The 144,179-nt window shown below is 39.6% G+C and overlaps 1 protein-coding gene and 1 long non-coding RNA gene across 4 annotated transcripts; one reads left to right on the plus strand and one right to left on the minus strand.

Moving 5' to 3' along the window:
• Positions 1-28,110: 28,110 nt before the first annotated feature.
• LOC128135517 (uncharacterized) lies at positions 28,111-32,230 on the minus strand. The gene is made up of 2 exons (XR_008233103.1): positions 30,750-32,230; positions 28,111-30,419 (listed from the first exon to the last, which is right to left on the minus strand). It is a non-coding gene; the product is annotated as an uncharacterized LOC128135517 (long non-coding RNA).
• Positions 32,231-41,036: 8,806 nt separating this feature from the next.
• On the plus strand, positions 41,037-98,423 carry KITLG (KIT ligand). Of its 3 annotated transcripts, none has more exons than XM_052774642.1 (10): positions 41,037-41,194; positions 67,328-67,441; positions 75,929-75,991; positions 80,650-80,829; positions 82,740-82,902; positions 83,787-83,882; positions 90,627-90,736; positions 91,240-91,316; positions 92,800-92,883; positions 94,109-98,423. In XM_052774642.1, exons 1-9 carry the CDS (start codon positions 41,180-41,182, stop codon positions 92,837-92,839), a joined length of 858 nt encoding a protein of 285 aa, XP_052630602.1. In that variant the 5' UTR covers positions 41,037-41,179; the 3' UTR covers positions 92,840-92,883; positions 94,109-98,423. The 3 variants fall into 3 exon arrangements, with proteins under 3 accessions (XP_052630602.1, XP_052630603.1, XP_052630604.1); XM_052774643.1 differs by having other exon boundaries at positions 94,113-98,423; XM_052774644.1 differs by lacking the exon at positions 83,787-83,882.
• Positions 98,424-144,179: the final 45,756 nt, after the last annotated feature.

Raw genomic sequence — 144,179 nt, forward strand, 5'->3', positions numbered from 1 at the left:
TCTGTTTCACGAAAATCACACTATACACAGCAAGTTGAGACATATTGTAGACTTCATGTAGCTAAGTCTACAGTGAAGTCTCTAGGTTTAATTTAACATATTTCCACCATAGCAGAATTTTCAGTATAATGCTTACTTGCTATAAAACAAATCAACTACCTTTTTATATGTGTTTGTCATTAGCACAGGTAGATTTTTTTTTAAAAGATCACGTTGACAATCTTCTAAAAGTCATTGCTTAACATTGTTCTACATTTACTTATGTAGTGATTTCTGTAACCTATTTACTTTTTCAGCCTATATTTAATTGTGTTCCCTTCATGAATTTAGGTCAGTCTAGAGCCTCTGTAGCTATGAGATGATCTCAGTTAGAAACTTGACAATGTACTTAGATTTCCATTGTAACTATACAGAAATATCATTTTCTACAGGGATGAGAGTCTGGCAGTCACTAATGTATTTCAAAATTGACTAGGTCATTTGTTCTATCCATCTAAAAGCATTGGAATACAGGGCTAAGCATTTAGTGAGAGGAAACCATTAAAATGAATGGGAAATCTTATTTTACAAAAACAATAAGGAGATGCTTTCCAGATTCCTACTGCAATTCCTTTCATTTCATTCTAAGACAAAACCTTTAATAAATTATTTAACTATTAATCTTAGCATTTTCTTTTCTGGTTTTGTTTTTTTTTTGTCTTTAAATACATGCATGCAACTGTTCTAGCATAAAAGGAGAGACAAAAAATCAATGAAAACATACATCAGATATTTTTAGATTTTCTTCTGTGGGGTAAGAGTTCTAATCTGTGGCATTTGAATAAAAAGATGGGGGGGGGGCTGAACCAGTGTTTTTCTTTTAAACAAAAGAATATATTTCCTGTTTCCTTTTTAAAATCAAATTACCAAAAGACAGAAAATGTAATTCACTGAACATCTGCTGTTCTTCTCTTAGATCAAATTGTTTAAATAGAGAAAGTGATTCTGTATGAGGCAAAGCAGGGGGAGCAGGTGCTGATCAGCAGGAATGACTTTTCAAGAAAAATGTATTTCAAGATAGGCAACACTTCTTGCCTCATTGTCCTCTGTTTGTCACCTTCGATAGGAGAGCAGATTATTTGCTGGACTCAACCTTGTACCAAATTTGAGCTGAATTGAGCTTTAAAGCATAAGCCAGGACTTTGCACTTCAGAAATTCCTTGCTTAAGGACAATGCCGGTGCTCTTTACTCAGTAGTCATTGTAACTACAAACTCATTTAACACATTTTAAACCAAATGTATGGGAATTATACTTCATGTATACTCATTCACAAATATGAAAACAACTAATTTTATAGGTCTGTTTATGTTTTCTTTTTACAGCAGTTTATAATGGAAATATTTACATTGATGACCTTTAAATACCTAACCCTGATACCTAATTTCATAGGCTAATCTCCCTGGGGTATCTGTCCAGCAAATCAAAAGAATTTGTGTGGAAACCTTAGCTTAAAGCTCCCTAACTTAAGCCAGCCACAAAAGGGTCAGGTATTGCAGTCCCTGCTTTGGGGATATTATTGTAGTCCAGACATACTGTGGACGATGAAGGGAATGCCACCCCAGGCCAACAGCATTGCTCTACAGTATCCAGCGTGACATGAGAAAGAGCCACATGTATCGGAGTTTCAAGGTCGCTCTGTCTCTGTGTCTCTCTCAGTGTTTGTATTTGGAGTGTTCTGACTTAGTCTGTTCCTAGCAGAAGGAGAACCATCTACTTTCCATCATGATAATATTCCTTGGCAGAGTAGTAGACAACACATTAGTACATTAATATTTATATTTGAGGGTCTCATTTAAAGTAAATCTCTGTGAATGCTGTTCAGACTTGCATCCAGAAAATATTTTTAATTTAAATCTAGTTCTTTCTTAGAATATAAAACACTTCTCTTTCTGCAATGTTCATAAGCTACATAAATACAAGACCTTTTTCACCTCTGACATTTCTTGTTTTAATGCCTTTCTCATCATTATGAAGAAAATTAAATATGGCTTACTATATGCTAGCTGCTAGCTATAGACTGAGAAATGCCCTCATGTCCCACACAGACATACTTAAAAAAGATGGGAGAATCTTGCAGGCTGTAGACCTGAGGCTCACAGTGTTCATGGGTGACCCTCCCAGCTGAAAGTTAGCCCTGTCTTTACTGAACACCACGAATGCGGTCCTGATGTTGCTTTATATCACCTTTGTCCAATTCGCAAAACTATATTCCTGATTTTCATGATGGGCTTTTTCTCCTCAAATAAGCAAGAACTAGTTAAAAATGAAAGCAGGGTTGCTGCAGGTCAGGATAGAGACTGTTGTATTAAACAAGAGAGATGAAGCTTTAGCTGTGCCTATTCATATCATACGTTCATGAAACTTATGATGTCACAAGTCTTCTACTTCTTCAGTTATTAAAGCCAAAGAAGTTGAAAAAATGTTTTTTCAAATAAAAATGACTTTTAGTTTATGTGCTCCTTACTCCAGATACTACATACAGAGGCTAATAAATGCTGTTGTGTTTTAATAGTTTCTTCTTGGGTAAGTGTTAGATATATGATAACAGTAATAGTCTAGCATCAAAAGTATATGCTTAATAAACATGGAGCTAATTTTCAAACACATAAAAATCCTTGCAGTGTTTTGTCCCTCATTACTTATTTCATCTTCTTCAGTTTAGCTAATTATAGATGTCCAGAGGCTAATACAGGCTTATTGACTTCTTTATCAAAGGTTCTGCAAGAACTTGTTTAAACAGGGTGTTGGTATTATACACTTTAAAGCTTTTTCTCATTTAATAATCCTGAACACAACAGCCAGCTTTGGTTATGCAAACAAAACTCAGAGCTTTGTTTCATAATATTTTACTCTGGTTATTATTGATAGCTAATAGTAACTGCTTCTCAAATAATTTTTCTACCCTTTATTTTGCTATGTGTTTCACTGCTAAATGATTCTATTACCTTTTGCCTCTTTTCATGTTGCAGTCACACAAGGACTTGGTCTTTCTGGAAGGAATTAGTGTTCTTAGCTGCTCCCTGCTAGTACCTTTTAATCCTGTGTAAATAAAATAATGCTAAAATAAAGACCCAAACTATGTTTTTTCTTGCATACATTGTATTTAGAATAGGATGACAGATATAAAAGAAACAAGAGCAAGGAACCCTGAAGCATCATCTAATTCACTCCCCTATCCCAAGGCTGAACCAACCATCCTTAAAAACATTCTTGACATATATTCTTCTAAGCTGTTTGGGGGAATTGCAGATGACATAAATTTTACCTTTGCTAGTAAACAGTCCCATTGTTTAGGTATTTCTAACAATTAACAAATCTCCCTGCTTCCCGACTTGTTGGTCTTTAATCCTTGTACACTGCCAGCTGGTCTCTGGGATTGAGTAAGGACTGTAATTTGTTTGTAGTGGAAGTGCAGATGAAGTAGAGAACATCGCTACTCTTTTAGAAAATCAGACATAAACCCTGAACACTTGCACCGGGGCAGCCCGCACCACCACACCTGTCCCTTTACTGACAACTTGCTAAAATCCTGTTTGTCCTCTTCCCACCCGGTCCGCAGTAAGACCAGTGGCTGTGACGTGAGAAAGGATTGAGGACACCAGGGATGGGCCTTCCTCACCGCCTGCACGCTGGGATGCCCGGAGGCCCAGACCGAGCCCCTCCGTTACTCCGTTCTCAAGAACGCGTTGAGGTTAAGCAGGACAGTGCAGATACATGGGACTCTGGCAAAACAAGTTTCGGTGAGTGCCTTGCAGTAAGTACTCTTGTACTGGGGCAAAAAGATATTAGAAGCTGTAAAAGCTGATGGCGTGAAAAGCTTTGCTCCAGGGACACCCACTGAATGAGTCATTGAACAGGTCTGGCAGCCAGGAGATGAAAACCAGCAACATTCTGGCAGAGGGAGAAAGCTTCAGGTAGACCTCGCTCCCCTCCGCCTCTCCACACCACTCCCTTCTTCCCACCAGCTCCAAAGGGGAAATCCAGGCCCGGCCCGAGACGGACCGCCTGGCTCTTCCTCCCGGTAACTAAACACACCGCAACCCCAACCGCCGCGCGTCAGCCGCGGGCCACGCCGTCCACGCGCCAGGGACGCTGGCAAAGTGCGCTCGGGCAGCTGTCGGCCGCTCGCCCTGCCAATGGCCGCCCACGTCCAGCGGCGGTTCCCGTTGGCGCTGGGTATAACCACACTGTGTGTTCTCCAGAATGGCAAATTCTCCAAATTGCTGTTTATTACGATGATGCTACACCCTGGTGATTGTAAACCCAGTCCTTCCCCAGCACGGTCCTCATGCGTGTCTGTCTCTCCCTCTTCTCAGAAAAGCAAGTGGCTGACTGAAGCGCGCGATCTCCTCCTTTACCTCCCTTCCCTCACCAGGAAATATTTGCCCATAGTCCTGGCCACACTCTGGGGGGGTTTCCCACTCCACAGCAGTCTGTTACAGGATTCAGGACAGGGCTGACTTGTATCACCAAATGGCTGCCACTCCAACGGGCAGCAAGAGCACTTCCAGCCACGCTCTGGACCAAAACCATGCCAAGGACCTTCCTAATTTCACAGAGGAGGTGACTGGGACCCTGTGTCCCGGAGCACCCCGGCACTGTTTAGTTTACTAATAATGGCATATGCTGATTTTCTAGGAAGTACCCCTTCCACAGCAAATGTCTTGATGTTATATATGAACACCAAGTCTTAGGTTTGCTACACAGAGACACACAAATAAAGACCTTCTGAATTTGGGGATGTGTAGTAGAAGTTCTGAGCATGAGTATGCTTGTTTTCCTCTCCATTGACCAATATCCAGAGATTTTCAATGATCTATTTCTCAATATATACAAGCTCTAGAAGTGGGCCCATGTGCACGTCATGAGGTTCAATAAGGCCAAGTGCAAGGTCCTGCGCCTGGGTCAGGGCAACCCCCAATATCAGTACAGGCTGGGGAATGAAGGGATTGAAAGCAGCCCTGTGGACAAAGACTTGGGAATACTGGTGGATGAAAAGCTGGACATGAGCCAGCAACGTGTGTGCTCGCAGCCCAGAAAGCCAACCGTATCCTGGGCTGCATCAGAAGAAGCGTGACCAGCAGGTCGAGGGAGGGGATTCTGCCCCTCTGCTCCGCTCTGGTGAGACCCCCCTGCAGTACTGCGTCCAGCTCTGGGGTCCTCAGCACGGGAAAGACACGGACCTGTTGGAGCAGGTCCAGGGGAGGGCCATAAAAATGATCAGAGGGTTGGAACACCTCTCCTATGAGGACAGGCTGAGAGAGTTGGGGTTGTTCAGTCTGGAGAAGAGAAGGTTCTGGGGAGACCTTATTGTGGCCTTCAAGTACTTAAAGGGGGTTTACAAGAAAGATGGGAACAGACTTTTTAGTAGGGCCTAAGATAAGACAAAGGTTAATAGTTTTAAATTAAAAGAGGGCAGATTTAGACTAGATATAAGGAAGAAATTTTTTACAATGAGGGTGGTGAAGCACTGGCACAGCTTGCCCAGAGAGGTGGTAGATGCCCCATCCCTGGAAACATTCAAGGTCACATTGGACAGGGCTCCAAGCAACCTGATCTGGTTGCAGGGGGGTTGGACTAGATGGCCTTTAAAGGTCCCTTCCAATGCAAACTGTCCTATGATTCTGTGATTCTATATTCTACACCTCAGAGAAAATGGTTTAGAAGTGACATATCTCCCCTCTGTTTCCTTGTAAAGAGTCCTTAAAGAAGCTGTACTCATATTTATATTATTGTAGTCATGTAAGACATTCCAACTCTCTATTTTCTTGGTCAATTAAATAATAAAAAGCCTAATGTATCAAGATCTCCAAACCCTCTTGTTTAGTGCCTGTGCTGCTTGAATACTGAGGATATTTCAGATTCTCATGCCATTTCCCTCTTTGTGTCTTCTATGACCTTATTATGAGTATCCACAGCTCCCCTACTTCTTAGTCCTGTTTACACATTTGCTAGTTAATATTGACTGATGTGGTGTTATTGGAAACCACTAATCTTAGTTTAAAGCCATCCTCACAACTTTACCTGATCTGCGTTCAAAGGTGTTCTTCCTCTTCTTCATGGCATGACCTCTGTCTCTGCTCCTTTTCTTAGAATTTCACTCTTGACTGAGGAAACCAAAACGTCTCCCAGTACCATAATCTAAGAAGTCATACATTCACAGTTTAGGTTGTGCTTGTCTGCTGCTGGGCCTTTTTCACCTGTCACCAGGGATGGTGACTAGTAAATGGTGACTAGTAACTAGTCCCTCCCTGTCAAGAAGCTGGTTCACCTTCTGAGGTTGTGCAGCAATGGTCCTTCTCACCATTTATCCTTGTTACTGCTTTGCCATCATTTATACTTTGTTGATTATGTCACATACTCTTGAATGCTTTCCAGTCTAACTTATGCTATTGGTATTTTTACCCCTGCTTCCTGAGATATTTGAGTAGGAGGCATGCTAGACAGCTTTCTGTTCCCAGCTTTCACTGATAGAAACCTTTGGTTACAGTGTCCAAAAGCAGACGGAAGACCAGGATTGGGAATGGATGGGGAGAAAGAGGGAGGAAGCACTCAGGATCTTTGTGTGGATGCAATATTCATGCTAAGAAAATCTTTGTCACCACTGGCTGTGATGCTAAACATGTGGTTTGGCTTTTTTTCATCTCTGCAGACTTTTTTTACACTCTTTCTAAAAGCTCCCTTGTTGCTCATATTTTACCTCCCACTGTCCACTAATCTGTTAATTTTTAAGCTCGTTTTTGCTTATATCAAGCCCTGTCCTTTTGTTAGGTATCACCAGTAACCAAAACCAGTGACGACAGCACAGCCAGTTACACCTTTTCATTCTCAGTCTCCCTGTGACACCCACTCCAGCAGCAGGCCTGACACTGCCAAACACCCCCCACTCTTCAATATCTTTTTTTCCTCAACTAATTTTGCAGCACAAATTACAATTTCTTACACTATTCCAAGAAATTTTAGAAATGGTAATACTACTTTAGTTTTTCATTCCCTCAGTAAAGGACTGTTTTCTGCCTCGCTAAAATTCCAGAAATCCTTACCTCTAGCTAACAAGCAGCAGATGAAGAAAAAAGGCATGCTGTTCTACAAATGAATCTTATGTCATAACGTGCAGTCATAAGGGGAGAGAAGGGTGAATTAAATTTCACAGGAATGCTTGCATCTATAATTTCATAACTTTTAAGCACTGACTTTGTCACCTTAGCTCTTCTTAAAATAAAATTTTTAACAAATTTTATTAGTCCAACTGAAACCACTGCTCTCTTAAAAAAGTCTTGTTCTCTTACTGCACAGTGGCTTCAATTACCTTAGAGAAGACAGTTTTTATTTCTTCTTGAATGCACAGAGATTTGTTCAAATCTTCATCTCTGAACTTGTTTACTCAAACAAGCATCCTTTCCTTTTGAATTTTCTGACACCGACCCTGCTCAATCTACTCTAATCACAGACACATATTTTTTTCTACCATTCTGACCTTCCTATGCCTGCTCTGAATTCTCCATTGAATAAAATTCAAGCTACTGCTTCTCAGCATCAAGGGGTTTACTCCTCTCTACTAATCTAGTGTCCTGAAAGTTATTCAGCCATACCTTAAGACACCTCCTGCTCTTCCAGAAATGCAACACTTGATTATAGACATCTTTCTGTTTTCTACGGTTCCAGTTTAAAAAAAAAAAAGAATTCTTTTAAATTCATTTAACTCATTACAACACCCAAATATTCTTTAAAGTATCCATCAACAGTTTCCTTGAGACTCCTCATGATATATTTAAGAAAATGGACAACTTAGAAGTGGTTAAAGGGCATATCATTATTTTGTCATGTACACGTAAAGACAACATATAAAAATATATAATCATACATCTATTAATTTATCTGTATTCTCTAGCTTTTGTGTATTACATCCTTCTCAGTCTTTTGAGCTCTCTGCAACTACAATTTACTGAAATATCAGAAATATATAAAAGCTAAAATACAAAAGTCACAGGTTTTACTCACTTAGGAATTCCAACACATTTGAGAATAACAGATTACTATAAAGCCCCGAGTAAGGGTAAAACCATGGATAGAGTATATCAAGAAACAGACTTAGACTTTCTTACATTGAATATCATCTTACATTACTGCCAAACTTGCTGAAATAAAATGCCAATTGTTCCAGCTTTATTAGAACTATCAGAATCTGATCCAAATGAAAATAACTACAATAAATTTTGGAGAAGAAAATATAGAGACAAGATACTTGTCGAGATGTGCTGTATGTCTGAAAGTCACCATGTTCAACAATTTAAATGTGAGAGATTTGGCAGCAAAAATGGTAGCACAATTTAGGTTTTACATAGAGAAGAATCAAATCACATTACAGGGAAGTAAAAGTTACTTCCTCCATTACTGTGGTGACGCTACATGTGGAATAAAATGTATGTCAGAAAAATAAAAACATGGACAAACTGGAAAGTGTTCAGAGAACCACAAATTTTTCAAGTGCTTAAAGGAGAAAGGCTTGCAAGAAGAAATTAATGGAGCTTTTTTTTTTTCTTCTTTATTAAGATATGGTTAGAGAAAAAGACCATTATTCACAGTTACTATTTATGTCCAAATGCTTGGAGACAAAACCTCACCTAGTATAAATCTGTGCAGTTTATTTGAGAACAGAATAGCTATGCTGATTTACATTAGTGGAGGATAAGGCACTAAGAACAGAAGAAAAAATTAAGTTGATAGGAAGAGGTAATAAGAGAATTTTAGTAGAGTATAATGAAAAAAACCCTGTAAAGAACCATTACATTTTAGAGCAGACTCCTCAAAGGACTGGAACAACAGAGACCACTATGACTAAGAAAGTGAAAAGTGTTATAAATTGTAATTCTTAATGGCACAGATGAAGACCACCATCAATATGACTGTGGCTTTTTCTTTTCCTGTTTCAGACTTGTGGGATCAAACAAAAAGACTGAATTAGAAGATTTTAAGGCTGTGATGTGTTTTTCTTACTTTTATACACATTTTTAGATGGCAATAAACACCACAGATTTGTGGTCTCTGGAATTATTATTCTGACATTTATACAAACAATAGCAGATGATCATGCTTTAGAAAACCACAGTGAAAACATTGTAAAACCTCACTAGACTGCATTGTCTGATACCTGAAAGAAGTGTTCAGCAGCGGCACTGTCATTTGCAACCATCTGAATTCTGACACGTACTAAAAGGAGGGCATTCTCCCCTTGTGACAGTCATGTCATTTAGTCATTTATATTGTGTTGCATATGTATTATGTTCTTTTTGATATGCTGCCATTCCAGCTGGCAGACTCGCAAGTTTGGAACACATTCTCTCTTTCACTTTCTTCCCTCTCTGCCCTTGCAAAATAAAACTGTTCCCTACAAAATGGAACAAGACACAAGAGGAGAGACTGAGAGGGTACCTGTGTGCTGTCATGTTAGCACAGGCTTCCAGCTCGCATTTGAGTTCAAATTCTCCCCTCGTGCTCACTGTTCATGCATTGAATCAGACCGTGAGCTCGAGGCTAGCGTTAGCCAACTGGCTCAGCAGTAAGGAGAGCCTGACTCCAGAGTGCTCTCCGGATTCCGGGCCATAGGAAGAGGTGGGAATCACCTTCGGGTGTCCCAGATCCTGGAAGAGAATTTGGACTACTCTGCCCTTGAGCAAGAAGACGGGGAGGTGCCATTGTGTGCAGGGCTAAATTCAAGCAGTGCAGCCTGGGAAGCCACAATGAGCTGGACCCTGCAGAGAAGTGCAGAGGGACACTTTGGCAGATGATCTCAGGTAAGCCCAGTAACCAGCTAGTCAGTCCCGTCAACACTGGGGCAATTCTAAAGGACTGGTACCCAGGAACCTCATTCAGGAGACAAGGGGAGGTATAATCACACACAGAGAGTTTATAAATACCCAAATTTTTAACCAGCGGGTGATGCTTGTTATGTGACTACTGGGAGAGTATTTGGGCAAGCACTCACATTTTTGCGAGCCTCTAGGTGAGTAAAAAAGGGAAAACTGGAAGCAGGACCTATGGACTGTTGGAAGTCTGGCACTGGGACAGGTTGGGATCTACAGCTGCAGTCGGGGGAGTGTGGCACAGAGAGATGGGAAGGTTTGAGAGCCTGGAAATAAGAGAAAGACAACTCTCTCAAAGCAGTGGGGACAAGGCAAGATGTGGTGGTGACTAGGAAGGTCATCTGAGGAGTTGAAGAAGGGTTGATGAGGAGGAATGTGGAGTCCAGAAAGAGTATAAGCAGAAGACAATTGTAAGGAAGAGATATGTAGATGAGAAGAAAGCCAGAAAGAAGGAAATAGAGCTGTCTGTGTCAGAAAAATGGGACTGGGAAGAGAAATCAAGGGTGGGAAAGAGATAGGAACAGTCCTGGGTTCAAGTTAGAGAACATACAAAAAAGAAAAGAGACCATGCTTTGAATGAATGGGCAGAAACATATGTATTCACAAGAGACATCTTTTCTGAAAGCCTGCAGTGGAGCTGGCACGGCCTGAGTCTCACTCAACTTAATCCTGGTAATGTTTAGAATTAGAATGTTTAGGTTTAATCTTGCAAGTTTCCCATAATCAGAATTCCTAAAAGTCACTAACAAAACAGATGTATAAATTCTCTGTTTGTTATTAATAAATGACTGTATCGTGAAGTTCTTATTAAAAATCTATTTAATATGTTTACACAGAAACCATAAAAACAGAATGTTGCACAATCTGCTTTGCTATACTCTTGGCCAGAGTTAAATAAAATCCCATAATGAAGTGGTTCATTTCTAGCAACACAGCTCTGGTAGCTATACAATAAATGCTAGTATACATCTTGAAGGTTTCCTTTAGTTTTGCTACAAAATGCATGGCTCTATGTGAGGAGCATGGTAACAGCAGCAGAACTAAACATTGTTTTAATCTCTCAGATTGCCAGAAGAGTGATCCACACAGTCATAAGTACTTTTACAGTTTTCTGTCCCTGAAGTCATTTCCAGGGAGGAAAAGCCAAGGATGATTTTGTTATTCTTCACACTAGTAATAGGTGTAACTTCCTCCTCCTCTGATATCTGGAGGTTATATATAATATTTTTGTCATTCCTGTCTTAGGAGGAAGGAACTGAAGTAATTCCCTACACTGACAACATCAGGAATCTTAGTCTACCCTCCCCAAAAGAAAGTTAAGGGCAGAAGCTGTTAAAATGCACCCCAGACATCTGCACATATCTGAAAGGACAGACCTATTTTTATTCCTACCTATTTATAAAGGTGGATCTTTGCATCTTAAAAGTATGATTCTGTTCTTAAAAAATAAATTGTGGAACTGGCATTATGCTTCTAATTTTTCGTGTTGTATCTGTTCAGTTTACAAATAATAAATGTTCTTGTAATTGTGCCAGCCTTGCATACTGATTCTGAAATGTCACACTGTGGGCTTTCTCATGTGTATGTCAAAGAACTGGCGCAAACATGATTTGAAGTTAGTAGAAATATATACACCGAAATATATTCAACAGGCTTAAGACTATCAGATCGATTCCAATAATAAAATTTACATCTAAATCCCAGCATTTTCAGTGGAATATATAGGTTTAAATAATCCCAGAATTTCACAGTGGAACATGAATTAATTTTTTTTGTCATGATGCACAAGATAGATAAATATTAAATGTGTGTGTGTGTGTGTGTGTATCCCCTTAGGACCCAATTAGACCTCAACAAGCTGTCCAAGTGTCCAGAATAAACACAGAAAAATAGCCTGACATACAACACAGATGGCAGTGTATTGGTGTGATCCGTGAGCTAGCTGTAAACAAGAATCAGAACATACATAGCCACAGTCACAAGATCGAGGGCAAACCACTGTACTTCGTATGTCAGAGATTTAACCACCCTGAGTGCCACGCCAGATTGCTGCTGGTGTCCGTTAGAGCTGTCTTGGCTCTCCTCACACAGCACTGCAGCGTGGGGCGCAATCCAATCCATAGCCCCTGTGTAGAAGTGCTTACAATCATAGGAAAACACTATGTGAAGGGTAGAGGAAATGACAAAATGTTAATATAATGTATGATTTTATCTTCAAAAATTTCCATGACTGAATTTACAAACCAGAAACTTAATTTGCACAGCAACAGTTATAAAAACACGTAAAAAATTGGCTTTGACATTAAAATAAACATTAGCTCCTAATATGCAGAAGTCAGATGCATGGAGTTAGTGTGCTGTTTTTACAGTCTAATTTTAATTACAAATCGCTCCAACACCAGTCTCCAGGACTCGGTATTTCCTTGAGTTACACAAAATAGTAAAATATACAATTATGAATATCATCAATATTGTTATGTAGAACAACATAACTAATGTCAGTGTAATTCTACAGTAACATTAGGAAATCCAGAACCAAAATTTAAGAACAAGCTTTTAAGCTTAATCAGAAAAAAACCCCATGATGGTCAGTTTGGAATGCCGCACCTCATTAGTTATGTTCACAGGGCCATTCATTTTTAATTAAATTTTCAGTGCTCTCTATCCCTCTCTGACTATGATGACAGACATCACAGATAGAGATGGATCGCTAGCTATGACATCATCAAAACAAAAACCAAGCCCAGCTCACTGGCAAGATTGGTCTTACAATTAGGTGGCTGTAAAAATGCTTCTCACAAGAACCGAGCTCTCCTCTTTTCGTCCCTTTTTCACTCCCCGCAGTGTCGGGAGTCACACTTATCTACCAGGCTCCTACCTCTCAGGTCTGCCCCAAGCTCTATGCATTAACGCTGCAGCCCCCTTCTTCTCAAGCTCTTCCCTCAAAATCCCCATGCCGCTTCCCCGATCCCTCCTGCCCGCCACAGAAATCCCACTCGCCGTGCCCTTGCCTGGGAAGGTCTCCACTTGTCCTCACCTCCGGCAGAGATCTGTCCCATGAAACCTCTGAAACCAAGCGTGCAGCTCCCATCGGCGGAGGAGAAGGGCTTCTTAGGAGACCACCAAGGACCACGACAGCCACCTCCACCACCTGCAGACAGGTGGGGTTCTGCGGGACAGCCTGCTCCCTCCTGCAGGATGCTTGGCCAGGCCAGGGAATTGCAGGGTGCGAAAAGATTCGTTCTTCTCAGAGGAAATAGGCAAAGAAATTCCTTGTGAGGTCGCCGGTATTAATGCAACAACATGAGAGAAATGTGATCGCTGCCTAGTATCTCATGTAAAAAAACAAACAAACAAAAAATTAGTCCTTTTTTTAACTGATTGAAATGTAAGAAAACTTAGTGTTCGTTAGAATTCAGAATTCCTTTGTGTGTTTTGTAAAATATTGTTCCTCTTTCCGTCAGTTTTGCCCCACTTCCAAAATGAAACTAAATCTAATCATGCTAAGAGATTGAAAGTTTTTTAATGCATCTCCTCATTAGCTTCTTTCATTTAACATCTTCAGACTCCATGCATTGCAGTCATTAAAGAAGTACCAGGAAGGTAGCTTAGCTGAAAACTAAAAAGCTTTCATTTCTGGCACCATGCCGCAAACTAAAGTTGTAGAACACTACAATATATTTGGGGGAAGCAATCAAGCTAATCAAACTAAAATGTTTCAAATGTTTCTCACAGACATCTTGACATCAAACTGATCTCTTATGTGAATTTCAAATGCTAAAAACAAGAGGCTAAAGCAAGCTGGTTTATTATACAGAAGAAGAGAAGGAAGGAAGATACCAGTGGAGCCAAAGATCTGTATTCTCTTTTCACTGCACACAAAGATCCAATCCAAAATGTTCGGGAGTGGGAGCAGCCAAAATCAAAGAGTAGTTATCCAGACACACACGCTACAAACCAGCAGTTAATGAGCTTGTACATAGCCTTATTATTTAATGGCTCCATAATTCAACGAGGGACACTGTACAGCGAACAGCGCTTTGAATGCAACCCGCTTATGTCCTTTTTTCAGTCGCTACAGTGTTCTTCAGCTGAAGCCCCATTCATCAAGAAAGTCAAAGGAATCGTCCACTAAGAGCAGGGCAACATGTGCTACTACTCCTTAAGTGTTGACCCTCATGAGGGAATAGTAGGAAGAAGGAGGTTTGGGTAAACTCTTCTCTCAAACACTGCTCTGTTGTTGGTAAGTAGCTGCAGCTGCAGTAGGCTCTGATCCAATGTGGTCCAGCCACTGAAACTGGGAACATAAAAAAATTAACCAGGTTTGGGTTTTTTGGGTTTTTTTTCTGAAAGGAGAAGGGAGAGATTCAATAGGCAATAAGTTGAAGTAAAACTCAGAGAATTGTCATACGCAATTACGAAGATAGTACATGACGGGAAATAAGAGAGATTTGATATTTACTTGCTGAGCTTCCCATCTTAGCTAGCAGCATTTGTAGACCATACAATCTTGCTTTGGCTCCATTTTCTGAAGTAAGTTGCGGGATAGTCTCTGTGGTAAACAGGGAGTTAGCCTACTGTGACACAAAAAGACATGACTTCCAGACTTGGCAGCTAGATACATCACATCCTGGGCAAAAATGTGAAGATTTCATAATCATCTGAATTGCACAACTTCTGGTGGTTTTCTCATAGCTTGCCCTTTCATTGAAAGAAAATGTTTTTATTTTTTCTTTCCTAAAAATATAATACTCAGTGTAAACACTGTAGTGCCAATCCCTTCACCCAGATTTATTTTAAAATGTCTTCTGCCAACTGCAGATACAGGGAAAATAACTGTGGTGTCCCAGTGAATATATCAGTTCTAGCAAGGTTGTGAGAGAATGTGGAAATTGGGGAAAATTGCAGTTTTATTAAGCAGGTAGGGAAAACCGTAACTGAAGGCAAGGTACTTTTGAAAACTCTTGCTTAGTCTCTCCCTTTTTTGCAAAAAAAGCTCTTTCTCCACCGTTCAAAATACAATTTTCTACCACAGTCACTACAGCAAATATTTCTCCTCTTCACCCCAGCTATTTTTTATTGTTTCAGGTTCTCTTCCTTTGCAGCAACTGCCATTAAAGATGGGTAGATGGTGCCTTGGAAGATGGCAGTAAGCAATCTGAAATGTTTTACTAATTCCCATTGTCACAAGGATCTAGTGAATGGTGAAGTCAAAGTCTATATATGTCAGATATAGCTTCAGAAGCTTCTGCTTTTGCTGTTTCCTCCTCTGCCCTTACCACCAGTTTCCACTCTTTTCTAACTCCACGGTGATCTGAAAGCCAGCCCGGAAGAAAATTAACTCATTTAAAAAAAAGAAAAAAAAAAAAAAAAGTGAAATATCCTTTCATTAGTGTAGCTTTTTGAACTGACTCTTTTTTTCCAGAGTCAGATGACTGCAAGTGCTGATGTGAGGGATGTGGACTATGGAGCTGGAGAGGATGAATAGTAAGATTCTGGCAATGCCAGTACAAATTAGCTTAAAAGTTACGTTGCAGCCTTATGCTCCTGCTTGAAGTCCTCTGAATGAAATATCTGAAACAGTTTAACTTAGACTAAACACTCTATCTTTTGTCCCTTTCTGGGGCTATACAGTGTTATCTAAGCAAGGGCTCCAGCTGGGCTGAAGACGACTTGTTAAAAATGTGCAGTCATATTTTGATAAGCTGAAGAAGCAGCTTTTTAGAGCAATAGGACTAGGGGAATATTAACATACCTATGTGGATTTATTTTACTGTGTTATGCACTTGGAACATATTTGGGAAAAAGATGAAGCTGTGCAGCTTACTTTTTAAAGAAAAATAACAGAGGTTATTAGTTCTATAAGAAACATCAAGCAAAATAAGTTGATGTAGTCTGTACCTTATGTTCAGTCACCATGAATCACATCCCATATTAATAAAAATAGTCAGAGGTGGCCAGCACCACTAACACAACTGTTCTCTGGTTAATTAGAGACAACGGTGAAAATTGCTATTTTGGCGGATATCACAGTGCTTCCCAGACTAAATTCAGCAGGTTATTTCACCAAGTCTATTATGAGAGATAAGAGAAAATTTATAGAGAGGGTGAAGGTAGATATAATGAATCCATTTGAAAAATCTACACTCTATTTTATATATTTTGAATATACTTTACTAATTATATTAAAATAAAATTAGTCAGATTGAATGCAGTGAAACAAAAGGGCTATAATTGTGTTTTAAAGAGTCTCATGAAGATTCCTCCAGGTTAGGTGAATCCCTAGGGTCCAAGCAGCCTGTTTTATTCTGCTCTTCCGACATTTATTAGCATGTGACTGTGCCAAGACATAGGCGGGATGCTTCTGCAACAGAGTCTAACCAGATATACTAAAGCATATTTAAAATAATTGCCTGTATGCTTCACTCCCACTCTTAAACAGATAGACACTGATGCAGTAGATTGCACCGCACAGAATTATTTAGCCTGTCTCCAGCCTGGAGCTTAGAGGGAAGCTCGATTCCAAAATGAAGAATTCTAGGAAAGCATTTAGGGGAAATAATGGTACTTAAGAAACTGGACAAAATTTGTGTGGTTTTGCCCTCTGGAAATATGTTCTATTTTAATTCAACTCTGTTGTCTTCATCATGATTTACTGACAAAGAACAACTCTGTGAAAGTGACCACAATATGCTTTAAAACATTGGCAGCAGCAACAACAACAACAAAAAACCATTAAAAAGTAATTATGATTGCGGTCAACTCCTTAAAGAACTACCTAAGAATAATGAAGCTTGTTAAAAATATGCTAAAAAAGGATAGCTAAAAGATGATTAAATGCTAACTAAAAGAGTTAAATCTCCGCCAGCAGCATGAGCACAATTTAGAGACTATACAGAAGGTAAAAAGGATATGCATACTTCCTGTCATGAAAGATTTGAGAAAAGCAAAAGGAAGCCAGCATGGCTAAACAACAGTGCAAGAAAGATTAGTAAATGCAAGAAGGCAAGTCTGAAAACGTTGAAGTGGTGTCCAAATATGGACACTAGAGAGGATGAAACTTTGGCAGGTTAAATATAAAAACACAGTAAGGCGAACGAGAAGACCACTTGAAGAAAGTTTGCAAAAAACAACAATAAATATTTTTTCAAAGGTATCAGGCACAGGAAGTCTGTCAGGGAGTCCAAAGAGCCAGCAGATATTCAGAGGATAAAAGAAGCACTCAGGGAAGACAGAGCCATAACAAAGAAACAAAATTAATCCTCTATTTTTGCGTTCTATTTTTGCGATACATGTGAAAAGGGTCTTGGGCCAGAAAACTTCTTTACTGGGAACTCATTACAGGAGCTGTAATTTAAGCATTGGTAGAAGAGGCTACGGAAGAAATAGATAAAATTAATGATAACAGCCAGGACCAGATGTCATCCACCAAAAATCTCAGGGATAAAACAGCTTAGCTAGTAAGTGTGATGTGCAACATTTGAATTAGAAGTGCCTAAGCACCTGTGGACTGGGAGGGGGCAGATGTGATGGCTGTTTTTAAAATGGGTTCCAGGACAGACCCAACGAGCTAGAGACTAGTAAGGTTACTGTCTGCACTGGACAAATTGCTGGTAATTACAGCAAAGACCAGACTCAGCAGACACACAAACAAATACAATATACTGCAGAAGAGCTCAAGGCGTTATTGGGAAGGGAGGCTTTGCCTTACCAGCCTCCTGGCATTCTTCAAAGGAGGCAACAAGCTTGTTCATAGGGGACGTACAGCTTGTGCCGGTTTTGACTGGGGTGGAGTTAATTTTCTTCACAGTAGCTGGTATGGGGCTGTGTTTTGGATTTGTGCTGGAAGCAGTGCTGATAACCCAGGGATGTTTTCGTTCCTGCTGAGCAGTGCTCACGCAGAGCTGAGGCCTTTTCTGCTTCTCCCCCCAGCAGCGAGGGGGGCACGAGGAGTCGGGAGGGGACAGAGCCGGGACAGCTGCCCCCAGCTGCCCCAAGGGATATTCCAGCCCACAGGACGTCATGCTCAGTATATAAACCTAGGGGAAGGTTGGCCAGGGGGCCATTGCTTGGGGACTGACTGGGCATCGGTCAGTTGGGCGGGAGCAATTGTTTTAATTTGCATCACTTCTCTGTCTTCGGTTTTATTTGTCTCTCTTTGTTATTTTTCTTTTCATTACAATTTTTTGTAATTTTTTTTTTTTTAAATTTCAATTATTAAACTGTTCTTATCTCAACCCAGGAGTTTTCTCACTTTTACCCCTCCAATTCTCTTCTCCTGCTATCTTGCTGGAGGTGGGGAGTGAGCACGCGGCTGTGTGGGGCGTAGTTGCCGGCTGGGGTTAAACCACAACACAGCTGCTGCAGTCTACCTGGATTTCCAAAAAGCATCCAACGAGGTGCTTCATCAAAAGCTCTTGTGGGGACTTAGAATAAGACCGAACATTTGCTCATGAAATAAAGACAGGATAAAGATAGGAAACACCAGGTAGGATTAATTTCATCCCTAGAAGAAGGTCTACATGTTTGCATGCTGGGACTGTGCTGCTCAAAATTTCAGAAAATAGCGAGGTGACAGTGCTTCCTGTGACTTACATTATTCAAGGATAGTAAAGATAAGCATCAGCTATGAAGCATAGAAGGAAAGCATGAGATGTAGTGACTGGATGTTAAAATGGCAGATACGATTCAGTGAAGATAAATGTAAAGTGCTGCACAAGAGAAAACAAAAATGCTAATGGACCTGTACCCCACAGGAATGAGTTCGAGGATTATAGCAGATGTTTCTGTGCTCAGTATTCAGTAACTATCAGAAAAACAATGTTGAAAGTATTAAGAAAACAGAGAGCATCATTATGCCACTGAATAGACTGTACCCTCTTTCTCCGAATAGAAGAAATAGGATTCATCAAATAAAACTAGTGATTGGCTGCTCAAAACAACAAGGTAACATAGCTGAGCTATGAAGCTTTTTGCCACAAAATTTTCAAAGAGTAAATGAAAGACAAGATGATCAAAGGCTATTAAAATGATTATCATCCCTGACACAGAAATTTAGGCACTAAGCCACAAATTCTTGGAAGTCAGGAGAGTATTCTGGGGAAGTAATACTGTAGGTTGTCTCTACTTCTGTATTTGTTGTCCTGGAGAAGAGAAGACATAGGACGGACCTAATAGTTGTCTTCCAAAACCTAAGAAGAGGCTACTGAGAAGATGGAGGTTGGACTAAAGATCTTCTGATGTTCCCTCCAACCTGAATGATTTTGTAATTCTATGATTCATTAAGTTTCGGCACTAGTGGAGACAGGCTGCCAGGCCAGCTGGGCTTTGGTTCAATCCAGTATACCAATTCTCACCTTATACACATGTATGCATTAGAACGTTGTTAGAAACTCAAGGTCAAGCTCAAGCTCAGTAGCAATTCACCATCTCTGCAAGCTGAATGACGCCAAGTGTCACTTATATTTGCAGCTTCAAGAAATAAAACTGGCTTTCTGAATTTTACCTTCATGCTTTCAAAAAGAAAAAATATTGAAGTACTCACAAATAATATCGATTCAAATATAGTATTTGAGTCCTCTAAGAGAAAGTCAGTATCAGAGAGCAACTCATGGATAAACTGAATGTTTATCCATTTTTGGTAAATAATGAAGATAGCAGTTTAATTGGCAATTTAAAATCCAGTCACAGGACTGACATATTGCTGCCAAAAATGTGATGTTCAGGAAGAACAAGCAAGGAAAAATGGGAGAAGGCACTCTACTGTAAATTAAGACTGCTATATGTTGTAATAGATGTACAAAATACTAGATGTATAAAATATATTACCTGATATACAGGAAGAGCTGAGAAGCTCAATGGAAGACTGTCCACAAATGAAAGTAAAAGTGAAAAAAGAATATGTATATTGTCAGGACATGAGACTACTATGGCTACGTCCATTTGAAAGAAGTTTTTTTCCCCAGACTCTCCAGTAAGATATTGCAATACACTCAGGCTCACTGTTTTATCTTAGAGGTAGAGGGAATTATTTGGGGGCTACTGATTTAGAAGACTCTAACAGATAGAAGAAGTGGTTGAGAAGAGGAAAATGGACAATCATTTGTATGCAACTGATCAGAAATACTGCAGTACCACTCTAAAAAGAGTAAGGAAGGGAAGGAGTGAAAGCACGAGAATAATGACAATAAAACAGATGTTATAAAATCCAATTCTGGAATGTGTGGTTTTGATCTTCTGGGAAGGTACAGGAAGGGAAAAGAAAAGTAGGAAAGCAAGAACTTACTGAAAGAAATCTTATCAAACACACAATTAGTCTGAGACACAAAGAAGAGAGGAGGAATGGCTTTTGCTTCATTAGGCGCCACTGAAGCAGAAACGAATCATGCAAGAGGTGGAACACGACAAAAGGCACATCAGAAAGAATCGGTATAAAGGAACAGCAGAAGTGCACAGGGTAAGTCAAGTGCTATTGTTACGACATTTAGAAGTAGCAGGTGAAGAGAGCTGGATGAGAACAGAAAGGAGTTAGCAGGAGTGCTAAAACACAAAGCAGCGTGGCGTCAAAGGAAGGCCAACAGAGGACTGGCCGGGTTTGAATCCCATAACTCCCAATCCTACAGAAATTTGGCTGTGCAGGGATGGACAAATACTCAGGAGCTGTGTAGAAACTGCAGGCCTGGGCTATATTAAGGATATGACATTCTTCTGCCATTTCAGGATTTCTGCCATTTTGCGCAGAAAGAGAATCCAGGCAGACTTGACGGCTGTAAGGCACAGTAAATTAAATAATCTGGCTTGGGTTCTCTTGAATAGTGTGCTGGTTTCATCTGGGGTAGAGCTAATTTTCTTCATAGTGGCTAGTATGGGGTTCTGCTTTGGCTTTGTGCTGGAAGCAGTGCTGATAACCCAGGGATGTTTTCGTTATTGCTGAGCAGTGCTCACACAGCGTCAAGGCCTTTTCTCTTCTCCCCCCACCCCAGCAGCGAGCAGGCTGGGGGGGCACAAGGAGTCGGGAGGGGACAGAGCCGGGACAGCTGCCCCCAGCTGCCCCAAGGGATATTCCAGCCCACAGGACGTCATGGGGGAAGACGAAGGAAGGGGGGACGCTGGGAGTGATGGCGTTTGTCTTCCCAAGTGACCGCTTTGCGTGATGGAGCCCTGCTGTCCTGGAGATGGCTGAACACCCGCCTGCCTGTGGGAAGGGGTGGATGGATTCCTGGTTTTGCTTTGCTTGAACACATGGCTTTTGCTTTCCCTGTTGAACTGTCTTTATCTCAACCCACAAGTTTTCTCACTTTTACCCTTCTGATTCTCTCCCCCATCCCACCGGGGGGGAGTGAGCGAGCGGCTGCGTGGGGCTGAGTTGCCGGCTGGGGTTAAACCATAACAAATAGTCACCTGCTCAAAGCAGCCTAGGCTGGTGAGTGCCTAGAAGGATATGTTTGTCACAGAAATTATTGCACTGACTGATGAGCCTTTTGGACCTCTCCTGGCTGAAGGCTGGAGCACCAGCAATGACAACAGCATAGCTTGGGTACTCTGTGGTAGGGGCGATAATGTGATTTGCACTGACCTCTTGAAGAACATATGTACTGTCACATCACAGCAGAAAGTAGATATTTCTGTACACATATATGGCTTCTATGGGAAGGCAACACAACAGAGTTACTCAGCAGTATTGCATCCAGAGTTACCAATACAGGAATGACTCAATAAAAATCCAATTTTGTTTGTACCTGCAGTGCTATTAATTAGGGGACTTTTTTTGTAGACTGATAGTCATATCCATGAATATGATTCAGTGATATGTGGCTCACTTCATGGGCACATAGAAGTCTTTCGTTCACATTTGTTTTATGGAAGTTGAGTGTTTTCTGAAATCTTGAATACCTCCTTCATATGTATGAAACTAGCTATTAAAATGTTTCAGAGTGCAAAATCTTAACATATTCTGTAAAGTCTGCCTTATAGGTCTCACTTAAATATAAAATATGCAGTACTGTAAACAGCAGTACCATATACACTTGTTTAGGAAAAGAAAGGCTTCTGGTCTTGTCAGCAAACACAGCACTCTTACTCCTCGCCCTTTCTAAGCCCTTTAATGACATTTAAAAATGCAGGAATCAGTGCCTTGTCAAAAACTTAGGTCAACACTTATGTCCCAAGTTTGTGGCTATTTGTCCTTTTTCTCTATGCTCATTATGAGTAATTATCCTGCTTCAATGCTTTTTTAAAAACATGAAGCTTTTACAAAATCTGTCAAATCTAAGTTCATGTAAAAAACAATTCTACATAAAAGAAAATCAAAGTACTAAGCTATTCTATTTAGTTTTTTAAAGTAAAGCTCTATAGTACCTTTTCTATAATATAATTTCTCTGCAGTCTTTCTAATAGTCTAGTGATAGTTTAAAAATTTAAAATTTTTTAGCTCTCAGCTAGAACTCTATTGAGAATGAAAATGTGCAACAAGTAAGACTCCAGCAGGTTCACCCGCCTTCTTAATGTGGCCCTCATGACTGCGTATCCAGTTCTGGGAGATACTGGTACCACTCTTACTAATGTATGCATGTCACCAACATCAAAGAGTGCTTCCCTTCAAATAGGGAAGGGAAAGTATTCACCATGACCTAAAACCAAAGCCTTATCCATAAGGAGTTTATACCGAGGCTCATGCTTGCACTGAGTGGTCAAGTGATGGGGAATGTTACTAGTAAATTGATCAGCTTCTTCACAAATTCAAAAATTACATTACTTGGGATAAATCCGCACAATTAAGGTTCAAACAGGCAAAGCAATAATGCATTGGAATACATCTGTCTTGCTTCCAGTGAGTGAGTTAGGTGCTCGTAGATAGCATTCATGTTCTCTTGTTTGTTTTACAAAAAACGCAGGATGCTAAGTCAAACACTATGAAGAACATGCAAGAGCAATATCTCTTTTCCCCAAATGATTGACTGTTCTGGGGACACAGTGTGATTTTTCTACTGAAATAGATTACAAAAGGCTTGTGATTCTCTGATTTTCAAATCACTATGAAGTTGTTATTGAAAAGATCCATTTAGACGAAACAGAATTTGCTGGGCTATAGTCATGTCACCGGTTGAAATTTTATACCATATGTGTTACATGACATTACAGTATGAGATTCCCTTCTCATCTGTGTGCAGACTGTAATGATGAAAATTATATAAAATATTATCTATATAAAGTAAATATAAAATATATAATGTATAACATATACAACCTATAACATATAATATGCAATATTTAATATGTACTATGATATGTATTTATATAATCATATGATATATATCATATAATCAAAAAACAGATCCAAAAGGAGAAAAACTTTCAAACACAGCAAACGTTGCCTAATTAAATACATAGCATAGTATGAGAAATAAGTGGGAAGACTATGAAAACATCTGGAATTCATTCACTGGATACAACAGAAAATCAAAACAAACACAAAAAAAAAAGTTAAAAAGTAAGAATAAGTTTATTCTTTCCCTATCCGGGTTTTTGGGTTTGGGGTTGGGATTTTTTTTGGTCTTATATGGGCTATGATATCAGAATTTTTAAAAATAATTACGTTATAACAGAAATAATGTAAGCAAAAGATTCTGTTTGTTCTGCATATGTTTAATACATTTGTATAACATTAAATATAATTACTTTCTAGATAAGAATAGATAAATGGCATTATTCGTATAACTATTCAGGAATGCAGAACCAGAGCTGTTCAGGAACCGAGCAGCAGAGCTTAATTATCCAGTCAATAAAGATACTGTCTTAGAACTTAATGTCTTTTATATTCTGCGACATGGATTTCTTCACTTTCACCACTTTGAGCTCAACCAATAAACAAGATCCAAAAGGTACATAAGCTCTATACCTCTGAGCTTTTTATGCCCACTGGCAAGTTCAAGAACTGATCAAAGTTAGAGCTCCAATTGCGCAATGAAGGAAGAGTGTCTAAAAATGCATCTGTTTTGTGGAGTGCTTTTTGCTTCCCAGGAAACGATGGCATGAAGCATGCATTCCCACCAAACAACTCTATAAAATATAAGCCTCTAGGTGTTCCCAGAGACATCATCTACCACAGACTATTTACCCTTTCCTCCTTCTAGCTGTGGGCTAGTTCCATGGAAAGTCTTAAGAGCCTATAAATCTCTCTTTGGGCAGCTAAGGCTACATCTACTTTATCACGTAATTCAGCAAACAAAAGCAGATTGGCAGACTGAAGCTGCTGATGCCCCTACATCCACCTTATGTATGTTCCACGGCTTGTCCTTCAGATTAGATCTGCTCTGATGCCTTGAACTGAACATCCCCATCATGGACATGATTCATAGCTGCTCCAAGGACGGGTCAGTGGTTTGGACCTCCCCTAAGGGTTAGAGCACATCTTTAAGTTCCTGGAGAAAAGCTTCTGGTTTAATTTCACACAGATGGAAACTAGTACGCATGCACAAAACTTGCTCTAGAAACCAAGCCAAGGTGCCTTAAGTGGGGATGACCGAGAGTTAGTTTCAAAACTACGCTACTGCACTGAATCAACACATTCACGCACACGAAGCCTATATCCAATACAGGAGTGTCAATGGTCTTTTCACCTGACTGCATATAGTAAAATTTCTCTTGGTAAAAACCTAGTTCAAAACTTTAGCTGTGCAAGCAAAACCGAATTCTACCTTCAGCCTCAGAGCAGCAAAATTTGCCTTCCTATGAGAAATGGACATACTCCATTGACACCACCCTCCTGGAGGGTGAAGGTAAAGCCCTGCCGAGAGGGCTGGTGTGGCTGCAGCACAGCCATCTGCAGGGGAGGAGAAGAGGAGAGGGCTTATGGCCAGGAATCCCCTGCCTTGCCATGCCTCCCGTTCCTCCTCCCATTGCCGGAGCTCCCCACTATTTGCATGGCCTCCCCTCCAGCACAGAGGGGACAGGGTAGAAGTGAGTGATCAGACAAGTGCAGAATCATCCCTGCAACAGCAGGGCTATGGCTGCCTGTTACTGGAACAAGAAAAGTCAATCGGTTCTGTCTAAGGAGGATAACGTCTGGAGAATCACTCCACTGTAGCAAGCCATGATAGTTTTGCTCCTGTTAGCTCCAGGCACCTAGCCCTAAAACAACTCGAAGGGTGTTACCTGTTCTCCTTAACTTACTGTGTGACATAATTCCGTGCTGCTTGGACTTCAGGAGTCACCCTGCAGAGAACTGCCTGTGCTGTGGAAACAAGGCACAGGCAGAATTAATGCGAGATGCGGCTGATCCTGGCCAAGCAGGGTTGACTTGGAAACCGGGTGGACACTTTAAATGCTGGACAAGGTAATGAAGTGAAAGCCGCAAATCTCCAAGTCACGCAACTCAATTTGTGTTAATGGGCAATAAAAATTGTCGGATGCATATCACTGCCACTGTCAAGGAAGACAGGCGGGTGCTAAAGGCCAGCTGTGTGATAAAATGATTGTAAGTGGAAGACTTGGTGGAATGAAAGCTAGGGGAGGGAAATACAGCACGGTCGTAGAGCAGTTTTGCTTCTCAGGTTGAGTACAATGATTAGATTAGCCTACAATTTATCTGTGAATCTTTTTCCAGGTCAACTGCCGTAATGTTTCTTTCACTCACAGCCTTATTTAGACAGTAATAAGGCAAACATCAAAATGCCTCTCAGTATTTAACTTCCTCTATTCTCCAGTGCAAAGTTAGCTTAGCACTTACAGGTCTAACCTTGGCCAAAATTAAATTGGAGAAGGTTTCAGAAAAAAAAAGAAAAAAAGTGAGAATGTTGTTAGTCCCATCAAAGTGCTTAACATTGGCCTAAACTATTTTTAAAGCACTTGTTTAAATTTTAAAGCAGTAAGGGATTAAGAACAAACACAGGCATTTCTTGTCTCCCTTGTGTGTAAGTAATTTTAAAGGTCAAGCACAGCTTTTTTGTTCCCTGAAAAAGCCTTCTGCATTTTTGAAAGCTAAAAACCATAGGCCAGATAATCAGCTAATCTAAATTAGCAGAACTCTGTCATGGTCAATATAGGAGGCCAGTTTACACTGGCTGAGGTTCTGGCTGCTGTTTTGTAAAATTCCAGGAAAAAAAGATTACAGCATTTTTAAAGGAATACATCCTGAAAGAGGAGATGCAGATTTCCCTGTCTGAGTCTCTGCCAGGGGGAATGAACTTGTAAGTACCGTAAATCAAGACAATGAAAACAGGCAGTTAAAGTCCAGTTCTTATGATGACAGGTATACTGGTTCTTTAGATTTGCAATAGAAAACCAGGCTGTGCATGCATCTGGGTAGGAGCCCTCTATGGAGGCAAAAAAAAAAAAGCACCATAGCTGGAGGATGCCATTCCATTAATTCCAAAAAGCGTCCTGATTTAACAATCATTAGAAAAGAATCACACATGCGTCTGACACAATAGTCCTCTCAAACGACTTTTGAAGCCCCGTTGGTGTCCCTTGGACAGAAGCAGCAAGTCAGCAGCTTGGAGTTCTCCAGAACTGTATCAGGAGTTTCCTAAAGCTGACTTTAAATTATGACACTAATTACACCGTTTTCATCGTAACGTGTACAAAGTGTTTCTCTTGGGATATCAGAGAGGAATTTTGTCAGCTTTTAAAAAGAGTTATAATTCACCTCTGAAATGTCTTTTTGCTGATTCTTGCCATGATGACGAAAAAAGAGCAGAGCGGTATTCCAGAGCCCTCCTTCAGATCTGCAGCTAGTGCAGATCTGAAAGCTGTTTAAGACCTGATCCAAAGGCCAGTTAAATCAATGATATACCTGATCACTAGAGGAAACAAAATCATTATTATCAATCTAATCCTGCTTCCATGGAAGTCAAGGAAGTAAATTTTCAATGGGAACAGCACCAAATACTTAGGCTTCTTTTTAGTCCTTAACTGAATATCTTTTTAAATAATTTCAGTAGGTACTATTGAACTTAAAATTCCTCATGAATAAAGCATCTTGAAAGACTTGGTATGAACAAAATGAGTAGCTCCTTATTATAAAATTTTGCTATTAAAATCAGGCTCTTAAACATTTTCCCAGTGCTTCACAAGAAGACGTTTGCAGATCTAGGAGAAGGATTTCTGAATCTGCCTTTTCTTCTCCACTCCCATGCTGTCTGTAATCACTGCACAGTTTAAAGAGCATATTCATGTGAGAACACTTTATTTTCTAAGTACGACAACTGGTATGTTCAGGTGATTATTTTTCCGAGTGAATTTCTGAAAAGACACAATCCTTCTCAGAAGGCCTGGTATTCTAGGCTTAAGTCACAAGAAGCATGTTTTCCTTCACTTTTACTTTCCCATTTCAGTGCATGTAAATAATAGCTAGGTTGTAGTAAGTTTTTAACTTACTTCTATACCAGAACTGACTTGTTATCACAATTCAAGGATCTAACACAATAAACGCTTATGTGATTACTCCTAACAGAAGCTGAACAGTAACAGAATAGTTACATAAGGATTATTCCCAATGAATACAAGTTGAAAAGTGTAGGGACAAATTCCCATACCCCATTCCTGGCTGTCTGAGAGGTTTCTAATTCCAAGTTTAACAGCAAACAGGGCCAAACATTAAGCTGGTCTATACCCCACATGTAATGAATCTTTCCTAGTAGATAAGCACTCTGAGATAAGCATGAGGCTGGGTACTGGAATTTAGGCCACCTGAATGTAAGCCCTTAATAGAATTCTTTAAAATGTCACTTTTTTATTGTTTTGCATTTAAAAAATTCAAATAATTTCTACACCAGGATCAAAGTATAGGATTCAAAACCAAAAATACAAATATTGACATATAAGCAAGACTTAAAATGCATTGGTTGAATGATCTTTTGCAAAAGAGCACTCTTTCCGTGCTCAGGAGGCATTTCAAACTGCATTTGACACACAAGGCAATTAATTCCTTTTGGTGCATTTATGTTATCATATTCTGTTCTTTGACACCCAATGTGGTAAAAATGCTGCTTGTTTCAAAATTTGGAAAATGACTGGGTTTAGCTTTGCTTCCTGGGGATTCCTATTCTAAGGTGACTATTTTCCTCTTCTCCTCTGTTTTTACTCTGTTCAAAAACACTAATAAATCTGTGTGATAATTAACATACTTTAACTTTTTTGTTTGTAGTGAGTGATACATACTTAGAGACTGGATTAAATATTATAAATACACACACAGGAAGGGAAACTATGTTCTGGACGAAGCATCTTTATTATCTCTGCTCACTCAAAAAACATTAGTAATACAAATTGTCACTATATAAGGAACCTCCAGAATTACAAAGCTTGAGTTATCTTTTTAAACCATATGCAGAGATTACAGCTGTTCTGGCATGCATTTTTCAGCCTATGAAATACAAAACCCAATGCTATCCTGCTTTTATTAAAATATTTTTAGGATGCAAAAGCAAGGACTAAGAATCTGAGGAAATTACAAATTAATGTTTAGTTGTGCATTGGATAGTCAGGACATTTTATCTCTTTATGCATCTGTCCCACACATTAAATGAAAGGAAAAACAGTAGATGGACATATAATTAGACATTCAGTACAATTAATTCATCAAAGACATGTAAGTGTGGTTTCAACACACACAGTATATTTACCATTTGTTAAATTCTGGAACATTCATACAGTACGGTCTAATGGTCACACTTTCTATAGAGAATTTCCTACCTTTTTCAAAAAGGGGGAGGGGATGGAGAATATTCTGATTTTAAATTAAGTGACATGTCCAGGGAAAAGCCCTAAACTCAATTCTTCAGCATACAAGAAGACCTGAGCTTGAGCTGCCAGTCTCATCTGAATAGCTAGCACCCAAGGCCGGCTTCTATTCCACAGGGGAAAATGAGCCACCACCGCCACCACCATACCAGAAAGCCAAGTCCATCCTGTTTCTTTTTCTTTCCCATCATTAGAAGCTTGCACTTTGCTGAGTCTGGAAAGCAGAAACAATATACCCATCTTTCTCCTTCACCTTCCACTTCCACTATCATGGCACCGAAAGCTTTAGGGCACTTGCAGTTCTGCATGTACCTCTACAGAGCAGAACAGATTCACTCTCAGGTTGTTCATGTCCAGCTAGTATTTTAGTAGATTGCTAAGGTTTTCCTGGGGAATACAAGTCCCAGCAAAGAAACTGCATTTTTTGCAGTTTCTAATTTAGACAAACTCAAAGACAGTTTCATGAGACAAAGGAAAACATGTTTTTTCTGGGCTAAATTGTTGATTTGTAGCAGCCTTAGAGGAGATATTAGAGCATTTAACACAGATGCAAGAAAAATGTAAAATGAAAATGGAACATATTAGGCAACCAGGCTGTTTCCAGCTCCCTGTATAATTATTATAAACCTGTTTCCACTCATCCTGTAGATATTCTCTATGTCTGGAGACAGAGTGGAGCCTCCTTCCAGTACGCAAGTTCTCCTTGTATATAATTCCTTTTCTGCCAAGTAAGAAACCCAAAGACCTAAAGTGGTTACTGGACGCTTACGTGGGCCCAGAATTCCAGAAGTGAATGCTGTCATTTGTCTCTTCCTAATTACCATTAATTCTTCCTTTGTGCATTCAATGGAGATTGGATTAATGCAGCTATTCTGTTTAAAAATCAAACCGCGTCGTCATCACTTGCAGTGCTCTAGTAGCTAAATTTATAGTATCTTATCTTGCTGAGGAATCTTTGCTGTGTTCCAGGACCATTTGTTAATGTCACTGCAGCCATTGAAATGGCACAAGTTCATTATATTGTTATTGTACATACAGCATAACAAAAAACTAAACAGAAGGTCAAATTCTGATCATGTGACTATGTATATAAATCAAGAATATTTCCACCGAGTAAAATGAAATTGTTGGAATAGCTGGCCAAAGACCTAATTTATTATTGTGTCACCCACAGAAATAGGAATTAGAAATAAATACATGGACACACATACAGCGAATAGAATATATAATATTTTATCTCTGAACATTTGGATTTCTCTTAAAAAGCAAATGGGAAAAGATGAAGAATATGAAGGGATTTGCGATTAGTTTACCATACAAGAAAATCCAATATGGAGCCTAAACTGCTTGAAATAAAAACATCAGTTGGCTAAAGGAATTTTTCAATAGGATGAATATATTTTGCTTTAACCCATTTAGTTTTGCAGCCTTTTTTCACTACTCCACTTACCCCAGGAAAACTGGCAATTGTGAAAACAGATTTCTTAAAATTGAGTGCAGTTTTTTTTAATCCCATGCTTTGGCCAACAGTTAGTGCAGTTTTTGTAAAATGAATGGAGGTGAGACCCATTACTAAATCTGTCCCATAACATTTCCCGCCAGGGCGAGAAAGAGGATCAGTTTCCAAGACCATTTTTAGTCCTTCTGTTTCCAGCACCCTTCCACCCTCTCAGGGCATTGAATTAGGCAGGCCTGCTTGAGGATATCTGAACATGCCTGAAACATCCAAAGCCTGACACCCGTCATCCAAAGCCTGACACCCGTCATATCTCCCCTAGACAAAAGGAAAGCACAGAGAGAAGGGGTTTAGACTGCTGAGGATCTAGTTTACATCATAGCACTAGCAAAGGATCAATCTCTCTTATTATAAATGTATGGACACATTCATACATGTTTTGAAAGATCACTTCTTTTTGCATTATTGTCTTGTAAAAAGACAAGTTTAAGATATTCCCAACTCCTTCCAACATAATATATTCCATTTGTAGCTTACTATTACTATGTAATGAAGTCTTTTTCCTGATTCACAACATGGTAACATATGACTTATGAAGAACTTACTACACCTACTGATCCTTACAGTAATGAAGAGATGTGCCACTACCTTGTGCAGGCTAGGGAAAACTCGCTTTGTCCTCATCTCCTTTGTATCACCCACTACATCCCACATAAAAATCACGCCAGGCGGTTCTACTGCTGAAAGAACAAACAGGAGATTATAAAGGACATCGGTGACAATGCTTGAGAGGGAAATGTTTCTCATCATTGCAGAGAGGCATCACATACCTGTCTATAGGGGCATACTTGGATATTAGTTTGTTGGGAAAACCAGAGATTAAAGAATTTCATGCACTAGGGATTACTATCCCCCTTCTGACAGGACAGCAAGAGACAGCCTTGGTCTCCAGCTCCTGTCCCCTGCTATGCTATCCTACAAGCACAACGTATCATCCCCTTCATACACCGACTAAACTCAGTCCTGTGTGGTTTGCTTGTTTCTAGGTTAAGCTGGCTATTGGCCAGTTTCTATCTACACAGCCTTGTGTGAATATTATTACCTTATTGTTCTTGCTTTACCTCTTTATTTCCTTGACCTCCGCAGAAAAGTATGTCTTTGCCTTTGGCCTATCAGACCAAGCAAACCAAGATCTTTTTATCGTTTTCCACAAAACAGACTCTCCATTCTCCAAAATAAGTCTTCTTTACTGGTGTTCAAAACTTTTCTTAAGCCAGGGTTAACAGAACTTTTCATCCATTATTAAAGGTGAGACCTTAGGAGGGCCTCATGCCTCGACACTTCTCTACTGCTGCAGGGTGTATGATGGACCAACTACCACATCTACCTTTTCCACAGCTACAAATGTCTCTGAAATATTAAAAAGCACAGCCGATTTTGCTTTATTTCATTCACAAAGCTTCTTTTCACTGAAAAAAATGTTATTTCAAGCACTAAAGAAAACCACTGGTTTCCACATTCGTGATTTCTGCCTTTTAGAACTGGATTTAGTATTTCCTCTTACGAAGGAAATGAATGTGTTGAGAAAGTAAATGTGTTAGAAAAGATGAAGCAGGCAGCTCGAAGCTGTCTATTTGTCACTAGCTGCAGCGTACAGCTGTAGAGCTCCAGGATCACGCGCTGCCAAGGGAACAGCAACCAATTTCAGGGCCAGGGCCAGGAGGCAAGAAGTTGGCAAGGATACACTCCTCCTCCTCCTCCTATACAGACAAACGGACATACAGGGAAGGGGGGACGGCTGGGGCTCAGTCGAAGAGAGGAGGAAGAAGGGCCATTCAAGCACAGCGAGCCAAAGCTCCTGGGGAAAGGCTGCCATTAGGGGCAGCAGAATTTGTTGATGGCAATTTTTTTGCAGCTGGCTCCTGTCAGATTTAAGCACATCATTTCCAGTACTGGCCTGAAGCGTGCTGTCCGTATCACTACATAAGCTCGGCTCCTGTCCATCAGAACAAACACGCCTTCTTTCAGCCTCTTTTTAACAGGGTAAGCTATGATAAAAGATAGAGAGTCATGGTATGATTTTCCTATAAAAAGGCACTAAAAAGGTTAAATTATTAGCCTAGAGAAAACATAAGCAGATAGGTGTTAGATATGTAACGAATAATGAAGCACCAAAAATATACTAAGTGCTCTTTTGTAAATTCTACAATAAATAAAGAACACAAGGTAATTAAATGATATTGAAAGGCAGTTTGTTTAAAATAAAAAAGTACTTATATTTTACAAGATGCATAGTTAGCTTGTGAAATTGACAGCAATACCATAACTGAGGAATAAGTTCAGAAAATTTCAATAAGACTAAAATTAAATGGATAACAAAAAAATCTGCATTACATTTTCTCTCTCTCACTCACTTTCCTAATGCTTTCTGAAATAACCATTCACTAAATCTAAGACTAAGGGAGAAAATACGGCAAATCACCCTTCTGAAACAGCTGAGGATGATGACTGTTAGACAGTATTGCACGATGCAGAGAAAAAGAAAGAAAATAAAAGTCATTAAGCACAGTCCTCCAGAGCTGGAAACTCTGGGGAAAGAGTTGTCACATCAATCTGTCCTTCTAAAAACAACACTTTGAATTACTTCATAAATGAAAGCAGACTGAACTACATTTCCTTTTTATAACTACTCTTTAAAATTAGTGAATGACTTCATAGACTGAATATATTAAATGAAAATTGCTACTGTTTACAAAATCTTAAGAAAAAAGAACAGGAAAATACATCATCCTTTCACCATACAGGTGGCACTTCTTTCACATTCAGTAGAAGAGCAATGTAGCGGCTAACCCCACATGAAACAGGTCTGAGGAATGACTCAATCTTATGTATGTGTCACAGCTCTCCATTTTGGATTATTTCCAAAACTGGGAGGTGGGGGAAATCTCACCTTCACATTTCTTGATTATCTATCCTGTCAGAGCTCCGGGCTTGTGCATGGATTAGTACTGCCATCTTAATGAAACTGAAAATCAAAGCAAAATAGTTTAACTGTATTTTCTTACACAAGTAAACACATAGTAAAGTAAACTGGTCAGTTTGGGGGATTTAAACTATTGCACAAAACTAATTTCAAACATTTCTCATCATTCTAACTGGGTCTTCAGTTCTGAACAGGGCCCCTCTCTACAGCTGCACCAAAACCACCCTAATCACACCGAGTCTTTTTAAATGGGGAAAAATCATTAACTTTCTACCTTTCCATGGCAAATCCATACCTTTTCCAAGCAAATCCATGGTCTCCTCCAAAAGGTCTGGACTCACTGCCTGGTCTCCCTATCCTCCTTTTGTCAGCAGTTCAAAAGCTTTAGCTGAGTGTTTCCCTGCAGTAATACATAGGGATAACAAGAACAGACAGTTTCTCAGTACACCATAACCTCTTGTTGGCACAGTGAGATCTCACTCTTTCGGGGAGCTCCAACAGCAGAGGACCTTCTAGTCAAGGAATGAATACTTCAGCATGAGGTCATTTCTGCATTCTCCCTTTTTTTCATGTTAATAGAATGCTTTGATTGCATTTCCAAACTTCAAAAGGGAGGAAATTCCAGAATTAAGGTTGACTTTTACTGCACAGGTGCTGCGGTTGGCAATTTCCTGAACACCTGTTTTACCAAACTTTTTTTTCCCCCAAATATAATTTGCAAATACTATTTTTAGTGCGTGTATTAAAAGAGGCAATCCAAACCACAGCTTTAGACCTGGACCCATTCTCTGGCCCCAGGGTAAGTGGCAGAGGATGGTTTGCATCCATGCAGCAAAACTCTCTTCCTTCCCCAGAACAGGGGGGAACTGCCTGCTGGAAACAGGTCCTGGCTTGTACTCTTCCTCTGGCTGAGCTCAGGCCTGGAGAACACCGGTTGGCTGGATGAAACCGTGCCAAAGTGAGTGCTAAAAATTAAACTCCAGAGACCATTGCATGCCAGTACTTGAGCCCATGCTTCGTCTCTGTTTTGTTTATTAGTGTACACATTGCCAGTAGGTTGGGCAGGAGGATCAAAAAGCAGTAGGGAAAGGAAAGAGCTATGTATGGTAAAGGATAACTTTGGCCCAAGAACAAACATGTATAAATTAACAATTAATATATTAGGCTTCAAATTACAAGAAGGTTTCCAACCGTGAGGTGAGTCAAATTCTAACACAACATTCCCATAGAAGAGCTGAGCAAGAAACTTAGCTCTTTTTGTGCTGGAAACAGATCAACTTTCAAAAGGACTGAATGATACAGTTTCTCTTGATGGCAGGGGGCTCATCCTAGCAAGTCCTTTTACTCCTACCTACGTTTTAGTCCTTCCTACACTCCTAATACAATCACACTTCATCAAAGAGAAAAGGCATGACATAATATGGCTCTGAAGTCACTGTACCTGATACTGTACCTCTCTCTTTAAATACACTACACAAAAAAAAAAAAATTTCACAAATTTCCATTGAACAGGAATAGTCTCAGCTTTCCCTGTAAACAGTGAATATTTATATCCAATCCCACTTACACAGCGTTTTGTTTTCAAATGAACCCATTTTATCATGAAACTCCCTAGGGTTGTAATTACTGTGAACAGGATGACATAGACTAATGCAAATTGAGAGATGTAGGCAACAAATCTGGGAACAGAGATATTTATTTCTCATACATGTATCACCTCTAAATTACTGGAATCAAAATATGAATATAACAAGGAGCTACTTAAGTATGGTAAAATTGATAAATTATGGGGCTTTTTCTCCTTGGAAATAGAATTGTACAAGCAAAATAACATGGGGTTTTTTGAGCTTGCATAACTATAATTAATGCATTAGGCTACACAAACTGATCTCATGACAGGCAAACAGCTGAATTTTAGACATAATAAGCAGTGGTTATCTCGTCCTGTAATAAACACCTAGTTGCACTGTAGATGTCCAAGATGATGTATCAGCTTGAGTCTGCCTACCTCCAACACTGCCTGGCTTGGTGACTGCAGTATGTAATTGTCTTCTTTTTCTCCCAAAGTGGAAAACAGGGCAAAATGTGAGGAAAGTTAAAAATCCTATGAATGTTGGGGAAATATGATTATTTAATACAGTAACTATAATTCCTTGTAATGCCGTAGGCAGTGTGTTTTACACTGTCCATGAATATGCTCCTTGGAAGCATGAGCTCCAGTACTTTTGAGTAGTCATGCCAATGCCTCCGGTATTCCTGTTTAAGAAGTAATGACAAATCTCCCTGTTCCTTCATGACTGGAAGCCTGTGGATACTGAAATATTCCCTAGTATAAATGTGGGGATAGAATTTCATCCCTAGAAGTTGTATCAACTACAGCATCTTGAAGAAATCAGTATCTGTAAGATAAACGACTGCTCTTTTTTCACCCGACATGTGAGGAGGCATGCCACAGTAGATGGCTGGTGGACTTCAGGAAGAGAGTGTTCTTCAGAGTTAGGACTACTAACTGCATCTGCTGAACAGAATTTAGCACTTCTCTCCAATCCTCCAACCAAACCCAGTAAAGAAACCTCTGCAAATAAGAGTAGATTGTCCTCTTGGGCTGGGTACTCCATCATTTCAGAAACAGGACGAAGGTGGTGTTTGGACTCTGGTAAATTGAGCCATGCTGAACACTGTTGAACATAACCACTAGCAACTACCACAGCACGATGTACTATGATTACATGCAAACTCAAGGCTTGGAAAACAGCCGATTTGTCTGTCCCAATATATACTCTGGTCTCTTTCTGACTGAATGCCAAGACAGAGTTGGATGGGCACCATTCATCCCTGCAACCTCCCTCACCATAGAAGGAAACAGAGGCATGCCATCAGAGTAATCACAGTGCACTCCAGCAGGTCTCCCTGATCTGGACAACTGAATAACTTTCAAGATCATGCATGTAATTCCTCAAAAGCAGATGTAGTGGTTGTGAGTGCAATCTGAGATGAAGCAGACCCCTCTTAGCACACATGTGAAAAAAACCCCCATGAGTTAAGACCAAAAAAAAAAATCTTCAAATTGCTGTTGTCCTCTGTTCTTCTTGGAACCTTAGTGAATGCAAAACTTTACACGAGTTTCAAGGAGCTTCACACTTCTATTAACGTCTATTAACACCTAGAGGGCCATCAGAAGCCAAAGGGTGATTGCCAAGGATCACAGAACTCCTGCAGCATCAGTTTTTCCCAAGTTATGTTCTCCATGTACCAGTTTTTTCTAGCTGAGAATTCCCTCATGCCAGTGAGATCTTCAGATGCTCATTTTGGACTGCTTTAAAACTGCAGTATATTGAAAGAATAGTAAAAAGAAGCTTTCATGTAAATCAAGAAATGGGCATTTACTTTTTAGTAGCTACAACTATATCTTTACAGGCTCTGATCGAGTTTTAACAGCATCAGTGCAACTTCCTACTTTGGGCTTGTCTTCCTTGCCAAAAACTTTTCTCAGTAAAACAGGGTATCTTTTGCATGCTAATTATCCTGCTGTAAAATCCTAATGGAAATAAAACTGTCATTTTACTGCAAAGTAAACCACCAAAGACACTAACAGACAGAAGTTCTAGGCTTTCAGTAAAAATCTGTCATTCCTTCTCTCCATCAGTATTTCAGACCAGGATGGTGGTCAGATGAACAAAGCCCACTTTCCTTCCAGTGAAAACAAAGACTACACTCTAGCTTTGTCTACCTGCTTGTCTCCATAGCTCTTTCTGGGCAAACGAATCTCACACACAACCATATAACTGTAGCTTCCTTCACTGGCACTTCTTGAACAGATTTCCAATAGTCTGCATCCACTCCTGTGCTGCACTGCTTGCTGCTTCTTTTTCCTGTATCTAGATGGCTTTTGGAGTGCACAGGTTTTTTAAAGCAGCATCATAATGAGGTACTGAGCTACTCATGCTGTCATTTCAATAAATAATTGAATTTCAATTCAATAAATATAAATTTTTTTTTTTAATTTGGAGATATCTCTATTCATCCAGAATATTGCATTTACCCCCAGCTGGTCTGAATTGAACTGGCCAGTTTGTGATTTTACCATATAATAATATTATTATCCCTAAAATCCCAGTCTGTACTAATATATTATGGAGAATCAAACAGTTACATGGAAACTGCTTTTTGAAAATTAATCTTTAGAGACAGATCATGTGAATGAAAAAACTGCCCCTGAATCCTATGCTCTTGTGGTGCTCAATGAAATAAAAGTGGCTCCATAGTGGTGTAGGTGTCCCCATGGACCTTAGTCTTGATTAAGTCACTTACTTACTTGCTGATTAGTAATATTGAATAACCACAAAAGTTCTCCCTGTCATTTGTATAAAGCACAAAGGCTGTATGGTACTTAAAAGAAACCAACAGCCACTTTGGTAACTGTTAAGCATAAGAAGGCTCAATTAGAAATTCAAAATATGTACTTTGATCCAATATTAAAGTATTAATACTCAGTTGTGGTTGTGCTCTGAGATTAGAATATATGAGTTCTCAATCACAGAATAACACCTAGTACATTTTGTGGTATGAAAGATAGGGAAGGTCTCTTAAGGAGATAGTTATCTCAGCGTACTTCCTCTATATCAAAGTAATTCATATAATTTTCTGTAGATCTTGCAAGTTTGCAACATTTTTCTGTTCTGTAGAGAAGTCATTCCTCTATGATCAAGTACTTCTGTAAATAAAACCTAAAGAAGCTTGAGGGCACCTTCTGAGTTTCTTGGCTCTATATACCTCAATTTTAGCTCTTTTTTTTAATTTCTATGTGCCTGAAGTAGATTAAGAAAGCTTGTACCTATTACTCTATGTCCTTAAAAAAGACCAGGGGGAGAGGAGTTAACTGAGCTAACGCTACAGACTCTGTGTCCCCAAAGGCCTCCATACGCTCAGAGTCTGTAACAGATTAGATGGGATTAGCGTGTTATCTTTCTAATACGTACTGGTGTTTGCCTTCACAGCTTAGATGGTTTCATAGGAGAAATTTTTCAATTTTCCAGGCTGGTGCAGAGCACTTTTTAACCCGGCAACCTCAGTGGCTGAGGCTGGATCTGATTCTGCATATTCCCGAATTCTGGGTGCTCCAGCCAGCAGTCAAGCTATCAACACACTGAATGGGGTCATTCTTCTCACGGCTGGAGCTACAGAAAGCACAGCAGATATTCCATAAAATTCCAGAATAAACAGCACTTAACGGCCATTTCTCACCTGCAGAAGATGCTGAGACTCTTCCATTCACACTAGACTGGAAAGGCATCATTTATGCTTCAATTGTTGCTATTTCCATATATGCAGAACAGTATTCCTAGTGAAGGATAATCCTGCTGAGTGGGTGGAACCAAATCCTGTGAAGAGCTGGGATGACCAACACTATTTTCCATAGCTTCCCTGTGAAGAAACAGGTTTTCACAGAACTATGACAGGAGCCTGTGTTCACCCTCAAGCATTTAGAAATGTAAATGAGGTAGGCCATAAATGACTGAATGCGGTTTGCAGTTGTGCTTTGGAAACCTACCACTCAATGTGCTAACGGTCCATGGCTAACGAGTTCTCAACTGGTAAATTGAAAGTTGGTACTATGTTGGGAATGGGCAAGACTAATAAAGACATGCTTTCTTATAGGTTATGGACATATGTTATTAATGAGTTTAAACTATTAAACTCTGAATTTCATAGAAAAGACTTCTCAAACCATACTGAGGTCAATGTCAGCAGCAATACACTTGCAAATCGCCAGCGTAAAGGAAGAGATGAAAAGGGCATTGTTCCACTATAGCTGGGCTTAGTTAAACACCAGGGCAGGTTCAAGAACTCAGATCAGGGATAGAGAGAAAAGGTGCATGATGCCAGGGCGGTAAAGAAACTTAATTAGTCCCCTAAGTCTTATCCTCTCTGCACGACTATCAGTAAGGTAACTGGACGCAGGGCATCCACTAAAGCTTTCCTGTCAAGACTAACGGTGGACTGTGACAGAGCTCAAGGCGGAGAAAGACCAGAAGTGTTTTCCATAAGGTAGGTAACTGCTATGACAGACTGCTCTTTCACACTTTCCAGGGCTTCTCCCCAGGAGACTAAACCTGTCATCTGTTCTAAGGAGGAAATATGCCATAACATTTTAATTTCCTGGCCCTATTTGCTAAATGCTTAGACTGTAGAAGCAGTATTGGTTGATCACCGCTAGGTGATATACAAAATATCCTTTCAGTGAGATGATTTTTTTGATTTTTTTTGTCGTTACAGGCTTCCATCCTTTCACTGCTTGTCTGTTGCTTGAATCGTAACCTTTTAGAGGAAAAGACTATTACAATATGCATATAAAACAGTCTGACAAAGCTAACACAAGAATGCCGAGGTAATTCAGCACGGTAATAACCAAGAAATGCAAAAAACTGTAATGGATTCATCAGCAGCGTCATGCTGTAAAAGAAAATTATCAGCCAATTTTTCTGGATTGGATGCAGAGGCTCAAAGAGATTCGATGTTTATCTGCCCTGCACTGAAACCCAAATATATAGTGGAGTTGGGGATGGGTTCAAAATCTTTTCTATACCTGAACAGCTCACCTTTACTTTGGCAGAAACCTAGTCGTTTGAAAACTTACCATTTAACCTAGGTTAAAACCAGGCAAGCTTTCCTAATGTAATATCTTACGGTGTACTCCGAGCATATCCCACCTCCCTTAGGAAATGACCATTGACTTGGGCAGCCTATTCTTTCTTCATTCCGTGTTAGCGCGGTTTTTAATTTCCACCAAAGATTGCTGTCTCAGGAAATGCTAGTTCCATAAACCGCTCTTCTTTCCATTTAACGCACGCTCAACGTTTAGTCCGTGTTAACCTGCCAGCCGTGTTCTCTGAAGAGGACTCAAATTCTGTCGCTACTGCTGGGATGGATTCGGCAGCAGGACTCCGCGCAAGTCAAAAATCAGGTGTCGTTTTTCCACACCCAACACTAACCCATTACCGACACAGGATGCGAATTGCAATAGCACGTTAAAAAGACCTGCAGGATCACCCTGACGCAAGCGTTAGGAGGCACTGCTCAACAACTTTGCTCCGGCTGGAGCAGGTAAAAGGAGTTTTCGAGCCCCAGCCGAACTGCTCATCCATCCCAGTGCCTACCTCGCGTCGCCGGTGATGGACAGGCAGCAGCACCGAAACGGCAACCGCAAACCCGCAGCTGCCGCCCGCCGGTGCGCGGCCGGGCGCTGCCCTGAACACACCGGCCGCTCGCTGCCGGCTCCGCCAGCCCTCCCAGCCCGCTGCCCCGCGGCGGGACCCGGCGGCAGGGAGGGATCCCCCCCTCCTCGGGCTCCTCACGGGCGGCGGGGGGGGGAACGGGACCCACGCCAGGGCCCTGGGCTCGGCGCCGGCTGCCTAATCGGCCTCGAGTGCCGCGGCGGCGGGACGCTGCCCTGCCGCTTGCCGGAGCCCAGGGCGGAGGAGGCCGGAGACCCCCCGCCCCGCTCCGCCGCGGCCGGCTGGGCTCACCGCCGAGCCCGCGGCATCGGGCGGGAGAAGCCCTCTGCCCCCCTCCCCACCCCGGGGGCCGAGGCCGCCATCCCCCCTCCCCACACACACACACACACACACACACACACGCAGCCCCCGCCGCTCTCCCGCGGCGGCCGGCCCGGGCCCCGCCGGCCACGCTCGCTCCCGTCCCGCTCTGGGAAGGGGGGGAGGGGGCAAGCTCGGCTTCGCCCCCAGCCTCCAACTTCCCCGAAGTTACCTCGGGTTCCCCCCTCCCCGCCGGGTCCGCCCGGGCTCCACCGTCCCTCAGGAGGGAGGGCGGGAGAGGGCGGGGAGAGGCGTGTCTCGCCTGGGCCGCCGCCGCTGAGAGGAGGCAGATCGGAGATATAAAAGACCCGGCCGGGGGCCGGCGGAGGTTCCAGTCAGCGCGGGCGTTCACGCCGTGGGGGAGCGGGGCTGGAGCGGGGCTGGCCGTGGGCAACCCCAATGCGTGGACTATCCGCCGCTGCGTTATGCTGGAGCTACGGTTCCGCTGAAGGGAGTTTGCACACGGCCGGCTGGGCTGGACTGCAGCGCTGCCGTTCCTTATGAAGAAGGCACAAGTGAGTGAGGCCGCCGGGCGTGAGGGGCGGCCCGACCTACCTGGGGGGGGCTTGCCTGCTGGGGAAGGTCGAGCTGCGGGCCGGGGAGGGGGGGACCTTGGGGGGGGGGCTGCTGGGGTCGGAGAGGGGAGTTGCGCGGCCGTGGGGGTGTCCGCGGAGGGGGGGGGGGGGGTGGTTGTGGCGGCTGGCGGGTTGCCTCAGAGGTGAGGGGCGCCGGGGGTGGGAGCTGGTGCCGTTGATGAGCGGTTTGGGGGAGCGGGGGAGGAAAAAAAAATAATAGTAATAAAAAATAAATAAATAAAATTACCGCCCGGTCTTGCCCTCGGCGCCCCGCAGCCCTTGGAAAAGTTGCAGCAGGCGGCCGGATCGGCGGCTGAGCCGTGGGGGGTCTGGGAAGGGTGTGGGGAAAAGCGCCGGAATAAATCCGTTGCCTGTGTCAGGCTGACGAGCTGAGTGCGAAAACCTGAACTCGTGGGAGGGAGGACGGGACGGCGGTGCCGTGGCCGCTGCCCTCCGCGGCCCCGGGGTCGGTGTTGCGGGTGGCCCCCGGCGTTCCGCCGCGGAGAGCCGCTCGGTACCGGCGGCGGGGGGGGGGGGTGTCCCCTGCCATCATTTCTCCAAGTTCTGGAGAGATTGCAATCGCTGTGCTGTGCGTTTGGTAAAAGGATGGGGACGGACACGAGTGGAAAAAGGGTCTTGTCGCAAGAAGCAGCTCGGGGAAGCTCTGAAGAGAAAAAGTTGAGGGCTTGACTGCGCAAGGTGCCGCGGTACCCGCCGCCCTGGCTGACCCCAGTGCCGAGACCGAGCTCCGAGGGAACGATGCACGGACACGCACACCGCTAGTCCTGCGCGGGGGGCTTTTGCCTCCCCCCTCCGCTTCTTGGTTCGAAGGTGCTTTTTGCCTTTGTCTGTTTCTTGGCGATTGCTGGGTCGTCCACGCACCGGTAGCCTGAAGACGCTTCAGCGTACAGTCATTGGAAAAGACGTAAACTGTGGGGTTTTTTTTTAAAAAAGGGAAGGTCCTTACTCGAGTCTTTGGGGCGGTCAAATAGTTTTTCCAGAGATGACAGGAATTAGAAATACTTGCTTTTTGAAATATTTAAATCCCAGCTGGCCAAAGCACTGGAGAATGTACCCATGCTTAAGGAGTTATAACCTGGCGACTTAATTTTTGTGATGCTGAAGTACAGTGAGGTGTTAACTTAATGATCAGTTCTGAACTCTAACGGCACATATCCATTGCTGTTATTCCCTCCAGATGACTAAAGATGCCTTGAACTTCAAGGCTGCTGTTTCAGACACTATATACAAACTTGGTCAAATATGCTGAATAGATTATTAGTTGGGAAGGGTCTCTTAAAGTCTAAGAGCCATATTTAAGTGTGTTTAGATTTATGCATTCGTTTAATATTGGAGTGGATAGCAGTAAAGTCACAAGGTGTTGTCGTAGCCCACGGAAGCATATATGTAGGGCTGTTTCTTCAGAGAAGAAAAAACTGTTTGTCAAACAAATGAGGATTTATGAGTGCAAGCGGTCAAGTGTTTCATTTCATAGGAACTGTAAACTTCTAAAACCAACAGAGAACTCTTGCAAATTCAGAGCAAAGCAGGAGCAATCTCTCTCCCAATAAACTGGGAAAGACAGGCAGTCTTGGCATTCAGGACCATATGGCTTGACTCAGGGGCTCGTGAGCTGTAGCCTGTGGAACAGCTTCTTGTCATGGTGGTGAAGCATCTGTCAGCCTTCAAGCAGTTATGCTTCCTGCTTTTTGGAGGCAGTGACAGACTCCTAGCTCTCCAGAGGATTGTTTCCTTCATTTTAAGGATTACCAAACAAATGTGGTACCAAACCATTAATCATTCTGAGGGGATCGGAGCAGGAGATACTTTGAGAAAGACTGTTCACTAAAACCGTGATGACCCTTGTGCAAAGAGAGAGTGAGTGAAGCAGATACAAGAAGGAGGACTTAAGCACATTGGGGCATTTGGAACATTAAAGGAAATTTTAACCTTTGTGCTTTCCTGTGGCTACTTTTGCCACTGTCCAGACTGGTAACTGGCATAGTGAAAAAAACAGGATTGGGAAGTCAGGAGAGAAGTTAGCATTTCTTATAATAAAATACTCTGCAATAGACATAGTACAGAAAGTGAGAACCACTACATCACTGAGCCTTGAAAACACTTAGTAATACCTGGATAGTGCTTAAAATAAATCAGGGATCTTGAAGTTTGAGGTAATGTTACACAGGGATAATATATAACTAGTGCAGCTGAAGGAGTAGCTGAGTCATACGTCAGTGCAAGGAAAGTGCTGAAAGAGAAGAGTCGTGCTGAATGCTAGACTTGAAGTGAGCAGGTTGGTCAGTTTATTTAAATCAGTCTTAACCTGAGAAACCACAGGAGCTGCAGAAGCATGTTCCCCAACAGTGTCAGTCCTAGAAGGATTGTTTCTGAAACTATACATTTAGATAAATATATAACTCCCTGTCTTACATGTACCAACGCCTCCTGGATATCTTTTTTTTTTTAAGTAATAATGCCTTTAGAAATGTGATTAAGCATTTAGGGTCCAGTCATACAAATCCTTTTTCAATGGGACTACTTCCATGAATTAATCTTATTGAAGGATTACTTGTATGAGAGGATTTGCAGGCTTATATACTTAGTAATTAAAACTATTATCAGAAGTGAGTTTATGTCATTTTGCATGCTAATATTACAACAAATAAAATATCACTGATGTTTGGACAGCCTTTTACATTTTCAGTAAAACGGGATGAGTGGTGCTAGTGTGATACAATCTTGCAAAAACATGTGGCAGATTTCTGATTTGTTTGTTCTTTGTTTTATTTGAAGACAATGTAAATAGGATTAAGTTACTAAGAAATATGCTGCAAGGAGGGGGTCACCCATGGGGCTAGCTCAGAAGGCTGCTGATGTTAAGGTATCACAGATACTTTGTTCAGGCGCTTGATCTTCAGCAGTGGGTTAGATGCACAACCTCTTAGAAACCTCAGTATTAGAAGTGTCTGATATCTCAGCTCGGCTTTTTATCTCTGAATGTGCACATTACTGCTGTAGTTAAATGACCTTCTTAGGTTGTCCTGTCTGTAGTACATTTGTGTCACTGAAGTGGGAGCCTCTGTAGAAATTATGATGGAATCGTACCTGGAAAGAGAATTAGTACACAAATTGCCTGCTCCAGTCTCATGTTGGCAGGCTAAATCAGAAACACGAAGCAGATATCTGGTACCTTGGTGCAAGCTTGCAGAGTCATTATTTTAGGGGAAATAGCTCTGATCTCCAATCTTTCTTGCTCGCTCTGCAAAAAAATTAACACTAGGCACTGGAAGATGTTTGGAGCTCAAGGTAGGTATAGGTCTGCTGCTCATCAGATAGAAAAAGAGAACTTGCTGGAGCCAGAAAGATGTTGTGCTATTCACATTGAGAAATGGACTAAGGTATCTTTCTCTTTTCCCCTGTTTTAAATCTGCTTCAGGGAGGTCAGTTTGTGAGTACTGCAGCTGGAAAGAACATCCTGGAATAAAGTGTTATATGGAGAATAAACAGCAGATGAACTGGAAGACTCTAGGGTGGGGGAGTGTTTTGTAAGGCATGTTTAGTGATCTTTTTATTTCTTTTTCTTCGCCTGCTTGTATTGCGTGCCTGTAAGTTTTTTTATCTCCGCGAATGGTGCAGCACTTTGCTTTGTAGTTTAGACTGAGGCCACTAACCCAGTCTGCTTCTGACCCAGTTCTGCCATCGCACTGAAATCTAGTTTCTCCTTTTGTGCACTGCATGTCAGTCGTTCAGGTACAGTTCTGCAAGCTGACAGTGCCATTCTCCAAGTTTTGTTATGTGACTTAATGGTATGCTGGCTCGTGTAATCGCCATATTGTATGAAAGTTAAAGAGTTGGCAAGATGCAGCCCTTGGCTTCGGGTGGGCAATGCTCAGTATGCAGTATGTAAACACAACACCCATTTATTTGAAGGAAGGCAGGAAAAATCTCCCTACGCAATTCCATTTGAGTGGTGTGGGAGCTGACAGATGAAAACGAAAGCGTTTGTTCTTGCCCTGGTCTTTGGTATGCCAAACCTGAGGTTGGTCAGCCTTTTAAACACACTGCAAATCTGCTTGGGTTTTGTTTTGGGTTTTTTTTTCCTGTGCACTTGTGGAAAAAGGAGATGGACCAATGTAAGGTGAGTGGAGAGGGGTACCGCTCCTCTTTATTGTTGTTGATGGGCCCATGTTTGCATTGTGTACTGAGTCCTCTGTAAACCTGCAAAACTGACATTTGTAAATATTACCAATGCTGAAATAGCTGACTGCGGGGAGCATGTAAAATATAGATTTCTTTGCTGGATGGTTTTAGCTATTGACAAATGTAAATAGTATCAGACATTTATAAGTACGAGAATGAAAACTGAAAATATGTTACAGTTACAGAGAAAACAAATAGTGTTAAGTATTTTATTTGAATAAAGCTGGTAGGAGGCATAATAGCTGAGGTCAGTGAAAGCAAATATGCTACTGAAGGCATTCTTTCTACTGTATGTCTAAATAAAAGCCAGTTTAGGAGTTCAGATTAATGAACACTTTGGATCCCAATAACGTAGGAAATAAATTATCCTCTAATTTCCTATTGTTATCTAATAACCACTGGGCAAATGACTGGTTCTTGTTTCTGTTTAAATAATGTTTAAATTATACAATGTAGATGGATGCAATAATCATTTTAAATCTGATTAGGAATTTTCTGCTTTATACATATTTTTGCATTATCGTTGCTGCGTGGAGCAGACTTAAGTTTCGGTGCAAGGCAAAAATAGCGTCAGGTCTAAGATGTCACTGCAGGCATGGCCTGAAGGAGGCCCCTGTGGTACTGGCTGCTTTGCAGCCATGCTTTGGAGCCCACAGTTTTGCAAAGTGGGTAAGTCCTGAGCCTCCAGCTCCTCCATCACCACTTGAACCAATGCTAGAAGTGGGACGAGGTGGTGCAGGCTGGGGGGGCCGAGTGCGGGTTTCCCCCCTGCAGGGCCAGCAGTGCTCGTTGGCAGCGGTCAGGGCTCCTGGAAGGCTCTCGCAAGCAGGTCTGCTGGACACCCGCCTTTCAGATACCTGCTAGCCCTAAACCTTCACTGCTGTTAAAGAACACTTGTGAGCATGCAGCGACTGCAGCATTTGGGTATTTTTCTTTTTCTTCATTTTTGCTGCAAAACCTACTGGATGGCGAAGGTCAGGTTCAGGAATGACCCTCAAGGTCACGTTTAGCCCGAATGTCAAGAGCTACCTCTTCTCCCATCTGTGATTTGGTGCCTGTTTATAACAGCCGTTCACATGGTGTTGCTTAATGTTCCAGTGAAGAGTTTCTAGAGGTCAGGCTGAGTATCTTGGTACTCCTCCACCTTCACTGGCTTCTGACTGATTTTGGGCAGCAGAGCGGGGAAGCCAGAGAGGGGTGCGTGGGGCTGGGCAGCAGAGGTGGGTTGCAGACTGCAGCTCAGACTGGTGTTCTGCAAAGCCTGCAGGTTTAGGCTGGGCTGTCACGAGAAGGTGAGTGTATGCTCTACAGAGATGACCTCTGGGTTTGTGAACAACTTTGATTCGATCCAGACAGAAAAAGACTAATCTAAAAGAATTTACCTGAGCATGCTCATTGGAGTGAGAGACACAGTTTCACATCTTTCTTGGGTAGGAACTTAGGTCTCCAGGAAGGGTCTAACCATCCAGTCTGTCTTGTTGAAGCTGTTCTACTTTGCATAAGTAATTATGCACTGTGCCAGAGGGAAGAAAAGCAGAAAAAAAAAAAATCAAATCCAGACTCTGAATCTGAAGTGTAACTTCAGTGTTGCTCCAAATCTGAATCTGGGTCCATGCAGATTAAGAGTTAAGTCATCCTTTAAGACCAAATTAACTGAGCTGCTAGGTTTATTTGTTCAGTCTTGAGGGTGGCTGACGCATGAACTAGGAATGTAGGGGGGACTGTATTTCAGGCCACAAGTCCAAATTCACAAATTGCAAATCATGCGAACCTCTGAACCTCCACTCAGAAAGACTTAGGCATCTGCAAATCAGAGTCTGAAAATACCAGTCTGCCAGTCCTCTCTGTTTGTGTAACTTGGCATTCCCAAGCATGGCCATCCAATGTGACTGAACCTGGCCTCAACGTAATTACATTAACTGTCTCAGTGACAGTAAACCCTTATCCAGTGTTTTATTCAGCTGGTCTTCTGCTTTGTGTTTGTTCTGCTGCCATCAGCTCCAGGGACATCAGTTCACTGACAGTTAAGGCCAAGGACAAGCATAGTTCACTTCGTTCTACCATCTCTTCTTTAGAAGTACCTTAAGAAGTTTTTAGAAGCACCCTAAAATACAGCTTTAGGAATATGTTAAGTATATGCAGTCTATTGTATGATAGGACCTACATTCTGCATTTGCTTTGGCTGGAATCTCTCGACTTGATGTAGGCAGGATCACTTGTACTGACAGTTTTCCAGTGTCTTCTGCTTAATGAACAACATTCTATTTTTTTTTTTTTAACTTGCAACTTATGAAAGGTAGGAGGGAATCCAAGTATCTCACCCCATTGAACCAGTGTCCACATACATACAGAGGAACACACACCATGCAAAAACAGCTGTACATATCCAGTATTCTTTATCTGGACGCCAGCCTATGTTTGTGCACAAACTTGCATGCAGTGAAGGTCGTAAACGTGGTGTGCAAGCACTCTGCCCAAGAGATTTGAAAATCTGTATGTAATGTGGGCACAGCTGAGTCCTGGGAATGTCCTGTTCCAGCCTAGAATAACACATGCACAGAAATATGTGCCAATGGTGTGTATTTCTGTTACAGGAGAGACATAATCTGTGTGTGAATTCACACCATGCTTTATCATGAAATAAGTAAGGCAGAGGATAGCACAATAGAACCTCCTTGGACTAAAGGCTAATCTGAGTCCTTGTACAGGATAATCTTAAACTGCTCATCAAGTGGATCTATAGCTTTTTCTTTGTGTATTTTTGTTCTTTGCTGTGAAACTCAGAATTCAGTGACAGGTAAAGTTAAATTTCTCATTTTTTTGAGGAAGAACTTAATAATGCTCAATTATTTTTTTTGAAAGGAGTTTTATGTTGATACATGATAGGCATATACGTTTTATATGAATTTGGAAGTATGAGGAAAAAACACAAAATATTCCTTGCTACCATGTGCTTGTTTGGTAGCAGCAGACGAATATGTCTTCCATTTATGTTTGCAGTATGTTACATCATGGCTGCATGGATTCTTCAGTCTGTTTAGTAACTCATGACCTCTAATTATGTTTGGAAAAAAGTTATTCTGGCAATGTAAGTCAGACTGTAAAACTAAGTTGTGCATGTCCTGACAATCTATTTCCGTTTAGAACAGAAAATGAACTCTGCAAATCATACAGCAACTCTTTTTGTAAGAGCTGCTCCTGGACAAAAGAATGAACTTAACAATGTCTATAGCGCATACTGAAAGCTCAGAGCAATACACTGATGTACAAGGTTCATTATTTTAAAGTGGGATTTTTTTTTTTGGACAGTGCCTGTAAATGTGGAGGTTTTCAAGTGTGTAGGGAAGTTTGTTCCTCCATTTCACATTGATCCAAAAAATTCCTCTCTGTTTATGGAGATTTCATAATTGTGTCTAAAATGGGAGTAGGATATTAAAGTGTTGACTTTTGTGGTCTAACTGAAGTAATGGACTGAAGTAAGGTAGTGAGGAGTCAGCCATGATACATTTAAATTGATAATATGCTGCATATATGCAAAATAATTATCTAAATTAAAAGAATTGCTTAGAAATTTAGGGAGGTTGTAATTTAAACATGCTAATGGTTTATTGTAAAGAAGTCCTAAGTTCCAGCCCTCTAATTTCCAGCCTCTGTTTGCTCGTTTTAAGTGAACTCAGCAAAATTTGTCTTTTACATTAAATGGCAAGCAGACAATATTATGCATTATGTTTTAAACTGATACAGATCTGAATGTCAGTTCTTCCTGAGATTTGTTTTTCTTTTACTACTTTGAAGCATGCAGGAATAGGAACATTAGTCAGCCAAATGAATTTAGGAAGCTTGTATAACACAGCTTGGCACCCTCTTTCATTTGGATTTAAAAATATGCTCCTGAATAAACAGAGCTTTTTTGTGGTTATTTTAAAAAGGAGGGAAAAAAAATATATCTCCAATATTCATAATTGCTGTCTTTTTCAAATTAGTGTGGTTCTGCAACGTGCGGATTGCATTTCTATTCTAATAGCAAAAACTATCAGTGCTGTATTTGACACCAGTTTAAATGGTTCTGATGTGTATTGCATTCTTTATTTTCAAGGAAATATGAACCTTATTTATAAACGGTAAGTTTAAACACTGTCACTGAAGCTGCTTTGATCTTCTGTATTATAATCCCTGGCAAAAAATGTGCCCTAGATTTACCATGCATTCTCTAAATCCGTGTCCTTTAAAACTTCTGGCCATAATCATAGTCTGTTCCAAATGGTTTTGATAAATTTCTTCAGCATTTGTTCCTTTAAAAGTGTAAAGCTGGGCAGTGAAAGCCCTCTTTTCAGGCTACTAAATCCAGTGAAAAATCTTGCTATTTTTTTAAAATTAGACTCCATTCCCAAGCAGGGTGGTGTTCATAATCCCCCATCAATTTTCTTCTGCCATGGATGCAGGAAGATTTTGTTCCCGCAAATTTCTGGATTTTCTTTTTTCCTATCATCACATCTCAAGCCCACATCTAAAAATGATTGTTCGTCCTTCGAGTTTCAATCTCCTCTCCCCATTAAGACGGAAAACTTAACAGTGCTACCCTCATTTCTTTGTGCACATTCCCTGGCCTCGGTTGCATTTAAGTCAGCATCCTCACCTCTGACAATAAAACTTCAGCGCTTCTGGCAGTCAAAACACTGAAGGTGTCTCTGTCACCGTACTGTTTCCTTCCACATAGTCTAAGCTTCATCTCTGGTGAGTGTTTTCTACAATTTTTGTAGTAGTCTGTCCAGTGCCCATTTTATTTCCCACAATTTTTTGAGGCCTAATTCAAATATTAATCCTCTGAATAACCTGGTTTTGCTGTATTTCCTCTTGTCTGTAAAGACTAGGCATCTCAGAATTAGAATGAATCCACTGTTCTGTGGAATATGTTGTTTATTTATATGATGATACTGGTAAGCTATTAATACAGTTATGAAGAGCCCTCTGAAATATTGGCCTGCCATTTCTAGAAGCAACAATACCTTTTCCTCTGTAACATCAGTAATTTTCTTAATACATATTTAGAAAATACTTGCCTTTTTTCTTTAGGGGTCAAATACTGATTGAGACCAAAGGAAATCCTTTTAGAAGTAATCGTTATTGCTTTCTCCTGTATCTCAGCTTTGTCACCTAACCATATTAGAAATATCTGATTCGGTGTTTTTGTTTGGCCTTCAAAAAATTCTGGCCTAAAACCTTCTTTAAATCATCTGGAGTGAATTTCCTGTCTTCCCTTTCTCCTCAGCACATTTCAAAAATCTCTTCTCACACACAGGTTTTAGTGATCAACTAGACATTTGCCAGTAATAATCAGATTGTCTATAGTGCTTTTGGTCATTTCCCACTGTAACAGAATGTTGTTGATATTTAAAAATGATCTGAGACATATGTGAAGTTAATCTGATTTTAGCCTACTGGTTTATTTCTATTGAAATGAGTCCCTCTTGTTTTGCATCCAAGAACATTATTTCAGTTACTGTTGAATTTGTACCTGTTTAAAGTGCTAATTGTCAAACTATGATATGCTTTTTGGCTTTATGCACTGTGATAGATTCTTCTTCTTAACATACACACTCCATTACTTATTTCAAAGTAAATGGCACAATTCCTGCGAAACTGGGAAGAATTTTTTTCTGTACAAGTTGACAAGTATCACTTAAGTAAACTTGCTAAGAAACTGCATTGCTTATGAAAATACCTAACTAGTCTTACTGGAGTTTTAGAATGTAGACATTGAAAAGTATATACTCTGAGGAGATTTGCACTAATCTTCTCAATGATGGGATATATTTTCTGTGAGATTATTTACAGAAGCCAGAGAAATTTCATGATAGGCCAGGCAACTTAATGTGTCCTCTTTAAGAAGAGCAATCGTAGGAAACTTGTGAGAACGAGGTGTATAAATCATCTAAGAAATCATATTATATTGTGTGAGTACTTGCATGAGTTTCTCTATCAGCACATCTGTAACAAGGATGCTGCTGATGCTGTATCAGAAAAATAGTTTCACTACTGACAACTGTGGTTCTTTCTAATTCACATGAATACTCTTCACCAAATGTAAAGCTGTATAGGATGTAAATGCACTACACGCAATTTACAACTGCATTTTTTTACAAGTAACCCCTGTGAAAATAATCAGTAAAATTAAAGTAAAATAGCTGTTTTTTCAAAGGGTTGTGTTCTGTTGCATTGTTGCAAATGTTGTGAGGATACCTAATGTTTCTTATCAGTTATGTACTAAAATCAAAGTACTATATTATTGGTGTCTTAAGAATTATATTTTATAGGCATCTGTGTTTAATAGGCATTTATATTTCTTCAAAATTGTACAGACTTAGGGAGCTTTTTTCTCAGATTATTTTTCTACCAGTTGTATCTGCATCTCGATACCAAGCTACAAACTGACTGATTCAGCTTCTTCTTTTGGTATGTTTACCCCACAATTTCTGCAATTTTTAAGGAAAGCCGCAAGTGGAGCTTCAGGTTGAAGTTTAGATATTTACAGTTCTCTCCAGTTAACATAACTCAAGCAAAAACATTGAGGCAGTATTTGAATGACATTCGTATTAATTCTGCAGTCACAATTCTGTGACATGGAAGTTAGTTGGGATATATCCTGTGTCTCTTTGCTCTAAGCTGAGAGCACTTCCACGTTGATGGAGATCATGGGAATGTGCCTGTTCTTCCTGGAAACATAGGGGAATTGTGGGGAGACGCTGAAGTACTAGAAACACTTTGATGGAGTTTGTAGTCGTTAGCCTGTACAAATGCCAGTCAAAACCAACTGAAAAATCAAAACAAAAAACCTAAACCCACCCACAAGCCAGCAGGATATTAGAATTACAGTTTGTGTGGACAGGTCTAAAGTTTGGGGCAGGATATAAATTATAACTCAGGTTAATTTTACAGTAAAGGCATGGTAGAAATGGGTGATCATGGTGTTCCCTCTGTTTTCTTAAATATATAGTAACTCTTAACATATTAACTCTTAATTCTGGTCCTTAGAGTTAATGAGTATGTCCAGAATTTAAAAAAGATTTTTTCTTAACAGCTTGCCTCTATTGTGTTGTCAGCAGATCTTGCTGTATTTAAATCAGCCAGTAGAAGGAAGGTGAGAACTCTATATTAATAGATTTCAATGAAAGGAATAGAAAAGCCCAGCTCCTGTAAAAGAAATCCTTTCAATGTACTAAAATTCTTTGCGTTCCAAAATGGGTGAATAAATAGAAAGTATTGAAATTACTTATTTAGATTAAAAAAAAAAAAAAGAAAAGATCTAAGAAAAAAACTAAGTAGCCCCATATTGTGTTTCCCTTATCGTAACAGTCTGAGGAAAAAATTATTTAGGGACAGAAAGCAAAGTGTAGGAATAAGTCATTAATTTGTAACATGGCAAAAACCTAAGAGGTAATGTTCTTTAATTGTCAGCAACCTCATATAGTTCAATCTGGTAAGAGGGTTCACAGATTGATGACAACATGTGCAAGCTACATAAATTACTCAGGTTAATTGAAATTAAAAGAGATTCTGAGGAACTTTGTAAAGGTTTAGAGAAGATAGGAGAACAGATGGCATGATGGCAAGTGGAGTTTATGGTGTTGAAGAGCAAGGGGGATGCATTTTGGAAGGAATGTTTTGAACTAATTGTAACTACATTAATACAGCATTTTTCATTAGTTGTAAAAACTACTTACAAGCTCTTTTTTTAATGTTCTTGTAGCAATAGTTGGTCAGGAAGAATGGATGAAAAATCCCTGTATTTTACCTGAGATAGAGCAAATTAACCAACATATTGGGACACAGTAAGAGCAGGATGAGACACATATAAACTCTAATGCTTTTATGCTAGTGATAGTCAGCTGTCTTGAAAAAAAGTCCTGGTTGCCCTATTGGAAAAAAAGAATATCACAGAAATAGTGGTCCTAAAATAGGCAAAAGCGTTATTTTGAAACTGTGCATATGAAGGGGGACTGAAAGCTGAGAGCGAGAAACTACTGAGTGATATGCAAGTAGCAGAGAGAATGATTACTGGGCATTACTGATCCTTTCTTGGTACAAGAGCAAAGAAATATTTAAAACAATTGAAAGTCAGAAGATGCTAAAGCAGGCAGTGCTACCTTCACACATAATTACCAGTCTGGAAAGCTTTTTGACACTAGATACAATATGGCTTGAAATGCAGCTTGATAAATGTCAGAGTGAGCCTAAGAGGTCACTTCCACCGAAGGGGGTATTCCTGGTCTTCTCATCCTTGCACATCTCCTCCTCCACTCATTCCTCAGGGATTAGTTTTCTGTCTCTGAGCTGAATTGGCTAGTCACTGTCTGTGGATTTACTGATTGCGGAGGGGTCGGGTGAATGTCAGAGTGAGGGAAGCTGCGGAGAAGGAGACGCTGAGAGCCCTCTCTCAGCAGCAGGGAGCTGTTAGATTGCTTCAGACCATCTCATTAACCTCAAGTGAAGGAAAAAAGGATTATACACTTAAGTAGGTAAAAAGCTGTGGTTACTTTAGTTTACACTCTGAGCATGAAAGTTTGCTTATCTTTTGGTTCATGCAATTAAGAAGAAATTTTAAAATAGGCAATATATTCTGTAAGTGTGAATGATCAGGTTTCTTCAGTTTTCTGTGGCTACCAGACTGATCATGTACCGATCTGACACTTCATATTTTCCAAATCTTCATTGCCTTAATTGCACAAGTCAGATTTGGCCTAATTATAAACTTAGTTTCATATACAACCATCTGCCAAAATCACCATCTGTAACAATTCAGCCTTTAGTTTTGGGAAAAGGAAAACCCTTTGAAATATATTGTAGCTGAACTCCAATTACATGTGGAAGCAATGACAGCTGAGACATTTATACTGAAAGATCTTTCTTTTAGCACATGAGTATGAATGGTTAGAACTTGTAAAATTTTATGCAGTGCTGACATGTTGCATAGCTCTAACCATTGAAAGACAGTGGAGTTTCCATGGACCATGCCTGAAAGATGCTCTTGTCCAGTACTTCAGTATCAACAGGAAAAGGCACTTAAAAGTATGTCCTCCCCTTTTAGGGGTGCACAGGAATTCAAAATATACTTCAGTTTCTGATGCAGTAATGCAGTCACTGGCTTTTTATGTTACAGGAAGCATTTTGATCAGTCCCATCCCATTTTTGCCATCTTCAGCTTGCATTGTCCTGGAACAACCTTATCTATTGCTTCAAAGCTCTAAAATGGCCATTCTGGCAATTTGCTTTCTTTAAAAAAAAAAAAAAGGCATAATAATTTCAGAAAGAACTTCTAAAATTAACAATGGCACAAAGCATTTTAGTAAATCATGAAAAAGGAATTGATGTTCACTTTCTGTGGTAAAAAGATGTGCAGTTGGAATAATAATCACTTAGGTATTTTTGACATATGGAAATGTTTTCAATTTAGATCAAAAACTTAAAAAAATAGTTGATTTGTTCTTAGTAATATACCAATGTAATTGCTTTAAGACAAGGCATAATGTATTTGTAATTCCATCTTGCTGAGGTAAATGGCTTATTGCCTGCCCAGTGCTTATGTTGTCTTGCAAGCATACTTAAATGTTTTGAAGATTAGTTGCTAATTTGATGTCAGTTACCTGATTTGTCTGCAGTCCCACAAGCTGTAACTTCAAGGCATTTGAGATTAATCTCATCCATCAGTGTATCACTTCGGATAAATATTCTTTTCACAAAATATATAGATTTGTTCTTAATGTACTTATATTTTAGTAACAGTGTAAATGTAAGATTGTGTTATTCTTTCACAGATCATTACCTTAAAGCTAAATTGTTCACTTTGGGTTTGAGTATGTATAGGAAAGAATCTGATTCAAATTATATAGGAAATTAAATGCTGTCTAAGAGCTTAGAGCATTTTTTGGAAGTAAAATTATTTACTGGGTAGCTTTCATAAATACATATGAGACAACTGGGGTAAAATCAGGATCTGAAGTGAAAAAAATTTTTTTCCAGTCAGAAAATGATTTAAATCTGGTTTTGTTTTACTCTGTGTTATTTGGAAACAGCTGAGAGAAACTAGCATGATTCTCACAAACATTTCTTGGTGCGCTACTAATACATACAGCTCAGCTTGTCAGGTATAGTGATGAGAAGTACAAGATCTAATGAAATATTGAAAATGAATGGTTTTAAATAGGTCTAGGGAGAATGTAAGCCTAGCAATGTTGTTTCTGATGGGCTCATTTGATCATTGACATCAAAAGCTTCATTTGGTTATTGACAAATGTGCAGTCATATGCTCCAAGTTTTTGAATGGTAAGGTTTAAACTTACACATTTCCCAGGGAAATACCACAACAGACCTTCTGGTTAACTAACTACTGTATCAAGAAACGCTATGTAAATGAACAAAGAACAATAGGATTTTTATTGTGACAAATAAGTTCAACATGCTCAAAGTCCTCAGGGTTTTTCCTGCATCTCCTGATAAAGGAAGATGAAAACTTAGCACCAAAGCTAGGAGATGCAGGTTTCATTTTTTACTTTTGTTGTTTTTTTTAGTATGCTGGCTTTTCAATGGCTTGCCTGTAGGTGCTTTTAATCTTTTCCCCTGAAAAATTGTCTTCCAGAAACCTCCTGCAGTTTTTGTAAAAACTGACTATAGATTATTGTTAAAATGTCTGCTGTGGCTCTTCATGGGGCCAGAAGCCAACTTCATTGCCTAACAACATGTGTTTTGTTGGAAACAGAATATGGTGTGGAAAGGGTTATGTATTTGTTTTAAAACTCAAACTGTTTCTAACAAACTAGGCACTGTTATGTTACGTTTTCCTCTGAATATTCACTTATGGTACATACTAGGTCTTCTATTGACTTAGCATAGAGTTTTGTATGCAAGATGCTTGTAAAGCACTGCATTAAATCTGTAAAGCCACATTTCTAAATCATGAATGGTATACAGGCACATCATTAATAGACATTATGTCCAATATAGTAAATTTCTTGATGAAATGAAAAATAGTGAGAAGGAGCAGAAACTCAAGCTTCACTATGGAAGACCATGACCCAGCCCTGTTTTTGCAGTTGCGTAATCACACTCTTTTCATCCTACAGTAGAGCAGTGTGTGAAGAATACTTTTCATCCTTGTTACTTGCTCCAAGGGAATCATGTAGGTTTAGAGTAATGCTTATAAAAGTATCTTTTGAATTCCAAAAGACTGAGTAACAGCTTTTATGACTTATGTTCAAAATTTTAGGTGTCACTACTGATGATGGAAGGAAACCTAAAATATCCCTGAAGTATTTCCCAAATGATCTGAGATTTAAAGCAGCTGAAAAGGAGAATGACCTTTCATCAATGTAGCTGGTGTTGAAAACTTTGACCAAAGGTTTCGCTAAATATCTGGTTGGTTTGGGTTTTTTTTAATCTCTTCAAAATACAAAATCGCTTTCCTCACCAACATTTTACAAGAGAAGAATACATGTTACATCATAATTTGCAAAGTTACCAACTGAGGTTTTGGGGGATCAAAGAAAAACTTCAGTTCTGGTGCATTGAAATGTCCTGTTCCAAGCCTTTTTAATTTGATGCAGGTGCTACTGTCTGGAATGCATGCAGAGAAGCCAGCTTTTATGTGAGTAAATTGGGAATACCTGTTATGTCAATTGGTATTTATCACTGGGAGAAACTGCTCTGACTAATGAGGACTGATCCATTTAAAAGTTGCATGACTTAGTGTCACTCCACTTTAGAAGCAACCACCTGGCTGGATACTGCATCCATTGCAATAGCCACAAGAATGCGCAGTAAGAGGTAGGGTAATCCTCTATTGACATTTGCTGGAGAGGAGAGCCTGTAAAAGCTGAGCTGCTATAGAGAGTAAATAGATAGAATTTCTAATCTGAGAGGAGGTAAGAGGGAATGCTTTGTTTGTTTTCCATGAGTCTTTGGTTTTTTATGTTGCTTCTGTGTCATGGAGCACTGGAAGTGAGAAGGGCTTTTTAATTAGGCCTAATGAAGACTCAGATAGCAGGGTTGATCTCCATAAATACATTAAGAGAACAAATGGGAAAGTTGGGAGTATAAATACATCATCAAAGGAGCAGTGTTGCCACGAGAACACGTGGATGTAAACTGCTATCAGTAGACTTAAACTGGACAGTACAAGAAGGCTTTTAACCATTGGAACATGAAGATCTGGAACAATTTCCCAAGATTCACTTTGAATATGGTGTTCAGTTTTGGGCCCCTCACGACAAGAAAGACATTGAGGTGTTGGAGCGTGTCCAGAGAAGGGCAGCGGAGCTGGTGAAGGGTCTAGAGCACAAGTCTGATGAGGAGTGGCTGAGGGAACGGGGCTTGTGTAGTCTGGAGAACAGGAGGCTGAGGGGAGACCTTATCATTCTCTAAAACTACCTGAAAGGAGGCTGTAGTGAGGTGGGTGCTGGTCTCTTCTCCCAAGTAACAAGTGATAGGACAAGAGGAAACGGCCTCAAGTTGTACCAGGGGAGGTTTAGGTTGGATATTAGGAAAAATTTCTTCACTGAAAGGGTTATCAAGCATTGGAAGAGGATGTCCAGGGAAGTGCTTGAGTCACCATCCCTGGAGGTATTTAGAAGACGTGTAGACGTGGTGCTTAGGGACATGGTTTAGTGGTGGACTTGGCAGTGTTAGGTTTATAGTTGGGCTCGATGATCTTAAGGGTCTTTTCCAGCCTAAATGACTCTGATTCAATGATTATTCCCTCCACTCCCACTTGACTCCTCCACTCCTATTTGCTTTTATCCAGTCCTATTACAAATGTAACCTGTCTGCGGTGTCAAAGGAGTGGGATATTACACAACTGTTATCTGGAGCCTACCTATCCCAGGAGTTACCTGAAGCCCCCAGTGACTTTGAAAACTGATACTTGCTGTGGAATGGGGCAAGTAAAGTCAATCAGGAGATTTATGTTCCAGGAATACCAGTTTTTTCATTGTCTGTTGAGGAGGACTGCTTAGACCTATCCCTGTATGATGGAATTCAGGTTACTGATATCATTTGCCTTGGTAGTAGATGATACTAGAGCTTTTCTGGATGGACTGCGAAGTACCACATTTGCCTGATGTTGGTCATGAGATCTTCACAATGGCAGAGGGACTGAGGAAAGCTGCTGGAGCTTGCTCCCATGATCTTTATCATGATACAAACCATATCATTTATGCAACCTCTGTTTCTCACCTTATCCTGAGTGCTCTTGTAGACCACCAATATAGACAGCAGCTGTAAAATGTCAGGAAATGAATAGTCTCATGATATATAGTACAGTACTGATGTGAAAAAATATCATCCTTCAGTGCTGTCAGAGCTTATACTGGTGTTGCCATATCCGAGAGATCCGAACAGTGTGCTTTAATCACATCTAAGCTCATAATTGTAAGGATGTAATACGATTAAGGTAGGTGGATGAAACACAATCTCGACTGCACTGGCATCCAATTTTAGTCTGTGTTCAGCAGTTATCCTTTTGTAATGAGGTCTCTCATATTGAGCAGGTCAGAGAACTTAGTTCTGAATTTATATCCCTATAAAGATCCAGGCCGTATCAGGGATGGTATCAAAGAAATTCAGAGTTCAGAAACAGAACAGTGTCTTTCTGAGGACATGTCTTTGGTTTACAACCAAGTGGACCAGTCTGTGATTTGTATTTCAAAAGTCATCCTCTACTTATACAAGAAAGTATAAAAGGATTGAAAAGAAAAAAAGCAAAAAAAATGCCTAAAAACCTTTTAATTTTGTATAAGAATATTTTTTTCCTGATGTTCTCTTTCCACAGGCTAAAGCATGAACTGAAAACTCTTCAGATTTATAATACAGTTTACTTTCTAGCAAAGTTTGTGCATGACAGAGTAAGAATACACTTAATCTGTTTTAATTCATACTACAAATAAAATACTAGGGAGGACAGACATTTTCATCATGTGCATGAGTTTTGTATGCCATTGTATGCCAAGTATAAAAATAGCTGATGATTTCACTGTTCTTGATTTTTTTTTTATTTTTTTATTTGTCAGTGTAGTAGTTCTCCTAACCCAAATTCCATGTACTTTGTAGCAGATGGTAAGAATTAAAGATCCAGTACAGAATTTCTGTAATTCTTATTCCATTTCCTTTACTGGTGCTTGAAGGTTGATGATTAAGAAGGGTGGCTCTGTATACATTTTCATTATAATTCAAAACAATATTCAAGATAGTGGATTTTTTTTTTTGCACAAACTTGGCAAACAAGCAAGACATCTGAAATAGATCTTTAAAAACAATCTTTAAGTATTTTACTTAATAGAGTGTCTTTTCATTCCCTGAGGAAGACAGATCATCCACCTCCATACAATGTGAGAATCTTGTCCTCCCTGCCAAGATAAACCTGTATCTTACTTTGCCTTCCCCTTTCAATTACTTAAAAATACCTTTGGATTTCTGCTGGAAAACTCTTTTGTAAGTTCCCAGGAAGATGGGGGGAAGACAACTTCCTATTTGGAGTTTGTGGGAGGTTTTGTTGAGTCAACTGAAGTCTGGACTTCTGCTTATTTCTGTTTTGATTGTGTAGGTATTTTGAATCTCAATGTCTCCATTAAGAGAACAAGTAATATTGGTCTTTATCACTCTAACATGGGATAGAAAAATGAAAATTTCAGTACCAATCCTGTATGATTGTAATGGAACTTTACAAGGAGGGGGGAAAAATATCTCTTGCCAGTGCATACGTCCTAAAAAGACTGTGCTAAATGCAGAACCTCTGAAGATCCTCATAATCTCTGATGATGACTTGAAAGGAAGATGTCTTTCAAAATATATGGGGTTTTTTATTTTTAATGTTTCTTCCAATTGGAAACATTTTTGTCCATAAAACTCCTGGTTCTTTGCAGAACTAGAATGCCACCTGATGGATGATTATCAGTAAATATTTATTTGGCCACTGTTAACACAAGCTCCAGAGGCAACATCCATGTGTAATTACCTGTCTCTTGGTAACTTCCCTTCCCGGTGTTTGGGAACTAAACAAACCAGCTGTCATCCAGGACAGATTTAGGATGCATGGAAACTGCTTGGATCCTTGATTGTCAAGTGAGATTAAAAAGTGGACAAAATTTATTATGGAACAGATAACATTTTTAAAGAGCCACAGCCAACATTTTTAGAACAGCCAAATATTTTAAGTTGGTATCCTTACAATGATGGAAAATAAATACATTAATTTACACGTTAAAAACACTGGTTTGTAGTTTACTGAATGTAATTACAAAATACCTGGATTACATTGATTTGCAAGGCAAATCTGTATCAACTTATACTTTGTCTTGCTTATCATGGTCGTCTTGGTTCCAGTTGAAACACACAAACCAAACACACCAGGAGTTTGGTTGCACCTCACTAAGTGCAACAGTAACACGTTGTCTGGAGCAGCCTGCTGCTTCTGCCTCTGTCAAGGATCGCTGGAAGGGCTAGAGGATGATAGCAATTGGCCCGAGGTTGCATGAAATGAAGTTGGCGTATCTTCTAAGCAGCTTCCAACTTTTCCCAAGATCTGGATGGTGGGAAAGAATAGTGTGATTCATCATTTTCTCAGCACAGTAAGACCATATATCTTAAATTTGTCTGTCTCGGGGAAAAAGATGTGCATAACTTGACAGAACTGGAGAATGGTTTCTCCTTCCAGCTGAAGAAAAACTACTGAAGAAAAAGGAGTTTGGCATTAGCATTTAACAGATTTGGGGCTATTTTTATCCACTGACCTGAATAGAATTATTTCTGATAGATTAACAGTGTACCTTAGAAGGGAACAAGGTCTGCAAGCATCTGGATACAGCAATTGGCTTTTCTTTTGCACATGTGGCTGGTGGAGTCCAGGAAGTGCCACTTTAGCATTCTACCACCAAATGAGCAATTAGCTGAAAAATCCTGTTCTTGTCAGCTGTCATTAGGCATTCCAGAAGTCCCCCATGGGAAAGCAAGTGAGCATGCAAAGGTTAGGGGGAAGAGGTTTTATGGTTGGGAACATCATGGAAAGGCAAACACAGAATTGTCACAAGAAGATCAGCTGTGAAAGCAGGTTGGCCATTGAACTCATTTGAATGTAGGGGGTGATGACACCTTTCCCTGCTTATGTTTGTAACAATAACTCATTAATTTCCTTCCCCTTTACACCATGAAGTACCTTTGTATTGTGTATTTTAGATATTATATGCACAACTGGGTAGAAGAGTATTCTGCATTTTGTAAATTCTGTGTTTAGTAAAACTGAGTATGTGTTCAAATATTTCATGTCTAAACCACTCTAAAACTTAGTCTGAAAAAGTGACCAGCATTTCTGTAGTCTGTGTTTAAATCAGAATCCAAATAAATTACTCTGATACTCCGTGATGAATTTTTGTTTACTTTTATCATCATTCTCTGTACTACTCATCATTGTTAAAAAAGTGAAGAATAGTATCAGTCACTAGAAGAGCATGCATCTGCTTTTTGTAATCATAACAAAGCATGTAGGGTGTGATCCAGAGATTTTTAGGTGTCTCACCCCAGCAGGGTGACTCACTGAGCTGGAGTTAGCCTCTGTTTTGTTCAATGGACTGCCAAAAGGTTGCTCAACAAAACTCACATGTTGACTGGGGAGCTTCCCAAAAGTTAAGGTGCCCAGATGGAGGAGCATGTGTGAGACGAGGATACACACAAACGTTCTGATGCCTGTGTAGCGAACATGTCTTTTTTTTTTTTTTTTTCCTTACTTAATGGCTTGCCAGTATAAAATGCATAAATGCTCTGAAAAATAAGGGTCAGGAATACCAGCGTAGCCCCATGTTGCCCCTTCTGGCCAGGAAGCCATCATAAGTGGGAAAGTACCACCAGTGGTAATTACAAGGTAGATATCAGAGGAACAGATCCCAACTTCAATGAGTTGGAATTACCTTGGTTAGAGGAAATTTAACTGAGGTCTGTCACTCATTAGTGAGCATCCTAGTTGATAGGCTATTATATTCAGTAAGGCTAGTGCCAGTCTTTTGAAGGACAGTGATGGGTGTACGCTGGACTTAATGCTTCAACTACACATTATTCAGGGTTCTTGCAGTGGTTCCTCCAACTACACTGAAGTTATCTCTTAGGTACCTGAGAGCATGTAGAGACCTTTCCAGTTCCAAATGTGCTTGCCAGAATACTTCACTGATTCCAGAACTAGGTGGTCACGGGTGTGTGACTTTTTTTTTCCACACTTAACTCACTTCTTTGGGGCCTGAGCAATATTTAGCATTTCAGTAGTATTTAGGCACAGCCATTTAGTGTAGTAAAGTTAGCACTGTCATTTGCGTGGGTGAAGGTATCGCTGAATACCATGAAAATGGGAATTGGATTACATTCTGTGTAAATGCTCTTCTTCAATTATAAGATTTTTCCACATTGACATTAAATTTCTTAACTGATTAAAGACAGTTCTTCCATGACTTTAATTATCTCTATCACAGCTAAATAACTAAACAGATAGTAGACATATGAAAGAATTATTGTGCTTTTATGCTTCTGGATGCTTTGTGGTTAAAAAAAAAAAGGCAATAAATATCTTTTCTTGCCATTTTCATTTTCTCTGAATCTTCTTACAAAAGGCATTTTTAAGGCGTAAGTGTGAACATGAAGTTAGCTATCCATGACTGACCAACCAATATTGTCTATGGCAGAAGTTTACAAGCTGTGCCTCAGCAAAGTAGTATGCAAACACTGCCTGAGGAGCTAATATCAAGAGATGTTCCTACCCCAGCATTAGCAGAAGTAAAAAATAAATTTGGGAAGCCTGGCCCAGGGTGAATATTGTTCCACATTGGCAGCTAACCCTACTGGAGCTGTGGCTTAGTTGTGGTTAATTGGATGATTTGCTCAAGAAACTGGGCTGAAAAATTCTGTGGCTAACATGATTTGCAGGCAAGAAATTTTATAATGAAAACCCCATTCATCTGTGTAGTTACTACCTGTCCCTGTACTTAATGGTTTTTTGTGTTTTATTATTTGCCTTTTTTTTTGTTGTTGATTTCTCCCTACTTATGATTACAATTGTTATCAGTACAAACTAGATATTTGGAAATGTCCAGACTTTCCAATGTTTGGCTTATTTAGCAATGTGGTGTTCCCTTGCTGCTTTCCACTTAAGGAATTAGCTGAATATTAACCAGTGTGATTGAGTATCTTTGATAGCATACTGTGAAAAAGATGCTAAAGCACTCATTCAGCAGCCTTTGTCAACACTCCAGATCATAAATGAGGAACATAAATGAAAAAGTTGTTGATTTACAACTGAAAGGATGGCCTTCAACACATTGGATCACTAGCTAAGCCTCTAAAATGCTGTTAACTGAAATTGTAGATTGTGGTTTATAAGTAATAGTAAAAATTATTTGCAGAATGATCGAAAGTATATACTTGAAATCTTTAATTTGACTTATTCTTTCCAGTCTAATCATTATTTTTTTCCCTTTCAGAGCAGCAACTTAAATATTCAGTACTTAAGATCTTGATTTCAGAACATAAAAACAACTGAATAATATTTGAGCCAAAAATAGGAAGAGGCCCTTTGGTATACAGGTCTGCCTTCTGTCTGCCATGTATCTTCAACTTAATGCTAGTAGGTGATGTGTGATTAAATCCTGTGGCCAGCTTTGAAAATCCCATTTTAGCTTAGAAGTAATTATGTATGGAAATCTGTTATGAGTGCTGTGTGGATAACTTTCATTTACGCTTAGTAAAGTGTAAAACTGGAATCTCTATTTATAAAGCTGTTGTTTAAGGTTCCCTTTTGTTCTGTCCTTGATTTAATTCAGTCTATTCAAGTTTTGCTCAAACAGCAGGTTTGGTCATTAGTAAATAACAAAAATAGCTTAGCTCTTTGATCTCTACAGTCCTTACATACAATGTGCCTGTAGGCATGTGTAATATAAATATTTGGTAAGTGCAAATAATTAAAAGATTTTGGATAATAGGCATGTTGAAACTAGCAGTATTTTGCAGATTTTCAGTTCCTGTTGGATGGCACAGGGACCAAATAAGCAAGAAAAACCTCAAATAATTTAAAAATTTACAAAGCATTTGTTTTTAATAGCAGTTATAAAAATTACTATGCCTTTGAATCCCATTATTTACATAGGAAAAAATTGTATTCTTATTGATTTGCATGATTGTAAAAAGTGTAGTGATTTTAAGCTTCATGTATGGGTCATCTTTAGATCCAGAAGCATGAAAATTGGCAAGATGCATCAGAGTTCTGGTTTTACTTGGAGTGTGCGGCTGCTTTTATTAACATTACTCAGTTGATGTGGCAAAAAAGTAATTCCAGTTAAAGAGTTTTGTTACTTTTTTGATTCTTAGACTGTTAGGTTAAACATTGTCCTATGACAGTGACACAAGTCAGTGAACAAATCCCATCTTCCTTTACATACTAGTCAATATTGAGGAACCCAGTGAAGAAATCAGCAGTTTCTGGCGTGGACTCCATCTCCAAAGAACACGTCAGGGAAATGTCCCTGAAACTCAGTGAATGTAACCGCTAGTGTACTCTTTAACTCTGAAGGTAGAACTACTCTTTCTTTAGTTCTTGAAAGCAGTATAGTTAGTCCATTTTGGAGCTGGTTGTCATTAACTTCTTGCCTTTTTTTAATAACAATTTTGTTCCAAAAATCACAGTGGGGAAGTAGTCTGTTAACTTGAGGACCCCTTTGGTTTCCTCTGTGATTCTAGAGAATATGTGAGGAGAGGGAGATGTTTCTCTGACCACTTAAAGCTAGTTCTTAAACAACTTTGAGCTCTTATACACTGCAAGGAGCTCTCAAAGGTCCTTTCAGAGACTAGCAGCATCTTTGTTGCATCTCCCCAGAGCTTGAGTTGTTCATATATGTATAACTGCAAAGCTTTGTATAGCATAAGATACAGAGGTTTTGCAAGAAAGATTAAGTACCTAACTTCAAGTTAGGTGTTTATTCTCAATTCTTCACATAGGTAATTACTCTCAATAATTATTTGTACAAACATTCAATAAAAGTATTTCTAAATGCTAGTTATGTTGAAGCAAGAGGCATTCTCAAAACACACGCTGCATATTGAACGTGTACTTTGCTTAGAATATTTTCGATTTCTTTGTGTGTAAGTCTACCCATCATCATGATCCTGTGGTGTTTGAAGGTACAGTTTAGGAAAAGCTGAGTACAGGCTCCACCAAAACGGGCAGTCCTGGCTTGTCCTATCTGTAACAGAGCATTTCTGCTGTCTTGGTTACCTGGATCAGAAAGCTGATCTGTGTGAAAAATAGCACAGGAAAACAAAATGGAAATTGTCTGCCTGGTACAGCTGGCTAAACCATCTCACCAGTGCCAGTGCAAGAGGTGGGGGGAGGAGGCTGGATTGTCTTTTCCAGCAGCAACCCACGCTGGTTTTACCTAAATTAATCAGGAAGCCATATTCTAAGAAAGCAAATGACCAGTTTTACTTGAGATGTAAGATACATACAAGATTTGAGATATAAGATACAATAAAGGTATTTACTTATCATTTAAAGAGCTCTAGGTAAAGTGCTTGGCACTGTTCCATCATGTTTATATAGCTCCCAAGTGAGATTTATCATGCTTTCTTAAACCCCTGAGGTTACTATAATGATACTTAATCTTTTAAATCTGTGATTTTCTTTCCCTGCTTTCCTAGAGAGCTTTGTCTGTGTTTGATTTGCTTTGGTCTTAAACTGAAGGGTCGGATAGCATTTGAAGGCAAGGCTGGAGACAGGAGCTCTCTACATGTCACAGGCAGGCTGGGATGCATCTTGGTTTGTGCAAAAGCAAATTCTGGTCTCAGTCCTTCCCTCGTGGAGGCTCAGGAGCCTGCACAGGCAAATTCTATACTTGCAGTAAATGTACACCATCATCGGCTCTTGCTGACAGCTTCAGTCAGCTGGCACAAGAAGCTTCACAACCCGAGGCAACTTTTGATTATCCATAACTTAAATGCTTTAACATTCTGGAAATAAAGATCTGCAGCTTAAACTTGGCGCGGGGCTCTGTGGGAAACGAGCGAAGCACAAGGAGCAACAGAAGGCGAGGAAGTTCAGGCAGTGTAGCCAAGGAGACACCCAGGTGCATCGCAGCTAGTTATCTGGTGCTTTTCTGGCTGAGTCTCACAAGCCCGTGTGAGTACATGGCATTGCTGTTCCTAATAGGATTTAGGAGGGGAATGTAGTGCCAAAGCCAAGCTGCTGCTCCTGAGAGGCCAGGGCATGTCACTTAGAGAAAATGTATTGGATTGCTGCTGGAGATCTCAGTATTTGGGCAGAGGCCAGTTGTGGTTTTGCTTGCAGTTTAAGTACCCAAATGTAATGGCTGTGATTATGAACTTTCTCCTTTTATCTTGCTGCGGTCTGATTATAATTTTGTTCCTTATCAACCATTATCACATTAGAAGCAAAGGCTTATCAAATACCTTATCAGGTGAATGACAAGCATTTACTTAGCTTTATGCTGCTGCTGAAGAATATTGCAAAGTTTGTCTCTTTCTCTTCTTTGGTATCTGTAAACTTTGCAGAAACCCACCTCAGCAGGATCCTGTGGAAGTAATCTGATGGCTCAATACCAGGTTTTCCATTATTACTCTAAAGGTACTTTCTTCTAGAAAAGATCAATTAAGTGCATTTCTGTGGATCCCTGCCATGAAGGTTATACTATAGCGGTACAAGTATCTCCTCATGAAAGATGGAAGAGTATTGTTGCAGCTAGACTTTGTATATGAAAAACATTACTACAATCTCATTATTTCATGTTTGGAGATTGCTTACTTGGGGTTTCTTGTTTCTTTTTTGTTTTTACTAAATAGACTTGGATTATCACTTGCTTTTGTCTTCAACTACTCCTGCTTAATCCTCTTGTCAAAGCCCAGAGTTCCTGCGGGAATCCAGTGACAGATGATGTGAATGACATTGCAAAATTGGTAAGTAGCTTTTATTTTAAACTATTCTTTATGTTAAACAATAATCAGTGGCTAATGGCACTTACATTTTTAAGCAAAGTTAGGAAATCTACATTAGAACCAGGGGAATATTAAAAAAAAAATAAAATCCATTGACGTCTGTCACTTGATCAAAACCAAAACCTTTACTGCAGAGGCTGGAGAATAGTTTCAGAGTTCATTGAAGAGGTGACCTTCTTGACCAAGCTGGACTGTATGTACATATGTGTTTTCCTCCCTCCAAACTTCCATAAAAATTGTCAAAAGTCTTGATTTCCTCAAACATTGTCTGGGATCAGATTGCTTCCCATGCAGAAGAAAGATTATTGGCTTTGTATTACTAATTACTGTGGAGCAGACTGGCAGCAAACAGAACTGAAATGAACCAGAAGGCTTTACCTTAGGTTATATGGGAAACTTGTGCCATATATAGAAATAGTATGATATTAGACATCATTATAGCAATCAAGGCAATAACAATTGAACAGCTCTTACAGTCTTTAGGTGTGAATAAGCTACACTCATTATGTGTTTCCCTCCCTACTTGCTGTACCTAGAAGTTTAAGTCTGAAGGACTCACAGCCTCATATAAGAACTGAATTCATTTAAGTACATTTTAACTGTTACTTAATTGAACACTGCATTAACCTGAAAAACTGCATCTCCTTGTGTGAAGTCAGTTGGTATTTAACTCCGCTGAAGTCTGTGATTATGCTAACTTGCAGTAGTGCAGGATCTAACACCAAAGCTTTTAAGAAATAATATATACTGAACACTTAACAAGCATCCCTTCATCTACACACTGACTTCAGCTGAAAATTATGGCCTCATTATGGAAAAATGGTTGCAATACCAGTGTTAACATTATCAAACACTTAATTTGGAGTCCCTTGCATTTGCTGCCAGTGCAGTGTTCTTAAGCTGTTTTCTTTGGGCATTGTTATATACATTGGCACATAGTGTAAGTCTCTGGGGATGCTCTATAGTCCTACTCAAATGCTTAATGCTTCACATTAGTCCCTTTAGGCAGAATTCTGAAGTATCAGCATGTTTATTCAAGATAATATTTCATCTCTTGAAAGAGTATTAAGATTTGATTTAAACCTGTTGAAAGCATGACAGAACAACAGAACTCCTGTAAGGGCTGGTGAAACTGTCTAGCACAGGGTTAGCAATAACTTTTTGTCAATTATGCATCCTCAGAACAAATGCTTTAACTTTCCCCTTAGTACAATTTAAACCTCAAGAATGTATAAACACAGGTCACAAAAATTTGCATGCAGCTTGAGCAATCACACTTTTCTTTTGAGATAAATTATGAAAGAAACCTAATATCATAAAAATTGGGTTAGTTTTTAATTTGGCTGTGACTTTCCCTATCGTGTTCCTAGATCTTCCTCCAGACTAGTCCAGCAACTGCAGTTCTTGCACATACCCCTGCAGCACTGTTTCCATACCCAGACCCTCCTCCACGCCCCCTCTTAGTTCTCCACATGCAGCGTGGTTGCTGGTTCCCTCCCATGTGCCCTAGGCATGATGCCTACCTGAGCGATGTTTTGAACGCTTGCCGGATTTATATCCCCTTTCGCTTGGGCTGCTGGCTTGGCAGGAAGGACTTTGTGTGGCGACTGTTCTGTTGTAGGCGCTGCTTGTCCTGGAAGAAAACCTCTGCCAGCTGCCGGGGTTGCACTGTGCTTCTGCTGCTGCCAAGCCTGAGCAGAGTGGGGTAGGGCTGAGCTCCGGCCATTCCTCAGTGAGGATGCTGTACGGTCCTTCCCCTGACTTACACCCATACCTTTCGGATCTCTCTACCAAATGCAAAATTTGGGTGAAGTTAACTAGCAAGTTCAAAGATGTTTTGGGTTGGAGAAATAACAGAGATGCAGAAAATACAAAGCCCAGACATCTGGATTCTCTGTGTTTTGAGTTGTGTGTCTGAGAATGTTCTGAGGAAAGTCTGTATCCCTGTTTTGTCTGTCTGTGTTAAATATTTGCATAGATTTTTCATGCAGAAATAACTTCTATAAAGCCACTTGAGAATTGAAAGGATAACAGGGAAATAAGTTTGGTATCTTAAATTTAGTATCAGAACTCTTGGTTTCAATTAAACTGACTATATCGCAAGTTGGTCATTCTCTTTTGAAATGCTACACCATGACAACTTGACATTGAGAACAAAATTTTAAAAAATATATATAATAAGGTTTAAAGTACTTTTTAAACAAAATATCATTAGCTGACACTGTGAATACAAGAAGGGAGAAATTCACAGAGAACACTGACTGATCACATTACTTTGCTAAAAAGTACAGTTTTCTTATGCTATATGGAGTATATCCTTAGTACCTATAATAAGGACTCCAACATGATGTTGCTTAAAAATACAGTTCAGGAAACCATACAGCTCTTGTAAATTACTATAATGTTTTTATACCACTTCTGCTTTTTGAAACAAAATACAGTAATTGAATTAAGGAATGATATTCTGATGACTTACGTCTTCAAAATTAGACGTAGCACCCATAGGTGGTTGGGTTCTTTATTGATCCTGTTGGCCTTTAACAGTCTTATTTCTCCGCTGATCCAAAGAGTTTGTGCCAGTAGGACATAGTGTTTTTTAATAAATATCTTCCCCTTTCACACTGAGAACAAATTGTAGCACCAGGGATTCTGCAGAAGCTAATGTTATGTGTACAGTTATTGCCCATAGTTATTGTGATATTACCCACAAGCTCTATCACACTTGCTGAGAGTGGTATGACAGTTGTTTCCAAAGGCTTTATTCTTGGCCACACTGTCACGTTCTTTAAACCCTTTTGTCCACAGTTGTGAGTATAGTCCTGTATCTGTGTTTGCAATAAACTAGCTGTTCAGCGGTAGTACGCAAGTCCCATCATTTAGCTTAGGATATTGGCCTCTCTTTCTCCTGACTCATGACAAATGCTCAGACATCAGCTTAGATTCAGTATGGCCTGAATCCTCCCCTAAGGTGGATTATGATCTCTTTATCTCCCCAAAAAGTTAGTCTTCCCTAGGCCTTTCCTCCTCACTGTAAAGGTGTATCACTATCTCTCCCCAGCCATTCAGGTCTATAACAAAGGTGTCCATTTTGGCTCTTGACACTTCACAGATCCTTGTAAGTTCACTTTTAAAATCTCCATTGTTTTTCCTGTCATAACAGGAAAAAACGTTTTTGTAGTTTTCTGTCCATACAAATTCACTTTTCTTCCAAATTCTTGGTGGATAAAAATCCAGTCTACTGAAAAGATTTCTCCTGGCTTCGACTTCTATAATTTTGCCCTTCTGTCTATTAATTTGCTGCTCTGACACTGTATCTTCTACTTATTTCCTTCAAGCTGTTCTTCCTTTTTTTTCATTATCAACGGCAAGCTTCTTGGTTTTGTCTTCAAAAGCACTATTAACACTGCCTGTGATGTCTTAACACATGCTGAGTTTGCCCTCTTGTCCTAGCTTCTCCTCATTATTTCCATGGTGTCTGTTACGCTGTTCATGGCCACAGGAAGGATGCTCCTTGATGAAATCCAAGCAGATTCTCATCCTCTTCCTATCTCACACTAAAATTCTTTGCAGCATGAATCCTTGTCCCTCTTCTTTCTTTTTCCTACTCTGTTCTTCCCTACCTCTACTGCAGTTCACCTACAACTTGCAAAATGGTGCCACAATTTGCTACCAAACTCTTTTGCCTGTAGCTTGATACAACCTAGTCTTTATTTATTTGGTTCTGGGCTTCTTGTTCCAAGTACTGTAAACCACCAATATCACTGGTAGAAAACTTCTGAGCATGGCTGTGGCTGTGTTCTGCTTGACTCTATTGTATTCTAGGAATATGAGAACATTCCTCAGTCAACACTTTCTGTGAATAAAAATCAGGGATGTCTGCTAAGCCTAAGCTATTGGAGAATAAATAAGGCACACTGTGCAGTGCCTGAAAATGTGGGTCATTTGCCTAATCAACTTTGTGTTGAGTAATAAATTGAGGCCAGATGTATGGTGTAACTTGTTTTCAGTGGTGTTAATCTGGATTTTCACTAGCATCATATTAGACTCATACCAGAAGCTAGAATCAGAAATAAAGAGCAGATTCAATAACAATAAGGTTTCTGAGCATTAATCAACCTAAGACCAACAGACTGCTATCTGTTCATACAAAAATGACTTGTATTTTCTGCAAGATTAAATTTATTCAAATCTTAGTAATATAATTTTGTCATATGAAGAATGTGTCCAAAGTAAAATGATTTTAAGAAGCAAAGAACAATTGAACAATCATTTTTGTTTGGTTTTTTTAATAGTGAGAACTTTAAAAGAGCATAATTTCATACCTATAGACAACGAAAGTATTTAGAGAGTATTCATTCTGCATTACTAATCACTTGAACTCCTGCTTCTTTTTTAATGAAGATGTCTGGAGGGAAACACATTACTTGATGAACAAATGTTCCGTATTATGAAACTGTAATTGCAGCACCTGTCAATAAAGCCTGTCGCCATTGTTCTTTTCAGCACAGTAAGTCGGCAGAAAGCTGCATTGCTGTAATTGTGACTCTGATTTTGCATAAGTTAGGAATCTGTTTGATATATTTTTGTTAAATATGAATATCAAACCTAAGTATAACTAGAATTTTCACTGAGCTGTGCACTCTATATAGAATGTACCTACATATTTTGGTTTCATCCATTAACAAAATCTAAGATATTCACCTCTTCCTCCATGATCTAAAGCAATTTTTTTCTTTTGAATGTTGGAAGCCTCAACAATAGTAAGCATTAACTGACCAGGTTGCTTGTTTGAAACGTGCTGTTTCAAACACTTTGCCTTCACTTTGCATCTTTGCTGTAAATGTGTACTTTACACTCTTTGCAACATTTGAGATTTATTTTTAAATGGATCTAACTCTCCTGAGTGAAGGGGTTATAAAAAATGATCCAGTGTTGTTATCCTGCAAATAATCTGCCACTATGGCTGCAAGAAGTGTGAACGGAAATTGTTAACATGTTGTCTTAAGCCAAATGAAGAGGATTTTATTAACTGCTTCATTAGCAGATGAGATAGAGTAGATTGCAGAGATGATGGACAGAGAGTGGAAGCTCCTACAGGAAAAGAAAAACCAAGGATGCAAAGAAGGGAGATGCAGAGGTATTAAACAGTAGGGAAAGGGAATGATGAAGAGAGAAGTGGGAGGTAGAAATGGTAACCAAAAGGAAAGTATGGTTCTCCCATCACATGTCTCAGAGTAAAAAAGAAATCACTGATAATGGTAAATGGTAATTCTTACTTTATTAACTTACTTTATCTTGGATTTGTGTATAAAAAAAAAAAAAAGCCCTCATTTCAAAGCACTTGACTGCAGAGACAGGTCATCTCTCATGTTCTGCTGTTGCAATGAAAGAGTAGTTTATGGAACCCAAATCACTTTTATGACATCCCCTTTTCATTTCCCTATCTATGTGACCATGAGCATATTTTAAAAGTATATTTGGGTTATGCAATGTTAACAGTGCTGTATTAAATATTCAGACCTCTGTATGTCAAAAGGAATCTTACATTCCCCAGTTTGAGATTTTGTTACAACTGGGAATATAGCACTTAATGTCAGTTTTATATGGATTTAAAGACATAAGTCTAGATTTCCCTCTTCTTCACCTCGTCTCAGAGCCTGTTAGGATATCTACAACCACACACACCCACTAAATGAGAGAAACTCTTTGTGGCATTTTAATTGCAATGCAGGGTTCTTTTAGTTCTATACATTACTTTCCAAGATTATCAGTTGACATTCTCTATAATCATCAAAACTGTTACTTTTGTCTAAACCAAGGTAAGTCAGTCATGCAGGCAGGTATTTCGTTGCCCCCAGATTTGTCACTGTACTTAAGGAGTTGAGTACAGGAACCAAAAAAGCCATTCCAGGACTCGGAGTTTCAAGGGACAGTCCCTTTCCATCCCTCTTGTCATCTGCTCCTTGTTGGGAGCTGCAGCAGTCAGGGCATCCCGCACAGAGCGGGTGTGCAGAGACCTCTCATTCCTTTCAGGATAATTTCAGCAGTTGAAAATCAAGTGGTTGGTTTTGGATCATAGTCTTGGTGGTTAGTCTTCAATGAAATTTCAAGACTCATTTTGGGAAAGCAAGAGAGTATAAAATGCACAGATTTAGTACAAACATATCCTTCACTCTTGTATCAGGGGCTCTACCCTATTTTCTCTGAGTTGGGAAGTCCAACTGGGACACAAATATAAGTCCTTTGCTTTGACTGAGCTCCATCACTTACCATCAGCAGAGCATCTGGCATGTGGAGTTTAATCAATAAAACTTTAACAAGTTGTTTTGTTTTGAGGCAGGGCATATATTTTTGTGTTTGACACCCTCCCTCCCAGTGATAATCATTTTTAGTAGTAAATGCAAAAATATCTTTTCTGATTCACAGTCTGTCAAGGAGAAAAATATCTGAAGCTGAGCTGTATTCTCTGGCTTTGTTTGAGAAGCTGTAAGAGCTCTTGGGCAGTTACTTTTTTTTTTTTTTAACTGTGCATGAAAAGTGCTTGACAGGCTCTGATGCCAGTAAAGTAGATTGTATACATAATGCATATCAATTCTTGTAGTGTTCATTGATTTGGAACAAATTTAATCTTCCAGTGACCTTTCTTAAAGAACGGTGCTTTTGCTGACATTGCTAAGTATCGAATCCCTCTAGAGTGAGTATGGGAAACTTTGCACATACAGTAGCATCTTCACTATCTTTGTTGCTTGAAGTGCTGCTAATCCTACCTCTCTAGGCACGCAAAGGAAGCTGGAAAAGAAACTGGATTACCTATTAATTTGTCATGATGTCAGGATGTTTTTAGAGGAAGGAGAAATATGCAAAAAATGTGGATGAAGATTTAGAATAAATCAGACGCTCTAAAGAAAGAACAAATGTATTGCAATTTTTTTCAGTATTTATAGCATCTTGAATCAACTCCCCAAAATGCCTGGTAAATAGAAATTGATATAGAGAATTTTAGTGGCACTTCTGCAACTGCTGCTTTGGGAATGTGTAGGTATAAAAATAAAAAAGAAAATTGATCTACGGAAAGGAATTTACCAGGATCATTTGTATGAAACTTGTTTTTTAAAGCTGTGGGAGAAAGCTAGGTGTCATTGAACTGAAAGATTGTGTCTTAGCCCACGCAGTAAATAAAAAGGTGTTTGGAATTCACTTGTGACTGACTATGCATAAGTATTGCCCTTGGTCATTTCTAGAACAAAAACATTTTGAAATTGCTTTTTTAATTTTTAATTGAAACTAAATTTTAATTAACAAATAAAACATTCTTTTGTGTCAAACAAAATACTACCTAAAAACTGCACAGGGAAAAAAAAATAATCCCTGTGCTGGTTGCTATAGCAGCAGAATCAAAAGCAGCCATAACAGAATGATCTTTAACCTGAAGAAGTAGAAATGCTTTGCTGAACAAAGTACAGATTCTGGTTCACCAAAGGAATTACGTATGTGCTTATTGTCTTGTGATTAAATGGATTTCAACCAGGATGAGAAATATCAATTGAATCTTTCACTGAAACTGAAGAAAATAGATTTGCTGTATCACTAAGCATCATAGTATTGGTAAACCTTTTGAAAAAAAAGTACTTCAAGAGATTGTGGATTGTGGCAGTGTCTCCCTTTTCCTCTCCCCACTCAGCACATTCCCCAGATGATCAACCACTTCTCACGGTAGTGTTGGATTCCATCTGTGGTAGATTGCATTGTATAATTCAATGAGAACCCTTCTTCCACTCCTTGTCCTTGCTTCAGCACACCTCATACACACCTGCATCTGCAAAGCCATGCTCAGCTTACGTGTGTGGAAGCTCTCCTTTGCCCCAGAACACTGCTATGATATAATTATATTGCTCACCATTAGTAAGAGGCACAGCTTCAAAGTTAAAAGTTGTGCGCAAGTGTTTTTCTGACCTAGTATGTAACTAAGCATAAGGCAGGCAAGTATTTCTTTAGGTTCAGATTGGAAATTATTTGAAGGAAAAAGGCTTAGAGACTACTGGGTACTCTACTGTTTGGAGTGGTTGGGGTTATACAGGAATTGTCACATAAACACTTCAAGACATGCTATTAAAAGATGAAAACGCAGTGGAGCTTCTGCAGTAATGAATAACCTCAGATCACTTCTCCTCACCACATTACTGACTTTAATTCTGCTGGGAAGTGGTAGCATTGAACATGATCAGATTGGATCTGGGAATGTTACAGAGGTGTGGAAAGATGCTTCACTTGTGAGCCAATAAGAGTCAGTAGCAGTTCCACAGGACACTGAGTATGTAAACTTTTGCACCTGGTAGGTTACTGAAAATTTGTGTTGAATATCTGATAGATTTTATTGAATACGGTAATGGAAATTAAGTCTTACTTTGTGTAGTCAGTAATAACGTTTTTATTATCTGTTTATTGTAGGTTGGAAATCTCCCGAATGATTATATGATAACCCTTAAATATGTCCCGAAGATGGATAGTCTGGTATGTACAACCACTTCAAGTTAATCCCAATAAAATAGCCCACTGGAACCAGTGATGGCCGTAACATTTTGTACCTAGTCCTATGGCTTAGAAAGTTAGAGTTAAATAATGTTTATTTCACTTTTCATACGCTTTGCGATTATTCATTTAAAAGAAATGTAGAGATATTCCTGCAGTCACTTAAAACCTTTTTAGTTACAGGAATATTAGAAAAATGTTTCTTCGTATGAATTTTTTTAACATTTTCTATGGAAAAAGTCAAACTACGGTATTATTTCATCTTGTCAATTGAAAATTGTTGCTTTCTTAAAGAAGTAGTTTCTTTGTAATTATACTTTGGAATATTCTGTAGAATGTCCTTCTCATTTCAGCCAGTGGAAATGCCATTAAAGCACAACAAATACTGAGCAGCCAATAAAGAGAACCCTAAGTTCAGCAAATGGTAGCATCGGTAACTAAACAAACTGGTAGAAAGCGAGGACATTATTTCATTCAAACATGTTTTGTATTATTCTTTCTATATAATCCCACAGTTAGTGATACTTTCAAATAAGCATCATCTACCTTCTTTAAAACTTTATAACATTTTTGTATTAAGAACTTTTTCATATTATCTTATTTCTTATTCTACTAAATATTTTTGATGTTTTTCCTTAATTTTAAAAAAATATTTTTAGAATGATGCATTGAAAATGCTCTGTTGGTTGTTGCATACACTGCAAGAAAAAGGAGAGGAGGAAACAAGGTGAAAGTAGAAATTATGCTGAATGCTGTACTGTACTACATTGTTTTAAGGAAAGAAAAACAGTAAGAAAAAGACTAGTTTGTCAGTTAAACTGAACAACGATGAGCCTGTCTTCAGAATGAATCATTGTACATATACATCAGTAGTTGGAAATTATCTGGTAGATGCAAGAAGCTGGTTTTTGTGTCTGTACAAAGTTTTCGTTATGAAAATCCAATTTGTATGCGATACGCATATAAAAATGCATCCTATCCTACAACATTGCAGCAAATCTAGCAATATTCCCTATTGATATTGGAGAATGATGCCAGAAGCAACATCCTCTCAGTCATGAATAACTAGAAAATGGCTGGAGGAAAAGGAGGCTGTGGGGTAGTGAAAGGCCCCGAGCTGTGAGGTTACAAGGTATTATGGCAGATCTGGCAGTGTTCTTATGAGTTTTGTTGGAAGCTCGAGGCTTTTACTACAACTTAGAGTACTTTAAAAAAAACCAGTTTAAACTTGATTCCTCAGACGGAAAAACTCTGCAGAACGAATGCTACAGAAGTCAGGTACTAGATCCTGTATAACATAATTAAAACTAACAGAAAAATTTCTATTTCTGAAATTAGCCAATACCCAGAGAAAAAGGAAGTAAGCCTGGCCGCCACCATCCCCTGGCTGCAGTGCTTTTTGAAATTCAATGATCTGGGGAGGACAGCTGTAGCCCGAGCGCTGCTCCCCAGCCTCCGGGATGAGCGCGGCAGCTGATAGGCAAGAGCCAGGCTGGTTTGGGGCTGTTCCCTCCACTGCGCTCCTGGGGAGGTTGGCACTGCGGGTGAAGAAGGCCAGGGAGCCCGCTTGAGCGATGAGTCCTGGTTGTTCTCATTGCTTAACTCTTACCTTGCTTCATGGTTCAGTTTTGGCTGCCAGTACGCAGTTTCTTTTCTATAGTTTAAATGCCATGTCATCTTGCTGCATCCTATCCAGAAACTTGGATCCAGTTTACAATTACGACAAGCAGCCAAGAAATAAATAGGAAGAAGAGAAGTTCAGAGCCGGGATTTCCATATTCCCTTTGCTCGTACGCCACTTTCAGTCATGGTGATGGAAGGTGCAGCTCTTGGCCACGTGCCTTCGCAGGAGGAAGTATTCAGCGGTATTCACATCCCACTTTGCCAAATTCCTCTCTGGGGATTTCAGGTTGTGTTACACATACCACACCAAAGGCTGACTGAACAAGTCAGGTTTGCTCTGGGTTCCGCAAGGTCCCTGCAAGCTGGGAAACCCACAGCTTTGCATGAGGTGAATGCCCTTTGTTCAGCTCTGAAAGGATTGAAACGGTGCTCTGCAATTTTTTTTTCCGATAGATTTCAATCTTCAGTGCGTGCATAAAGTGGGAAATGTACCCAAGGTAACAAGTCTCAAATGTAGATGACTAAAAGTAGGAAGGCAGGCTGAATGCAAAGTAGATGGGAAGCCAGTGTAGTGCATGTAACAGGAACAGACTGACCCCATCCATTAAACAGAAGGGTTGTTGCATTATGCACTAGCTCAAGGCGTCTGAGTGGCTTTAAAAGTAGCCTCGCATAGAGTGAACTTTGGAGTCTAACCTGAAGGTTAAAAGGCAAAGATGACAGTAGCAGGGGCTGAACTCAGAAGAGGAGATAAACTTCAAACTTTCAGATAGGCGTAGAAAGGAAAAGCTAAATGAGGACTACCTGGAAGTATGAGGGAAGTCAGTTTTGCGATTGCCCTAAAATGTAAATCTTGGTCAAAGTTTACACAAAAAAGCAGAGTTAAACCTCTATTTCTCCTTGCAAAGAACGTCACATTTCTCAATTTCAGCAGTTTCATCCCTGTGTTTGGTAGATATTGACATAGCAAGTGATTGCACAGCTTGATATTACTTGAAAAGAAAACTTAAAGCTCTCGTGAAATACAGCTTTGTAGGTCAGAACGGTTCAGTCAGAGGAGACTCCCACACACATGCTAAACTGCGGGAGCAACAAAATAGATTCCCTGCTGGAATCACCAAATGCTCACTAGGACAAGCGGCGAGCTTTTGCTAGTCCCTGCCAGAGGAGAATGCACACCCACGAAACCTCAGAGGAAAAGGGTTTCCAGGTTTGTAGTTCAGCGAAGCACGGAAGTTCTGTGTCCGTGTTCCTACGCCAAAGCAGAGGAAAATGCGTTGTCTGTCTCATGAGGGCAATGGGACGTGGCATAACGCATGCTGCTTGAACGGAGTACGTTTCAACAAGCTTTCTCTGATTTATTTGCTTCTGCCTCTCCCCTCCTGTTGTTGTGCTTGAAGGAAAAAAGGGAAGCAGAATCAAGCCAAATGCCATCCATTTCACGTTTTGTTTCATTTTTTTTTTTAAGTCATTGTTGAGATAATTACAGAAGGTTTTAATAATGACTTGCTATTTGCTATCAGTGTGTGAGAGAGTTGTACACAAAAGTGAAAAGTCAGGTACAGCTGAACAATGTATTTACGTTTGGTTCTCTAAGTCTGGAAGCCTAATAGTCTGGAATAGTCTTCAAAAGTGTGAAGTGTGTTTTTCCTCATCAAAAACATTTACACATCACGGCAGAACACCACCTGTGTCACCGAGAAAGTAATTTGTTGCCAAGTGATGATATCTATAGTAGTGCATAAAGTTTTTTGAATAAAGAATCTGTATGCAGATTTATTGCAGAAATTTGAGTAAAATGAGATTAAGTCTAGAAGCAGATACATCGCCAAACATGTACTGTGCATTGCAGAAGGTGGAGCGGATGGATTCAGTGGATGCTGCCCATCCACTGGGCAGCAATTGGAAACTGTTTCAGTGATACTGAGAGTACTTAGAGGTTGCTGGGCCAAGATTTTCATGTCTGGCAGGCTTTAATGATCCTGAGACATTTTCAACCGTTGAAAAAACAGCTTCACATATGGAATAAATTCCCGTAACATTTACCATTAAAAATTCAGCATTTATTGGAAAGGGATTTCCACATACATGTTGCAGTGTGACTAATGCATTACCTGTATTTTTGTTGACTGTATTGAGTTAGGGTTTTTCCTGGGCTGGGTGGCTTTTTTATTTACTCGACTACTGTTATGTAAATCTAAGTAAAAGAAGTTAATGACTCCCTCTGAGACAGCAAGATGAATGACCAGGTTTCAATCACATGAACAGCTGTACAAACTTTATCTGCAAACTAATTGCATAGGTGGCAGTGAAAGGATTTGAACTCTGTTCCAGTGGCACAGATGGGGCAGATACCATGGCAGGCTGTGCAGAGCCCTTTTGTCAGTGAAAACTCGGGAAAAGAAAGACATTTATATCTAGAAACTGTTCTCAAGAATGGCATTTAGTGAAAAAGCTGAAGAGAAGGAGTTAACTAAGCTAGCTAGTTTAAAGAAGGATAAAAGCACACATGGATTTAATGCAAAATGTTTACGGAAACCTTCTTCAGAAGATATTTAAATCAAGGATCTTTGGGGTTAACTGAGTCATGTAGGGTAACAATAATAAAATGAAAACTGAGATTGGTTTAAAGAAAGTCTGGAGAAAATTGTTTAAGCAGTACTTATTTAAAAAAAATAAATAGGTTAATGAAAGCATGAACTAGGGTTCATAGTAGTGTGTCCCAAGGCTCAAATTCTCAACAGACTGATGCTTAGCATTCATTCAGAATTTAATGAAGGGTTGGCACTTAACAGACAACCATAAATATGTCAGTATCAGTGAGAATAGAAATCTTACTAAAAGGACTGAAGAGAAAGTTGGCCATAGTAAAGAACACAAATTTTAATTTAGACTTTCAAGATAATTTAAATTGGAAAGAACAGTCTAATCTACTTTTGCACGTTGAGCTGATTAACCAGTTTTTGCAAAAGTCTGATATTTAATCTACCTCTGTTTCTCTTTTTGTCCCTTGACAGCCTAATCATTGTTGGTTGCATTTGATGGTGCCTGAATTTTCAAGGAGTCTACATAATCTTCTCCAGAAATTTTCAGATATTTCAGATATGTCTGATGTTTTAAGCAACTATTCAATCATCAATAATCTCACAAGGATAATTAATGATCTTATGGCATGCCTAGCTTTTGATAAAAATAAGGTAATCTTATACAGAGTTTCTACTTTTATGCTGGATATTTTTATTTGAACTTTCTGTTGCACAGTATTTGGTAATAGTTTAAAAATGTCTAAAGCTTCATTAGATTTGTTCTCATTTTTATTTCTGTACATCTGAAATCCTACTTTGTTTAGAAGTGCACTGAGTACGCTGTGCTAATGTTCGCTAGTCGTTATCTCCTGTTTCAAAGGAAAATGGCTTACAAGGAATTACAGTATATACAATGACCTGTATACAGTTATTTAAGTAGTCAAAAATGTAACCGTCATCTTTAAGATAATTAATTCATTCTGGTCTGTTTGAAACTGGCAGAAATCTTCCTTGTGCATTCAGCTTAAATTATTCATTTTGCTAGTGATCCTAATGTACAGATGATGTCATTGAAGTTATTAATATACTCTTAGTATATATCGCAGTGTGTGAAGCTCTGAAAGCTTCACCATGGTTTAATGAACTTTTTTATACAAAGACACAGCAAAGACTAGAGGATATCGGCCCATTTCCATGTGTTTCTGGATTCCAACAGCAGCTGGAAGGATTCCAGGAGTCTCACTCAGGAGACATCTGATTCTCTTGTGTAAAAATGATGGGGGGAAAAAAAAATTAACTTTCTAATCCCTTACTCAGCTCTAACCAGTCTATCAGTAATTAAAAATAAGTTCTGTAGTCGAAGGTTTTGTCCCACTGAACAAAATGGGCAAAACCCGTCATGTTCTTTAAGGCAAGGATTAAATCTTCTCTATACGTTTATTTTTGTCAAGTCCTTAGCTGTTATAATTGCACCTGTTTAACATCCAGAATGAATCAAATGGACTAAAACGCTCAATCTCATTTAGAGTGGCATAACTTTGTAACCTTGTCATATATTGGCATTATATTGCTGAGAGTATTTGACATTCCTTGCCTTTCTATTTCAAACTGAATTCTGTCCAATCTTCAATATATTTTTTTTTTTCTTCTATTCTTGTCCTGATGATTCAAAGCACTCAGCTGGGATGTGGTTGGGGAAGAGGAATTTCATTTTGTAGAATGAAGAAGTAAATATCCTGTAATTCAGAGAAACAACTAGCTATTGATTTCCTCAGGGAAGAATGATCTTAAGTCTAGTACTTTCAGCATTAAACTTAAAATAATTTTGGAGCCAAAAATAGGAAGTTTTCTGTAGTACATATTTAACCTGCGTTCTTACCACTGTCCTCTGTGGGAGTACGGAGTAACCCCAGGCCAAATTCAACCTGCTAGCATTGAGGAACAGTTGTTATAAAAGCCAGAGTCAGGTAGAAATAAAAAAGAAGATAACCATCAATGATTTTAACATGGACCTCAACCTTGTTGTTTAGTCTGGCATAACACACTTGTCTATTAGATCTCAGAGTGATTGGGCTTCCTTGTTTATAGTCTTGCTCTTATTTTTAGGTACATTATCAGGGTTCTCAGCCTGTTTCTTTGCAGTAATGTATCCCAGCTATTGTATTCTGTTCCCTGTACTCTTATGACAATAGCTACGATTGTGTTGTGTTCCTGTGTTCTGATTAAAAGGATCATGTGGAACATTGCAAAGTAATGTGAAATCAAGGTAATTTTTTTTAATAAGGGGAAATAAAAAAAAAAAGTCTCTTCATTTTCAGCATAGGATGGGAGACTGCCTTTCATTCCTTGGCAATTTTGCAACACCGGATTAATAATTTATTTCTATTTGCAAAGCTGATTTGAAATCCTCAGATCAGAGGGCTTGTATGTTTTATGAAGATTGTATACAGCAAATTTGGTCTTCTGCAGCTTAAAAATTTAAATTATTTTGTCATCTTTGGATATTTATATCATCTGTTGAGGTGCTGAAATGAGCAGCTCTCTTGACCTTCTTTCAAGCTGAATTCTATATTTTACTCTAGGATTTTGTAAAAGAAAATGGTCACCTTTATGAAGAAGGTCACTTCATTCCTGAGGACTTTTTTAGGCACTTTAATAGCACCATTGAGGTCTACAAGGAGTTTGCAGACATGTTGGATAAGAACGACTGTGTTCTGCCTTCAACAGTAGAAACACCAGAGAACGGTAAGATGGCTGTTATTCTGGGGAACAGAATCTAAGTAGATATAAATGGGTGATTTTCCTTTGATTTCAGAGATGCTAAAGATCTGATGCTGTACCTCCGTGTCTCCTTTTTACTGCCAGTTAAAATTACTACCAACACCGAAGCTTGTATTTCTGTTCTAAGTCGAGTTCTATCTGGCAGTAAAACTAGTGACATCATTCCTTAATATAATCCAAATAACCTCGCAATACTCTGCTCTGTTTCTTTTCATCCCAAATATATCCTGGATCGTCTTTTCACATTATTATTCTTCTTATCTTCTATTAATGTTCTGTTTAATTTTTATAAGGCAGTAAAGGAGCCTAAGATTGCACTACTGAAAGGACAGGAAGCTAGGACAAGTTGTAAACTGCAGCAGCCTCAAGTCACCTCCATATTCATCCCACCCTTCCTGAAAACGGTCATGTTTACTTCATTTAAAAATTTTAACAAGCCTAAGTCTGGCTCCTGCAGTTCATTCTCATCCTTCCAGTAAATGGATGTTTTGTATTTTCTTTTCTTTCACTCTCTCTAGTGACAGCTATTAGCTTTTTAAATAGGGCAACGTATCCAGTTGCACAGTTACACCAGTAGTAACTAGAAGTAGATCAGTGCCATAACCTAAGAACTTGTTTAAAGCCATTGCTTTTCCAGAATAGCTATTCAGCAGCAGCTCAGTGTGTAGACACATCTGCCTCATAATAAGACTGCCTTTTTTGGCTTAATCCACTTTATAAGCAACCCTGTAGCCAGATTTTTAAAACAGCCCTATAGCCACATCAGAGTAGCCCTGTAGCCCATCATCTTATATAGAGGGAACTGTATTTTAAGTTACATAATGCTGACACACTCATTTTCTATTTAGATTCCAGAGTCGCTGTCACAAAAACATTTTTGTTTCCTCCTGTTGCTGCCAGCTCCCTTAGGAATGACAGCATTGGCAGTAACACTAGCAGTAACAGTAAGTACAAGTGATTGAATTAATATATGTGTCTCCATTTTGTTCTGGTAGCTGGTTGTTACGAGAGCTCAGAGGAAAAGAATGTCATTAATTGTGCAAATTAATGGGAAGTTACTTGTGCCTGATGGTGTACCATGTGTTTCTCAGCTGTCATACTGAAATGCAATAAACTTATCTAATCAAAATTTAGAGATGCTATCAAGTTACAATGATGTGACAGCTCTCTACAACTTGGAGAGGGCAGGTCTCTTCGTTTTGGCTGTCGCGAGGTCTCACTAGTCATATGGCCTCAGCAAACTTGTCTGTCCCAGACACCTCATTTTAACTCTCAGAAAAGGAAGTTGCTCCGAACGAACAGAATAGCGGTCCTATATTGGGCTCAGGGTACTCATGTGGACAAAGAGGTTGCCTATACGTTGCATTTTGAGAGTACTGTCAATCCCAAGCTTGACACCAATCCTGAAGACAGTCCCCATGTTTGCTTGCTGTAGTCAGAGTAGGGCCAGCTCCACAGTCAGTGTGCTTTAGGTTGAAGTCAAGGACAAAGTCACTACACTTTTGGCAGGCTGTAATCTTCTCTCCAGCGTGGCCATCTCTGTGTTTCTCATCTGTCTGGGTCAGTGTATTACATGACTGGTTGCTGACAGATGAGAGAGCCCGGAATTGTTGCTGTAAGAGCCTCCGTCAGGAGGTCAGAAGGGATATAGGAATCTGAGGTGAAGAGAAACAGTGAACTTCCAGGGGCTTTTAGTGACATCACGTACAACAAGGTGAATACTCCCTGGAGCTTTCCATGTGAACGAAAGAAGGGGATTTTCCTTAGAAGTTCTTGAAATGGCGGTTAAAGCTTATCCTTGTTGTTGTTTCCCTTGTTCCTGTTTCCTGATGCATCAGGATGACAGTGTGTCTCTCTCTTACAATTTCCCCTTGTCACTGCACAAGCATCCATGTTGTCTAAATGTGTGATGAGGAAGCGTGTGGCTGGTACTCCTTGTGCTTAAGAAAACACGGGCAAGGAGGCAGCCTGATGTAGCCTGATGGGCACAATGGTAGCTCCTGATGGTGGGATAGGTATTACTAAGTTTGAGTTTCTTCTCATGCTGCTTCTCTTGGGAATGTGTAATCTAGTTATTCTCTGGGTTCTTATCACCATGCATGCTACCTCTTAGTTGGCTCACAGCTGCTGTCAGATTTGAAGCCCTTTCCTGATTGCTTTCTAATTAAGAGAAGGCCTTAAGTCATCATTTTGCAGAACCCTCTGAGTAGAAGGTTTGAACAAAAACCACCTTCGACTCCTGGCTGCCAGCCTGCGTCTCTGGAAAGGAGTAAGTCTCACTGCCATAAATTTCTCGCCAAAAGGTCACAGAGCTGGCTGCAAATAACCTGATGAGCCCAGGGCCAATTATGAGGCACCAGGAGGGGGCTAAAGAGCACATACCTGTCCCTCTCAGGTCTGAACATGTGAGAATTTTTGCTGTTGCTGCTAGAGGAAAAATATTCAGCTGCAGCCTGAAGCAGTGGGAATGGATCAAGGAGCCAAAAGAAAGACAGATACGTTATAGGAGCAGTTCCGATGAAAGGAGTTTGACCCAGTACAGTAACAGGAGGGATGCTGGGCAGCGTGGCGGAGTGCGGCACCCGAGTCTGTACTGTAGAGAGGAATACAGAAGCAGGTTTATTAATCTTGTTTTATAACTGGAACAGATAATCAAGTAGGAAAAAAGCCTAATTAAAATAATGCAGTAAGTCAAAGAAATTGCTTGGCTGACCATATGCTGTACAGGTGTGTTTTAACTGATTATCATTCTCTTAAGCAATTTATTGGAAAATTGGATATCAGTTAACAGCCTTATTTAGAAATGACATGAGGACTGCATGTCTGGGGCTGGGGACAGTTTGAACTCTTAATCAGATTAAATTACATTAACTTGGACATTGGATGCTGACTGGTTATACTTTAGTTATTTGTTTCGAGTTTTTTGCAGGGAGGGACCTGTGACATCTTTATTGGCATCTCTGTCTTACTCCCTGAAAATGGTCTTCAGTACTGATTTTAGTTTTGTCTTGGCTTTATTGCTGAGTAAGTTTTCTTTTTTACTTAATACCTGCCTTCTTGGAAGGAATAACAATGAACAAACCTTATTACTTCCCATGTGAATACTCCCCAGCACAGGGGACCCTGTCTGCTGGCTTCAGTCCTGTTCTCAGAACAGCACCACTAGATTCAAATTTCAAAAAGGAAAACATTTGGAGAAGAGGGGAGACATGAAAAAAGCATCTCCAGACACAAACTACTGCAATTTTTTTTTTTTAAATGACCCTCATTAATTTTAAACAGTTTTAAATTGAGCTATTTAAAATTAATGGTTTCTAGACCATTTAGAAGCACTCACTGTTTGCAAAAGAACCCCTCTAGATTAATAATAAATTTTGAATCTATTAATAAAGTCTGTGCAGTCAGATGACTTGAACTGCTCTTAATTCTAAATTCAACTTAGGCAAACCTGAAGTGCATCATCTAATAAAATCATTTGTGAAATAATTATCATAGAAATTGTATATAATATAAATTAGCTAAATTACATTTTTTTCATGTTGTTGCTACATTCGTTGAAAGAGTCATATTTCATGAATTCATTGTTATTACACAACAGTAAAATTAAACTACTATAATAGAGTAGAATCTTGACTAAATCTACACCAAAAGTCTTACCCCAACTACGTGTAAAATGGAAAAATTATCCTGTTTTAATTTTTTTTTTTTTGAATGGCAGTAATGCTGTTTTCATCCTTGTAATATTGAATGTAGATCTGTGGCATGTTCCCACTCCATCTTTTCCCCCATAAAATTCTCAAAATACCACCACCCTCAATTCATTTAGGCTGGTTTGTTTTCTTCTCTTTGTGTTACATGACTGTAGTCCAATTTAAATTCCAGTTAACTGTTTAAGTCCCAGTCTCATTGATATTTCTCTGGATCATTATACCATGCATAGTTTAGAGAATTCAGATGAGATGGTTCCTATGTAAAGAACAAGTGTGAGGGTAAGAAGTCTGTAGTCCTGATCTCTTCTTTCAGTGGTTGGACCAAACAATAAATAGTAGTCTTTTTTTTTTTTTTTTTTTTCCATCAGATGAATCTTATGTTGCTCTGACTAAAGCTTGAACTTACTAGCTGTTACTAACACTTCTCACTCAATTTAGTGCCATGGTATTACTTATATTTTCATGGAAAGTTCAGCGTTGCTTTCTTCCATTTTTGCTTGTAATTTCCTCACAATAATTTGGCTTTATTATTAAGTACTGAACAGTTCAAAGAATGTATAAACACAGAGAACTCTGTAACTGTTTTTAGGAAGAAGGTCTATTTTTATAGTTAAGCGAAGAATACCATAGTTTAATTCAGTAATTGCACAACAATTTGAGAATGTTCACCCATGGCTTAATGCAATTGGTGTTGCCTTCTGTGCCTTTGTTCCTTTGTTCCAAATTTATAGTTAATGGAAAACCCTAATGAACAGGTGAGAGCTGCTCTGTATTTTTATAGATAAGATCTTGTGGTAATTGTGTTGGAGCTGAGCAGAGGTAAACTGAAAATTCCTTTGAGAAATATATGGCCAAAAAAAATCGAGCCAGTGCTTTGAATCTTAATTGGTTGCTAAACCTACACACATGGCTCAAGGTGCAGAGCAGCTCAATAACTTCATTGTGTAGTTTAGTGGCTTTTCATGTAAATATATTTTGTTCACAGGTTAATATCCCAATGTCCATGAAGACTATACATATATCTACATCAGACGAGCTCACTTCCTAAGGGTTTCTTCCAGAAGGTGCAGAGTGAGGGCTCTGAGAGGTTGCTGGCCTTCTTCCACTCCCCTTTTGCACCTTGCTAGGTAGCGTCTATTTTAAGTGAATGATATACTAACTGCAAATCCAGCAGTTCCTCTGGCATTGCCCAAGGAGTTCACAAAGTTGCTGATACACCTGGTTCCTGCTATTCCTTCTCCTACTCTGCCTTTACAACTGCTGGGAGTGGGAATCTTTCTGTGTAGAGCTCTAAAGCTTCTAACAGAGAAAAAGTTCCCTGTGGAAGGAATAAAAACCTATTGGCAGCCAGCTTGCTTTCCTTATCTCCCTTTTCTTCATTAGGACACAGGTCTGCAGGAGGTTCTCCAGACTTGAAAATTCTCCAACCTGTTCTGTTTTAGATGTTACTATAAGTAAAAGGCACACAAAGAAACCTGCCGTGACTCATTTCATTCTCTCCAGATGTTTCAAGAGACTTTTTTCTGGACTTGAAAGGGAAATTAAATAATCTGTTGTTTGCTTTTAAGGTAGTTATGGGTTACTTAACTTTCAAATTAATTCATAAACTATCAAGTTATGAAAAAAAAATCTGTTGTCATTTTTAAAACACAGGCTGGGGAGGGTGTCACAATTTGACTGTATTTAGGTTCTGTCCCTGGGTTGCAGATCCCCATGTGGAAAGCTAATTATGAATTCCCTTCAGTTTTTCATAGATGCTGAAGAAGGCATCTGCATTGGAGATACCTTCTCAGAAATCAGATTTTTCCACTTTTAGATACCTCATTGTAAAGGGAGCTCTTCTGTTGTCTAGGACTCTCTAAAGTTTGTGAAAAATAGTGGTAAAAATGCGGGTGCTTGACTATCACTGATTGCCCTGCACACAGAACATTTCTCTAGAAGTTCATGTAAAAACAGAATGCTTGTCATGACATGCTGCCCAGCATTGGAGAGTAGGCAGAGGATTTTTGAGGTTATATACTCTACCATAACATGTTATCAAATAAATTATGCTCTGTATGACCTGAAAAGTTTTTCCTTTGATTTTTATTTCACTTTTCCTTTTTTTCTGAAGTTTGAAGAGCAGAATCCAGAGAACGTGACCATCCCCATAGGATTTACATAATTCAGTTGTATAACTTAGCGGTCTCTCACTGGGGAGAATGGCTAATGGTATTAGGCAAATCAGTGTTACAATTTTCTTGACTAGAGCACAAGAGCAATATAGGAATTTTCTTCTGAGAATATGCTGAGAATACAATTCAGATAAAGTAATGACAGGAATTTTTTTTTGAGATGTTCAGGCTGGCTCTGCCACACTTGAGTTTGTCCAGATTTCTTGAAGGTCAGTTCTGCAAGCAAACCTCCTCTATGCCTTATCTGGGACGGACAGTTTGAGAAAAGATATGCCGCTCCAGTTAATTTCTGCTGCTGGTTTTAATGTCCAAGGAGACAGAGGCAGACTAATCAATAGCCTCTCTTTTTCAGCTGATGTTCACCTCTGTAGAACTTTGTTGCTATCTTTCCCTTCTCCTCTGTAGACAGATTTCTTCCATGGTAAGCTAGCATCGGTTCTGCTTGACCGATGTTTTCTTTTAGTGTGCCGAGTCTACCAAATGTAAGTAAAATTCAAGCCCCTATAGTCAGAACCTAGAGTTTGTAAACAGTGTATGAGATAGAGCTATATGTAGTATATAAGATACAGACTTTTTGTTTTCTTACTTTTTACTTCTGTCACGACTCTAGAAAACACAGCTGAATTTCAGAGATAAAAAGAACATTTGTGTAAAAACTTGAAAAATGTCAACCAGAAAATCTCAGAGGCTTGAAAATGAGTTGCCATTTAATTATGAGAACGCTCCTTTCTAAACTAAAGAGGCTGTTTAATAATGTACTAAATGCACTTTGCTTGACCCTGTATATCATACCGTACGTGCTTAGACATTTGCTGTTTGCATGAATCACACAAACTTCTAGTGCTACCAGTCCATTTTCATTTCTGTACCTAATCACCTACACTTTTCCAGTGCTTACAGTTTGGTTCTTTTCCTGTAATCTGACAATACACCCACCATTCGAGCTGCGGACACCAAATCTTCAAATGAACTAAAACGAGGTGGATGGTGTCTAAACTAGCAGTCTCCTGTGGCTCACTTTGCATTTTGGAGGGTGGATCCCAGGGTGACTCTGCAGGACTTTTCACATCCTGCTCTTGATTAAATAACTGGAGGGCCACATTTTAGTCTCAGCATGCATACAGCTCCCTGTGAGGGGAATGGGATTGCTTGTGTACATAAAAGCCTAGAATTTAGGCTCTTCCATACAAAATGTAAAAAGCTATCAAGAAATGGTTACACCAAATAACACACAGCTAGACTTCAAGGTACAAGGGTTTGATCTTCCTGAAGCTAGCGGGACCTTTCCAGACAGACATTAGAAGTGAAGTCAGGCTTATTTTGTTAAATTAACCTCCCTCAAGAGGCCTCATGTTGGTCATCCATTAGTGGCAAGGCAAAGTGTCTATCTGCAGTCAGTGGGATGTGTCTTACGGAACTTAAGCAAATGCATGAGGTGACACGTATATTCTCTTCCAAAGAATTACTTTGTGTTACAAAATAAGACCTTTAAAAATTGATAAACCCAAAACTTTGAAGTGCGGGAAAGAGAAAATTCTCTACAAATGCCGAAAAGAGAATTAGTGTTGGAACTTTTCAACACAGCTGTTTCAGAAATGGGAGGAGCATCCTTGTGGTCAAAAATTTCCTGTGAGATTTTGTATGAAGTGCACCTTGTGTACACAGCGCTTTGAAGTATCTGTTCTGCTATTTAAGATGTTGTTATGTAGGTGGTGCATAAAAGTGCTCTTGCTAATAGTGTTGCCCTGAAGATAGTTTTCTGCTATAAATCCGTCTTCACTAACGAGAACATCTGTAATTACAGAAGAGGCACTTGGCTTCATTAGCAGCTCCAGCCTGCAAGGGATCAGCATAGCACTGACATCATTGCTGTCTCTTCTTATTGGCTTTATTTTGGGAGCCATATACTGGAAGGTAAGAAATATTGCATTTAATTGTTTACATAGTGATACTACATTTCATAGCTATGGGGAGGCGGGAAGAACAGAACCATTCTGCATTTGAAAGCAAGAGACATCTCTTTTGATCTTCGCTGAACTATGTGACATGCCAATGTAAATCTATGTTGTCAAATTCTTGAATTCCACCACCAAAGCGCAAATCCTGTCTTATCAACATGATAACTGTCTAATTGGAAATTAAAAACAAGGGATTACCTCAATTTCCCAGTTCTCCTATTATATCTCGAGAAGAGGATTCTTTTGCTTTTGCCCCTTGTGCCTCTGCCTACAATACAAAGGCTTTGATAGTAAAATTGTACCAGTAGAAGATGTATGTTAGAGGTCAAGATTTGGCCTACAATTTGCAAGATGACCTTGGTAATGAAAATCTGAAGCAAACTGAAACATACAACAATTGTTTAGGGCATTGTTAAAGAAAGCTTTAGAATATTTATATTTAATGCATTTTCTCCCTAGAAAACACATCCCAAATCCAGACCAGAAAGTGATGAAACTACACAGTGTCATGACTGTCAAGAGGAAAATGAGATAAGGTATATTGTTTCACTTTATATACGTATATAGAAATGTAAGTTTATCTTTGAGAGCTACTTCCTGAAGGTTTCTCTCTAGCTCTAAGACAAACACCAAAAAACCCAAACACAAGTTCTTGCTGTAGAGGCAATATATGTGCTTAGGGTGTGTCCTTTAAAGAAGCTTCTACTTTAAATATCAAAATTGATATGGAGGAGATTTCTGCATAGAAAATTTTATTAAGGGGACATTACCTTTACTTTATCTGTCCTTACTCCCACTGTGAGAAAGGATTGCTGAGACCCATAGGGGAAGCAACAAAAAAAAAAAAAGAGAATTTTGTTATTTGCTGTGTGGTGTAAAGCTAGGTTGATATTATGTAAATAAATAGGAAACAATGTCTTCCTGGCTGTGCTCCTAAATCCTTCTAAATATTTTTTACATTAACATTTTTATGTTCTTTAACTTTTTTACATTCCCCAGGGTATGTGTATATAAGCATCTGTGTTTTCCGGGTCTTTTTTTAATGTTTGTAGAAAGTTAATGAGAACTCATTCAAATCCTAATAACTTCCTAAGGTCATCCTGGAATGATTCATGGCTCTATTCATACTTAAACTCTGCTTTATCTGATTTTAAAGCAGAAAAATTTCTATGTAACTCAGTCAATCAAATATACCTTAGAAATAACAGTTGAAGACAGTCAAAGTTGCTTAGGCATGACTTGGGCAAAGAAGTCTGTGAAATTCAGAGAAGGACTTAGGGATATTTTAAGTTAGAATAGTTCATGCTAAAGCACTTTGAGAATATCATCTAACCTCATATTTCAGGGTGTTTGGTCAAATTTTAACTATGAGAGATTAAGGGGAAGATCTGATGCAGATGGCAGAAGGTCACATCTTATCTTGTAGGCTTCTCACACTGTGCAAAATGCCTGGTGCTGCCCGCTGTTGAAGGCAGAAATAGGCAAGGTTCTGATCTAGCAGTTTGATCACAGGAGCTGAAATTTTCAGTGTTTAATCTTTCTAGAATAATACATTCTTAAATTTTCTTCATGTACAGTACATAGAATGGAAGACTCTGTATTCACCACATATATTAGTTGCTACAAATAACTCATCCTGCACCTCATCCTCACAGGTATTAAAACTTGTGAAATGGAACATGCATCTTCCTTTTAACTTCACAGGAAATATAAAACATTGTTTTATAGGAAGAAAAGAGGAAAGAGGAAACAATTAGTTAAATGCAGGAGATGGCCTTAACAGGAACTGTAAACAGGTTACGTTCTCCATCAGATGTCTTCTTAAATATATGGCATATGTTTTTTTTCTCCCTCCTCCCTGAGAAATTTGTAATGTTCATCTATAACTAGGAAGACCTAATAGCAAACATAAATTCAAATACATTGGGTTCCCTTTTATTGTAACTAATGGATAAACCCTTCCATTCTATTTCCTTGAAACACTAGTGTTGTAGTAATAAAGTACCTTTTTTTTTTCAGTATGTTGCAGCAAAAAGAAAAGGAACATCTACAAGTGTAGCTGTTGCTTTTTCTCCCTCAACACTGTTACTGTTTCGTGTACTGGTAAGTTGTTACGGTTGAGAGTCTTACCATAGGCTTAATAACTTTTGGCTGCTGAAATATAAAGCGATTCAGAGTCCATTTTGGGAAAAAAATAAAATAAAACAAAACTTGTTATCAGTAGGCTTCATTTGTACCTAAGATCTGTAGCAGCTAATGTAATTAATCCTGTAGCGTTAATTTAGGCATTTGATTTTTAAACTCAATGTTACAAAATGAAATATGCTGGAATTCCAAAATGAAGGACAGCTACTGCTTCTCCTTCTTGGCATGAGAGCTGATATGGAGAAGTCTTCATCTGTTGTCCTACAGCTGTTTCAAAGCAGCATGACCTAAAAAACACAATCCTTAAACTAGCAGGTGAGTGTAGGAAAACAGGCCAAGTAGAACTGAGCTTCTATTAATTGTTGCTTACTCGGCACATTTTGCAGTCTCTGTAGCCTTATCAGATACATCATCCTTGCTTTAGTATGTAAGAGTGAGCAGCAAAGCTGAGCGAGCTTTCTCAGTCTCGGCTGTCCTCTGCAGAGCAGTGCACGTCTCTGGCAAGGGGCTTCTTCCCGCAGGAGTCGTGCTGTATGTAACCCACAGCATCTCTGGCCAGGGTCTGGAAGATTCAAGCAGCGCTGAATGCTTCATTTTATATTGTGAGTGGAAAGAGCAGCATAAGAGTATAACAGTCAGTCCAGGTCTTGCAGTTCATCGTGGAGCAGTCATTCTCAGGTGTATTCCAGAGTGTTCGTTGTGATCAAGTTAGCTACAGCTTGAGAGATTTTCAGTCTCCTTAACTGCTTTGTTCTAACATCTGCTTACTGGGAAGGGAAACCATCACTGCATTGGACAATTTGTTTGATTTTTCCAAAGATGTAAACTCAGTTTGGTATTGGCTTGTCCAGATGACTTCAATGGGAAGTTTTCTGTCAGGGATTGCCAGATACCAAAATGCACAAACATAACAGTTCTGTAAAACCATCAGAGTTGTTTCATCACCATAGCTGACATCAGTGAGCTTTTGCAGGCAAGTGTGTTCTTGGACCAGGGAAGTACATCTTCTAACAATGATTTTTCATGCAGAATAAAGGAATGTCTATGCAAGTGTCGTCGAATTTATCTATTTCCAAAACTATAAGAAAAAATATCTATGTTATATGTCTGTGAAAAGCTCTATTGTTTAGTAATACAGAGAGGAAAATTAATCAGCAAAATTATAATTTGTTTTTCTCTTCAGGCAGGTAACAGTTCCATGTTCGCTTCATAAATGAAGCAGCTTTAAGCACATTCGTATTCCTTCTGGAGTGACAGACTGAGTCTGCATCTGTTGTTGCTGCCCATGACTCCATAGACATGATATAGAAATGAGGACAATTTGTGTTTGTTACTGTGAAACCAACACTGAATTGAACAACGACAAGAAGAGTGTGCACTTAGCAGGACTGTATCTTATGTGAATATCTACCTTGTGTGGCATTTGGGGATTTTTAATGCATTAATACTTGCAGCTGACTCTGGCAAACATGTCCTGAACAAAAAGCATCTTTCAAATGCCTCCAACTATGTGTAATCATTGAAAGTCATAAATACCTTTGCATCCTTAATTTAAGTTCTGTGTCCTCTACCTTACCTTGGTGTCTTCAGGTGGAGTTCTCTGATCTGACAGAAAATGCAGAAATGGATACAGATAATATACTCTTCAATATTGTATATAAAACTTGAAAGCAAAGTCATGCCATGGACCCATGTTCTAGCCTTTTACTTATAAGAAGCTGTGTTTATGCCTGGCAAAGGCCGTGTGTACAGCAACACGTGGTCTCTGTCGGGTGCCCACCCCAGAAAGCCTCAAGAATTCGTCAGTGTTGGTGGTCTCTGTTCAGGAGGAGCAAGTACTGGATGAAGACAAAGTAAACAGAAGGTGAATGTACCTCATGGAGCTTTGAACCATTAAGAGTAACTGCTGGGTATGTGAACACTGGTGAAATTTCTAGCCATGCCAAGGGAAAGGAAAGTAAAGAGTCTGAATTGCGTTCAAACATCAGAATAAAGACAAACCCATGAAATGCATTTTAAATGCTGAAGATGCATGCCATTGATACTTTGTCTTTAAATGTATAGCATAGAAAATCTGAAAAATCCTGAGAGTGTATTTAGCTTTTACTTACATCAGCTGTAATTAATGTTTGCATTGTGTTTTAAGTGATTAGTAAGCTTTAATATCCTGGCATTCTCCACTCTTAAAGTTAATTCTCTTGAAACAGAAGAAAAAGGCTTTTTTCCCCACTTGTCTTCTGCATCTATTGCTGTTCTAGCAGCCATGGAATCTGTACAGGACTGATGTACAGACATGCATTTTCAAGTAAATCCTAAAAATACTATGGTAAAAGTTACAAGTGTAGTTGTACATCTTTTCATCTTGGCTCTTTCCAGATAAGGGGCATGAATTATTTATCTGTATTAGGGGTTTGCACTTCAGAAGGTAAAGGTGGCTCACTTCAGATGACAAACTGTCAACTTTCATTAAACTGACCAGGTCAGCAAGAGTTTTAGTTTAAGTAACTTGAAAACTTTAAAAAAAAAAACAAAAAAAAAATCAAAAAACCAAACCACCACCCTTTTAATGTTTTGCATAAAGTTGGAGTTCTCTTTAAAGTATATAGTTACTTAATTTTTTAAGAATTCTTGTGGAAATTTTAATCGTCTGCTGAATTTTCTGAGAACCATGCATAAAAAGAATATGACATACATATAATATATACGTGTGCGTGTGTGTGTGTATTATTGGTAAAACTGATTCATCTTTCATACTTACCAAAAAGAAAAAACCTCAAAACCTTACTACATTTGATGACAGAGCTTATGTGTGCATGTAGCCACTCTGCGTGGAATTTTGACCTTACTGACGTCAATGTTGAAACTTCTTGTGAATTCATTGATACAAGGATTTGATCATGTGGAACTATTTTTTATTTATACTGAGGCCATTTTGTACTTCCTGGTGTCAGAAAAGGGTCCTCAAGTCCTGCTCAGCTGGTATAAATTAGCATAGTTCCATCAACATGAACAGAGCTTTGGGGTTTGCATCATCTGAGGAACTTCTCTTAGACTAGATCAAAAGAAGCTTAGTGTGAGAATTAGGCCTTCATTTTTATTCAGAAGATGCTGGAGCTCACCACTTAATAAGAAATAATCAAGGTTGCTCATCACTTCTAAAAAGCAAGTACATTCCAAATTTTAGCTCTGCAAAAATCAAATAGAATTCCCCATCTGCAGCTCAGTCTCGCTTGACATTGTGTAGTTCTTTAGTCACAAGGCCCTCAGACTTTGTGTTTCAAACTTATTTAAGAGTCACCCTGAAAGAAATGTCAATATGACCTAACTGATGGGAAATTTGCACCTTATTGGTAATGCGGAGAATACCTGCGTGTTGATTTTGACAGAGTGGAAAAGTATCCATAGTAAATGGAAGCAATTATCCTTACACATTTTATAAAAACCTTAAATACTTCATGTTGCTATACAGGATGTTCTCAAAGCAAGCTTATGCATTTAAAGTTTTCCAGTATTTTTCTTCTTAGATTCAGTTAAATAAAAATCTTGTATTTATTAATGTTCTTTGTTCATAAGAATGTTAGTTTTCCTAAATGCATTTTTTCTGGAAAATCAAATACACGGTAATGTTGCACATTGGTGTGCCCCAAATTATACTTTGATATTCAAAATGCACAATGTTTTAGGCTCCTTAGTCTACTGTTCAATACTATAAAAAATATCAGTTGTAAATTGAAACATACATTAAATCCAGATAGACCTTCCAAGAGTAACATCTTAAAATAGTAGCTAAGTCACTTTCAAATAATGTCAGATACTTTAATCTCTTCCAAGGAGCAAGGCAAATTTAAGGCTACATGAGAACAGAAAGAAAATTCATGTATAAACCTTTCAACTTCACATCACAAACGTCGTTCTTTGAAGATGCACCAAAGTAGTACAACACATGGAGTAGCAGAACTGTTGTTGGAGCTCATGGTTTTCCTGTTCTCTGCACCCCCTTTTGAGAGATCTGAACAAAACATTGGGTGTTCTCAATCATTTTGCAAAGCAGAAGACACTTCTAGACATTCATGGATACAGTGGATGGCATGGCACTTGGAAATGTGATTGTGAAATTATTTGAAAATTTCTGTGCCCAATTTGTCTACCCACTGAGGAGGCCCTTATTTTGAAAGACTACTGACTTGTGGGACATCTTTGAAATAAATGAAAATAGAATAAGTTACAGTTCAGTGGGAGTAGGGATGGCAGAAACAGTCCTTCAATTACTACTTTATCCAGTTGTAAGTTATTTAACTTCTGAAGAGTGATCAGTTTTTCAGCCTTCTTTTTGGGTAGACAGAGCCCATGTATTAACACAGTTAGAAAATGAACACCCTTTCTCTAAAATGAAATTGGGGAGAAGCGAGTGTGGTAATTTTTATACAAAAGTCAACCAAATTTGTTTTTCAGGTATCTGTGGTTTTGTGAGAAACTAACATTTTTTAGGTTTCCTTTGGAGTAGTTGAACTTTGCATGCAATTAATAGTGGCCTTGTGAGAATAAAAAGCAGATAGTTATATACTGAGTAACTCAATGTGCTACTTTAGATGTGTGTTTACTTGAATAAATTAATGGTACTTATTTCATCACAAGGTCATTTTATAAGTAAGCTTATAAAACGTGCTACACTATGGAGTATGTGTACAACCTGCACATTTTTTAAATTCTGATCTTCACCAGCTCTGTTTTCTCTGTTGCTCTCTCTTTGTAATATGCTGAAACTGTTCAGTACTAACAATACAACTATTAAATTGAAAAGCTAACTGTATATATAAAATACAGATATTTTGAGTTAGATTTACATTTAAGAATTATCCAACATTCTTCAATTCAGGAATCTGATTCAACTGTCTATTAAATGCAGATCTACAGTAATGGTGGCATGTTGCTATTATGTTATCAAATTGATGGAACGCGGAAACTTCAGACTCTTTAGTGATAGAGACACAGACGTTTGCTGGTTGTATCATGGGCAAATTCATTTATTTCAGTGTAAATGTCAGCACAGTCTTGCATAGTTACATTTTGACTGAAGGTAATCAACAAAGTTTATAAAATGTGATGTGTATGTATATATGTGTCCTCTTAAAGATAGATGTTTTCCCAAATCCTTTTTTATACCAGTTCAAATTTGGAATTTACATTATATACATATACTTTATTGTTCTAAATAAAGATATTATGCACTGCCAAATAATCAGTATATTGCGTTGTGTCAGTACCGCGAAAGACCTTTTTTTAAGTCCTGTCATCTCCTGGAAGAATTTTCTGCCAGAATGTATGCTATTAGATGCAGACTCCTTCATAATACATTTCATTTCTTAATCATGCATTTTGAAGTCTTGTGCCACCAAAGTATATGTCCTCATTATCAGCCTTCAGTGCTGATCCATAATGCATCTGTGATTATGAAAATTATTCAGCTTCAGAATTAAAGGCTTCTTGTAGCTCCTTAATGAGCTTAAATTTGTTTGTGCCCTGCTTTAGGCAGTTTTTCACATCTCATTCTTGCTATTAGCCACATGTTGGGATTTTAATTTATTTTACCACTAAGAAGTCTGAATGTTGTTGATGCACTTTTGCAGTAAGTGGCATTTACCAACTCAAAAATCTAGTACAAATAACGGGTTTTCAGCTGAGCCCAGAGTTTATCCCGTAAGGATGGTATCCTTCCTTTCAGGTTTTAACAGTTTATTGTGGCTTTTCAGTAAGCAGCCCAGGACAGGGAATGAGGTTGGCAGGAAAACCTGCTCGGGGATCTCTGGCACCTCTCCGCTCCTGAGAGAGAATGAAAGGATGCCAGCCTACGAGGAAGAGAGGAACCTGCTGAGGCTTTCAGCCTACCTCAGAGAGAGGTAGGAAACTTGGAAGAAAGAGAGGCGAAGCTGCAGTAGCCAGATATAGGGGTTTACAAATAGGAGTGAGGTACAGATAGGACTGATAAGAAGGAGCAGAGAGCAGGGTTAATGGGCTGGGGGACGGGAACAGGATTTGGGGATGGCAGAATTTCAGGCACGGACAAGAATGAGAGATGCGGCTGTTGGTGTGTACACAGTAAGAAATGCAGAGCTGATGGGCTTGAAGAAGGCCATGGAGCAGTGGAGCAGAGGTGGTGGCTCAGGTGGGTCGGAGGTACCGTGGGCACTCGGTTCAGCCAGGGCTAGGTGAGCACCACGTTGCTGCAGAGGTTGGAGATGAGCATACTTCGTGTGGAAAGCAGCATTAATGTAACAAAAAGGAGGCAGACTTGACCTGGAAATTCAGGAAGGCAGAATTAACAGCAGGGTACCTGGAAATGAGATGTGACAGCTCTTAGCTAACAAAACAACTCTCGCTGGAGGCAGGAGCTGGTAATTGGTAATCTGGTTCAATGCCCACGTGGAGATTGGTGACGAGTGGTGTCCCTCAGGGGTCTGTATTGGGACCAGTACTGTTTAATATCTTCATCAATGGCATAGACAGTGGGATCGAGTGCACCCTCAGCACGTTTGCAGATGACACCAAGCTGAGCGGTGTGGTTGACATGCCTGAGGGATGGGATGCCATCCAGAGGGACCTGGACAAGCTTGAGAAGTGAGTCCATATGAACCTCATGAGGTTCAACAGGGCCAAGTGCAAGGTCCTGCACCTGGGTCAGGGCAACCCCTGGTATCAATACAGGCTGGGGGATGAAGGGATTGAGAGCAGCCCTCCTCTCTGAGGACTGAGAAGGACTTGGGAATACTGGTGGATGAAAAGCTGGACATGAGCTGGCAATGTATGCTTGCAGCCCAGAAAGCCAACCGTATCCTGGGCTGTATCAAAAGGAGCGTGACCAGCAGGTCGAGGGAGGGGATTCTGCCCCTCTGCTCCGCTCTGGTGAGACCCCCCCTGCAGTACTGCGTCCAGCTCTGGGGTCCTCAGCACGGGAAAGACACGGACCTGTTGGAGCGGGTCCAGAGGGGGCCACGAAAAACGATGAGAGGGCTGGAGCACGTCTCCTATGAAGACAGGCTGAGACCTGGGGTTGTTCAGCCTGGAGAAGAGAAGGCTCTTGGGAGACCTTGTAGCAGCCTTTCAATACTTAAAGGGGGCTTATAAGAAAGGTGGGGACAGACTTTTTAGTAGGGCCTGTTGCGATAGGACAAGGGGTAATGGTCTTAAACTAAAAGAGGGTAGATTTAGACTAGATACAAAGGAAGACATTTTTTATGATGAGGGTGGTGAAACACTGGCCCAGGTTGCCCAGAGAAGTGGCAGATGCCCCATCCCTGGAAACATTCCAGGTCAGGTTGGACGGGGCTCTGAGCAACCTGATCCAGTTGAAGATGTCCCTGCTCATTGCAGGGGGGTTGGACTAGATGATCTTTAAAGGTCCCTTCCAACCCCAACTATTCTATGATGCTATGATTCTATGAATTGTAACACTTTTAGATGGAGTAAAGGGTAAGAGTGAAAGTCTGGGAATAGAGATGTATCTCTTCAGCTGAAGAGACACCACCATAATGTTGCTGGTAGTCTGACTTACAATTTTTGGTGCCTTACGTAATGCTGACTAGCTACTCACCACCACTTAATCTGAACCCTTGAGACTTAAATGTGCTAAAGGATCGAGAGCAATATTTACCTTCAGTTTTCAAATTTCAGTGTCTTCAAAACAATGAATATAACTATCTTGTTCAGTGGACGAAAACAAAGGCAATCTTTGTCCAAGCCATGGAGAGCATTAATAATGGCATTTTCCTACTTCTGTCATGCAGAAAAACAATGCTTATTATAATAAACTGCTGTTTCCTGATATAAATATTTTTGAATAGCCTAACACTTCCATGAAATGACAGTATTTTAGGTCAGCTGGATATATACCCACTCCACATAGTTACACTCCAGTGTAATTGTATTCCATGTTAACAAATGTGTGTTACTAAACATATTTTTTCCCCAGGTTTCTGAACGGTGATACATAAGATGTTTTCAGTTTTAACGAGATGGGTTGTTTCAGGATTTCATGCTACAGTAGCAATTTCTAGAACCACTTCCTTACTACTCTTAGCCGTTGATGATAAATTTTCTTCCAAAGTTCCGACGTTTCTAAATTGGATTAAGTTTCCCAATAACTACACTGAAGCATGTGCTAACACAATCGAGTTTCATGTTGTTATATGCTTAAAGGAAATTACTATGTGCTGGTGCGTAGTAGAAAATAAGGCTAAATTAAAGCAGACTGCCAAAATTGTGAAGAGTGAGGGAATGGAGGTTTAGCCCTCTTTTTCCTCCGCCATATCCCGAGGAAAGTTATTTCAACACATAACAGGAAAAATCCCAAATGTGATTACAGTTCCCCTGACTTGTGGCCCTTTCTGCAAGATCCCACGATAAGCAGCAGGAACTAAAAATATAGATTAGACTTTTTCCAGACAGACGTGAGCCTTGGGCTTCTGGCCAGTCACAAAATACAGGGACAATTTTCATTCTTTTTTGGCAAAGAAGATATTTTCTTGAGCTCATGGAAAAATATTCGACTGAGATCACAAAAGCCTCTTTGTTTGTCACCAGTTCTGCTGTGCAGGATAATAGCATGATAGTAAAATTGGCCCAATTAGAGTAAAGAAACTGCAGAGGAGAATGTATAGCTTTTGTCAGTTTAAGTGACTACCCCAAGTGACAAAATGTCATCTTAGAAATTTCACCTTGTCATCTCCTACATTGTGACTGATGATTATTAGGACCTCACAGGTTATTTAATCTGTCATGTTCTTAATGTTAAATATTTTAGACCTTCCTTTTTCTCGGCAATGCTGTCATCATTAACAAAACACAGAACAGCCTTCACCTTTAGAAATGACAAAATGGGGATGTGTCTCAAAATCAATTAATAGCATCAGTGAAGGCAAAGAAATAGCATCTAAATCTTTTGAATCGCATCCCCAAGAATAATGCAATGAGTTCTTTGGGGCAATGACTCCTTTGAGTTGAGTAGAAAGTAGAGAAGTTGAGAAGAAAGTATCTCATCGACACGGTGGTACCACTCAGCGGTTAGTTGTTAGTCTTGTTTCATACTGTTCCAGAGGAATCCAACTGCCTCAGTCAGTAAGCACTGTGTTTTCTTGATTTTTGTTTTAAATGCTTTAACCCTTGGATCAAACAAAGACTTGTACAAATGAACGATGCTGTTAGGTGCTATAATTGGGCACTCGCTGCATTTCAAATAGAATCCCTGGTACGCAGCAAAGTTTCAAGCAGGCGTACTAACGTACCTGTAATGTAGTGCGTGCGTGTGTGTGGGATGGAGGGTGCTGGGGGGGGTGGAGGAGGAGCCGGCGTTTGGCTTTAGCAAGCTTTACAGGTAACTACCATGAACTTCAATCACACACCCTGAAGGAACGGTTGCACGTTACAGAATCTCTTCACAAATCCAGCACTTGGCAAGAGCGAGCCTCAGGATTGCCAAGCCCATGCGCTGATCAAAAGCCTCGCTGGGCACCCCACCCCGCGCTGCGCTCCCCAGACATCGGCAGCTCAGCACCGTCACCCTTCCCGCTCCGTGCCTGCACGTGCCAGAACCGCACGCACCTACCATGTCCCCGGGGGCACCTAGAATGAATCCATCTATATTTCCACATAGGCCACCAAGGTTATTTCATTGAGAGTCAAGATCTGGCTCCGGGTTGCATGACTCAAACAGGTCGTCTGCATTTCAACCTGGATCGTAACTGGAAACTCCCCAAAGCCCCAGGTTTCCTCTCTTGCACACATCAACCTTTGTGTCCTCTCGCTATCCAGTCCCTCCTTCAGCCCCTACCCCGGCTCCCCATGCTCTCCTCTTGAGTCATATTCTGTAATTAAAGCCTCACGTGTCCCACTTGTGCTTAGCAGCCCTACCCTTAGCAGTTCGTGTATAGGCAGTAAACATTTGAGTTAGTATTTAGGAAGAAAATTCTTCAAATTTTTAGCAAAAGATTAGACTTCTGAAATTGTCCCAGGAGGCTTAATCTCAAAAGTTGCTGCCTTTGTAACTGGGATGAAGGCTGAGGTCACCAGGACCACCAGATGTGGACATGGTACAGCTATAACTGAGGTACCGCTGGTCCGACTGCAAAGTGTACTGCACAGCTGTACGCATGCAGGCTGCAAGCACGGAAACTCCCTGCGAGACTTTCCTCAGAGAAAAAGAAAAAAAAGGTTATGTTGCATAGATATATTAAGCCTGTTATCCCCTAAAAATATCTGCCCATCAGATTTAAGATAGCAACAGCTGGTCAAGTTAATCAGCTGCTTGTTTGTGCAATCAGTTCTCATAGGGCTCCTGTTGTTAAAACTGCCTGAACAGACTGACTGAAGTCTAACCTCTCCCCCCGGTGAACCCCTTGCTGGTCTCACTCAGACCGATGACAGCCTGAGCTCATTTTGCTGCGTTTCTTCTTGCTGCACCCCCCCCACCTCCTGCAACCCTCGCCTCTCCAACCACGAGTCAACTCCACCCCTGCGCTCTTCCCACTCCTCGCTCCGTGTTCATCACCCAACCTTGCCGTGTTGACCAAGGCTGAGGAGCAGCGTGTCTTTCCCGACCCGAGACACGTAGTGCACCCGGCCCAGCATCACCTGCACCTTCTTATGGCCAACCAGTAGCCAACCTTGCATGCTCTGACCAGTCGGACACCAAGAGGGAAGCCTACGGCCTCGGAGGGCGAACAGCATCCACCATCTCTTCGCCCTGCACCACCATGCCGTGCCTGTCTTGCCTTCTCTCTGCTCTGGTCTCAGACGGCTTGCGCTATATTTTGCACAGCAACCCTGATTCGAAGGGAGAGAGGAGCACGGCCTCGCTCCCAGCCTGGCAAGCAGAAAGTTGAGAAGCCCTTTGATTTAATTTTTCCTCCTTCCCAGGCAAATGATTTAACGATTAAGCTGTTAGGTAACCAGAGGAATATCCTTCGTTCTCCTTGTGTGCAGTGATGGGGAGGTGGGTGCCTGATCCCCGATATTAAAAAAAAAAGAAGCATAAGAGAAGCAACATTTCTACAGAAAATGTAAAGATAAGCAAAAATGCAGGAAGTCAGGCCAACTGAATGCAGCCCGAGATTGTTGTCAAATTTCCTGATGGGTTTGCCGTGTCTAAATATCACGACAGTGACTTCTTAAACTGCAAAATTTTCCTTTTCTACATTTTTGACATCAGAAAAATGTAGTAACTCTGAAAAACTGTACAGCAGCAAAAAAGTTACATAGCCTTCACAAAAGTGGTAAAGTTTTAAATTCTACTAAATCTGCCTAGCTCTGTATATATGACAGCAAACAACCCCCAAAATTAAGGAAGTAACATCAAAGCAACAAGTCATGTTGTACAGCAGCTCTGCACTCAAGAGATCAGGTTTTGGAGTTTTACAGGTCATTCATTTTTTAGGTACATGCAGTCTGGTGAATGATGTAATTAAGAAATACTTATTTACAGGCCCTGGAATTCTATAACTTCTTTGGAAGGACAGAATAAGCACAAAAGAAGAGGGCAAAGTTGCAAATTATTAATCCATATTAACTGGTTAATTATATGAAACTCTTGCATATAAACCATAGAATTCCACACAGGGATTCCTGAATTCAATCTGCCAATTTATAACAGACCTTGTACATTGCAAATACCCTTTTATTTTAAACTGAAAGAGATATGGAAGCAAATTTACAACGCAGAAAACTATTAACTGTCCTTATGTAAAAAAATTAATTTCATTTCCACTTCAAGCTTTTCTGTGTGGTTCTATAAAGTGATAACAGTGCTCTAATAAGGGCAGAGTTCAACTGCAGGAGACAGAGGCAGCCATCATATGGTTTTGGCAATTAAATAAAGCATTTGAAATATCAAAACATGCCATCTACTTGATAAGCTGTTACTCTTCTTGAAAATGTAAAAATATTTTTAAGGAGGAAGCAGCAAAACAAGAAAACACAAGGTTTTTTTCTTTGAAGAGTGTAAAAGATATCCTTTCTCTTCACAACCATTTTTCTGACCTTAAATACTTCTCTGCTGTATCAGTAAGGTATTTAACTTGTTTTCAAATCCACCACATACATTTCTGAACAGAGCTTAATTTGTGACTGATTCTTCATAAATTGTTTCCAGTCTCATTACAAGTTTCTTTCTGTTTCAACACATGTTTTGAAGCTTACCACTTCTGGAAATCAACCAAAGCTACAGCTCTAGTAAAAAATTATCTGCGGAGGAGTGTCTAGAGGCTGTGTATGTTACAGTTTCCCACCATTTATCACAGCTCCTCTCTGCCTGAGGTTACTGCTTTCAGAGCAAAGCTGGCAGAACAGCTCAGGTAAGCATTTCTTGCCCGTTTTGATACAAAATCAACCAGGCCAACTTTAAACGCTTTCAAAAGCACTGCTGTTTAATAAATGAAGCTGAAGTAGGTGATACAGCACTGCAAGAGTTGAGGCCCTCTCTCATACCTTCTGCCAGCTCTGGAGGGAAGAGACAGTGTCGGGCAAAGGACTGCTAATGGACACCTGAATATGTGAAAAATTACATCACAGCCTGTGGCATTCATCTGACTGCAGTCAGCTACTAAGAATAAACAAACACGCTGACAGAGTGAGCTTGCAAATCACCCATCCCAAGAACAAGCACGTTAACTGAGCATAGCAACACAAAAACTGATACTTGGTCGTACCATGTGATCTTCAGAAACATCGAAGCACAACCTCCAGTTCTGAAGTTATTCCCTAGAAACTAGATTTACGATAATCAGGAAGTTGAAACCCTCCCTTCTTGCCTAATTTCCAGTTATATGAGGCGCACTTTGTTCATTCCAGGCAGCGTTTCCCAATGACAGCCAGGACCTCAGAACATCAGTGGGGCAAAAATAACCAAATCCACTGGCTGCTGCAGCTGGAAACAGATACAAAAGCGAAAGGAGTTTTAAAATGCTTTTTCTAAAACACTGCCTCTCTGGGTTCAAAAAAAGCTTTTGAGTCAGTCGGTTTGTTTGCTGCAAGTACTGATGTGCAGAATTTATTTCCCACTCTGAGGACAAAGATTCAAGTTTTTGCCCTAGAAAAATAACACCAGTTACATTTTATCCATCTATTGGGAATATTTACTTTACAGTGTACAAAACTGATTAACATCTACAAAAATTTTCCATTTAGAGTTCAGCCAAGCATAGTATCTGCATTCTTTATTCCAAGGACTATTGTACTTTTCCTTTTTCTTTTTTCTTCACAATCTTTTGCAATCTTTTTCTCTTAAACTTAAGCCACTTCTGGTTGTTTCTCTCTTCAACTCTTGTTTGACTTTTTCAGCCTACCTTTAGAAATAGCAAACTAGAACATTTTGTCAAATGGAAGTTTTACAAAAATAGTAAAGCCTTTTCAGCAAAAAAACCTGTTAACCAATTTTTTGAAAGACCTAGCATTTAATGTAACATGGATTTAACTCAGGTTTAGCATGTTAAGGTGGGTCTAGATAAACCTCATTATATTAATTACGTAGCATAACAAAGATACAAAAGATGAAAAAGCCTCATAGTAATGTCAGGCATTTCAGCTTGTGAGAGATCACCTGTTTTCTTCCCCCTGCTTACAACTATCTGTAAGTTCTCGTCTCCCATGTGTCTAGAAATACGATCTGAAATGTTTTATCAGAAGCTTCTACTAGGTTGTAAAGCTTTAAAATTGATCAGTTTCTTACTCTGGTATTTTAGGAAAACAGGCTAGAATAATAGCCCATCTTCCTATCCAGCACAGAGTCAGTGGTATCTTTGTCAGTCCTGAAGCAAGCAGTAATGAAGAGCCCATGGTCTCCCTCGGTCTACTCATCTGAACATCAACCTTTACTCTTAAATAATGTCCTTTAGTGTCTCACTTACAGCTCCCTTGCTGCACTGTGTTACTTATTCCCCTAAAGAATGGAGAACAGACTATTCCCTTTCTTTCTTCAGAAGCCTTCTATACATTTAAAGTCTGTTAACTTGTGTCTTTTCAGCCTTTTCCAGATTAAACAACCCCGCTTACTTCAATCCTTCTTCACAAGCCATGTTTCCAGCAAGCTCCACTTGCTGCTGTCCTCTGGACTCTCCAACTTACTCAAATATATCCAAAAGGTGCTGTCTGTAAATTAGCAGTATATTCTTGAAGTGGCTGCTATTCAAAATAGGATGAAAGTATTTACTTACTTCTCTGGACTCCATCAGTAGATGCCAAAACACTAGAACAGGATCCCTCAAAGATTTTACTTTTCTCTGATACAATATAGATATGAGTTAGCTCCTGTTGCTTATATATTTTCTGGGTCAGAGTACTTTCTGTGAACTCTATCACCTTTTGAAGAACACAGCAGTAGGTATGCTGTTTATTTTTATTATTTAAAGTACTGTTATCCAAAATCTTGAAACATTATTTACAACTAGCAATGGTCCAGAACAAAACAAGCTGGGATCTTTGCAAATGAGAAAATACTAAAAATAATCAACTGTCAGCAAATGAGTTCAGCTATATAGTGGTTTTGATCAACAAAATTATGTTGTATATTGAGAGGCTCTCTTTTTTGAGTGCGTTATGATGAAATTAGACATAGCCATTTCAGATTTGTTTTTCAGCTAGGAAGTCACTGTGAGCCTCAGCAGCCATTCCACAGCTTCTCCAAACATCGAAGAGTTGATGTGCTACTGAAGTTTTCTGTTAAGAACCCACCATATATTTTGAACAGAAATGTTCACAAGATGTTTTCCTGATGCTTTCTGGAAAATGGTAATTGTATGTGACTTTAAAACATAAGCATTTTTTCAGATGGTACAGCATTTTCCTAAAGAAGGAAATTCCAGCTCTGTCTCTGAAGGAAGATAAAAGTTTGCCTACATGGGAGTTGTTCCAGAATAGCTACTTCTGATTAAATACAGGAATGTGCCTTCTAAATCTGAGCTAATACTGTCTGCTTCCAAATAAGTTAACCCATTTTGAAAAGCAATTAAGTTCATTTGGTACAGTCTCATTTTCAGTCAGGATGTCCAACACTTTGTACAAATTAACTGCATAATGTAGATAAAGAAGAAAAGGGGGTTTTGCTTTAATTTAATCCTTGCTTTAATAGAAATTAATTTTGCTGATAAACAAGTTACCAGCCCAAACACATTTCTGGTGCAATATAAATGCCAGCAATGGAAAAGTGTCAAAAGCCATTAGACGAATGTGTTGTACAAAGCTGGAAAATGTACATTATCTGAGAACTAATTATTCATCCAGCTTTGTAATATATTTGATTATTACAGGACTTTCTCAAAATATTAGTATCTATTATTCCACTTCCTTCAATAAATGCACATTATATAAGTTATATAGTAATTATGTCTCTAAATATCTGTTCATTTAAGTAAAAATGCCATTAACTTTTGGGCTCCAGTCATTACAGCCAGTCCAAGTCATCAAGTTTTACATTTTAGGCCAAAAAAATCAAAACCATAAAGAGCTCTCTGGGTTGTATTGGAATGAGATCAGTAAGCACTGGTGTTTCAGCAGCAGACGACTGCAGTGAAACCTGTTTATAGACATAGGCTTTATAAGAGGGCTCTCTCTTGCTTAGATGAAGAGTCACTTGCTATCAAATGATAGTATCATAGCACCCTTTGGAGCACTAGCCTATTCGAAGTATATTAGAACTGTCTGTAAAAACACGGCTGGTGTTACCAGCGGACTTGTAAACGATAAGGTTTGCTTTTCAGAGAAAATCCCTCTAGCCAATTCTGTGTCACAGGCCAAAAGCCCAAAAGAAGCTCCGTTTGAGCAGTTTAAATCACAGCTAGGTATCGTTACGTGTTTGAATGGTCTCCTTTTCTCTGGGAAGCCACTTAAGTTCAAGGCGGGATGCAATGTTTCAGACGGACTATTTTGTATTTGCGGATCTGGCAGCAGGCACCCGAAGCTGATTCAAGACAGGGGTGGGAGCGGGGTGGCAACAGCAGGCTTGGCAGACCGGGAGGTGACCTCTAGCTGTACGAAGTTCTTCACTGCCAGTCGCAAGGGCTGGACACCACACTTTTCCCTTAAAGGGTACGGAAAATTGCTGCCCAGCCCAGACACTGAGCAGGTCTGCACTCCCCTCTTTCCTATGACTTCTCCTCAAGAATCTGGCTCTCCTCTTTTGTTTGCCAGGAAGGGTTGAGAAACAAGTAAACACATCAAATGATAAGACCTAGTGAAGCACAGACTACCTTAGCACGGATCAACACCTTCACCGTGAAGACCTACCTGGGGGTCTCATGTAAGGGCATCCCCAGGGGTGACGTATTTGCCCTTGTGCATGGCGGGGACGTTATGGAAGGAATACTTCATCCTTCCCACCACCGCGTTAAACCCAGCTTTCTCTGAATTCGTTTGCAACCTGCTCTATCTATTTCTTTTTCATCTCACCTAGCACAGAGCTTCTATCTGTAGCAGTGACAGGGAGAACAATACTTTATGTAAATAACTTCCAAGTGGAGGTAGTCATTAATGCAGACAGTTCTGAAGACAAGTGAAACAGTGTTTGGCAGCGAGCACTGTTAATGAGACTGTCCCTTAGGATTGTAGTCTGATTCAGAACACACCTTTCTGACTTCCTTATTTTTCACTTTTTTTTCCAGAAATACAATCCCCCCCCAACTATAGGGCTTTCTCCCATTGCAGCAGAGATTATTTGGGAAGCTCTTGTTAGCTCCAGTGCGGAGAGGAGATATGGAGCAAGCAAGTGCAGGGTTGAATGGCAGCACTGGAAGGAGGGATGTGTTCAGTATCCATCATTAATCCGTAGTCCGTAGGTTGCCAACCTATGCAAACTCAAGTTTAAAGCTATATCCACAGCCACAGGTACATACCTCCCAGCGTTGAAAATTCAGATAGTGTTAGGTAAGTGCCAGCTTGCTCTTTGTGAGTGGCCTGCTCCTCTCCTCCTGCCCCGGCACACAAACACAGCAGGGCACGTGAGCATATTTCATCTGAACATGCACAGCCCCGTAAAACGTTCTTGTGCAGATGCCAGCTTGCAGTGGCTGGACACAACAGACTGGTCTCAACTGAAGGCAAGAAAAAGCAGAGCTAAGTGTCTCATGTAAAGGGTTTTTAGGGGAGGATGAAAGAACAAGCTCTGCATTGTTAACAGAGACACTGTAGAACGCTTGCGGGATGTGGATTATTTTGCTTTTGATTTTTTTCCGACAGCACATTAGGAAAGCTGAAAGATTAGCAGGGAAATAAATGAACATCTATTTTCTCAGGCATGTTTTACCACACATCATAAACCCAGAGCCAGTAGCTGACCCACAAAATGTGCAGTTCAGTCCCCAAAGTGGGACAATTGGCAGGTACATGCTCCTTTGTCCATGCTTAAACTACAGAAACAAATCAAAATCATAGGATAAGAACGCAGGTTGGAAGGGATGCCTAGAGATTGTCCAGTCCAACCCCCGCCAACGTTTAGCAGCTCTGTCACCAAAGTGATAGACGGCACTCTAACCTTTCAGAGAAGGTTAGAGTGCTTTTTGTTGTGGGAAGTGGGAGTTTTAAGTGTAGCACCTGAGTTATATAGACAAGATAACTATAAGGAGAAGGCACACCTAAATGATGTGAAGAAGAACAAATGAAAAACACAGTAGAGAAAGGAAATTGGAAATGGAACGAGATGTAGGAAAAAATATAGAACAATACTCACAGGTTCTGAAGGGTACCATACCCACACTATGTCTTTTCTTTAGGACCTGCTTCTCTCTCCCTCAGACCCTGTGGCCCTGTGACCTTCATTAAATGTGGGCTAATGAAATACACTCTGTAGTTACATTCATCCCGTTTCACAGGAAATTTGTTGGAATACAATGCAGTAAATAAATAGCTTTGCCTCACCCTTCAGAGGAATGGCTGAAAATTTCAGAGCCAGTGCACAATCTGTTTTACCCTCAAGTCAGTTTTCTGTGGGGTTAGGGGTTTTGTTTTTGCATAGGCACCGAGACATAAGATAATTTTCTGTAATTTCCTAGGGAGACTGAGAAAAGAAAGGGATCTCAATCTTTTCAGAGAGTGAATTAACATGGCATTGTGGCAGAGCATTATGCTGTGTGTATGACCAGTGAGTGGACATGCAATGAATCAGAAACCTGAGCCCGGATAGCCTGTATTTTTTTCCAGACATTACCTTAATTTTCCCAAGGAGCAAACGTTCCTTTCTGACCCATCACAGTGTAGAAAGCATAGAAAAGTTTAACTCTGTATCCTTACAACAAAAATATATGTTTTGCCTCACTCCAAAACTACTCATATACTATGCTTTCAATGTTTGCGTTTAACCTGTGGAACTTGGTTTCCATTCCTTACTAGTTACTGGACAGTGAAAAAAGACTACAAAACCACATGAAAATTGAAAACAAATACTATGCTAGGTGATGTGGAAGGAAAAGGAAGAGCTAAGTGAAATTGTTTACTGATTTCCAAGTAGCACAAAAGATTAAAATTGCCTGGGCTGAGTAATCCCTAATGAAGAACGTATGAGAAAAATGTATAGTTTATGTGATGCAGAATTTTCCTAGAATATTCACTGAAAATTATCTTTTATATACCAGCAATTCTACATATTCCATATAAAAGTGAATGTCATGCCTCCTCAGTGGAAACTACTGGAGTTTCCAATATTAAAAGAGAGTCTCTCTATATAAAGCCACTTTAGGACAGCCACCATGTAAGAGCTCTACCAAAGTTTATATTCTGATTAATTTTCTGATGTTATACAACATTCAGAGTAGTATTTCTAAGTCTATGTTTATTTACAACATCTTGTTTTGCAGAAGGGAGCAAATGGCTGCAATATGACACAAGTCTTGAACTAAAAGGAACAACTCATACAGCCAGTGAGTTTCCCAGCCACACATCGTCAGGCTCAACAAAAGACCAACTAAGCTCTCTTGGATATTAAAACAACAACTAATTTGGAAGGAAATGCCAGAGTACTGAGATGTTAGACACTAACATTCAGATGAGGATTTTCATAAGTCTCCATTTAGTTTCGTATTCCATCATGACTGCACAACAAGCCCAGAATGAAAAAAAACTCAGATAGAAAGGGCTACTGTTCAAGCATCTAATCATGAGCTTTCTCCAAATCTAATCTAGGAGCCAGTGTAGGGGTGATGCTATCAGCACCAGCTGTGGGTTTCTGAGAGGGCAAAGGGGCAGATGGTGTTAAAACATGATGCTAAGAAGAAGGAAAGAAGCCAAAGCTGTTTCAGCAAGAAGCTTACTCAGGTGGCATACCTGAGTATTTCTGAGCAAGAAAAATGCTTGCTTGCTGGTTTTTTATTTCTCTGGTCAGGCAAGCAAGACACTGTGTTTATATTGTGAATAAAGATTTTACTAAAGACGTAGCTGTTCCATGTAATAAACTTTTCATCCTAATTGAAAAAAAGTAGCAAGGCCTTATTTTGGGCTTTAATAATGTAAACATATTTTAAAACATTAACTTGTTATTAGTATCAACGTTTCAGCAAAATTTTCAGGTGCAATGTTATTTCACAAAATATTTAATGGACCTATTTTATTTTGTACTAAAGTAAACTAGAAGCACATTTATAGATACAGTTTATCCATAGATACAGACAGAGGAAATTACAATATCTGGGTTAAAAGGTGATTAAACTTGCCACACCCTAACTGCCAAACTCGATTGCAAGACCCGTCCTCTAGATATTTAAAACCTCACTTAGTTACTGAGCATCAAAAACACCCACTGAAGATGGTAGGTAGCATTCTTCTCCATAACTTCTGAAAAGCAGACCCTGGCACAAGGCAGCGGTTAGAGATTTTGAGCTGTGTACCTTAAGTCCTTCTATTCACATTTCAATGTGTTTGTAAGCATGTAAGTCATCTGTCACTTAAAGCTTGAAACTTTTCAGGCAAGAAGTGTATTTTGACTGAAATAAACAAATATATACAGATCACCTATTGCTAGAAGCCACAACAAGCACTGAAGTAGGGCAAATTCTGAAATGGCAGTACATTTATAAGTGAGAGATGTTGTAGACCAGGAAGCCTACAAATTGGCAATCTACTTAGTGAGGTAACACCCAAGTATCAAGAGAAAATCAAGGCCTTTCTGTAATCCTGCCCTATCTTCTGCCTTCACTGAGCTTACAGGATCAAAAGTACATTTCAGGGCAGCTTAACAGTTAGCAGACTTCAAACAGAAAGAGAGAAATATCCACTGAGCTGATGTTCAGGCTGTCATTGATCTCAGCGAAAGCTAGGAGAAAACGAAACCTTTCCACGGCGATCAGGTCACAGGAGTGGGTAGAAGAGAGCCGGCACAGCGCTCAGCTGATGGGGACGCCAGGCAGCGTCACGGCGTGCCCCAGGCTCCCGGCTTTGCTCCCTTCTCCACAAGCAATATTGAAAGAGTCTCCACAAGCAATATTGAAAGAGTCACCACAAGCAATACTGAAAGAGTCTCCGAAAGTTTCTGGCAGGCTTCCAGCGCCCATCCTCTGCCCCGTCCTCGATGGCGGTGCGCCCAGCCCTCGCCCCTCCCTCCCACTGCCCTGATCCGCACGCTCCTGCACGTCTCCACTCCCCCCCTTGCCCTCCTCTCCTTTCCTCAGCCCCACCAAGCTGTTCAACGTCCAACGCCTCCATTACATCCTTCCACTGAACTCTTTCTAAGCCCCCAGAAAGCTTCTCCTCTCCACCGCGGAGGAGCAGCCGGGGCGGTAAGCAGAATGGTGCTGGGAGGACCAGTGAGCCCCAGAGGCAGGAGCAGAAGGACCCGTCCCAGGCAGGGCTGGGTGCGAGGGCTGGGAAGGAGGAGGAGGGCTGGCCGAGGCAGGAGACAACCTCCATCTGCCCTGGCAGGCTGCGAGGTTCCCTCAGCTGCTTGCAGACCTACAGCTTCAGCCTAGGGCGATGCAGCTATAAGGTCTGAGTGTAGGTTTTTACTACGGACTGCAAGAGGTGTGTGACATCGACGGGTCAAGCGGGGAAAAAAATAGAGGAAAAGAGCCACGACAGGCTAGGTGGAAGAGGAATACCCAGGTGCATTAACTGAGACCGTGACACACAGCCGCCTGTTCAAAATCAAACCCAAACTTTTTTGCAACGGAATGGAAATTGGATTGAGATATGGTATTTATCCAAATGGTGACAGTTATTTGTAGGAGACCATTCATATATGGAATTACTCAGTTATGTAGAAACTCTGTATATAAAAGCTAAATCTCTATCCTCCCAGTGGAGAAATACGACAAAATAAATTTTAAAAAAACATGATGAAGGCAAATAAAAAAACACAATCTTATTTATTCTTCAAAAACCTTAGTGTCAAAAACTGATTTCACATTTATTATTCTGACTGACAACCTTTTCTCATATCTGAGACTGATAGCATTACTGTCATCTCTATTTCCTCCCTACTGTCCCTCCCTAGGAAGCTTACTCTTTTTCTCTTGGCATATTTAGTTCTCAGACCTGATGGACTAAATGCTTCTAATTATGACAGAAGATTCTCTGTCTATTTTCATCCTCTTATTTTTTGGTTCCCTCTTGAGAAAATGTATCAGATCTGCTTCCTTCCACATGGAACATTTCTGGAATACTGTGAGGAACAGCCAACAGTAGCCACTTCAGATATATTTAGCTTGTTAATTCTTTTTTTCCCTTGCTCAACTCAAGGATTATGTATGTCAACACAATAAAAGTATTTTTATTTATAAAACTGTGATTTTGCCAGTTTTCATAATCGGATCCTTTGTAAATGAACAAAATTTTTCTATGAATCCATAATGTGTTAAACTGACAACTACAGATAGACTGTATAAATATCTTACTCAGTAGGAAAGGAAGCCCGCAAATGACTAAGGAATTACTACTACACTGTTCCCACCCTCCCGTTCCCATCCCCCTCAGAAAAACCTTTAAGAACTTCTCTTGAGTGAATGAAGCTCTATAAACTTAGACTAGATTGCAGGCAGACTAAAAATAACTAGATCTCAAATAGAAGTAACTTTTTTTATTCAAGCATTACTTGCTAGCAAGCTAGATCAGATCATTTTCATCAGAAAGATGAAGGAGTATAAGGATTGTGTTGAAGCTCTTAATTTTCACAGGGTCTCTCCAGATTAAAAAAAAATCTCCACATCATACTAATCAAAAATGATACCCTCTTTCACTAAATGAAACTTAGCATTGAAACGTACAGAAGTATCATTTGATATGAACTCAGCCTATAAAGTTAGTAGTGTTTCATTTGTTGCTTGAGTAATTCTGCTTTTGAAATATGAAATGTACTTCCTGTTAAAGTACATTGGCTATTATTTTAAGAATGCCAGTCAGAAATAATTCCCTCATAATCTTAGGAAAACTCAGAACTCCCATCAGGTATTCACATACACATTGAGTTAAATCTAGGAAACAGACATCCGTAGAAGTTTTATAAGATTAAATTTCACATCAGTGGTAATGAAGATGAGAGAGGAGAGAACAGGCTGGCCCAAATCCATTTCATTAATGCCTGGGGAAGGGAGTATTAAATGCAATTATTCACCTTAGCCTATGGGCTATTTTTCACTGAACAAAATTGTCTCCCATGCATTTATTTAGTTCAATCAGAATTAACTTTTCCTCCTCTTCCTGTCTGTCTGTCCATCTCTCTCCCCTTTGTGTGAGAGCAAAAGATTAATAAAATTTGTAGAAAAACATGGGCTTTTTTGTGGAATCTTCTGCTTTGCCTCAACTAATCCAGCCACACTTAATACGGGATTTGTGCTTTCTAGAGGTTAGGTGGTCATAAAAATTAGCCACCCTAGGTTCAAACATCAAAGATCTATGTTTGTGTTTGAGGCAGAGGGGTTGTTCTCCAGTGCAGCAACTGGCTTCTGAAACCTGTGACTTTGACACTTTGAGCTGTGCTACAGTGTGCGTGTAGCCCCAGCCCGCATCAGCCGAAACTCCGAAGCTGCCCACGAAACAGCACCCAACTTTTTAAGGCGTAGTTTTCACTGAGAGCACGCATTACTCTACTAGATCGTAACTTTGCCTACGCTGTCAGTGACGCTGTCCCCGGGGACGATTCCCTGAAGTCCAGGCCAAGTCGCGCAGCGTGGGTCACGTTCTCACTGCAGATGGTGATGCTCTTTGAAGCGCACAAGCTGTGTGCACGCTGAATAACGCTTGGCCCAAAGCCCTCCTCTGAATCTCATGTGGTAACTATCTGAACCGTGAAAGATGTATCATTTTGTTGTGATTTTTCTCTCGAAAGTACCTAAAATAACACAGCGAATGCCACAGAGCCCAACAGGGTGGTAGGATGTTGGTGGACGTTGCGTACACTGAGGTATGGAGTAAAGGTGAGGACACTTAGGTGAGGGCTCCGATCCTGCTGAAGCAGAGCAGGGAGACTCCGATCTTGTCCAGAGTGACTCTGAGAAATCATTACTGGAGCAAAGCACTTCCCAAGCTACATCACAGAGGGAAAACCGACCGGTTTGTTCCAAACAAGAATTTAGGAGAGAACTAACGTATTTATTATGTGCTAAAGAAGATGGGACCTGAGGAGAAACCAGAAAGTGAAGTTACTCTCAGCTTGTCTTCCCTGATGGCTGTCTGCTTGTTCTCAGCTGGAGGTAACATGTCCAAATTCCAAAGAGGATTTGTGAACCTGTCTTTCACCTTGCCAAAAAACACTGGCTTTGTGTAACACAGTCCGCATCAACTGTCAAAATTCCTGTTTATGTTTCCACTTTTAACATTATATTTTTGTATAAAAAACAAACTTTGAAGAAAGGCTTCTGTTGTCTACTGTTTTGCTTTGCTGGAGGGAACTTTTCATAAAGAGTAGTCTTCTGAGATTGCCCAAAGAGAATTTGAAATAGAGTTCTCCCTTTAAATAGAAAACCTGTTTTGAATGAGTAATTATTGGGCAGACTTGGATAACGAAAAAGGTGTTTTTATCAACTCAGTTTAGTCTTGTTTAGCTATGGTTTTTACTGCCTAGTAAGGGAGTAAAAACTATCAAAGAGGATTTGGGCAAAAAGGGGATGAAAAAAGCCACAATCACCCATACCACAGCCTGGCTCCGTACCTTCAGAAGGCTTCCGTGGATGAGCCAAAGGCTCCCAAGCCAGTTGGCTTTCAGGAGAGCACTGGCATCGTTTATGGCTCGGGTCCCTAAATCATACTCCTGGACTAGATTTCTTATCTCAATTCTTGCATAAAGCAGGGGCGATGCTGTGCCCAGGCCCCTGAATTCCTCTAAATATCCTTTGATCTCAGCTTAGCCCTTCCTGTAAATGCTTAGATTGTCAGCGTTTGAGGCTGGGCAGAATCTTTCCTATTTGCACGAGCCCTTGGACTCTGGGCAGTATCTTTCCTATTTACACGAGCCCTTAGACTATGTGGTAAAAGGCAGCCAACGCCGGCTCCTGCTCGGTCTCCGGAGCTCTCGGCTGGGTAAATCACGTCCCTGTCACCCGCGCCCCACCTCTGCCGAGGTCTCTGCCCGCTCCACAGGAATGAACGGCCGTTTGTGCTTAGGAGATCAGCCTTGCCTCTCCTTGGGCCGTGTTTTCTGTCACTGTTTTCCCCAGCATAGACTGTGGGTTTGATGCCTGTTTAATAAGCGGGCATTTCTCCTAGTGCAGCCAATCCTTCTCAGGAAGCAGCTTTAGGTCTTTCTAGGTTTCATAGCTGCATGGGCTCTGGTGGTGGTGTTTTTATGCATTTATTTTAAAAAGCGAATAAGGAAAAAGATATTAAAAAGATGCAATATTTTGTCTTTATCTTTCTTCTTTTGCGTGATTTTCTAGTAAAGGAGATAATCTGCATTTTCAAAGACCTTGTGTATGTATCCTGAAATAATCTAAAACCTTTAGAAAACAAATTTCTTCTCACCAGCCCTAACGATCACAGCCAGAAGGTAGGGCAAGACATGAGGTGGAGGATCTCTTTCAAAGTTCCTTTTTCTTCCATCCACAACTATTTAATATAGAATCTCTCAGTTTGCTTTAGCAAGTACTTGTAAGCCGATTCAAAATCCTGATGTGAAAAGTTCTACTGCAATACAAAATGTCATTAGCTTTAAACTAGAACTGCTTTATTAAAGAAGGCTGATAGTAAAAGAAGTACTAGAAGGTCACTCAAAAAGATTTTTAAAGGGACTGAGGTTGTTGGCCTCTTCACAATGAATTGGGACAGTGTTGTATCATTTGTCTTTGGAGAAAACAATCTCATTTTTGGCCATGCTGCAGCTGCCAGCAATAAGATTTGGAATTTTTTTTGTTCATGTACATTACTTGTAATACATAGAGATTAAACAACAGAATTACAATGATACATGTTTCTTTAAAAAGAAAGGAAGAGACTTATTTGTTTGCTTTTTTTGGTCTGCTGAACAATACAATGGTGGGAGCCAGTTTATTACAACTTTTCCCACAGGCCTGCCCTTGGGAATAGCTCACTATAAAATCCCATTCTTGTGGCCCTACAGAAATAGAATGTAGTGCCTTTTTTAACTTGAAAATTACTACACCAGGCACCCTACTGCAAATGAGCGAGAACAAAGCTGTGTCCTGTAGTGTGATACTAATTTCTCTGAATACAGCCATTTGCTTTGATAATAGAATATTTAGGGACAGTGACAGAGACGCAAAGCGTATAAACAAAGAATAAGTAGATGTGGCATTCTCAGCAATTTTTTTAGTGTTCTAAATGGAAGTGAATTTTAAAATATAAGCAGTCATTTTAACTTGGGCTTTCTGATAAGGTCTGTCACAATCATCCTAGCTGAGACATAGAATACCTATTCTCCACCTGTAATGTTTAATATAATGCAAAAAGTAAGAAAATATTTATATTGCATCACAAAACATCCATCAACACGCTGGCACAAAGTGTATACAATCCCCAGAACAGTCTGCAAGGAGCACAAAACCTAGCCAAACCCCGGACATGCTAATGCAGATTCCTTGGGATTCTGTGGATCGTCTCCTGAAGCTGCAGAAATGCTAGTGGCTTTAGATAACATAAAGAGCTTGCCAGAATTTAGCAGGGGGATGGGAGAGAAAAACATCTTTTCACACAGGAAGGTTAGATTCAAAGTGACTTTTAGCAGGGTAAGGTTTTTACAGCCTCCTAAGACATTCTGAGTAATCCCTGCAGATCACAGATTTTCTCAGCATTTAACTAAGAGAAATAATTGAACTGCAGCTCGCTCTCTCCAATGTCATTCTGTTTGCACTTGCGTATGCAAATTGCTTTCTGCCTGGAGTTCTGCAGAATCTGCTAGGACCTTGTAAGGAAGGAAAAAGACACAAAATAGAAGAAAAGCAGATGGAAAAGTAGATGCAATTTTTGCATAGGTTGCCACTTCTCATTTCTATGCAACATATATATGCATAAGCTGCTAAGCCCAGGGTTGTAGCCAAGTATTCAGGCACACTGTGATGGATGTGGAGATCAATTGTTTGTGAAGGCAGAGAGGGTTCTAACCCAAGCTGATACTTTTCAGTTAAACAAATTATGTCACCTTTTTTTGCATAGCCACAATGTTTACAAATATTACCTGCTCATATGTTATGGTCCCTTCTTCTTCAGAGAGCCATAGTCTAAGCTAGGCTAATGTTGTTTGCTTTTTTAATTTGCTACAAGAAATCCAGGGCTGTAATCCACATACTTTATTGACACCTCTTTCAAAAATTCACTGAGAATGTTACAGAAAGTGTCTCCCATAGCCTGCAAGGGCAATTGAGCCATAACTTTAGAGAGGTCCAGATAGATAACCAGAAATGAAGAATGAGGCACAAATTATTTCTCAGTAGAAACTCACTTTATTAACATAACTTGTCACTGTGTGTAGTTTATTCTGGTGTTACGCTATTGTTCAAAGAAACTTGAAATCCACAACCATCCAAAGTGATCCATTAATGTCATGTCCATTGAAACTGCCTTTCAAAAGTCAGAAAAAAGCTGTAGTATTAGTACAATGTATATGTCATTATAACGTGAGGTTGTCCAGTTATATGTTTCTAGAAAATGTCAGGGTCAATGTGAAAAGATACCATTCATTGACTTAGGAAGTAGGAAATGCTTTTGCCCTACAGTGAATGACTTAGCTACTTGCTCAGCTCACCTTGAAAATAATCCTTCATTTGCTGTATGGAAAAAGAAGGCTAGCCCTGGATCATACACAAGAGACATTAACTTTTCCAGGTTAGATAAAGCAGACACTTTTCTGGTGGCAGGAAAGTTGAAACTTTGCCCAAAATCCTCAGCCTTGCAGAGGCAACTTTCATTCTGTTAAACCTCAGCAGGAGAGTTATTGTGAAGTAGGAACAGCAAATCCAGGATCTACTCCCATGAAGGCAGTCGGACAAAGTCGGGTTGCTTACAAAACAGGCTTCAGAGGGGAAGGCTGTGAAGCATCTGTCAGCTTCCTAGCTGACCTCTGCAGGGTGGAAAGGACCTTGAAAGCTAAAATGCTGTGTAGATATATGTTACTTCTTTTTACTTCTGAATGTTTGCAAACAGTGTCATATATTTATATTTGGCAAAGAAATACTTCTTTTGTTTGTTCTTATGTAGCCTGGTTTGAGATAAAAGCTGATTTAAGTGTGTTGCCTGACCTCGCAGCATTCCATCCTTACTGACATTGAGAGCTTAAAAGCAGGTCCTGGTCCAGGCTGACAACGTTCTGTTCCCAGTGCATTTCATTAAAGGATCCAAGAGCGCTAAGAGCATGCTTCCGTTTAAGCTGAACAAGCTGATTTTAAAGATGCTAATGCAGATGTCTGGGAAAAAAAAGAGACTCTTCTGGACAGGTGCTAATACAGCTTGATTTCTACCAAAAGATAATTTCTTTCATGAATTACACCTCAGCTTTATTGTGATGAACACAAATATTATTGAGTGCAGTGTTAGTCTATCGATGCAAGTTAGTCCATCAATGCAATACAATAAAAGTGCCATCAATGGTACTTGCAGTATCTTTAATTTCAATTTCCCTTTATCACTTGCATACTTTATATCCTGTATTTTTATTACTATAAATAGAATTGATTAAAAAAAACCCATACATTTTATTTCCATTATACATAGCTGAAGAAAGCCCCAGTTGGTATTACTGGAATTTTCATAATCAGAAACAACCTATTACTTCTCATTTTGCAGATATATGGTCAAGATAATATAGTAAGTTTAGGAAGTTGCTTTCTGAATTTATATACTTTATTGCAGAACCGCTCTGGGAATGTTCTTCAGTGACAATGGTCCTATGAAAGGGACTCTAGTTATCATCCCTGCTGCCCAACAAACATATACTGAGATAAAAACAGTACTCATCCCAGACCCTCCCGCGTGCCTGTGCACACCCCGTAAGCCTTCACTCCTCTCCCAAACAACTCTGCTTTCTTGTTCTGACACAGTTTTTCCTCTCCCTTCTCTGCCTCGTTTGCCTACGGAGGCTTTCCCTCTGTTGCCATCACAACTTTTTAAGGCTGCTTAGCCCACTCAGGTCTTCCCTGTTCTCTTTTATCAAAAAACATCTCTTGTTTGTAAGTAAGCGGCTAAAATATAGCATCCCTCCTACTTTCTGCTGAATTTTTTACTATTTGGTTGCCATGGTACCGAAGGCTTGTGGGGGCTGGCTAGCCTTCTGTCCCTTGGTGCTCACTGCCCAGACTCACATCTCTCTCCACTGTCCTTGTTCTCCTGCGTACATGACTTGAGGGTCATACGAAATGCTTCCCAGCTGGAGCAGAACTCCTTCTTGCCCAGATCAAGGCACAGGTCAGCGGCTCTTGCGCTCCACCGAGACTGGGGAGGAGAGGTGGAAGTTAGGGAGCTAAGAGCTGTCTAAAGTCAAGAGAACAGACGCGATGTTTTAAAGTGCAGAAATATTTTCTTATTGTCAAATATGAAAATATTTTTCTTTTGGCAAGCACAAACTGTGTTGGCCCTGAAAACCAGTCCATACTTAACAGACTTCAGGAACTGACTGCCCTCTTGGAAAACTAACAGAAAACAACAGAGCGAATATTTACATCTAGGCTGGGCCTTCTTGCTGGCCAGGACACATTAGTCAAAGTGCAATGAGAATACAAGAAAAGCCACCCTTTCCTACTGAGGCCATCTGGACTCTCTCAAAGCCTTTGAGATTTACGTGCCCGGAGGCCCTCTTCAGGCTGTGGTCTGCAGAGATTGCTCACAAGAAGTCGTGGCATACACATAGCGGCAATGCTCCTGCTTGGCCTTTCAGGGCAGCTAAGGAATAAAGTTTCACCTACAACAGGAACCTGTGGCCAAAGAGCAGTTAATAAGAATATGGGTTGTTTCTCCTCTGCTTTCATAATAATGGATTATCATTATGAGTTTTAATAAGTGGGAACTGGGGTGTCTTTGAAAGCCATCAAGAAAAATTGTCCATTGGGAGAGGAAAGAAAAACCTGATGGACCTTTGCTGTCCTGTAGACCCATCCTGCCAGGCACCGTTCCCAAACACTCCCTTGTCTCTTCTTGCCTGTTACAAGAGCCATTTCTTTAGGTCAGGAAGCCTCTGCCAGCACCACTGCCATTCTGACTGCAGGCCAAGGCCCACACGGGCACGGACATCTATGGAGTTAGCCATTTAGTGGATCTGTGAGAATGCCTCCTGTATGTTAGGAGCAGGGAGAAGACCTGCTCTGGTCTGGCTGGATTGCCAACTATTTGAAACCTATGGAGTTCTGAAGCCCTCTAAATCCCAGCCCTGGTGCCCTTTGACAATGTGAGACAAGGTTGTTCTTTCACCATGTCCTGTGGCATGATTTTGTCATGCCCTGGTCATAAGAAATGCTGCTGGGACGATGCCAAGTTATAAGCCTTTGGAAAGAGGCATCTTCTTGTTACCAAATGATGGTCCTGCTCAGGTTAGTGGACATTCCAGTTGGTTTGGTGTCACAAAAATATGAGGCCTATGCATGTTGTCCTTTTCCACATCAGAGTCAGAACCTTAAGTGTTCTCCTCTTGCCTCATCCTTTCTACTTTGCAATGGGATGGATTTTCTTTTATCTGCCCAAACTTCTGAGGAGCATAAATGCATTGCCACAGACCTCCTTTCTATGGACTTTTTACCCCCAGGACTCCTGCTATAGGTCTACTTGACCTTGTCCTTTTTGAGACAGAAGAGTTTCTTCTTCACCGTTCTTCCTTTGTCTCTGCTCTCTCTCACCTCCAAGCAGTTATTCCCATCTTTGATCTTGCTGCAAAAGTGCTTTCACCTTCATCCACCACTGATCTCCTACCCTCATATAACACAGCTCACCACTTGATCAAAGATGTAAATAGCCTTTCAGCCATTTATATCCTTCCTCTTCCATGGAAAGGAACGTATGAGCCTCCTTGAAGATTCAGAACAAGCAACGTGTCCATTTGAGACAAGTGCTATTAGATTTGAGTCATTCAAAACTGTATATCCATCGTCCAAACTGTTTCTAAAAATACTGTGGAGGGCATGGTAGCTAAGTGGTCCTGACATTTTACCCTTAGTGATATTTTAGCCCTCAACATATTACAAAAGGCATTCCAGGAGCTAGGAAGTGGGAATGGTCAAGCAGTTTAGCCTTTAGGATGACCATGCTGCTGTTGTATAAAACAGTGTAGCACAAGCCACTCGTGCCTGGCTGATTTTGTAGAATGTAGTATATAAATATGATGCTAATGTCAAGGGTTTAGAAGTCTGCAGCCTTCCGATTTGTGCTACTTATTAATCTGACGACATTCGTGCTGCGACACCGTTCTCAGTCTGGTAGCACGTATCTCTCTCTCACACACATTTGCAGCTACTCTGTCACTTCCATGAGCCAGACGGTTTGATCTGCAGGACTACGATACACAGGAGAAGTCAAGGCCTTGCACTTCAGCAGAGGAGAGTACCACATAGTGAATTTCTGAGCTTGTAACAGCCCTGCTAGAAGAGACCTGAGCAAAGCTCGGTGCCAGAGCCTTCCTTCGTTTCATAAATGGATCCAGCACATACTCCCGATCATAGAGTGGAGAAGTGACAGCTCCCTATTTATGTTGCAATGGCAGCTAGTACTGCAATATATACTGTAGCTAATGGCAGACTTCTTGAATAATACATTACAAAAAGCTGCATATAGATTCTGTGTGCAATCCAGTGCTTTATGTCTAACTATTGAAATCAAGGGAGGTAAATAAGATGACTGTGTTGTTTTAATTTGAAGGTTAAAGAAATTATTTATAGATAAGGTCAATCCATATGCTTTTAATAGGGTAAGGCGTTGTGAAGAGAAGGCGAAAGACGTCCATGTCTTTCAGTGCATCAGTATGTCTAAACAGGAGCACTGTTTATACTGAAGGGCTATGTTTATGTTGTTATCAGATGCATAGAAGCCAGGATTTAAAAGATTGGCTTGGTAATAAGCTTAGCTCCAAATGAATATGGCTAATCTTCTAAAACACCATTAAAGTATGTTCCTTTCCAAAATGTGTTAAAGAAAAAAAATCATCTACTTTTCTTCTGTATAGAGCAGCCGAGTCATTAAAATATCATATAGCATTTTATTCCCCAATAGACTGGGTGTGCAAATAATCTTATGGCTAACTGACAGCTTCAATGTGTCAGGTCATAGGCAGATCAATACATAACACAACTATCAGATGTCCTGTTGAGAAAGGCTGGTTATAATGGGATGTAACAGTTATGTAGCTAGTATTTACAAAAGCTATCCAAAATAATAAATACTCACTTACAGTATATGGTAAAATGTCATGTAAATGTATCTTGAGACTTTTCCAGTACCTGATTAGCTGGGCTAGAAGGTAAAAGATTTGCTTTCATTTCCAATGATGTTAGGTACCAACCAAAGAATCGTCAATAGTTATTATGGAGAATGTATCAGCCTACATGTGAAATTCACAGTAGTTAGACTGATCAGAAGAGTTAGAAAGAATTTACAGTGACTTAAATTGAAACTGAAGATAAAAGTGAGGGAAATTTTGGGTCAAAGGTGTTTAACTGAGAACGATAATGATGGTAATTCATTTTTTTAATGGGCTTCTTAGAGTAAAGAAGATAACAGTAGGACTTTTAATCTGATTAGAGTAAGTGTGTTGTTAATAATCTTGTCTGATTACTCTGTAGTTAGTTAGAAATCTAAGAGTTAAAACTTTGACTAGAAATGTTGATAAGATTATCTCCTTGTAGCTCATATGATTCACCTAGAAAGAAAATTCTTTGTGCAAAACCAGAGATATTCACCTAAATTTCCTGGCAAACGTGCTGTCTTTTTAACCACAGACCTGTGACTAGATCTAACTTACACTCAGAGAATGGAGAAAGATGATTCTCCTGGAAACTGAGAGAAGTGACCTCCCTCAAGTGGAAAAAAGAATTAAACCTTGACTTCTCACTTCCTCTGCAAGTCTTTTAATCAGATCAAAAACAAATTCTTTCCTACCATTGTATTTCTAGAGGGAGGGAAAAAAAAGGAATCAGTAAACTCATTTTGAGAATAATCCAAGATTAGCAAAGCACATTAGCTGCACAGACCTGCTAGGTTGGTCCATCACTGTATTCCTTCTAACCAGTTTTTGGAAACCCATTCCAGGAAGCATCTGCTCAGTTGCCTTCGTAAAGACAATACAGTATGTTCACAACACAATTCTGTTAAATATGCCTAGGGAATTGTCAGGTCAAAATGGGAGAGACAGCATGGTTGGGTTGTTGCTGAGCATTTCAGATGATAATTTGGGATTTGGGCACCTATGGCCTTTAGTTGCTCTGTCTCATGATTTTGCTACTTCCTGAAATGCTATGGTCCTGAAATGGTGTGTCAATACGCTGGGTAATTTTAAAATATAATAGTAAAGGTACCCATTTTACAACATGGGGAATAAACTTGGTGGGACAAGGATGAACGTCCCATCCATTTAAGAAGCAGCAGGAGGGAGGAACACATCTTTAGCTGTGAGAGAAAAGCCAAATGGCCTTTACGTTTGGGGATTCCTTTGGCACACTCTCTTAACTGGACCGTGAATCAGATTAATACCAGACAGGCTAAGTTGTTACATTTCTGCCAAATCCGGCGGGGAATTCTCAGAATTCTTGTTTTTAACAAATGTCTTGTTTTTAACAAATGAGTTTTGTAAATGTATTTACAAAGTGAGGGGCCTGATTCATTGTTGTTATAACTTGTCACAGTTCCACTGATTTCAGAAGTGTATAGCTGATTTACACCAGATGACAGTGTGGACCAGTGAACAATGCCACAAATATGAGATTATCTTAAACAAAACAGGCTTGAGTCCACAACTAGGAAAGCCATTATCCCCATTTTTTCTTCGAAAAGCCTGCACTCGGGCCTTCCATAATATTTTGAAAGACTTCAGAGTGCCTGAAGCCTTCCTGCTGTTTTGAGTCCTGAGAAGGATAGTTCCCAGGAACTCACAAAGAAGACGACTACTGAAGCCAAGCCTGTTGAAACTGGGAGAGCCTGTATTTTAGGCTTAGCCTAGCACTGGACGTTAGCGCAGATGAGTGGAGGCTGTGTCAGTGGTCCAATTGATGTAAGAGGTTGACCAGTCTCAAGTTCTAGCATCCTACTTATGGCTGAGACTACCTAGTTATTGTATTTGTAGAAGGGATGTGCTGCTGGGCTTCAGCCTTAAGCAACTGGATGAGATTTGACTACTGGGTTGTATTCTGTAGGAATACATCTTTTTCTTCTCAGACACTGTTACCCAGACATGCCAGGCTTCCAAATGAGTATTCTGCCTAAGTTAAGAGGAGGCGATAATAGCAGTGCATCAACAATAACCCTACTCAACCCCATAATGTGACAAAGAATAGATGTTTGTTTTGTTATGTTATGTTATGTTATGTTATGTTATGTTATGTTATGTTAGTTACCGGGGATGCTATATTTCCATTAGCATTTCTTTGATAAATCTATGTTTGCTTTTGCTGGCTAAATAGGTGAAAACACTAAACCAAGGAACCCATCCCTTCACTTCAGCACCCATGAGCCAACCCCAGAAGGAAGAGTATTGCCATAGGGAGACATTTACCTGCCAGCTTTCCACATCAGCCCACTAGCTTCTGGTCGGTTGGCCCTACAGAGCTCCAATAGAAAAGCTGCAAAACTGCATGTTTCCCACATGGGATCCTATAGCAGGCTGAGACTGTACTTCTTCCACACAATCTGTAAGCAACTCTGATTATGTTTTGGAAGGGCAGTATTGTTTGAAGGAGAGTCTGAATATTTCTGTAGAATACATTTTTTTCCTAGTCTCTGTGGCCTAGAAAGTGAATATAAAGTAAATCCCATCCTCTTCCTATAAAAACTTGGATCATTTTGAATGTGTGATGGGTTCCAGAAGTCAGAGAGACTGTGTACAAATCTATGCATTACTGCACTGCACAGCAGTGCTGAGTGAGTGTACGCAGAGGTTAGTTTCAGACAAGTCTTGCTACATTCTTTCTCCAGTTAATGGAAAGAGATGAGCTACTCCAGGGGGCAATCCAGAACATCTTAGAGTTTCTGAATTGTCATCTGAAATAACCTCTTTCTATTCCTCTAAGAACCTCCTCTTTGCTGTAGGGAGAATCCACCAAAATATCATTAATCTTTGGGCCTGTTCCCTTTTTCCCTTGAAAAAAAACCATTCTCAGTGAATGTAGATTCTTCCCTAGTCACTCCTCTTAGGAAATGAAATTTCAGCTTTACCTAGCAAGTAATATTTTTTCTAGAACTGATACCAGTGATACAAACTTCTGCATCATATTTCTCTTTCTCTCGTTTTTCTTATTTTTCTTTCTTTTTCTTTCTTTTGTCATCTTTTCTTTCTTCCTTCCTTTCTTTCTTCCTTTGTTTTCTTTTTCTTTCTTTCTTGTTTCTCTATCTCCTTTTCTTTCTTCCTTCTTTTTCCTTCTTCTTTCTTTCTATCTTCCTTTCTTTCTTTCTCTTCACTCCCTCCCTTCCTTGTCTTGGACTCTCATGTAACTTTGCCCAAACTTGCATAAACATCCTGTAGCTTATTATCCTACAGCTAATCAGGGGCAGAATTTGAAACTCTGCCAAACATCCTGACTTATTTCACGCAGTCAACCAAACACGTATCACATCTGAGCAGTCTTAATCTGTCATAATTAAAATTGATACAGGAATTTTCCTGTGAAATAACTTTTGTTGAAAGATGTTGATTGACTGAAGCCAAAATTTTTATGAAGTTACTCAGTTCTGGGATGAGATAGCTGATGACAGTTAGTCTAGCTAGAGTAGATCAGGCCTGTAGCAGCCTTATAGGGACTATAGCAGCTCAGCATATACCTATGAAACTGTATGGACTCTAATAGCTCCTACATTTAGTCATTTGTTCTATCTGCATTTTCTACAAACTAAAACTGATAATTGGATCTGCTTCACTTTCATGACTGGTTGTTTCATATACACAAAATAAAAAGTTTCATTAACTAGTGGCAAGGCTCCTTCAGTCTGTGGGAGACCGAGCTTCAAGTTCTACCTCTAAATTAGACAGAGATGGGAATTAAACTTGGCCATAAGACAGTTTATATGAATGGTTTGGCTACTCAGTGGTTTTCCTTCCTGCGGAGGTGTGAGAAATTTCAGAAACATGAATTTTAGCTATACAGAACACAACCAAATTCCCTTAAGCCACATTTAAACATGACACAGCCTGACTTTCACCAAGCAACTTAAAATTGTAGGCTCTGATGCTCCAAAACCTCTACTGCATTTTCTTTCATGCAAAACAAGAATCAGATGTGCTTCCATTGCTTACTGGCCCTTTTCCCAAAGTAGATGATGAGAGGCAGGCCTAGAAGGAAAGAGAGATTTGGGCAAATTATTTCACATTATTCCTATTTCTAAATTGTTATAAGTCAAAATTGCTGCCAACTGGCCCTCAAGTTAATAAGAAACTTTTGTATCTTTATATTCTTTTTCCTTGTACTTTCACTTTATAGCAGAAGTGTTTGGGAGAAAAAAAAGAAGTTTCTTTATGGAATAATGGTGTCTGTCTTATCAAAGCTTTCAAAATATTATGGTTGCTAATGATATTCAGTACGATCAGCACATGTCAGAACACAACTGTGTCAAAGCAAGTGATGTGTCCCTTTTTGGTATAACAATAATGTTTTTTGAAAGATTTTCAAGGTTCTGAATTTTCTATGCTATAAATAATTATATAACAAGTCAGATATGTTTCTTGTTTTCATTGTACTTTTGCCTTACAAATGGTTTAATTAAATGCCATTTATCAAAAACACTCATGAGCAGGGTGTTTTAACGCAGTTCTCATTTGGTGCTCCTCTTGAAAATATATTATAGGCATACAGACAGAGCTGTTGATTCTCATGAGCTGGAGCAAAGCAAAATACACTTATAGTGTAGCCCCAGGATTATATCCACAAAGGATGTAAATAGCAAAGCTGGAAGTAAACACCCAGGTCAGAACCCTCTAAATCACTTTTCAGTTATTGCCCAATTCTCAAGGCACTAAAATACAGAGGACACTTAGTTTTTGCAAATAAGAAACCTGAAGTTCAGCCTTCGGATATGACCAGGGTTGTTGTATCTCACCTTCTGCTAGACATCTGTCTCATGTCTGAGCCTAGTCAGAATTCAGGGACTGGACATTTGTCTTCTCCCTTGTGCAACCTACAGGCAGTCTCACTACACCCCAACAGATCCAATGGGAGGAAGTACACCCAGTTGCTTCAGTAGTGCTTGGGATGCAAGAGATTAAAGGTTTGCTCCTTTCTCTGTTACGTGTCCATCACTATCTCCTGGAGAGATCGCCAAACAAGCAATTCTCAAGCCTTTTGTAGCCATGCATCACATGAGAAAACTGGTGTTGCTCTATGTTCCACCTACTACCATCCCAGAGCAGCTATCTCCGCTTCCTTACTTTCCTGTACCCTGCCCAGGGCTGCTTCCTACTCCTTTCCCTCACTGCTCTGCAGATTTAACTATTACGATTTACATTTTCATCTTCTGCACTTTCAGGACACCCATTTCTGAGAGAAATCATTTGCTTGGATTGTGTCTGTCATCTTGGGTGAAAATCATGGTTATTATATGCTCAGGAATTAGGTTTCTCATTATCACCCCTTTAAGCTGCTCCACTTTACATAGCAGAATTAAATATTCATGAGACAAGAGAATGTAAGAAAGAGTGTGATCCTGAGGGCATTCACCTGGGAAGGAGAAGAACTGGACTCCAACGTCTGCTCCAATTAATATTTTAATTTTTTTTTTCTTAAATTTTCTCTGATTCAATGAATATTTCCCTGCAAAGCTGAACAGCTCCCTCAGATGTGTTTGAGAAAATCACGGCCAAGAGTGCTTCCTAGCAAAGATGAGAAACCATTCAACCAAGGTGTGCCGTGTCACTTCTGTAGGAAATGGACAGTTATTTCTGTCGCCCTACCCCTCTTCCCTTCTGTGACTGTGAGTGCACATGCCACAAGGCCAAAACCCACATAACAGTAAAAGAGACTACACAGAGCTCCAGGTGCTAAGGGTATGGACAGTAGGTCAGGAGAATTTGTTTCTCACCTTTGGTTTCCAAGCTATCCTGATTGCAGGATGTCCTGGGTTTCAATGACACAGTCAAATAAAATCTCCAATAATTTTTAATTTCAAGAAACAGAATGTAGGTATTGATCAAAACTATGAGTATGAAAAAAAAGATGAAGAGATAGAACAGAACAGAAAATTAAGGTATGAGATGTTATAAAGCTGTTTGTTAGTGATTTTGACTACTCTCAGTGAAGCAGGTCAGGAAGCCTTTGCTTCCCAATCTGCAACCGTAGTGTCATGCCAAAGCCAGCCATACTCTTCCTAATTTCTGCTGCAAACTGAATTATTCCAAAATTGTATCAGACATGGGAACGTAACTAAGGCATAAGACCATCTCCACAAAGAATAATTTGCTTTCCGATGGAAACAAAAGGGTAATTGTCTCTACTGGGAATCCAGTATGATGAATGTCTAGTAATATATTATTATTTAACAATCCCCATGTGTGCTTTTAAGTAGAAGAATGGTACATAGATTGCTTTGTAAGCAGTGTTCTTTTATTGCTTCCCTGATGTTACAAGAAGCTGTTCTATAAAATTTATGCTAAATATCACTTTTTCAGTTCTTATTGCACCCTAGAGAAGTTAAAGTTTAATCATTAATACATGAGGGGATTTTTAGAATGAAACTGAATCTTGTTTTTAGGGACAGATGAGATCAAAAGATATTCACTAGAGGCAGGTATGATATAATTAGCAATAAAACAATGACACTTATGTCATATTGGCTTAATTAATTATATTCTCCAGTAAAATTATTTACAAAAATAAATATTAATAACAAATTAATAGGCTGTGAAGGGCTTCAATGTGATATTATAAAATGGAAAACTTGCTGGAATATGAGTCACTGTTCAACAGAAAAAAAATTTATTGCAAAGTTATTTATTAGAATGGCCAAAACTCGTAAATGGAAGACAGCACAACCAGACCTGAATGGATGACCAATAACAATACGTCCCTGATTCCCCCTGTTATGTTAAAACCCTTGTTTTCTAAAATCCAGTCTTTTTCATATACATTCATTATTTTCCCCCTATAAAATTATTATATCCTTTTCATTGCTAGATATTTTTTTGTTCAGCTTTAGCTAGCTTACAGCACATGAGATTTTGAATCAAATCAGAAATGGTAACTTGCATATTTTGTTTGACCTGTTCCAGCTGACCTAACTGTTTGGCAGTCTGCTTATCAAGTTAACTTAATTAACTGCACCTAATTTATGTTAAAGGCAACTGGGGTTATAACAGCCAAAACCCCAAAAAACTATCTTGAAGTTAAAATTATTATAAAATTGCCTGCTTGTTCAGCATTACTATTTGCTAGAGTGGTTAGCTGGATTCCAGTGACTTCAGAAAGTCTCCTTTGAGACTGACTTCCCATTTATTCCATGTTTATCTAGAAACATACTTTAAACAGTCAAATCAGAGCTCTGAGATCAAATACCAACTGTCACAAATTAGTAATTAGACATTACATTCTACTGTGTATATAAACCCTTCCAGATAGTAGGTGATACTCTATACTTAGAGAACTGCTTCCCCCTTCAATCTTCAAATTAAGTGTTTGCAGTGTATTTCAAAATAAGCTTTCGGGGGGGAGGGGGAAGACGTGCAATATTATTGCACAGAATGGATTTAATTAGTGAGAAGCCACAATATTTACAAACATTTTTTCCAACCCAAGTTTTTATTGACGGAGTGGGTGGGAAAAGAAAGCAGTGCAGTTCTCTAATTATTCCCCATCTTCATGTAACTCTTCTTCCCCAGCCAAAGATAAAATCAGCTATGTCAAACACTTGTCCAACCTTTCTTTAATATCTTCCAACCATGTAAAATGAAAAACCTGAGGTGAACTTTCCCACACCTCACTCTCTTTTTTATTGGAGACTTTTTCTTGATGTCTACTCTTATTGTAGTTTACATTAAAAAAAAATCTTTTTAGTTTATTTATTTTTTACTGCTTCCTTCTACATATTTTTCTCTGGATTAAATATACCAATTTCTCTGGATTAAATGTATCATTTTCTTTCAAGAATTCACTGTAGATCATTTTTCAAAACTTCTGTCATATAGCACCAGATAACACAGACTTACTTCATGCATTTCACAGAAAATACTTTGATTTATTTATTAATGTATGACTTTTTGTCTTTTTTTATAACAGTATGAGAGATTTACCTTATTTTCAGCATGCGATTTACTATAACTGTACATGCTGCTCTGAAGTATTCGTGCATCCTCCCCCAAGCTATATTTGTACAGCCAAATATTTCTGTGTAAAGATAGATTTTGCATTTATCCTACTGAATCACAGCATGTTTTTATCAGACCATTTCATTGATTTGTCAAGATGATCTTGAATTCTAAATTTGCCTCAAAAACGCATGCAGCCAGCCATCCAAGTCACTAACAGAAGTGTCAAACACTCATAGGTGCGGGAAAGAACCCACAGAAACCTACTTGATTTAGCTGCTAGTCTGACAGTGAAACATGAATGACTGTTCCTCCGGATATATGTTTCCAATAAGTTGTGCAACTGCTTCATCCCATCGTCATTTCCCTAGCTCCCTCAGGAGAGTGCATTTATAGTAGTACCAGACAAGACAGATAATATCTACCAATTCCCCCCTTCCAAAAAAGGTTGCTACCTAGTCAAAGTAGAGGAGTAATTTTTTTTTTAAATGTAGCATATTTGGAGAAGTCCATCTTGATTGTTACTTATCTCCTTGTTATGTTCTATGTGCATTTTTTTGTCTTATCAGGCTTGTTTGGTTGGTTTGGAACTGAATTTAAATGGACTAGCCTAGAGATCACTAGTTCCTTGTTTTTATTAGTACATTTGGATGACTCTGTTATGCCTTCAAAGTATTTGCAACTCATCCAGCTATTCTATAACCCATTCTTCCCTTACTGAAACAGTGTAAACACTTTTTTCTCTGCTGCACCTGTACCAATTGGCTGACTACAGTTGACTTTTTAAGTGACAAAAAGAGAACATGAAGCACACAGTCAAATCAAGATAATAGCTCTCTGTCCTGCCTCAGGAACAAAGTTTCTCCCGAGTCAATATTAACCCTTACATCTCTTGTTCATTTTGCACTTTGGACTTTTTGACTGCGTCCCTTTATGTTGATGCTACCATTTTCTATTAATCTTTAGCAATATCAGTTAGAATCTACTTTCTGTGCTCTCCCTTCTTGTTTCCAGGGTGACTGAAACCTGGTCCAACCACGATGATCTTCCAGCCTGTGTGTGACAACTGATGCAACCCTGTACCACATACATACAAATTGTGTGTTTTGTAACAAAACTGTGGGCAACAGAGAGAGGCTCCCTGACCTGGCTGCGTGCTTTTGGTGCCATCTCTTCTAGAAAGGAAGAGGAAAGAGGAGCTTGTTCTTCCCCTGAGACCAGCTGAGCATATCCAAGTGCAGAGAAGCCCTTGGACAGCAGCATAGGGCAAGCAGCCAAGGACAGAGAGTAGAACGGGAACATGAAGCATTGAGATAAACCATTGGGTTTGCTCCTGAAAGGAGCAAGGGGCCTTTTTGAAGCAAGAAGTATGTCCAAAGCTAAGACTCAGAAGCAAAAGAAAGCAGGAGAGCCAGAAGGGACTGTGTGGAGTTTGTGGAAACCCAGGAAGCTACTGAAAGTTGCTGGAACGGAGAGCAAGGCTGAAGAAAAGGATGTGTCCTTGCAAGGGCACAACTGGCAGGGTACTGGTTTCTTTCAAACATTTAATTTCCGTCACCTTTGCCCAGGAGATCTGGGGTTTTCCTTTGTAAATATCTGCCTTGGGGAGGTTTCATATTTTGTGTTATAGTAAAACCAAACTTAAGACACTGGTTATATTTTTTTTCTGTCCTTGTGTAAGGAATAGGCTAGACAATTCTACCTTAAAGTTTTGGCAAATTTAGGATATTCTCACACCATATGTGGGGACCAAGTCCAAAAAAAGAAAAGCATAAGGATTCATCATCTGAATTCTTAGACTCCTAGAGCTGACTAAAGCCACAAGACAGTAAGTTCTCCTAAACAATTAGTAAAGAGGGAAGGAAAGGGAGGAATCATCAAAGAGTTGAGACATGTTTTGGTGCTCTATTTGCACTAAAAGCAAACTAGAAAACCTCCAGGTATGACTTAGGAGTCAGACAGCCACAAAGCAACATTGGAGTCAAAGTGCTGATGAGTTAGTACCTTAGTTCCCACAGATGAACTACAATCATAAGTGTCCCTAAACCAACAAACTGCCAAGCAACTAATCTCTCCAGCAATGGAACAAAGAACTGCAGGGGAAAATGCAGGGTCAAGAAAGTTCCTCCGTTTATTGTTTGTGACTCTGCGTTAGGTGGTGTTTCTCTGGAATAAAGAGAAGGAGGCATCCTTATGAAATCCTTTGGCTTGTCTCCATTAATTAATACATTAGAATAAATACTATATGAAATTATCCGAGTATAAAGATCAACATGAAAGAAAAAATCATCAAAATTTTTCTGGAGTTCCCCTTACTCTCTCCACCAGATGAAACATAAAAAAGCAGAAAGCACTGGAGATGAGCCAGCAGTTTCATCATTGGTGAGAAAGAAGTTTCCTGTTAGGTGGAACACTCAGCCATATTTCTATGGGATGGGCTGGGATGCTACATAAAGAGCTTTGCCTGCATTTCATAGATTTTGAGGAGCAATGCTTGGGGATGGGGTGGTGGGTGAGTTCTTGCCGTTTGACACGTGTGCCAGGTTTAGACTTAGAAAAAGCTACATATTACAGTAATCTTTTCTGTTGCCTGGAAAAACTGATTTAAATAACTATTGGATCTTTTGTAAAAAAATCAGCCAAAGTATCACAATTACTTTTCCAACTATAAGCTTAAGATTAATCAGAGCTGTTCTAAGTGACCCACCTACCTGCTAATCTCAATTGTATCTGTTCCGTCTTGGAAATGTAGCTTCCTGTAAACTTGTGAATCTCATTTTCAAGATATTTTGTTTTCACTGGTGGTTTCGGGTCTGTTGGCGGGCAAGAAAATCTCTTTCTTTTGAGAGTTCCCCTTCCCCAGCCAATTCCATCCAGACATCAAAGCCTCAGGGTTCTACAGCATTCATTGTGAGCTTCAGCTCTGTAAGGACCCTGCTGTTAGACCTCCTGTCTCAGTCCCAACAGTTATCTTTTCTGGTCCTCACTTCTTTCTCTAATTGCCATTTTTCATACTTTACAGCATTTAGGTTACTTATGCTGGACTTCTAGATTTATTATGATTGAATTCCAGAAAGCAGGTGGAGCCCATGAAACAGAAGTGATTGTTCTGCCAAGTCTTTCTGTGTGACAGACAGGCTTTGAGTGATTCTTGCTGCTCACCTCTGAAAGACACTGTTACATCTTTCACAGTGTTATGAACTCCTTGTGATGCTTAACGACTAATTCTTGAACTGCGGCTTGTGCTGTAAGAAAAAGGTCATCACAAATTGATTGCCTTCGATACAGCAAAACAGAAGCATCTCAACAAGTAATGTATACACTTAGTTCTTCAAAAAGGTTAATTTCCCAAAGGTAAGAGAAATTGCAGATTAAACTGTCTTGAAAATGAAACAACCATTTTCTTTAGAGGCAGTTTGGTAGTAGACAAACCCAGAGTTCATGTGATATCAGTAATGAAATGGGATATACCAGAGCAGATTTGGGATTATAATAGTAACATTCTGCCCTCTAATTCCTGAAAGTCTGTCTGTACACTTTCATGGAAAATATGTCTTTATCATGCACTCCACCATAGCATAAATAAAGTGTACTTTACATCTGTATATATCCTTATTGAGGTGCTGAGATACTCTTTCTAGCTTTAGTCTGTACTTTTTTAAGAGTTGTTAAAATGTCTCTTTTAGGGAAGATGCAGCCATAAAACCAATCCAAGTACTGAAAAAAAGCGTAATGGGAAGGGTAATAAAAAGCTCAGTCTGTCAAGTTTTTCAAAAGATTAAGAGACTACTGTGTACAAATACATTCAGAGAGAGGAAAACAAACTACTAAAGTGGTTTTTATTTTAAGGAAGAAGACATAACAAAAGCCAGTGTTTGAAAGCTCAAGTCAGAAATCCAGATGAGAAACAAGACACATGTTTTCAGCAGTTTCAGTAAAAATCATCCAAGAGGTGTCTTCAAATCAACATTGCATGACTTTCTGAAAAATCAATTCTACGTACACTGGTATGGTGTAGTGAAATACAAATTACTGCATCAAAAGGGGGATAACTAAATAAAATGTAACTGCATATGACATTCAAATTAGATTATGAATGTTTTCCTTTTAGCTTTTAATTCAGTAAACTATAAAGAAGTTTTTTGCTGAAATCTATATAGCTGAGTATCTTCCCTATAATTTGCATGTTCTTACAGAAATGTATGAAAATGGATGATAATAGAAAGAAAGACCCATTGGAAAATCTCTGCCCAAAGGTGGATCAACTTTGGAAGCAGTTGGGACTTCAGCTACTGTATACCCATCAACATAAGTGTCTTACAAACAAATGATTCATATTATCACATTTTAGCTACATAAATAAACTTAATTAAAGCATCAAAAAATGTCTCCTACTTCTGAATGGTTTTGCATCTTTTCTGTGGTAACAGTCTAGACTCTCCTGTTCCATGGTATTCTACCAAGTGAGAAACTTAGAACGACATTAGTAGACTAAAGCTGTTGGTGGAGCTCATATGCTATTGCTCCTTTGAGGAAGTTGCTATTTTAATGTATGTTATGAATAGGACCCTTTTGCTCTCCAATAGAAACCTACTTTGATTATTTGGGAGTGCTATTACTGTAGATTTGTTGTCATGGATTACATGATTATTTAATTATTTTTTTTCTTCCTGTGCACCAAACAGCAAAAATAACTGATTGTGCTATTTGTTTTTATAGTTATTTTAAACGATCCCAGCAACTTGGTGGTATCATGCAGGTATTTGTAGATTGCTCAAACCATAAACTATCCTTACAAGTACTGCTGTCATCATATTTTCCCCTGTATCTTTTTTTTTAATTGTCTGAAAAGAGTCATATTTCAACTTTCGCACTGCTTCTTTTAAACAAAAAGATGAACCGCTTCTCATCGCTGGCCTAGATGCAACTTCCTGTTGTGCTGCAAAATGTAACCTTAAATATTTATAAATATTTATAGGCATCAAAATACACTTGATATTCAGTTTCTTGGGTTTTGTTATGAAGCATACACATGCACACACAGATAGATATATACACAATTATGAATAGACTTCATTTTTCAACTCTCTGTACTTGAATTCACCACACATCCAGAGAACAAGCCGTTACATGGTTTGAATAAACGTTGTGCATATCCAAAATATTTCCTGCACAGATTGAACAAATCCTTCCTGCAAAACAAGAAAACATGAGCAACTTTAGATAAAGATACGTCTATATATTTTAGCCTGTTTAAAACCTATTCATGTAGTCCTAATAGATGTATTTTAACCAATTTTTCCAATATTCCTATAGGGATACCAGGGTCAAAGGAAATCTTAGTAAACTTTTGCAATCTAAATACACCAAACTGCAATTTTTTTTTGTCTCCCAAGCTAGAAAATATAGAGAAAGGGAGAAAATAAACAAAATACTAGCTAGTATAAACAAGAAAATGAAGGCTGCTGCCAGAACATTTTTCCTGTTTTAAACTTCCTCCCACAGCAGTCATAATGCCAGAAGACATTTTTCAAAGAATTTTAAACACTGTTGAAAATAACTCAAAGATTAAGATGGTTTTGACATATAGAATCAGAGAATCACAGAATCACAGAAAGGGTGGAAACGATGAGGTTGGAAAGGACCTCTGGAGACCATCTAGTCCAATCCCCCTGCTAGAGCAGGGTCGGCTAAAGCAGGTTGTCCAAGACCGTGTCCAGTCTACTGTTGACTATCTCCAAGGATGGAGACTCCACAACCTCTCTGGGACACCTGGTCCAGCATTTGACCACCTGCACAGTAAATAAGTGTTTTCCTGTCTTCAGGTGGAATTTAATGTATTTGAATCTGTGCCCATTGCCTCTTGTCCTGTCAGCGAGCACCGCTGAGAGAAGTCAATGGCTCCCTCTTCTTCATTCCCTCCTAACTTTTGCACACACGGATAAGATGCCCCTGAGCCTTCTCTTCCCCAGGCTGACCATTCCCAGCAATCTCAGCCTCTCCTCATATGTCAGATGCTCCAATCCCTTAAGTCATCTTCATGGCCCTGCACTGAACTCACTCTAGTAAGTCCGTATCTTTCTTGTACTGAGGAACCCAGCACTGGACCCAGGTCTCCAGATGCGGCCTTACCAGTGCTGAGCAGAGGGGAAGGATCACCTCCCCGACCTGCTGGCAACACTCGTCCTAAGGCAGCCCAGGAGGCTTTTGGCATTCTTTCCTGCAAGGGCGCATTGGTGGCTCATGGTTTGCATGTTGTCCACAAGGACACCAAATTCCTTCCCTGTAGAGCTGCCTTCTAGCTCATCAGCCCATTTGTACTGGTGCCTGGGGTTATTCCTCCCAAGGTGCAGGACTTTGCACTTGCTCTTGTTGAACTGCATGGGGTTCTTGTTGGCCCACGTCTCAAGCCTGTCCAGGTCCCTCTGCATGGCAGCATGATCAGCTGGTGCATTAGCCACTGCTCCCAGTTTTATGCCATCTGCAAATCTGCTGAAGGTACTCTCTGTTCCACCATCCAGGTCATGAATGCAGATGTTAAACACAATTTGTCCCAGTATTGATCCCTGGGGTACACCATTAGTGACTGCCTTCCAACTGGACTTTGTGCTGCTGACAACAATTCTATGATCCCAGCAGTTCAGTCAGTTTTCAGCCCACCTCACTGACCATTTGCCTAGCCTGTATTTTATCAGTTTTTCTCTAAGGATGTTAATGGAGATAGCGTCAAAAGCCTTGCTAAAGTTGAGATAATCAACATCCACTGCCCTCCCCTCATCCACCAAGCCAGTCATCTCATCACAGAAGTGTATCAGATTGGTCAGGCATGATTTCCCCTTCATAATTGTGTGATGGCTTCATGTTTGGTGTCCTGGTTTCAGCTGGGATAGAGTTAATTGTCTTCCTAGTAGCTGGTATGGTGCTGTGTTTTTGAGCTAGGTATGAGAAGAATGTTGATAACACACTGATGTTTTCAGTTGTTGCTAAGTAATGTTTAGTCTAAAGTCAAGGATTTTTCAGCTTCTCATGCCCAGCCAGCAAGAATCTGGGAGGGGACACAGCCAGGGCAGCTGACCCAAAGTGGCCAATGGGGTATTCCATACCATGTGACGTCACATCTAGTGTATAAACTGGGGAGGGGGGATTCACCACTCGGGGACTAACTGGGTGTCTATCGGTGGGGTGGTGAGCAATTGCACTGCGCATCATTTGTATATTCCAATACTTTTATTATTATTGTTGTCATTTTATTAGTGTTATCATTATCATTATTAGTTTATTATTTTCTGTTCTATTAAACCATTGTTATCTCAACCCCCGAGTTTTACTTCTTTTCCCAATTTTCTCTGCCATCCCACTGGGGGGGGGGGAAGTGAGTGAGCAGTTGTGTGGTGCTTAGCTGCTGGCTGGGGTTAAACTGCAACATTTGGAAATGGTTTCCAGGAGGATTTATCTCCATTATCTTCCTAGGTAGGTATTGATGTGAGGCTGACCAGCCTGTAGTTCCCCAAATCCTCCTTCTTGCCCTTTCTAAAGACAGAAGTGATCCAAAATGATCAAGAACAACATCACAGCGACATCAGCCAGCTCCCTCAGCACTTATGGGTACATCCCATCAGCTGCCAGAGACTTGTATATGTCCAGTTTGTTACATGTTCGCAAATCTGAACCTCCCCTATGAAGGGTATGTCTTCCTTGCTCCAGATTTTCCTATGAGTCTCAGGGACCTGGGATTGCTGAAGACGAGTCTAACCAGTGAAGACTGAGGCAAAGAAGACATTGTGTACATCAGCTTTTTCCATGTCTTTTGCCACCAGGTCCCCTGCCCCCATGTAGCAATGGGTGTGCATTCTCCCTACTTTTAATTCTTTTTGTCTTCTGCATACCTTAAGTACATATACCTCCTATCCTCTTCTTAATACAGACACTAAAGCTATTATTTGTTTAGAAGAAATTAAAACAATGAAACTTGACTCATTATACCAAGATCTAGTGCCCAACCAGTCTCAAAGCCTTAGAACTTGGTTAAATTGGGCTTGTTTTATCCTGAGTTCTACAAAATCACACTTTCATTCTGTTTAATTTAGCCAAAAGTTGAAATGACAGAGTCTATATGAAACAAACAAACATTGCCTAACTGCTGATTAAGTGATTTTTAAAGCAATCTAGCTATTGTTTTCGGCTGAAAAACAATATTAGGGAAAATTTAAGTATCAAGGAAAAAGTACTTAAATTTGGCCACTGTGGCAGCTAACAGTGCTAAATGAAGCTCAGGGTTAAACTACTCTCTTCTGGGAGTTTCCCTTTTTTGTTTTAAGGGTGTGTGGAAATATGTGCAAGAAGGTTTTGAATTTCATAACAATATACAAGAAAAGATGTGATAACTGAAATTTGTACATGGATTTCAACCAAATTATTATCCTTACCAAAATTTAATATATACCAGTAATTCTTTCTCATATTCAGTCTTCATAGTGCTTTGTAGGGTTAAATTTCTGTCAGCATTCAAGCTCTGATGAAATGGGGATTATATAACAAAGAAATATATTTTTTTAATTAATCTGTCAAATGAATCTCATTAACACAGAGTCTCATCATAATAATTGCTTAAGAATCAGGCATTAGAACATCTAACATCTTTAAAAGAGTTCACTGTATTCAACCTGATGTTGCATAAGTGTCTTTGAATATCATTTTTATCTCCATATTTATTTCTGACAAAGTAGAAATAGTAGAAGTAGAACACAGTATAGAATAAAAAATCAACAAGAAAATAGTGGAAACACCAAAATAACAAATGGTATTTCTAGCATTTTGTTATCTTTCACTGCAGCAGATTCTAATACCAAATGTAAATCACTTGGTTGTTAGATTTTGTCCTTTTGAAATGCCTTAAAGAATGATAATTATGTGGACCAGACTGTTGGATATCTCTTGCAATGTGGCTGTGGTGACATCTGTAATAGAATGCCTTTGATCATGTACTTGTCGTACGCATACACTTGTTGCAGTAGGTCCACATACGTTGTGCCAGAAACACTCCCCTTTCAAAAAATGCAAGAAGCAAATAGGCAATGAATGGAAAATACACTAAAGCTATTTTACAACCTGCAACTCCATTGATGCTAGGAGAGACTACAAGTATGTAGAAGAATGTAAACCAAGTCTGGGGCAAATCCAGACACCTGATGATCAGATTAAAGAGTGGACTTTCTAGCATCAAGAAAATGTAATGCAAATTCTCTTGTGAACAAAACTAGTTAGTTCCAATATAGAAAACAGAACTGATTTGGCTAAATGTGACTCATGTTTGTATGCCATGTTTGAGGCACACCAAATAAGAACCCATTATAGGAAATACACAAAGAAACACTATTGTGACCTGCTTGTGTTGCACCATCACTTCTAGTAGTGAGATCTGGGAGGCTTCTGCAATGATTCAGTAGCCTAAAGGTGTGAAATCCATGCCATTTGAAGCATTGAATTAGCCTGATTCAACACAGAAAAATTTACAAAACAGGCTTTGCTCCCTTTCAGATCCAGATCTTGTATCCTCTGCTTCCAGAGACAGGATGTTAGATATTTGTTTTAATCTAATATTGTCCAAAAATTATTCTTAAATAAGTGTGATCTTCTGTGCTCCTGAAATCTGTTACGTAAATAGTTTTGCAATAAGTTCTCTTTCTTTCAGTAGAGTAAGGGTCCTGTAAATCTTATTTCACATCTAATTCTTAAGAATAAAATCCTGGCAATATAAACCGTAAGTCCCTTTTAATGTATTCTCACTTTTACAGGGAAGTTTCATCTTTTTAAATTTTGCCTTTGCATATAAATACAGGTCTACTTTACTAAATAGGTCCCTTTAGTAGAACCCTGCATTGACATGTTCTTTCTTTTTACAATAAAATGTTTTTGATTACTTTTTTGCATTTATAAATTTCCAGCACTCTTTGCAAAGAAAATGTGAACTTTTAGAGGGAGAATCTACTGAATAGCTCACTAGGATAATTTGCAGTTGATAGATGTCTGATATTTTACCAAAAAAGTGCAATATTATTCCTTACCTTCTGAGAAATACAGCCCTGATTTGGGTAGACCACTATTTTCACGTCATAAAGATCTAGGCCTTTACTGGGAGAATGGGTTTTGTTATTCAGAGTTTTCTGTGACCACTCTGGTTAATCTCATTCTCTAAACAAAACTGCTTCCTTATATAAACACTAAAATGTGCATTTAATTTATCACTACTTGCAGACTTGGAATTTATTGGATTTACGGAAGAGAAGAATAAAGCCTGTTGTCATCTGTGTGGATCAAAACACTTCTTTGTTACTGGGATGTGCACAAAGAGCACTGCTAGTGACAAAATTGTATCTTCAGAGCAAGCCCTGTAAAGATTTAAAGCTGGAGTAGTATTCGGAGGTGAGGAAAAAGGACGTGGCAGAAATAAAAACCGATAAGGTGGTTTAACTTTTTAAGTATAGACTACAATGAAGTAAGAGATTCTGTTTCTTTTGTAGCATTTTCATACTGACAGCTGTACTTGTTTTCTTGTTTCCTGAATATACAGTGCATGTTGCCAAGAGCTCCATGATACCCAAAATAAATTAAAGGTGAGATATTTATGTATTAGATTTTGCTCAAGACACACATATGAGTACAATAAAATAATATATACAGCAGGTATTGAGGTTTTGTTTATTTCAATGGGATATTTACCTGGACCTCAGTGAAATTATTTCTTTACTATCTGTTTCTACTTTTTTTCTTATGCAGTGCAATTCACTACAAAATAGCTAGTGGACTCTTTAAAATACCACCAATATGCATCTGTTGTGCAACACGTAAATAGAGGGTCTAAAAATGACACTGTCACTCTTGCCTAGAGGACTAATTTTGGCAGGATTTTCTTTAAAATTTACTCCTATATTTTGAAAGTGACAGGGAGAATTCAGGGTTCTTTAATACTAATAGTACTAAAGGTACTATTTTCAAAGGAATAACTGAAAAATCACAAGATATCAAGAAAACAGTCACAGGGCTTTTTTCCTCATGAAAACCTTACTACAGCATGTTCCCTGTATGCAAACCCCACAGATGTATACATTTTATAATACAGAGATATTTTTAGCCAATCCATCATCCATGCCTTACTGCACAAAGTAGCTTAACACAGGCTACCATTTGCATGAAACCCTTAAGAAATCCAACACCTGAATCATCACAAGTGATAATATTTACATTCACAATCTCTTTTGCCTTCAGGGCTTTGCAGATGCTACTGATAAAATGTAGAATATCCACAGATGACATGTTAGCACCTGAAAAATAGTTACACAAATCAAAGATATTATTTGTGAAGTTGTTTATCAGAGGATATGTGTAAGTGCTGCAAGACAGAACTATATGAAGACATCTAAGCTAACTCTAAAAACAC

This window comes from Harpia harpyja, chromosome 23 (genome assembly GCF_026419915.1).
Source record: "Harpia harpyja isolate bHarHar1 chromosome 23, bHarHar1 primary haplotype, whole genome shotgun sequence".
NCBI classification, from domain to species: domain Eukaryota; kingdom Metazoa; phylum Chordata; class Aves; order Accipitriformes; family Accipitridae; genus Harpia; species Harpia harpyja.

Coding starts and splice junctions, on each gene's coding strand:
- KITLG (XM_052774642.1), top strand. Junction 75,992..80,649: donor TCCCGAAGATGGATAGTCTG/GTATGTACAACC, acceptor GTCCCTTGACAG/CCTAATCATTGTTGGTTGCA. Junction 82,903..83,786: donor AGTAGAAACACCAGAGAACG/GTAAGATGGCTG, acceptor TTTTCTATTTAG/ATTCCAGAGTCGCTGTCACA.